This window comes from Saccopteryx leptura, chromosome 2 (assembly GCF_036850995.1).
Source record: "Saccopteryx leptura isolate mSacLep1 chromosome 2, mSacLep1_pri_phased_curated, whole genome shotgun sequence".
NCBI lineage: Eukaryota > Metazoa > Chordata > Mammalia > Chiroptera > Emballonuridae > Saccopteryx > Saccopteryx leptura.
Genome location: NC_089504.1, coordinates 301863855 through 302008033, shown reverse-complemented (window position 1 = coordinate 302008033; position 144179 = coordinate 301863855). Strand labels below are relative to the sequence as shown.

Sequence of the window (144179 nt, the reverse complement as noted above, 5' to 3'; positions counted from 1 at the left end):
GAAAGGTTAACTTGATGAAACGAAACGGCAATATCATGAACCCGGTCTGGAATCCTACCTGACGTTTTTATCCCGGCTTTCCCTGTGATGGGCGGTAACCATGAGAGAATGACAGACCTAGAAGTTACAAGAACAGTCAAAGCAAGTATAGATGCAAAAACCTCTCCCCACATGCTACCCACCCATTCATCACCGAGCCTCCTGCAGACAGGTTTCCCTAAGGGATTCTTTTCCCCTGACTTTTTTCCCTCTGGGTATCAAAACCATATATATTTTATATTGTTCTAGTCAGTAGGCTTTTGCAGTCGAGAAAGATAACTTAGCCCAAGATTTGAGAGGCCAGACTTTGGAATCTGATTACTTGATTTTTTATTTTTTTGAGACCTCATTACCTTCGAGTTATCTCCCCCTCCCTGCCATTCCCCATTCTTCTCACCTTAAGCAACCGCTGTAGAAACCATTGTAAAAATGTTAGCTCGGCATAAAGATAAACTGTGTTTTATAGTCAACTGTGTAGCAAACACATCAGATTGCTTTTAAGAAAAGAGGACCAAAAAATTATATTTACTAAGAGCTCATTGTGTGGCAGACACTAGTTACTTTAAGAAAGATTTTGGACCCGGTCAAGGCTGGAGCATGACTTGATGTCCTCTGTGTGCCCCAGAGAGCACAGCTTCCTGTTGCAGAATGTTCACGGGCTTTGGAACTCTCACAGAATGCTCTGAAAGACCGCAGCAGACAGCAGATGCATACCTTGTTTTACAGGGGCCCAGGAGAGCTATAGAAGAAACATGAGACCTGGTCCACATATTGGGTTCAAGCATCCACAACTCATCTAGGCGCTGAGAGCCCCTGAAGGAGGCTGGTTTGTAAAGGCACCTGAGGACCTATGAGAAGATGTGGAAGGTCAGGCCTGAGCTGGTTATTGATTATTGATGATTGGTTATTGCCTGCGTATTAGAGAGAGCAGTGGCAGCAGAAGGCTACACTTGAACTTCCCTGACATTGTCCCCTGCCCCCTAAGCTTGAGTGCTATGCAGGAGAGCACAGTGAGACCTAGTGGCAGATCTGTTTCTAGGGGCCTAACCAGTGATGGGAGTCAGCCAGTTGACACCAGTTCAGCAGAACTGATACCTAATTTTTTGTTGAGTTCGGCGAACCAGTTGTTAAAATGGCACTTGTGATCAGGGTTCTCTCTAAGGTAGATGCCTGGGCAGCCGCCCAATGTGGAAATCACAAATTTACATTCCTGACTCTTTTTTAACGTTCGTCTGTGCAACAGTGTATTCTAAGCGCCCCAGTCATGTTCATTTTGTCCATAGGTGAAAAAAATGCAAATGAGGACGCCAATCAAGAAGCAATATGGAAATACCTTAAATAACAGGGGTTTTTTTGTCAGGTATTACTTAATATTTTTTTCATTACTATTTTAAAACTTTCTTATAACATAATCTAGTTTTGTCTACCTCTTTTATTGTCCTTATTTAAGCATTAACTGCAAGAAATAATAAACTACCTTTCAGTATATCATTTTTTATACTTAAAATAGTCATTTGGGCAGAGAACCAGTTGTTACATTATTTAAATCCCATCACTGGGTGTATACCAGGGGTCGGAAACCTTTTTAGCTGAGAGAGCCATAAACACCACATATTTTAAAATATAATTCTGTGAGAGCCATACAACCACCTGTGTATGTTAGGCATTATCCAATAAAAATTTGGTGTTGTCCCAGAGGACAGCTGTGATTGGCTCCAGCCACCCACAACCATGAACATGAGCAGTAGGAAATGAATGGATTGTAATACATGAGAATGTTTTATATTTTTAATGTTATTATTTTTTATTAAAGATTTGTCTGCGAGCCAGATGTAGCCATCAAAAGAGTCACATCTGGCTCACGAGCCATAGGTTCCCAACCCCTGGTGTATACACACACACACACACACACACACACACACATCCTATTGGTTCTGGTTCAGTAGGCTGTTAAATATTAACCAAAGGGGAGGGAGTGAACAGAACCAGATATCTGACTAAGCCTGATTAAGCTTTACAGTTGCCCCAGGGAATTCACCGGACTAACAAGTAGAAGGAGAAAATGGTGCATGCACAGTAGAAGCCAAGATGGCTGGAGGATAACAGCATGCAGAGCAGAAGCAATTGAGAAGCAGAACCAGGAAGCATGCCCAGTGAAAGCCAAATAGGAAACATAAAGGGGGGAAGGGCTAGCCTGGGAAAATCTGAGGACAATCAGATAAGACAAGAGCACAAACCCCCAGAAAATCCAGGAAAGAGATTGGATAGGAGAAGGGCACCAGTACAGGCTCAGAAAAAGCCAAGTCTTTCTCCAGACCGAGGAAACATTTAGCAGTTAAATAAAGGTCCATCTCTGGGAGCCAGGGTACCAGAGCAGAGTTCCAGTTGTGGCCTGGGCACCACGGATGGGGAAATGAGGCACAGAAGAGTTCAGTAACTTTCCCAAGGTCACACAGCTAAGAATTCTATTCCTGCTGGGAGCAGAGACTGAACTGGACTATGGGAGCTTCGTGTGCCTGGGGTGATGACACTGCAGCTGTGAGCCCTGAGCCTCCTGGCCTGGTGGGCACAGCGTAGACCCTCAGTGAGACAGAGCTGAACCTCCTGCTTGTGAATGAGGTGTCGGCACGGCGCACTCGAGGACAGTGAACACGCTGTACCAGCTGAAAGCCAGGGAAGCACCTCGTTGGCGCGCAGCCTCTTCAAGGGCACCTGTGCCCTGCACACCCTCCTTGGAGCACGCCCATGCATTTCTCTTGGGTCGTACTTTTGTTTTCTTAAACGCTAAGGGTCCCCATGAGACTTGGAACCAGGGGAGCAGTCGGCTTTAAGGACTCTCCCTTTGCCTTTCTGGCTTCTGTCCTGAGTCTAGGCAGCCAGGCTCACTTTTGCTCTTGTTGCTGTGATCTGGCTTCTTTCTATCCTAAGCCCTTCCTTTGCATTCGCTCCAATAAATCTTACCACTGTCGCCTAAAATCCTGTGTGTGTCCCTGAAATTCCTTTCCTGCGACACAGCAAGAACCTATTTCCAGACCTCACTGGGGAAGACCTGCCTCATCCAGGTCCTCGGGCAGCAGGTCTCTGTTGAAAAGTCTAAGACAATCGCTCTCTGTTGGGCGATAAAATATATTATGCTCACTTTGTTAAAGATGGCGCTGCCCACGTGGAAGCCTGTCACCCAGGTGATTGCTTGGGATGGCGTGATTATGTTAATATGTGTTGGGGGAGGGCTTTCGAGCCAAAAGGTTTTAAAAGGAAGAGAGATCACGTTGTTCCAGGAGAAAGAGTGATTACATTCTAGGAGGAGCCCATGCTGTAGGAGAGCAGAGTAAGGCCACATGGAGGAGAGGAGAGGCAGCCCAGATGGCAGAGTGCTGAGGGAGAAGCCAATTAATGCAGAGTTTGAGCAGAGAGAAGGAGATGGGGAACAGAGGTGAATAAGGCTGGTGAGCTAGAAACTTTGATTCTAGGAAACTCGGATAAATCAGTAGCTTTGTGAATGCCGAATGAGTGGGTTTTGGAACCCAGTGTGTGTTTTTACTTGCCTGCTGGGTGCAAGCTTGGATTAAAGATTATGGCCCACCAGTTTTTGGCTCCATTGTTTCTTTACTGACTGTCCGAATCAAATGTGAACCTGCGTGGGCCAGGCGGCTGTGATAGTGGCCGTGGCTACTGGCCCTACACTCTCCTGAATGGAGTACTGACTTTGACAAGAAAATGTGGAAAACAATCAGAAGAACTTTAGAAAGTATAATTTACTCTCGCTCGACTAGACAGCGGCACAGTGAATAGAGTGTTGGACTGGGACGCGAAGGACCCAGTTTCGAAACCTCAAGATCACCCACTTGAGCGCAGGCTCATCTGGCTTGAGCATGGCTCACCGGCTTGAGAGCCAGTCGTTGGTTTGAGCATGGGATCGTAGACATGAACTCATGGTCTCTGGCTTGAGGCCAAAGGTTGCTGGCTTGAAGCCAAAGGTTGCTGGCTTGAAGCCTAAGGTCGCTGGCTTGAGCCCAAGGTTGCTGGCTTAAGCAAGGGGTCACTTGCTCTGTTTGAGGCCCCTGGTCAAAGAACATATGAGAAAGCAATCAATGAACAACTAAGGAAACTAAGGAGACTAAGGAGCTGCAAGGAAGAATTGATGCTTCTCATGTCTCTCCTTCCTGTCTCTCCATCCCTCTCTCTGTCTCAGTTACAAAAAAAAAAAAAGAAGAAGTATAATTTATTCTCAATGTATTTTCTGGTGGTCGTCTTTCTTTTAACAGGAAATTTCCTTGACTAGCCAGCTACCTCACTTCTCCAGCTGAATGCTCTAAAACTGTTTCACACTTTTCCTTCATAGAACTCATAATTTGAAAATACATGTGTATTTGTGTGACACTGAACAATTTTTGAATATTTATTAAGGAGCAAATAACAGAGCATGTTTCATAATAATATCTTCCATTATATGCACACAATATATCCAAATAGGAGGTACAATAATAAAACAAAGTATGTTTGCTGCTCTTTGGGATCGCTGACCTGCCTTGTGTGGCCTGCGGGTGTGTCTTAGCTCAAGGCATTCCCTGTATTTGGAATAACTTCCCTCCCGGTCATTTTTTTCCCCAGTGGGATGTGGCCCACTTGCCATGGCCAAGCTTAATGACCCTTCTCAGCTGAAATGCCCGTTTCCTCCAGCTCGATGTGCTCACTACTTCTTTCAGCTCCGTTGCTCTCATGGTATTCATCCATTTCTGTCCTGAATTGCAGCTATGTGTCTGCTTGTGTTGTTTCCACCTCTAGAAATAACAATCTTCTTCGAGGTCGCAGTTACTGATAAATCACTGTTTTCATCAGAGCCTGTTTTATCTCCTTACCTACAATGACTTGATAAATCCATGGTGAATAAATAAAACCCTGTGGGTCATTTTGGTCCCTGGAATGTAAGCTCTTCTTTCTAATTTGTGCTACAACAAGTGTTATCATAATTTTTATCAGAGTGACTGTATGTAATCTTTCATGTATGATAATGGCTTGCTGGTGAATATTTATTAGGTAGTGAAGCAATGATAACTAGCAGCATGAGGCTTTAGCTGCGAGCTCAAAAATTGGCTCGAAATGACATTTTAAATGAGGGAATTTTTAGGAACTGTGCCCCCATCAAATATTTCATTTTCAAAGATGTTCCTGTGCTCTCAGTGAACAGTATGTGCTTTTCATCTAAATTCAGAACACTTTGCAATTCCACATTATGTGAACATACCCAGTAACACAAAGAGAGGATGACTTTCCAGGGGTAAACAGTGGAGCTGAAACCTATTTTAGATCCCAGAATTTTAAAATTCCCATTCAGCATGTTTGACAGTCAATATTTCTTGTACCTCTGGGGGGAAAATTCATCAAAATGGTATAGTTGGAGAACAGAGGTTTGTTGTTGAGATCTATTCAACTAATTTTACATTTTAGTGACTCCAAAAGTTCCCCAAACTAGAATTATTTTATAAGACAAGAATAATAATCTACAAAACACTTATTTAGTTCATTGAGTCAATATTTGTTGATTGAGAAGATCCATGAAGAAACCGTAGCTTCTACCTTCAAGAAGACCATTGTCTTTTTGAAAGGGGTGGACATAAGCACCAAGCCAACTGATAAATCTTGTCATATAATGTTAGTTTTAGGTTTCTCTGGTATCAATTCATCATAGTAAAATAAATAATCATCTGGCCTATCTTGCATGTAGAAAAGTGAGATCTAATCTCTCTTTAGATTGCAATTGTCGCCTGACCTGTGGTGGTGCAGTGGGATAAAGCATAGATTGCAATTGTCCTCCACACACACATACTCAATAAGCTCAGATAGCACCCTGCCAAAAGAGAGCAATCTGTTTGGGATTCAGCACACTGAGGAAGATTATACTGGATTACCTGGAAAGGAAATGGATAGAGGTTATCATTTGGAATTGAAAAAGAGGGTGGCTGGGCCCTGGAGGTGATTTCTTGATGTGGGTAGGAACTTGGGTCTATTCCAACTCAGATTCCCAGTAGGTGTCAGAACTTCTGATGAGGAATGCAGATAGGTGGCTGGAGGCTCAATCGCTATTGCTGTGCTTATGAGCCTTGGACCAGGTCCCTGGAGCTGAGCTGAGCATGGAGGAAGGGTATGACACAATCAACTGGGTGGCCTACCTTTAAATAAGCCACATGGGCTCAAGCAATAGCCACAACAACTAGGCAACCAGATTCCAGTCAAGAATCCTCTCTTCCATGATGTTATAGGATGAACTGTCTAATGTTCCCTGGGATTCATGAGCAACCCCAAGGAAAGGCTCTGCAGTCATCAGTACTCAACAGGTTGACAAAGGAGTTCAGAGTGAGGTTTATTTTGATTTTTTAAAAATAAGATACTAATGACTTTTGTTTCACCCAAGTCTCATGGGGCAAATTCATATCTTTTACTAGAGAATGTACCCATGTGTTAGAGATCCTAACAGGAGAAAGCAACTACCACATTTCCTATATTTTAAAACTTGCTTGAATACTTCAGTGTGTATCTATTGGAACATATCTTAAAATGAATGCATGTCTTTAAGATTCTATTTGATTTGCTTTTATTTTCAAAAACAAAAGTAAATATCTTAAAATCAAGAAAATATGGTAGTTCCCTGTAGAAAGGAAAATGTCTCACAGAAGTCAACTTTTTAAATTAAATCGAAAGATATGTAGTGCCTGACCAGGTGGTGGCGCAGTGGATAGAGCGTCGGACTGGGATGCGGAAGGACCCAGGTTCGAGACCCCGAGCTCACCAGCTTGAGCGCGGGCTCATCTGGCTTGAGCAAAGAGCTCACCAGCTTGGACCCAAGGTCGCTGGCTCCAGCAGGGGGTTACTCGGTCTGCTGAAGGCCCACAGTCAAGGCACATGTGAGAAAGCAATCAATGAACAACTAAGAAGTCACAACGTGCAACGAGAAAACTGATGATTGATGCTTCTCATCTCTCTCCGTTCCTGTCTGTCTGTCCCTGTCTATCTCTGCCTCTGTAAAAAAAACAAAAAACAAAAAACAAACAAACAAAAAAAGATATGTAGTAAACAATGTGGATGAAAGGCACAATGTGTGTAGATGGACTGTAAAGCCAGAAGCCAAGGCCAGGGCCACTATCACAGCAGCCTTCTGGCCTATGCAGGTTCGCATTGGATTCGGACAGTCAGCAAAGAAACAGTGGAGCCAAAAACTGATGGGCCATAGTCTTTAATTCTAGCTTGCACCCGGCGGGCAAGTAAAAATACACACTGGGCTCCAAAACCCAGTCACATTCAGTGCTAACAAAGCCACTGACTTATCCAAGTTTCCTAGAATCAAAGGTTTCTAGCTCACCAGACTTATTCACCTCTGTTCCCCATCTCCTTCCTTAATCCAGATACAAACTCTACACAAACTGGCATCTCACTCAGCACTCCGCCATCTTGGCTGCTTCTCCTGGCCTCCTCCACGTGGCCTTTCTCTGCTCTCCTCTGCTCTCTCTTCTAATGATAATCTCAGGAACCAAGAGCACCAGCTCCCGTTCTGCCCCCATTTTATAGTGTAGCTTCACAACCTCTAATCCAATATACAAAATAGGGAAATCTCTAATACAAAAAGTCACTTCTCTGAGGCATGATTGGATTGTACCACCCCACATCAAAAAGGGTGGGAAAGGCTTAATCCCAAAACCCAGCCCCAGGCTACAAGGATTCTCAACACACATTAATATCACCTGGGCAACGGCCTCACGTGGGCAGCACCTATTTTTAACAAAGTGAGCATAATACATTTTATCTGCCCAACATGGACCTATGTTTAAAAAGCATAATAACATCAGAAAACTTGAGTGTCACCTGACCAGTCAGTGGCTCAGTGGATGGAGTGTCGGACTGGGATGCGGAGAACCCAGGTTTGAAACCCTGAGATCGCTGGCTTGAGCGCGGGCTCATCTGGTTTGAGCAAGGCTCACCAGCTTGAGCCCAAGGTCATTGGCTTGAGTAAGGGGTCAGTTGCTCTGCTGTAGCCCTTTGGGTCAAGGCACATATGAGAAAGCAATCAATGAACAACTAAGGAGCCACAACAAAGAATTGATGCTTCTTATTTCTCCCTTCCTGTCTGTCTGTCTCTATTCTGTCCTTTTCTCTGTCCCTCTCTCTGTCTCTGTCACACACACAAAAAAGAAAGAAAACCTGACCATCATTGGTAGGCAAATAATTTGACACCTCTTTTAACCAATATATACAAACTACTTGTCAAGCATTATGGAAAATTATATTAATAAAAAATTTTACATAGCAACAAATTTCTTTACTGATCGACCTCTACTGGTCAAATCATAGTCAATGTTCTGGGGCAGGGGGAAGGAAACCACTTTGTTGGACATATATTCACAGGTTAAAAAATTAAGTAAAAAAAGATAGATCATGTCCCCATTAAGCAGCATTGTGACCTGAATTTTGGACCTGGAGTTTGGGCTATTTGTAATTGTTTGTTTGCAAGAAAGCTCCATGTAGATAAGCTAATTCTAACAAGGAAAGTTTTTATTTTGTATTTTATTTCAGCTCGAGGGCTTGTTACTTTTGGCAGAATTGACACTAAAAATGTATATTTTGCCAAGGACAACAGGTCAAAGCCTGCATTATCTGGTGTGGGGGAGCAGTGGGGAAGGGTGAGAAAACTTCCTCTATCCTTGTAGATTCTTTTGGCTGGTCTAATATCAAATAGACATAAGACGGATTAACAAGAGAAAATGACCAAATTTATTCACGTATATATGTACAGGAACCCCACATATACAAGAGAGTCAGAGACCCCACATCCATGAGAGGTGCAGAGACAGAAAGCAAAGATGAGATGTCTACGGCGTTCTGAGCAATGCAGAGACAGGTGTTCTGGGGTTTGAAGGGGAGAAAGGTCATTCACAGGCGATCAGGACAGCAGCTGTTTAGTAATTGGATGGTTGCCCTGCCCGATAAGTGGATCATACAGAGATATTTATGGTGATAACTCTTATTATGGACAAGACCCAGTCTGCATTCTTTAAGGGAGAAGGAAAACTCTCTTGTGAACCCGTAGAGTCCTACTTGCCTTCAGCTCAAAATAATCCATATGCCAAAGTGGCACATCATGGGAAGTCCTCTTCTGAACCCCTTTATTGACACCATATTTTCAGTGCAATTTAGGGCTGTTCAGCACTTTCACAGGTCAGCACCTAGTTGGGGCTGTTCGTGTGGCTCACATCCTAATCTAGCTCTGAGTTCAAGGACCTTTGAGAAGAAAAACTGTGTTCGTGGGAGGGATGCGAAAGGAGGCAGTACAACAAAGGACTGTTTTAATGGAACATTTCAGCAGTTATGATGTTGGGCAGATAAAATGTATTATGCTCGCTTTGTTGAGGATGGCGGTGCCCACGTGAGGCCGTCGCCCAGGTGATATTAATGTGTGTTGAGAATCCTTGTAGGCTGGGGCTTGGTTTGGGGATTAAGCCTTTCCCACCCTTTTTGATGTGGGGTGGTTGTTGGGCAGATAAAATGTATTATGCTCACTTTGTTAAAGAGGCCGTTGCCCAGGTGATATTAATGTGTGTTGGGGTGGGCTAAAGGCAGGCAGAACCCTTGTAGCCTGGGGCTTGGTTTTGGGATTAAGCCTTTCCTACCCCTTTTGGTGTAAGGTGGTACAATCCTATCATGCCTCAGAGAAGTGACTTTGTATTAGAGACTTCCCTATTATGTATATTGGATTAAGGGTTTGGATTTCTACACTATAAAATGGGAACGGAGCAGGAGTTTGGGCTCTTGGTTCCTGAGATTAGCATGAGAGAGCAGAGGAGAGCAAAAAAAGGCCACGTGGAGGAGGCCAGGAGAAGCAGCCAAGATGGTGGAGTGCTGAGTGAGATGCCAGTTTGTGCAGTTTGACGCTGGAGAAGGAAGGAGATGGGGAACAGAGGTGAATAAGACTGGTGAGCTAGAAACCTTTGATTCTAGGAAACTCGGATAAGTCAGTGGCTTTGTGAGCACTGAATGTGACTGGGTTTTGGAGCCCAGTGTGTATTTTTACTTGCCCGCCGAGTGCAAGCTAGAATTAAAGACTATGGCCCACCAGTTTGTGGCTCCGTTGTTTCTTTACCGACTGTCTGAATCCAATGCGAACCTGCATGGGCCGGGCTGCTTTGATGGTGACCCTGGCCCTAGCTCCTGGCTTTACAGGTGGTACAATCCAATCATGCCTCGGAGAAGTGACTTTGTATTGGAGACTTCCCTATTTTGTATATTGGATTAGAGGTTGTGAAGCTACAATATAAAACGGGGGCGGAATGAGAGTTTGCTCTCTTGGTTCCTGGGATTAGCGTTAGAGAGCAGAGTAGAGAAAGGCCACGTGGAGGAGGCCAGGAGAAGCAGCCAAGATGGCGGAGTGTTGAGTGAAAGGCCAGTTTGTGCAGAGTTTGTATCTGGGATAAAGAAGGAGATGGGGAACTGAGGAGAATAAGGCTGGTGAGCTAGAAACCTTTGATTCTAGGAAACTCGGATAAATCAGTGGCTTTGTGAGCACTGAATGTGATTGGGTTTTGGAGCCCAGTGTGTGTTCTTAGTTGCCCGCCGGGTGCAAGCTAGAATTAAAGACTATGGCCCACCAGTTTGTGGCTCCATTGTTTCTTTACCGACTGTCCGAATCCAATGCGAACCTGCATGAGCCAGGCGGCTGCCGTGATGATGGCCCTGGCCGTGGCTACTGGCTCTACATATGATCTCTCTGGATTCCCTCCTCATATGAAAGGTGTCATCACCCCCATATTAAAGATGACGGAGATGATGCGGGCATTTTGGGATCCAGGGACCTGGTGGTTTGTGACCCACTGTGGAAAGCACTTGAATACATGCCAGCACAGAGTTTAAAGTGAAAGTGAATTTACTGGTTGTAAAGCCAGAAGGCAGGGCCAGGGCCACCATCACAGCCATCGGCCTATGCAGGTTCGCATTGGATTCAGACAGTCGGTAAAGAAACAACGGAGCCAAAAACTGGTGGGCCGCCATCTTTAATCCTAGCTTGCACCCGGCGGGCAAGTAAAAATACACACTGGGCTCCAAAACCCAGTCACATTCAGTGCTCACAAAGCCACTGACTTATCCGAGTTTCCTAGAATCAATGGTTTCTAGCTCACCAGCCTTATTCTCCTCAGTTCCCCATCTCCTTCCTTATCCCAGATACAAACTCTACACAAACTGGCATCTCACTCAGCACTCCGCCATCTTGGCTGTTTCTCCTGGCCTCCTCCACGTGGCCTCCTTCTGCTGTCTGCTCTGCTCTCTCCTCTAATGATAATCTCAGGAGCCAAGAGTGCAACCTCCCGCTCCGTCCCCATTTTATAGTGTAGAAATCCAAACTCTTAATCCAATATACAAAATAAGGAAGTCTCTAATACAAAGTCACTTCTCTGAGGCATGATTGGGTTGTACCGCCCCACATCAAAAGGGTGGGAAAGGCTTAATCCCAAAACCAAGCCCCAGGCTACAACGATCCTGCCTGCCCCCAGCACACATTAATATCACCTGGGCAACGGCCTCCACGTGAGCAACATTATCTTTTACAAAGTGAGCATAATACATTTTATCTGCCCAACACTGGTGAAGCAGCAAGACACAGAGTTGACTACCTCTTGACAGAGCAGCCTCTTCTAGTGGGCTTTACTTCTTTCATTGAAGCTCATTTGATAGACAGGGAGGGCACTCAATTATGAGAAGGAATATTGAAGATTTTTCAGGCAAAGGGGTGAAGATTTCTCTGAAGAGCCCTGTTAGTCATTTTGTGTCCTTAGATGGGCTTCCCTTCCCCATCAATACAGTGCAGGGTGTGTCGTTTAGTATGCTAATATATTACAATGAGCTTATAATGAGGCTAGAGCTTACCATGAGGTGAAATTATTCACCATGTTGAATTGAGCTGGTTTCTGCCAGTTCTAAGCCATAAATCTTTTGGAAGGTGGTTGTAAAGCCAGTAGGGCCAGTAGCCACGGCCACCATCACAGCCGCCTGGCCCATGCAGGTTCGCATTGGATTTGGACAGTCGGTAAAGAAACAACGAAGCCAAGTAACCCAGCGGGCAAGTAAAAACACACACTGGGCTCCAAAACCCAGTCACATTCAGTGTTCACAAAGCTACTGACTTATCCGAGTTTCCTAGAATCAAAGGTTTCTAGCTCATCAGCCTTATTCACCTCTGTTTTCCATCTCCTTCCTTCTCCCTGCACAAACTCTGCACAAACTGGCTTCTCCTTTAGCATTCCACCATCTTGGCTGCTTCTCCTGGCCTCCTCCACATGGCCTTTCTCTGCTCTCCAACCTGCTCTCTGCTCTAATGCTAATCTCAGGAACCGAGAACACAAGCTCCCGGTCTGCCCCACTTTATAGTGTAGATTCAAAACCTTTTAATCCAATATATGATACAAAATAGGGGAAGTCTCTAATACAAAGTCACTTATCTGGGGCATGATGGGATTGCACCACCCGACATCAAAAAGGGTGGGAAAGGCTTAGTCCTAAAACCAAGCCCCAGGCTACAAGGACCCTGCTTGCCCACAGCCTGCCCCCAACACACATTAATACAATCACACACATCCCCAAGCAATCACCTGAGGAACAGGCTTCCACGTGGGCAGTGCCATCTTTAACAAAGTGAGCATAATATATTTTATCTGCCCAACAGTGGTCTAACTACCTCCTTGACAGTCCTTGTAGCCTTTATTGGTTACAATCATTTTGCCACATACTCTCTATCTGTTGGGCAGATAAAATATATTATGCTCACTTTGTTAAATATGGTGCTGCCCATGTGGAAGCCCATTGTGCAGGTGATAATACTATTTGCCCTTCTTGCTTGGGATGGGCGTGATTATGTTAATATGTGTTGGGGGAGGGCTCTTGCACCAAAAGGTTTTAAAAGGAAGAGAGACCATGTTGTTATGGGGAAGAGTGATTATGTTCTAGGAGGAGCCCATGCTGGAGGAGAGCAGAGAAAGGCCACGTGGAGGAGAGGAGAGGCAGCCAAGATGGTGGAGTCCTGAGGGAGAAGGCAGTTTGTGTAGAGTTTGTGCAGAGAAAAGGAGATGGGGAACAGAGGTGAATAAGGCTGATGAGCTAAAAACCTTTGATTCTAGAAAACTCGGATGAGTCAGTGACTTTGGGAGCCCTGAATGGAAAGGGAAGTGTTTTCCCACTGTGTGTATTTCTTGCCTGCCAGGTGCAAGCTAGGATTAAAGCTAATGGCCCACCAGATCTTGGCTCCGTTGTTTCATTACCGTCTGTCCAAATCAAATGCAAACCTGCATGGGCCAGGTGGCTATGTTGGTGGCCGTGGCTACTGGCTTTACACTATCTCAGAACTGAGACTGAGGAAATTAACCTATCTGTGACAAGGCTAATTAAATAGTAAATAAGTAGAAAATAGAGCGTATCTCAACATGTGGACTGCCTGCTACACTTCCCCCATTAACAGGTACTGTGACTCTCTAAATCAAGTTAGAGATTCTTTTGTCTCTTCAAAGAAATTAATATATGTTGGGCAAATAAGTTTGTAAAATGTGATTTTTATGTTTGCTCACTTTTATTGTTAAATATGGCCATTGCCCAAATATGTGATCTGGGAAACTGCTAATTACCTTCCTGCTTGGGGAGGGGCTTTGTTATGCTCATGTGTGCTGAGAAGAGGTTTTGCACCAAAAAGATTTAAGAAGAGGAAAGAAGGAGAAGAGGAAAACAAGCCAAGATGGAGGGAAAAGAGAGAGATGCCAGTCTGTGCAGAGAATAAGAAGCCATGTTGGCAGATGGGGAACCAGAGGTGACTTAGACTGGTGGTGGGCCTCTGATTCTAGAAAAACCCAGATGTGTCAGTAGCTTTGTGAGCGCTGAATGAGTGGGTTTTGGAGCCCTGTGTGTTTGTACTCGCCCGCCAAGTGCAAGGCTAGAATAAAGGAATGGCCCATCAGTTTTTGGCTCCACAATTCCTTTACCATCTGTAAAGCCAGTAGCCAGGGCTACCATCACAGCAGCCTCCTGGCCCATGCAGGTTCGCATTGGATTCGGACAGTCGGTAAAGAAACAGCAGAGCCAAAAACTGATGGGCCATAGTCTTTAATTCTAGTTTGCACCCGGCGGGCAAGTAAAAATACACACTGGGCTCCAAAACCCAGTCACATTCAGTGCTCACAAAGCCACTGACTTATCCGAGTTTCCTAGAATCAAAGGTTTCTAGCTCACCAGACTTATTCACCTCTGTTCCCCATCTCCTTCCTTATCCCAAATACAAACTCTACACAAACTGGCATCTCACTCAGCACTCCACCATCTTGGCTGCTTCTCCTGGCCTCCTCCACGTGACCTTTCTCTGCTCTCCTCTGCTCTCTCTTCTAATGATAATCTCAGGAACCAAGAGCGCAAGTTCCTGTTCTACCCCTATTTTATAGTGTAGCTTCACAACCTCTAATCCAATATACAAAATAGGGAAGTCTCTAATACAAAGTCACTTCTCTGAGGCATGATTGGATTGTACCACCCCACAGCAAAAAGGGTGGGAAAGGCTTAATATCACCTGGGCGATGGCATCTTTAACAAAGTGAGCATAATACATTTTATCCGCCCAACACCATTGATATTAATGTGATATTAATGTGTGTTGGGGATTGTTGTAACCTGGGGCTTGGTTTTGGGATTAAGCCTTTCCCACCCTTTTTGATGTGGGGCGGTACAATCCAATCATGCCTCAGAGAAGTGACTTTGTATTAGAGACTACCCTATTTTGTATATTGGATTAAAGGTTGTGAAGCTACACTATAAAATGGGGGCAGAACGGGACTAGGCTCTGGTTCCTGAGGTTAACATGAGAGAGCAGAGAAAGTAGAGCCAGCAGCTAAAGGAGGCCACGTGGAGGAGGCCAGGAGAAGCAGCCAAGATGGCGGAGTGCTGAGTGAGATGCCAGTTTGTGTAGAGTTTGTATCTGGGATAAGGAAGGAGATGGGGAACTGAGGAGAAGAAGGCTGGTGAGCTAGAAACCTTTGATTCTAGGAAACTCGGATAAGTCAGTGGCTTTGTGAGCACTGAGTATGACTGGGTTTTGGAGCCCAGTGTATGTTTTTACTTGTCCGCCGGGTGCAAGGTAGGATTAAAGGCTATGGCCCATCAGTTTTTGGCTCTGCTGTTTCTTTACCGACTGTCCGAATCCAGTGCGAACCTGCATGGGCTGGGCTGCTCTGATGGTAGCCCTGGCCCTGATTACTGGCTTTACAACCATCTATCCGAATTCAATGGGAACCTGCATGTGAATGGTGGCATTGGCCGCAACTACTGACCATATATTACAATATATTTAATTTTTCAGTAATTGTTTATGCCACAAATATTAAAGCAAGTGAAAGAATGAAAGTAAATTATCCAATTGGTTTAGTTAGAAGAACACCACTTCTCCCCCCCCCCCCTTTTTTTCACGCTCAATATGAGCGCTCCTACACACTGAACAAGCTCCTAGATGCTAATGGCGGCCACAGCTCATATCTGACCTCTTCTAAAAATATAAACTTTAACAAAAGGAACAACCACATAATTGAACCCTGTGACTGCCAGGGCCCCTCCCACACCCTGGAAGGCTTCTGGTTTTTAATTGAGTTAGTAGATGTTGTGAAAACTGGCTCATTCAAATCCAAGCAGTTGTGGTTTGTAAAGCTCTTTACAGAGTTAAGGTAAGCACATTTATTTGTAGTAAAGCCCATGTAATGTAAGTCCTCTGGGATAAACATTTCTAAATAAAGTTGCTGAAACACGGTGGATTTTAAACCACAAAGTAATTCCTTGGTAATCAGTTGTGAATGCTGACAAGATTGTTTTCTTCCTCATTTCTTATTTCTGAGCTCTTTAATTCCCTTCTTTAGCAACAGTAAGAATATTCCAAAATAATTCTTTCCAAAGACTCTGTCAGCAGCTGTGAAACCTCTAAACTTCTGTTTTTATTTGGCTAGTTACGAAGTGAGGTCAGTACTTATGTCACTCTTTCTAGTTGAATTAAGCAGTTTCTCAACTGGTAAAAACTGTAATATTGTCATTGACCAACATGCCAAGAGTTATGATATTGCTGTTATGCAGTACTCAAAAATTCTGTGCTAAATTTCTGACTAATACATCAGTTATAGTTTGAACTCATTCACTTGACAGGTTGTTTTTTTCTAATGTGTGTTTTTCTTTCAGTTTTTCCTTGCTGTCTTATGTTAATAACTAGACTAAAATGAAAGAATTTGAAAAAAAAAGAAGCTAGACATACTTTAAAATACCAAGATAATTATTTATTACACAGATGGGAACCTAAATAATTTTCAGACCACAAAATTAAATCCTTTTACAAATATACCTTTGCTGTTACATGGCCCCAGACACACACACACACACACACACACACACACACACACACACACATACACACACACACACAGTAGCCAGATATCCTCCAGCAAGCTCATAATCACTGTTTATAACAATTATTTTATTAAAAGGGAGTGATGAAATGCTATGAGCACAGTGGTGACTCAACATATTTTATTTCCTTATTATTTCTTAATAGAGTCTTAACATGCCTATGAAAGTTTCCCTTTAGGGTCTTAAACACAAGGCTGCCCAATACTGAAGTGCACTCGCCCATGTCATAAAGTCATAGTAGCGAAAATCATGGGTAATATCTTCAAGATCTTTAAATAGCATTTAAAGAGGCTTCATACTTGGTTCCAAATTATTTGCTTAAACTTACATTTGTCCTGCATTATCCTAACCCACACCCAGCAGCATAAAACATGGACTTCTCTGGCACTGTTTCCCTGTTCAAACAATTCTTTCTGCTTAAAACTATTGATATTTCTACCTCTTTTGTGTCTATCAACATCTTAATTTTCTCTACTCACACAGCACCTCCTCAGTGAAATCTTTTTCACTGACCTTGGGGACAACTGAGCAGTTATCCTCTCTGTTTTAATACCACCGTGTTTCTACTTGTGTGACAGCACTTAACACAATCACCTGAGATTAGTTTCACCAACATTTACAGAATGTTGGAAATGTGACAAGAACTAGAAATACAATGATAAGAAAACAACCAATCAACTAAAAATGAGGAAAAAGTCTCCGTATAAAAGAGGCAAACCAATCCATATACAGTGTGTCCATAAAGTCATGGTGCACTTTTGACCAGTCACAGGAAAGCAACAAAAGATGATAGAAATGTGAAATCTGCACCAAATAAAAGGAAAACTCTCCCAGGTTCATACCTATTCAGTGCAGTTCGATGTGGGCTCATGCACAGATTTTTTAGGGCTCCTTAGTTAGCTATCCCATATAGCCTCTACAGACTCGTCACTGACTGATGGCCTACCAGAATGGGGTTTCTCCACCAAACTGCCTGTTTCCTTCAACTGCTTATCCCACTGAGTAATGTTATTCCTATGTGGTGGCGCTTCGTTATAAATGTGCCGATATTCACCTTGCACTTTGGTCACAGATTCGAATTTAGCGAGCCACAGAAAACACTGAACTTTCCTCTGTACCATCCACATCTCGACTGGCATGGCCGTGGGCTGCTCCTCTGTATACACGGTGTGACGTAATCATCTATCTGCGCAGGCACACATGCTGCCACATCATCCTACAGAAACTGGGAGGGGTTTTTTTTATTTGGTGCAGACTTCACATTTCTATAGTCTTTTCTTGCTTTCCTGTGACCAGTCAAAAGTGCACCATAACTTTACGGACACACTGTATTTATATACAACTTAACCCTTTGAGTAGTATGAATGTTCACATACATCCTCATGCCTCCTGACCATCCAGCAAGCATGAAAAAAACTCAATACTCAAAGGATTAAGGATAAGAATCATGTCTGATTCATGTTTGAATTATCAGTACTAGGTCAGGATTTAATGTATAAGAAGCATGCATGAATATTTACTGAAATTACCTGAATTGAATCAGAATCTCTCAGAGCTGAAACTCAGATTTCTGACTATGATTTCATATATTCTTAGGTCATGATTCTAAGAAAACTTTACTACTTGCTGAATAAAAATAAGTGATGGAAATAATAGTAGCTGGCATTTCTTATTTTCCTATGTGCTAGCCACTATATCAAGCATTTTATATACAATATTCTGATGTCATCCTTGTGCCTGCGAGACTGTTACTATTTGGATCCCTGTTTTATAAAAGAGAAAACAAAGACAGAGAAATTAAACAATTTGGCCACAGCAGTTAGCTCATAAAACAGGACAATGTAATGCAGTGCATAAGAGCAAGGGTGCTGATTAGGGCTCTTGTTTCAAATTCCGGTTCCACTCCATAAGAAATATGATTTGAGTCAGGTTAATTACTATAATTACTTATAGGATTGTTGTAAGGATTCAATAAATATACTTAACTAAGGATTTAGTCCAAAACCTGTCACAAAGCTCAATAAATGTTGGCTTTGTTAGTATGTATATTATTCTGTTATTGTTAATGTTAGTATAAGAATTATAAAGCAGTAGGGCCAGGAATCAAACTAGAGTCTATCTGATTTCAGGGCCTACACAACTAATGAGAATGACACAATGTGCATTCAAGCAACATGCACTGCTCATTCCAAAAATAATACCATCACTTAGTGTGACAGTTTTTGATGTGTACTCAGCATGCTTTTACCTTTTTTAGACTTCCCTAAGATGTTTCAAAAGGTCAAAGAAATAGATAATGAGTATTCCTGGTGCCAAAACTGGCTGAAGTATTATCAGTTTGAACTCTTGGCTAAGAAAAATTATACATTGGAAGAAATGATAATTAATGTGTTTTAGATAATTATGATAATTCAGACAATTAGGCTTGATTCTCTCCTAAATCCAACTATTAAAAGTTCACGTACAGATAAATTTTTTTGTGTGACAGAGAGAGAGAGATAGAGAGAGAGAGACAGACAGGAAGGGAGATAGATGAGAAACATCAATTCTTTGTTGTGGCTCCTTAGTCTCCTTAGTTGTTCATTGATTGCTTTCTCATATGTGCCTTGACTGGGGGGGCTGCAGCAGAACAAGTGACCCCTTGCTCAAGCCAGTAACCTTGGGCTCAAACTGGTGAGCCCACGCTCAATTGGGTAAGCCCGCACTCAAGCCAGCGACCTCAGGGTCTCGAACCTGGGTCCTCCACATCCCAGTCTGTTGCTCTATCCACTGCGCCACTGCCTGGTTAGGCTGCAGATAGATTTTTTTTTTAATGTTTACTTTGAAAATCTTTAAACATAAGGAACTCAAGATTTTATAATGAGCCCACACATAGCAATTATGCAGCTTCAACAAGTAACAACATAGTTAATTTCATCTATACCCTCACCACCATTAGCTCCATTGTATTATTATTATTTTTTTTCTTTTCATTTTTCTGAAGCTGGAAACAGGGAGAGACAGTCTGACAGACTCCCGCATGCGCCCGACCGGGATCCACCCGGCAAGCCCACCAGGGGCGATGCTCTGCCCACCAGGGGGGATGCTCTGCCCATCCTGGGCGTCGCCATGTTGCGACCAGAGCCACTCTAGCGCCTGAGGCAGAGGCCACAGAGCCATCCCCAGCGCCCGGGCCATTTTTGCTCCAGTGGAGCCTTGGCTGCAGGAGGGGAAGAAAGAGACAGAGAGGAAAGCGCGGTGGAGGGGTGGAGAAGCAAATGGGTGCTTCTCCAGTGTGCCCTGGCCGGGAATCGAACCCGGGTCCTCCACACGCTAGGCCGACGCTCTACCGCTGAGCCAACCGGCCAGGGCCTCCATTGTATTATTTTAAAACACATTTCAGGCATGATATTATTTTACTTCAAAACAGTATATTATATACATCTAAAAGACAAGAACTTTCAGTGGAAAAATCTTGAGCCTATACTGAAAATATTTTTGTCCAAAAGATAGACTTAATCTCAGAATCCCACTTCCAATTCCTCCTCATTGCCACTGTTCTTAGATATTTCTAGAATATATAATACTGATATCAGCATTTCATTTGGTCATGTGCAATGGTTCTCAAGCTTTTTGTTCTCAAGTCCCCTCCACACACTCAAACTTATTGAGGATCTCATTGAACTATGATTTATGGGAGTTATACCTATTTGATGTTTACACTATTAGAAATAAATATTGAGAGAGTCTTTAAAATATTAATTTATTTTAAAATAACAATAGAGTTTAATCAAAAGTGGAATTGTAAACGTATAACACATTAACGTAAATAATATATTTGTACGAGAATAGCTTTATTTTCCAAAACAAAAATTAACTAGTGAAAGGATTGACATTGTTTTACATTTTTGCCAATAAAATTCACCTGGACTTTTATATCTATTTCTGCATTTAATCTGTTGCAATATATTGTTTTGATTGAAGAATATGAAGCATAATTAATTCAGGTAAGAAACATCAATATAGGCTAAAGATATGGGTGAAAGTTTGAAGAGGAATAGGATGTTTAAATAGTCTAAGTATCTCCCTTTTAATTATTTATGCATTAATATTTATATGAAATTGTGAATTTTAACAACCCAGTGGACACCACCTTTAACAAATTGACATCACCCAGAAGGAAAACTGAGCTCATGTTCTCCTGACCTGAGGCTGGAGAAGATCGGAACATCGTTTCTTTTGTAGTACTCCTGTCAAAAGATAACCCTGCACCTAATCTCTGGAAAACTCACATCAAAAAGCACGGTATTGAAAAAAAAAAGAAAGACGGCACATTGGGGAAAAAAAAAAAGGCACAGTATAAAACAATTGGCCCAGCCTCTTAAAAATCTCACTGTCTTGAAAGGGGAACTTTTCTGAATTAAAAGCAACTAAAAAAGACATGGCAATTAAATGCATTGCATGCTCCTGACATAGGCCTTGCATTTGAGGGGAAATAACATAAAGACAACTGGAAAAATTTAAATATGTGTTTTGTAATAAATAATTCATGTTAAATTTCATGAATTGGACCATTATACAGTACTATGATTTTATAAGAGAAATTCCTTGTTTTTAGGAAATACTAACTGGAGTATTATGAGGTAAAGAAGTATAATGTATGCAACTATTAAATAGTTCATGAAAAAAATAATGATATGGATAGGTTGATAATAGAAATAGACTAATAAAGCAAGAGTGGCCAAATGAAAACAATTGATAAATCTGATTGAAGGGAATATGGGAGTCCTTGTCCTATTCTTTTAAGTCTTCTGTAGAAAATTATTTCAAAATAAGTAGTTAAAATAGAAATAATTTGGAATTTCAGAAATTTAGCTAATATTTCTCCCAATTATACTAAATTATTAAAGGCCTGTGAAAATAAACATATACAAACATGAAGAAAATTGCTCTAATACCATTATTAAATTGCTCATTTCAGAAATAAAAAGCAAGAATTTGGAAAAATGATCTATGATGAAATTAAAATAATTCTGTTCTTTATTAGCACATTTTCCAAACTGAATATTTTTATAATAATACAAAATTCTGTTTATAATCAAAATATAATTATCTAGGATTAATCTAAAAGTGGCTCACAGTTTTATGGAAATAAATGTGCTTTTTTTAAAAATCAATTCAAGTCAATAAACATGTAAAGAACCCTACCCTATCACATGCTATGAGTGCTTTAAGAGTTAAAAAATAAATAAAAAATAGAAACATAAAAGCTATCCTCAAGGAATTTATAATTTTATCAGGCTAAAAATTTTTTTTTATGCATGATTTATAAAGTACAAGAAGTGGCATATGACTTAGTGCCTATGTGTTAATTATCAGCCAGCCCTTTCCAATGGAAATATGCAAGCTACAGATATCATTTATAATTTTCTATTAAACACATCTTTTTATTTTTTGTATTTTTCTAAAGTGAGAAGCAGGGAAGGCAACAGGCAGACAGACAAACTCTACCACATGCACCCAGCCGGGATCCACCCGGCATGCCCACCAGGGGGCGATGCTCGGCCCCTCTGGGGCATTGCTCCGCAGCAACCGAAGCCATTCTAGCGCCTGAAATGGAGGCCATGGAACCATCTCAGTGCCGTGGCCAACTTTGCTCCCATGGAGCCTTGGCTGCAGGAGGAGAAGAAAGTGATAGAGAGAAAGGAGAGGGGGAGGGGTGAAGAAGCAGATGGGCCTTTCCCCTGTGTGCCCTGGCTGGGAATCAAACCCGAGACTTCCACATTCTGGGCCAATGCTCTACCACTGAGCCAACCAGCCAGGGCCTCTAGTAGCCACATTTTAAAAAGAAGAAACATGTGAAGTTAATTTTAGCAATATGTTTATTTTTACCCAATATATCCAAAATATTATTTCAACATATAATCAATATAAAAAAGACATTTTACATTAAATTCTGATGTGTAATTTACATTTATGAAATTTTCAACTCAGGTCAGTTGTCAAGTATTTAACAAACACATAAGGCCAGTGGCTACCGTTTTGCACAAAACAGGTATAGATACTGATGGGAGAATTTCTGTTATAAAAATAGCACAATATTAGTGTATGGTTTGGAACTTGTATCCACATAAACCTTTTGTAAACTGAATATAAGTTTCTCTTGCTTTCATCATTCTGGGGATACAAAGAATTTCATTAATAACAATTACTCAAATTGTCTTATTCCAGATATGATTGAGGATAAACAATGAAGTCACTGGTTATTTTCTACTTTTGCTCCTAGAATGGAGCATAAGACATGGCTTCTCATGGCATTTTTAAAAAAGATTTATAATTATTTCCTTAAAGTATTTGATGAGTCATCTTGTTCAATTATTCATTCAATGAGTACTTCCTTAGCATCTAAAATGTAGCAAGTACTCAGTTTCCAGGTACACAAATGGAAAAGACATTTTACTGTCTTTTATAAGGACGAGAAGAGACCTAAAAACAAGAAGATGGGGGTATAAAGGTCAAAAAGACAAGAAGAGAAGAAATTTTAATACTGTCTATGGTAAAGGCGCACATAGAAGGATACCTAACCCAAAGAAACCTACCTGGAAGGAGCGGTACCGAAGCCAAGACAATATTCAGGTTGGAATCAGCTAGAAAATGGGCGGTGAAGGAGGTAGCGAGAAAAAGAATGTGAAGGTGAAGAGTCAGAATGGAAAGTCCGTTAGAAGACTCAGAGGTAAATGAGCACATGTTCAACTTACTAAAGAATTTCAGGTAGAGGGTGTCAAGAGCTGAGGCAGGGGAGATATACATGAACCATGTCAGGAAAAGCCTTAAAGAATGTTAATGGTCTGGACTTCATTGTGAAGGGAATGGAAGCTATTGAAGGAGTGTTGAGTAGTTTGTAAAAGGATGTGATTTGCATTTCAGGAAGATCCTATGACTGCAGAGATGAAGATGAATCCGAGGACGAGAGAAAGGCATTTTTAGAAATAGACGTTCTCTTTAGTCCACTCTTCCTAAGGGAGAATATTTCAATTCATGATGCCTGCAAATGGATTAAATCTTTTTTTCCAAAATTGATCTTTTCCTCGTGCTCTTTTCCTATTAGTGAACAACCACTATTTTTCTCTTCCTTTATCTTACATTCCTTTACTCTAAACCATTACATTCAATATATTGCCAACTCCTGTTGATTGCTTTCTTACTGTATTAACAACAACCAACTTTTCCTTCAGATTCTCAACGCCTAATTTCTATTCTGTGTCTTCCTTTTATCTTTCACAGGCTACAAAAATAGATTGATAGCAAGACACAGAATCTCCACTATATAATCCATTTTAAGCACATATTATGAATAAAACCTATTTGCTAATAAATTTTCTTAAAGCACAATTTTGATCATGTAAATTCCTCACTCAAAACCATTCATAGCTCCCCATGTTCTACTCATCAGACCCCAGCCTACTCCAGTGTCATTGCTCAACACTTTTCTCCCTGACTAACATCCCTCCTAAGCAGGATTACAGCACTTCCTTATGTGATTATGCCCTACTTTTTGCAATCTTCATACTTTTGGCTACATTGTTCACTCAACCTGAAACTTTGTCCCTGACTCATACCCTACCTAGCTCTCCAGAACTGTCCAGCTTCAATGTTACCTTTTCTACAGTCTTTCCTGGTATCTTACAGGAACTTCCATAGTACATTTTGTTTGTTTCTTTGTTTGTTTGTTTTTATCTCACTTAAGGTATGATTCCCAAATGCCAGTCCACAAACTTATCTTCTGCCCATGATGAAATTAGATCAATAAGAACAATGTAGCAAATTTTTATAAAGATAATTTATTTTGTTTAAACCGTTGACCTTTGTTGTGATACTACATCTATCCTAACTTTTAGTATTAGAAAACTTTGTTCTTTTTCCTTAAGTCCTTCTTGGTAAAAATAAAAGCTGGTAACCTTATGTTTGTCATCTCAATTTTTAAGGGAAATTTCATTGTCCTAAGAAAGTTAAAAGTCTACATATCACATTTGACCTTATATGACCAAGTTCTTTTTTCTACAAACCCTCTTCCCTTATAGACACAAGTCAGTGATTATTACTCCATGAGATTCTTTGCCAAAGGACTATATAAAAATATATATAAAGTAGATAGATATTTGCATCTCATAATCTCTTACACTGGATGCTTAACTGCAGTGGATATAGCAAGGTCCTCCTTCCAGAAGGACTTGTTACCCCAGCTGCTGGGAGGGCTGTTGACAGATAACTTTCAGCTTACCCTCTTCAAGGATTGCTCTTACTATAGAGAACTACCTCCCCTAAGGTTATGTCCCTTAATTGATGGTTCATACCAAGGACTAATTGATGTCATCTCGGGAATACTCAAATAGGCCATTTAGCTCCAGAGGTTTTCCTGGGCTGAGCCAAAACTATTGTTGGGTCTGAGTCACAATTCAACTTCTTCCGCCTGCTCCTGCTTCCTTCCCCTCTTCAATAGGTATAGACTGCCTGGCCATTCCTATAATCTAAACAGTAAACTCCATCTCAGGGTTGTTGTCTCACGGAAACTAACCTGTTTCCTTAACTCTTTGAAATCCAAAACTATGCTACTAATATTTGTGTCCTTCTCAGAGCCTTACACTGTATCTTGAACATACCAGAGAGTTGAAGCAACAAGGGAGGTTAACTAAGGTAGACACTTTTGATTGAACCATAATTCTTTGTAGTGGGGGGGGGGGGGGGAGAATGACATAGACATAGGTAATAAACTAGTCGTTTGTGTTTCTTTTACTATGACTAACAGAAATTTTATTTCAGTGTTGATTAATTTTTATATAGGATTTGTAAACTGATATGAGACCTGTATATAACAGGTTAAAATTATATGACATCCACTTAGAACACTTCATAGATATCTAAAAGTGAAATAGACTTTAGCACACAAGAAGGAAATTATTAAAAGAATGAGGAAGCTGATAGGAGCTACACAAGACAGAAACGAGGGCAACAGGAAAAAATGGCCAATCTCCTCAGCAATGAATTTTCTCAGAATGAATCAGCTCCTGTTTTGCTTATGCAGTAACTCCTGTTGGAAGTCAAATTTCAGGGAAGAATTGTTTGATGGCCTGGCTTAGGTTATATGCCCACTTATTCAAAGGTGGCAGGAACTTAGGTTTCCCATCTTAACAAGACTACCTACAACAGGAAAAGATGTAGTTCTTCAAATGACAACTGAAGAGCTATCAATAAAATAAGGGTGGTGACCAATGATGAGTCTGCTAGCCTCACACAAGCCGGTAAGGTGACATAAGCAAAAACCAGTCTCGGGATGAATCAAAGAAATATTGTAGCAGCCATTGCTCAATAACTATAAACAAAATGCACTATAGTTTCATGTATGTAGGTGTGCTAAATAAGTAGAAATATATTAACAAGATAGGTCTTTACCTTAAACAAACTAGAAAATGGAAAATGTAGATACTTAAATGACATCAATCAAATCTATGAAAATAAAATGAAGGCAAATTGCTTGAGTTAGCAAAAGCAGTATTCAATTTTTTTCTTTTTGATAGTGGAAATTTGATCAAAATATGCTTTTTTATGATCGTGATGTATATACAGTACTTATGATTCTGGGTGGGTTAAGTGGCTAATAGAAGATTATTTATATTTTATTCCTCTTTAATTGTACATGCTTTATTTTTTATCTGTTGAATTAATTTGTTTGTTTTTTTATATGCAAAAGACAGACAGACAGGGATGAGAAATATCAAGTCTTCATTGTGGCACTTTGTTGTTCATTGATTGCTTTCTCATATGTGCCTTGGCTTGAGGGCTTCAGCTGAGCCAGTGATGCTTTGCTCAAGCCAGTGACCTTGGGCTTCAAGCCAGCAACCTTTGGGCTCAAGCCAGCAATCATAGCATCATGTTTATGATCCCACACTCAAGCTGGTGACCCTGCACTCAAGCTGGTAAGCCTGCACTCAAGCCGGTGACCTCGGTTTCAAACCTGGGTCCTCAGTATCCCGAGCCAATGCTCTATCTACAATGCTACTGGTCAGGCTCTATTGATTTTATTTATATACCTTTGTGGAAGAGTTGCCAGGTAAATTACATAATGCCCAGTTACACCTAAATTTCATATAAACAACAAATACTTTTTTAGTACAACCGTTTCAAATATTGCATGTGATGTACTTAATACTAAAAAGTACTCATTGTTTAGCTGAAATTCAAATTTAACTGGTGTCTTGTCTTTTTTCTCTTTAAATCTGGCAACCCTACTTACAGTGTACACCTGCTATTGTTTCCTATCTGGCACTCAGTTTCCCTACCACTTGTATCTCAGTCAGTTCAAGGCTATAAAAAAATACCATGGAGTGAGAGGTTTGTAAGCAATAGCAATTCATTTCTCACACTCGGGAGACTGACATTGGAGACAGATGCCCACATGGTTGAGTTGCGGAAGGGCCCTCTTTTGGGTAGCAGAGTGCTGACTTCTCATTTTATTCTCATATGGCAGAAAGATGGCAAGAGAGCTCCCTGAGGTCCCTTGTATAAGGGCACTAGTTTCATTTCTGACCCCAGGGTCGCTGGCTTGAGTTCAAAGGTCACTGGTTTGAGCCTAGGGTCACTGGTTTGAGCAAGGGGTCATGGGCTTGCCTGGAGCCCTCTGGTCAAAACACGTATGAGAAAGCAATCTATGAACAACTAAGATGCTGCAACGAAGAATTGATGTTTCTCATCTCTCCCTCCCTGTCTGTCTGTCCCTATCTATCACTCTCTCTGTCTCACTCTGTCTCTCTTTCTGTCCCTCTCTCATAAAAAAAAAAAAAAAAGATAGCTCAGTTAGTTAAAGCGCAGAGGTTGCTGGTTTGATCCCTGGTCAAGGCACATATAGGAGCAGCTCAACGTTCCTGCCTCTCTCTCCCTCTCTCTCTCTCTCTCTCTCAAAAAAAGGAAATAAAAGAAAAGAAAAATGTCTCTTTTAGAAAAAAATATTCTGAGGCACAAAAGGCATATACAATAAAATTATTAAATAAAAAATCTCAACTAAATCTAGGGGAGCATTATAAGCCAATCCTGAAGGTTAACATAGTTCAATGTTTTCCAGTGTGTGAAACATAAACCACTAATAACAGATGAGACTAATATTTATTTTCATGTTAATTATACAGATAGCTAGCACATCAAACCTGTCTGTTCTTTTAAAAATAAATTTGTTAAGGTAAAAAATGATTTGATTGAAATTAGAATATAATATGGAGACATGAGGAAATGACAAATATCATGAAGGTATAATGCCAATGTCTGAAATTTTGAAAGCATTGACATAGTAGATACTTTTGATCACCAGAGTTTGCTCTGAGTATATTAGCAGCCTGAGGTGCGGCAGGCGAAGCAAGTGGAGGCATTGGGCAGAGAAATGCATTATTTTACCACTCTGATGAGAAAAGAGAAATTACACTAATGCTTCTGAGAACCTAGTCTCTGCAGCTAGATTCCAAAAGAAACTTCTCATTTAGCACTTCTAGTAGAAAAACTATCAACTTATATTACTTAAGAAAAATAACCTGAACAATAGTTTTATAATCAATATAATAATGAATTCATAATATATTTTTTCTTATTCTTCTATTAAAGTCAAGAAGTTTTAAAGTCTAACAGTGCATTTGATTCTACAAGAGGCTTAAGTTAATAAGTACAACCATGCAGCCTTCCAGGGATCTAATTTAATGCGAAAAGAAAAGTGAGGTTACCTAGGGGTGTCAGTGGAGAGCATTTCCATTGAAAAGCTGTCTAAATCCCACACCCCTTACTGGGTTTTGAGAGTAGCTGAATAGCAAAAAAATATGGTTCATGCTGTCTGGGTGGTTTTGGAGAACTGGTGTTCTACTATTTTTAATTGAGAATGGACTCAGATGCTTTGAAAATCAAGGGAACAAAAGGCAACTATTATTGATGACCAAAAAAGGATTTCTGTAATTCAAAGAGTTCTACAGCAACTACTGTTAGGAACTTTCTCATAATAAGTAAGGTAGCAACATAATGTCCTTCGGAACAAAATATAAGTTATTAAAATCCAAATTTAGTTGGCTTTTCCAATTAGGAACTATAGGAATAGAAATTGGAGTGTGAAAAATAAGAACCTATTTGTTGAAGAAAGAATAAGCAGTATACTGGAAGAAACAATAAGTATGTAGTATAAGCTACAAGCAAATGAGAGAAACATCGGGATTTGGCTTTGGGAAGCATAGCTTTGAAAGGAAATTCAAATAGTTTAAGGAAGAGTGAAGTGGTAAAAAAAAATAAAACCTGACTTAACAGGAGAGAATGTAGAACATATCCAGAAAATAAACTTCTTTGGGACAAGGTTTTGTTATACTAAAGAAACAGGAAGAGTATAGTGTGTGCTATTTTTAGGTATGAAATACTTTCAGTCATAGCCTTTTAAATAAATATAAAGACCAACATTAAAAATTTGCACCATTTGGGCAGTGAATGAGTTGGAGAAATGCTGACTACAGACAGATGAACTTCAAAAGCTGTTGCTCCTTTAAGCCTTAGCTTCTGATCATTTAACATTTAAAAGTTGTTTTTTTCTTTTACTTGCATAAATATTTCCCATCTAATACATTAATTTTGAAAAGACAAACTATTTCATTAGCGAATATCACTTCTGAAACAAATCATGAGAAGAAGGGAATGAAGAGGTGAAATACTAGAATGAGACCAGAAGTCCCTTTCTCACCACATTTCACATAGAATGAACAGATACCCAGTACTTTTGATGTGCAGACATCCCTAACACATTGTATCCGTGACAACTATACACTGTCAATGTCTCACTCTCTGTATACTGACATGGTCCCTGTTCTCCACCCCTGCCCCACCTCGTTTAGACAAGATTGCTCTATAAAGGCAATATTACCTCTTAGTTAACATCTTTCTTCACAATTTATTTTATTTATTTATCAATGGTAGCTTTGTTATTTCAAAAGAAATGAAATGCAATAACTTCCAGAAAAAAAATAATTTTTTTCTGAGAAACTGAAAAGAGATTTTTGGATTAATATGTATTTTGAAGGGTAAATAAAATATCAAAAAGTTTCACTAAGTTTCTCCTAAGTCTTTAATGTTGCTTTTTGCAGAATAAGGTGGGACAAAAGTAGGTTTACAGTGTGAGTATGCAAAACAGAGTTTATTCTTGTATTGCTAATTATTGTATCATTCTCCATATGAATAACTGTAAACCTACTTTTGCCCCACCCTGAATTTCCAAACACACTGTTTAAATATATCATTCTTAGGCAATCCAGTACCATTATTGAATGTATTTCTATCATTCAATTCATTGCTACTTTTAAAAGAACATTTTTTCTTTGCTTATGATATTATTATATATCAGGAGTGTCAATGAAAAAAGAGAGTAAGATTGGGGAGGAAGCTAGTACGTGGCAAAAGGTCTTCCAATAAAGGTAGAATTTTCAGAGAACTTACCTGGCCAGAGAGGGTGGCTATAGCATTTATATCCACATGAGTGAGAAAAACCTCAGTCATGATTCAAATATTTAACATTGGGAGAGCCAAGATTATTTAGAACAGTGGTAGTCAACCTGGTCCCTACCGCCCACTAGTGGGCATTCCAGCTTTCATGGTGGGCGGTCGTGGAGCAACCAAAGTATAAATAAAAAGATAGATTTAACTATAGTAAGTTGTTTTATAAAGATTTATTCTGACAAACTTAACGAAAATCCAACATAAAGTACTTGGTAAGTAATTATTATTATATGCTTTAACTTGCTGTAACTCTGCTTTATAAATTTTATAAAGTAAAGTTACTTCCCTACTTTATAAATCACCATTACTGTGGAACCAGTGGGCGGTTAGAAAATTTTACTACTAACAGAGATACAAAAGTGGGCGGTAGGTATAAAAAGGTTGACTACCCCTGATTTAGAAGAAAAGAAGACAGAGAAGAAGTTCGAGGAATCTCAAGAAGTTTCTTAGAATTCTGAACAATCCTTTTTTGTTTCCCCTTCCCTCTTTTCTTCCTTCTCCTCCTTTTTTATGTTTCTTCAATCATTAGTCAACAAATATTTATTGAGAATCTGTGCTAGGCAGTGGGGGACCATGTCAATGAAAAATACAGGATCTATCCTACACTAAGTTTAATTCATTGTAAGTGGAGTGGAATTGCATGCAAATTGTGGCACGGTCACAGAGGAGCAAGAAGCACCTCACCCAGGAAATTCAGAAAAGTCTTCCCAAAGCATAAATACTTGGCCTGATTGTTGAAAATAAGCTTGCCACACAGACACCCTTGGGAATCCAAGGGAGGGCATTTCAAGCAGAGTGAATAAGGTGAGACATGTGTCCTCTGTAAGGCAACTAACAAGTCTTGATTATGGAGCATAAAGTGGGAGGGGTTTGGGTAGGAGAGGGGTACCAGGGCATGAAGATGACTAGGTTAGGACAGATATCAGAGGGCCTTATTCACCAGAGTAAGGAACTTAAATCTGATCAGGTAAGCAATGAAAACCCCATGAAGAATTTTTAGTGGGGAAATAATGTGCAGGATGAATGGAGTCAGGGCAGTGAGATGGAGAGGCAGCCAGCTGTGGCCTGATGTGGGGTGCAGGCAGAACAGATGAGCAGGACGTGCTGGACAGAGTTACAAGGAGGAAAAATTGACAGGATATGGTGACTGGATAGAACAGGATGGTTTTGTGGTTTCTGGTTGAAAGAGTGATGGCCTTGTTATTCGCTAAGAGAACACGGGAAGAGAGATTTAGAACAAAGATCGTGAGTTCAGATTTATGCATGACGACTTTGAGGAGCTTATCAGTTTGGAGCTGCAGATCTCGGCCTCAGGAAAGAAGCCTGGAGAGATATTTGTGAATCACAAAGGTGACGTTAAAGCCTAGGACAGAATGGTGTGATTGTTAACGGGCTAAGGCTCTCTGTCAAAAGACCCAGGTTGGATTTGGTTCTCTCACCCAATCTGAAAAGTGGTGTTAATCATGCCTCAAATAGACAAGGAGTTAAATTAAATGAGAATGGATCTAAAGCACACAGTGAGGTGTCCAGTATGAAATAAGTGCTCAGTGAGTATATATTTATATATACTCTGATGAGCAGGATTAAAAATTAGAATTAATCTAGTCACTAAATCTTGTTAGGACTCCTACTATATTCAATGCCAAAGAAAAGAGGCAAAGTGATAAAACTGTGGGTAGATCAATATTTAAGATGCGGAGCCCATAGACAAAATAGAGTGAAGGATCACATAAGCAGGGAGACAGCATCTTGACTGATGACAGAGAGACTTTAAAGAGAAAATGTGCCTGAGCAGTGCCATGTGCTCCAGTGAGTGCAGACGTACCAGTCTAATGGGTGCTTGCGTGACCTTCGTTGTCACCTGAAGAAGAGAAGTTCGGTTGTCTATTTGGTCAAAAAAAAAGTAACATCCTAAATTCAATGATTATTATAAGTAATTGACACTAAAAATACCAGTGCATTTCTTTATTATCAGTGATTTTAGTGGTCATCCCTTACCTCGTTATAAAGAATTTAAGATACTCTAATCTATAAATCATTAATTCAGCAATTTTGGATAAAATTATGAGCTTCAATTTTAGCTATCTCTGTCCAACAACTATCCAAGATAGCTTTTTTTTTATTATTGTTTTTGTTTTGTGTTTTGGGGTGTTTTTTTTTTTAATTATCACAGAATGTTCCTGAGTATCAGGCCATGCACTGAGACAGGAATTCATAGACTAGAGTTTGTCATTCTTTCTGGTTAATTTATGCAATGTTATCTAACAGTTCTTGAATTATTCGTATCTTTACTTGATAACAAAAAAATATGCAGTTACTTGGAACAAGGGTCAGCAAACTTCCTCTCCGAAGGACACAGTAGTAAATATTTGAGGCTTTGTGGGTCACACGGTTTCTGCTGCAACTATTCAGCTCTACTGTTGTAGCATGAAAACAGTCAGAGACAATACTTAAAAGAATGAACATGGCAGTGTTCCAATAAAAACCTTATTTACCAATATGGGTAACAGGCCAGACTGAGCCTTAGCCATAGTTTGCTGACCTCTGCCCTAAAGCATTCTCTAATCTCAGTAGAGGCTAGATTTTTATTTTGTTGTGTTTTTTTTTTTTTTTTTTTTTTAATTTTTTTTTTCATTTTTCTGAAGCTGGAAACAGGGAGAGACAGTCAGACAGACTCCCGCATGCGCCCGACCGGGATCCACCCGGCACGCCCACCAGGGGCGATGCTCTGCCCACCAGGGGGCGATGCTCTGCCCATCCTGGGCGTCGCCATGTTGCGACCAGAGCCACTCTAGCGCCTGAGGCAGAGGCCACAGAGCCATCCCCAGCGCCCGGGCCATCTTTGCTCCAATGGAGCCTTGGCTGCGGGAGGGGAAGAGAGAGGCAGAGAGGAAAGCGCGGAGGAGGGGTGGAGAAGCAAATGGGCGCTTCTCCTGTGTGCCCTGGCCGGGAATCGAACCTGGGTCCTCCGCACGCTAGGTTGTTGTGTGTTTTTTTTCAGTTACAATTTACATACACCATTATACTGATTTCAGGTATACAATATAATGGTTTGACATTTATACAACTTACAAAGTGATGACCCTAACAAGTCCAGTACTCATCCGACACCATACGTAGCTATTACAATATTGTTAACTATATTTCTTATTCTGTACTTTACATTCCCATGACTATTTTCATAACCAGAAATTGGTACTTCATCTCTTTACATTTTCTACCCATCCCTCCAGACCCTTTCCATCTGGCAAATGTCAATTTGTTCTTTGTATCTATTAGTTTGTTTATGTTTTGTTTGTTCATTTATTTTGTATTTTAGGTTCCACATGTAAGTGAAGTCATGTTCTTTTCTCTGTCTTATTTCACTTGGCATAATGCCCTGTAGATCCATTTATGTTGTTGCAATGCCGAGAATTCACTTTTTATGGCTGAATAATATTCATATATATCTTCTTTATCCATTAGTCTAAGTAGACTGTGGATGTTAATAACCAGAGGCAATAATGGAATGCTATTTCACTGCTATTGCCATCTTGAATATGAATGGAAGTTTTATTACATCTTGCCTCATCATAGTTAGATAATCAATTTCAAATAATTCAGTTTCCCTGAAAATCGTTGCTTGCAAACACCTTCAATACACAAATTTCAGACTCACCTACTATTTCTAGTCCCAAACAACAGAAACTGACCCTGGATAACTAAAGCAAAAGGAAACTTACTGGGAGGACATTGTGGGGCTCTCAGGTTGGCTTATTTCTCAAGAATAAGACAATTTTCCTAAACCATCTTCCCGTTCTACTTGCTACCATGCTAGTTCAGGGCACAAAATAATACTACACTAAAATGACCTGAAATTAGGAAGTTGCAAGTATTCTAGGTGCCTTGGTCAGCTCAATGAATTGGGGGAGATAAATATTAAATACAAGACCCTGATACTCCAGGGATGCTTTGAGGGACATATAAAAATAACTCCTTCAGCATGACCAGGCGGTGGCGCAGTGGATAGAGCGTCGGACTGGGATGCAGAGGACCTGGGTTCGAGACCCTGAGGTCGCTAGCTTGAGTGCAGGCTCATCTGGTTTGAGCAAACAGCTCACCAGCTTGGACCCAAGGTCGCTGGCTTGAGCAAGGGGTTACTCGGTCTGCTGAAGGCCCGCAGTCAAGGCACATATGAGAAAGCAATCAATGAACAACTAAGAAGTCACAACGAAAAACTGATGATTCTCATCACTCCGTACCTGTCTGTCTGTCCCTGCCTATCCCTCTCTCTGACTCACTCTCTGTCTCTGTAAAAAATAAATTAAAAAAAAAAACCTCCTTCAAAAGAAAGGACATGTTGCCCTACCTTTTGTGTCTTTCTAGCAACAATAAGGCATGGTAGACCTCTTAGGATCCTTATGGCAGTAGATATGAGTGCCTTGTTTCAATCTATTAATCCAATGATCTCAAAACTAGGTTGGAGTAGAGCCAAAAGTGAGAGAGGTTTCCCTAGTAAGTATGGGCTGAGGTGAAGTGGTCTGTCAAATGTCCTGAATGACATAGTAAATCCAGTGACACGTGGAAAGCCTGAGGAAGACTTGAACTGTGTGGATCTGCAGTAAAACAGGAAACTGTGACAGGATGACACATTCTCCTTATTGAGTCAGGACATTAACATGTGTATATACATAGATTCCATCATTATGTCAGAACAGAATCAACATGCCAAGTTCGTTTTAATGCTTATTCGAGTTCTTCTCTTTCACTGATTCAAAGTCCCAGTCTAAGCGAACATACTTTAAACACACAATAGCTTCAGTATGAAGAGTGTCCAGGTGAAAAGTACCAACATGCCACTGTTTATATCTTCATGACTCTCTTAACGAAGGAAAAATGAAAATGTGAGAAAGCAAACATGTAACTTACTTTTTAAGCCACATACTCAATTTAGTTTAACATGCTAATTTAATCAATGCCCTTTCTGTTGCAGGTAATAGAAATTCCCTTGGATAAGCCAAGAAAAAGGAACTTATATAGTATAATAGAACCATTTCTCAGAATCTAAGAACAGGAAATGAAACTTGCCCCCCAAAAGACAGAAACTAGTAATAGACAGAAGCTAGTAGGATGCAGGCTACTGTTCCTATGTTTCTCTCTAGGGGAAAGAGGGTCACATGTTTTCCCATCTATGCCTTTTTCTGTAAGTCTGCTTCTTTCTGATTTCTCTCTGCGAAGTGTTTCATCTTCTACCATGCAAACAGCAGAAAATGGCCATGCAACATCCCTTGTGTTTATATATTTGTGGTTCATGCAATTAGTATACACTAATATCTAGAACATAAGACTCTCTGATCTGAGGAAGCAAATTTGATAGGGCTAGCAGACTCTCAGTATTTACTCTTAGCCCAATCTTCTATGGCCAGAGGGCAAGGTCACAAAATATAATGAAGCTGGCACTACTCAGGGGCATGGACATCTGTTTTTGAAGAAGAGTAGGTATCTATTATAAGAAAATATAGAAGAGTAAAGACAAAATGTGAAATCTGGTTATAGGTAAATGATTTGAAGGCTAGTACTAAGCAGAAACTCTGACTGGAAAAGTACAGTCAAGAGTAAAAGCATTTGGAAATACACATATGCTGATATCTCTGAAGGAGATACACAAGGGAACATGGATGGCCAAATAAAATTTTAGCAAATACTGCATATATCTTTGAGAATTTGTTATCAAACCAATTTCTCTCCTTTCCTCTGCTCTGTCACATATCGTGGTGGGTGGGGAATGACCCCTACAATGTGAAACTCCCAGCTTTTCAAATTAGCTGACTTCCAGCTGGGTTCAGCCAATGAAAGGCACTAGCAGAACTGGGGGACTGGAGAGAGAAGTTAGAAAACTTTCTCCTCTTTCCTGAGAGGGCCTCTCTGACAGTGGATTGGGTCCTCTGTGGTCCAGTGTCCACTGAAAAGGCCAGATGTGGTCCCAGCTATTGCTTAGTTACTCTGGTTCCTTCTCCCCTTGTGCCTCCAGCCTCAAAGTTGTAGTGACTTTCTACTGTAGCTCATCTGTTACTACAGTCTCCTAGTTTTTCAGCATTCCTATTACTTGTGAGAATAATTCTGTTTTAAAATCTTAAAATAATTTATGATTTCCTGGTTAGACCATCACCTATACAAGTAACTTTGAAGTTTTTTTGATTGCCAAAGTGTCTCTGAAGTCTCAGAGCACTGGAAACATACTTTTGTCTATCCCCATATATTAAAATGACATATTACAATTTTCTTTAATAGATTAGCTAAACAGCTATTCATAGTGAATGACATAAAAGTGTGTGAGCTTATAGTGCCAATCCATTCAACCATTCTGATTTTCAGTATAAAATTCTATACCCTGTTAAACTATCAGTCAAGGATAAGATTAAAATAAGACATGACCTGGTATACAAAATCCCCCAAATTTTATTTTTTATACATTTTTCTGCTGGGGAAAAAGAAATACACTTTCAAACAATATATATAACCAAAACAAGGAAATAAACCAAGATAGTTAACATAGAATTCAAGAAATAAAGTGCACAACACAGAACACAGATTAAGCAAAATTCCAGAAACAGCCATGTAGCCAAGACAGCAATTCTAAATTAATACAGCATGATGGAGGGCCTAGGAAGATCTCTGATTAAACAAACAAACAAAAATAAGGAGATCCAACAGATTCCTGATACATTTGATTATGTAGAAAATATATGGGGTGAGAATTTATAGTTGTTAAAGAATATGAAAAAATTAAACATAAAATTTGAGGATATCATTGAGTAGGAAAAAAACAACAAAATTAAAGCAGTACAAAAATGTGAGTATAATCATAGTGCAATACCATGTTATTAGATAATACATTGTTCTGTGTGATAATGATTCAAACACAGATTGTGATATAACTACATTGGGGGAGGGTGTAGTTTAACAGAGAGAAATTCTCAGCATGTATAATAGGAAGTTACTAGACAATGCTTTACACAGAATTATCAATACACAGCATCTTAGCATATTATTTAGAAATACATGTGTAAATAGCAGAAGAACCTGTGCAGTAGATGTGTCTGGGAAGAGTGAATGGGGATAGAGAAGAAAGCATGGAGCTCCTGTGTTTTGTTGTTGTTTTAAGTTTTCTTTGTACTATTTTACTTCTAATGTTATGTGCATGTATCACTTTTATAAAACTAAAATTCAATTTTAAAAAAGTTAATGGTAGAGACCATATTCTTTACCCCAATACTTTGAGTGAGGTAATAGGATCAGATGGTATCTTCAAATCATCACAAGTATTCACACTGCCTACTCCTCCGTAATGTAAATTGTCCTTGAGCACATTATAATAAAGGAGTTAATGTTTCCCCCCCCTCTCATCTGGAATAATTAAACTGAGAGCCATTTAATATTCATTAAAGTTAAGGAGCAGAGGCAAGAAAACTAGTAAGCAGCATCCTGGGAAATACAACATACTTAATAACATACTTAGATCTTCAAATCACTTTTTAAAATGTATTGACTTTCAGACAGAGAGAGGAAGGAAAAAAAGAAAGAAGTATCAATTTGTTGCTCCATTACCTTACGCATTCATTGGTACACACAAAAGTATGTGCCCTGACCGGATGAAAACTACGACTTTGGTGTATTGGGACCTTATTCTAGCCAACTGAACTACCTGGCCAGGGCTCAAATAATTTCTTGAATGAACATATATATTAGGTATCTGGAAACTAGGCAATATAGTAGTAGTAACTATCACTGGTAACTCACCAGCATGAGTGAAAATTCTGTTTTCCACTAACATTATTAAGAAAACAGAATGGTTTCTAAATAAGCTATGTATTCCTAAAAAAGAAAGGTCCCAAAGAGGCTTTGTGAAATGAACTTAAAAAAGAGAGATGTAAGTCTATCCAGTGGTGGCACAGTGGATAGAGAGTAGACCTGGGAAGCTGAGGACCCAGGTTCTAAACTCTGAGGTCACTGGCTTGATCGTGGGCTCATCCATATGATCCCTTGGTTGCTGGCCTGAATCCAAAAGTCGCTATCTTGAAGCCCAAGGTCGCTGGCTTGAGCAAGTGGGTCACTGGCTCGGCTGGAGCCCTTTGGTCAAGGCACCTATTAGAAGCAATCAATGAACAACTAAAGTGCCGTAACTATGAGTGGTGCTTCTCATCTCTCCCCCTAACCTCATCACTAAACAAAACAAAACAGAAAGGAAGAAAAAGTTTGATAGCTTACTTTTTGAGATTTTAGTTAATGAAAAATAAAACATTGAAAATTTAACTTGGGAAAACAGCACGCACTGGGACAAATTCTCTTAAATACTGCTAGATGCAACACTTAGTAAAAATGTGCAGAGATATTTTACAACACAAACTTTTTAAACCAACATGACACATGGAGTTTGCATGGGAGAAGTGACATTCATCCCCTGCCATAGCCAGGATTGCTGTTGTCTCTATAGCTCAGCTCTGCCATAGCCATGCAGTAATAGTCAAGTCGATACTGGTAATTATGGCTACAAAGGTTGCTGAATGGCACAGATCCCTGGGTGCAGCTGCCTCTGTATTACCCTACAATGAAAGGTGTCCCTACACCCTAATTAACATTAGCAAGCAGAACACGGTGTTACAGAGGACTTGTAACAGTACATAAATAATGATATCTGTAAAGAAGAAAAGTGGGGTAACAAAGGATTGGGACAGAAGAAATCTGCAAGGTATAATGATAACAGTAGGAAATGCATCTAAAAATTTGCCCTCATTTCTAGAAATAAGCTACCCTAATGTTTTCTGTTAAAATGAGGACTTTACCTTAAAGGATCATAGCAAAAAAGGAGAATATAAAAGTACTAGAATAGATTCTAACTGAGTGAAGTAAAGTCATCTGGAAGACATTAAACTTAAGAATTGCCTTATTCTTAGTTATATTCATAATATAGTATATGCATTTTATATTTATATAAAGATAAAAATCCCTACAGTCTTCTTAACCTACTGTAGAAACTTCAAGATACTTAGTTGAAGGGAAATAGAACCCTTCTTATTTCCTGGATCAAGTCCAATCTCTCAAACAGGGTAAAAGGAATCTGAGATAAGAAAATAACTTGCCAAAGAAAACAAGAGAGAAAGATGTCTTGTGTTCTGCCAAAGAGAGGATATGCTATCAAGAATGAAAGGAAGACAGGACTTGCTAAAACTTTTGAAACAGATACAGACAGCACTGTTAGGTCTCTCTAGAAGAACGTGGAAAAACCCCAAATAGTGTCTTTTCACATGTTCCAAAGAGGAATAAAACCATACTTCCAATGTAGTGTTCACGCTTACATTTTCCACATCTTAAGAATAAGCTGTTGGAAAAAGCACAGAGAAATGCAAAAATGACAGCGAAGGGTAGAAAATAAGAACTTCGATAACAATTTTGTTCACAAAATATAAATACCAGAGAATTTTGTGGAAAAGTTAAAGAAATAGTTTGGGCTTGAGGGAAAAAAAAATCTATGGTGGTTTTAATTGTCCATCTTCATTCATTTCTAAAGAAAAATGAACTAAGGCAAAAAGAAAATTTCACTTGGAAATAGGTAAGACATTTAAAGTTTCCTGAAAGAAATAAAAAAGCAATTAAAGTAAATAGCGTCAGCTAGCAAAGGTTGTGAAATGATGGAATCCCAATAGTTCTCAGTGTGAGATTGATTCTTCAACTCATAACTACCATCTTCCCAGTTTTTTTCCCCATAATCCTCTTCCACATCTTTCCATGGACTACAAGTTTTAAAGCTGGCATTCTAGCATGAACTTTGCTCTTTCAGTTTTTATTAATTAGAAACTAATATGATTCTGTCTCTAGATTCCTAGTTTTAAAAGATTTTGTAATTTTGGCATACTGGGACATACAGCCTATTGACATAATATATATATATATATATATATATATATATATAATATATATATATATATTATATATATATATATACAGCCTAATTAGAAATTCTGCTAGCAAAGGAATTATAGCCCAAATTCATCGCTACTGTATATATTTGGAGAGTTACATAGAATTCTAAATATGAAGAACAACTTTCAAAGTATCAGGCTTAGATAGAGCAAAAGTTTCAAAAAAAACCCCTCATTTCAACATAACTCTTGATCCTTTAGCTAAGCCTGATACTTTGAGTAACCATGTGTCAGGTACTGAACATATGTTATCTTGGTAAATTTTACAGCTTTGAAGTATGTTTAATAATCTCTTTATACTATACTTTTATTAAATAAAAGTTGTTTTCTATTTTCTGGATGAGGAAATGAGACTCAGAGAAGCACTTGTCCCAAGTCCTAAGGTATAAGTGGCAAAACAAGAACTATAATTTAAACCCATCTGAAGCCTATACTTTTTACTATTCTGGTTCACAGGTTCAAAAATCCTAGGAATCTAACTTCTATTATTTCTCAAGAATTTGTAATATTTAATTTGGAAATATCCATATTTTATGCGGACTCTCAGGACTATACATGATCTCATTTTCCTTTGTAGAGTTATTCCTACTTGACTAATTTCATTACAGGCAGCTCGAATTTTAAATTTTTATATTTTCAAAGTGCAGTGATAATGGTTTAACAATACTTTTAGTACTTCTGAGATTTGTACTGGAAGCTGTCAGAGATGTTAACATTAGTTTTACCAAATTTTATTTGGCATAGGATGGATAACTTAAGTTTAATATATGCTCATTTTTTAAATTGAAATGGAATAATTAGCAAACATAATGGTTAAAGTTTATGCAATAAATGCTGATTTAAAGTGCAGAAGTCAAACATTTTGTCTATAATTCACTGCTGTAATATATTTCCATACTCCAAAACTTCGTTTTACAACAGCTGTTTCGTATTTCATTTACTGAACAAAGGGGTTCATCTTAGGTAACTTCTAATATTCTAAGACACGCATTTTTTTTTTATTCCTACGTTTTACTTCTAAGGACTAAACCAGATGTTATTTTCCTGTGTGACATTCCAAAATGAGCATGATAAAAAAACCAACAAGGTCTTTGGGGTGTAAAAGAAACAAAAAGATGAAAAGAGAAAAATTCCCCCCAATTCACGTCAGGGGGGAAAATGTGTTGAGGACCCTTAAAACTAAAGAGCTTGAATTTAATGTTACAAATGCATCTCCCCTACGTGAGTCGTGGTAGAAATCTTTGCTAAGTGCGTCTGCTTGTTGTAACATCCAGCAGCACGATCTTCCTCTCAAAATCCTGGGTGAGGCCGGCTCGCCCCTCCACTCCCAGGACAGAAGTCTGGACAAAGTTGACGAGCCGCCGGGCACCTGCGGCTCCGCCCGAGACCCGCCGCAGCACCGGGGCGGCGCCGCCCCTCCCTGGAGAGCCGTCTCCGCATTCCAGACTTCTTTGCTTTGAGGTGTCAACGTTCGCTTCCGTGCCTAGAAATAAGTGCCACTCCTAGAAAGGGCCTGGGGTCCGCACCGGCGCTTCGCAAAGGTGCACGTGGGTGAAACAGAAGCCGGCGGCTCCGCGGTGGGGACGAGGATCCTCTTCCCTCCCGGCAGCAGCGCGGAACCTGAGCATTCCTTGAAAGAGGAGGTACCCGCACCGGGACCCGCAGCCGCCACCCACCGACCCGCCGCGCAGCCACGCCCCCGCCGGAAGGGGGCGGAGCCTCACCCGGCGCGGCGACACCGGCGGCGCACGGGGTGGTTCCTCGGGACGGGCGTGCGGCCGCGCGTTTCCGGTGCGCTCCCCCGCGCCCTGCGTGCTGTGGTCTCGCCCGCCGCTGCCATGTTGGATTGTGCGGCCGCCGCCGCCGCCGCCGCCGAAGGAGGGCTGGAGGAGGAGTTGGGAGTTTAGCGCAGTCGCCGGAGTGCGAGGACAACGGCCATCCGGCCAGAGCGAGCCGGGCGGGCGCGGGGAGCATCCCTTTCTCGGCGCGGGCCGCCGTCCGCTCCTCCTGCCGTGGCCTCCTCCTCCCTCAGCGCCGGAGGAGCTGCGAGATGCTGAGCCTGTGACCCCCTCCTGTCACCGAGAGGGGCACCGATCGCTCGCCTGCCATCGGAGGAGACAGCCCTGGACTCCCAGCCCCGCCGGCGAGACCATGAGTTCCGGCCAGCAGCAGCAGCAGCCGCCGCCGCGGAGGGTCACCAACGTGGGGTCCCTGCTGCTCACCCCTCAGGAGAATGAGTCCCTCTTCACCTTCCTCGGCAAGAAATGTGTGGTCAGTGGCTGAGTCCCGCGTCGCCACCGCCGACGTTAGCTCGCGGGCCCGGGCTTGAGGGCCGGGAAGTGGGAGTGGGGAAGGAGGCGGGCGCGGCGCGGGGAGGGTCCGGCCGCCGGCCAGGCCGCCCCCCGGCCCGGCCCCGCTCACCAGGTTCGGGCCGCGGGCCTCCGGAGCTGCCCGGAGTCGAGGAAGTGTAACCCCGCAGGCCTGTCCAGGAGCCCCGCTGGGCCGGGTCCGCACCCCTGCTGCTTGTTCAAACTTTACTCTCAGGCCCCAGCGCGGTTTTCTTCTTGCAGGATCTGCTGGCTCTTAGTGCCCGGGCCCCTGCCCTGGCCCGGGCTTCACCTCTTACGCTTGATCTGAGGGTTCCTGACTTCACAAAGCCAGAGGTTTCAGGGGTGGGTAGGTCGGGAAATGAACCCAGATATGAATGAAACAGACCGTAAAGTGGTCTTTAACCGCCCCTTTCGAAATTCAGGAGGGAATGAATTTCGGTTCAGAACGAGGGCAGGAAATGCTGCTACCCCCCATAGCAGAGAAACAGGGTTTATTTCTCCAGGAATCTCGCCCAGGCCTGGTTTCTACTCTCCTCCCCACTCTTTTTTTTTTTCTTTTTCTTCTTCTTTTTAAAGAAATTGCATTGGTGGGGGAAAGTGCTGCACTCCCCACACCATGCACAGGGGAACAGCAATCTGGAGTAGTTCTCGGCCTTTTGGGGCCTGCGAATGACTCTTAGGTTGGTGTTGTGGGGCCTGTTCCGACCCCAGATGGCGGGTTGGGAGCGAGCCGCTCTGCTGTGGGAAGGGTAATGCGTGTTGTTGACGGAAGCATTCATTACATTGGCTGCGGGCACTTCTGGGGGTGGGGAGGTTCGGCCCCGGGCTGTAGGCCTTGTCAAGCTGCATCGCGCTGCGGTGGCCTGGTTGAACTGTGGCTGGTTGGTTGGCTGGTTGAAATGATGTTTGTTGCCCTTCCTCCCCTCGTTGCTCCGTAGGTCCTGCAGAGTCTGTGCTCAAGACTCTAAGAAACACTTAGAGAAATGTCAACAGAGCAGTTTTACAACTTTTCATCGTAGTGTTAAATATGTCAAAACAGGCTACACCTGTTTAAGAAGTTAAGCTTAGACAATTTCTGGAAAGTTACCGAATTAATTGTTAACTTTATAGGAATCTACCCTTTGTATCCTGTCCCATCCAGTTGGAGGTCGAATCCACACCTTCAATTCAGATGTGTGCCAAATTTCAGAAGTTAGATCTTAAAGAACATACGTTAAGTTTACTGATTAGAAGAATGAAATAAGAGGGGTGCTTAAAATCAGAATTTTTGAAACAACTTTAAAGATAATGAAGCCCCTCCCCACCCCAGCTTTTTAAACAAATGAGAAAACTGAGCCAGTGAGCCCTAAGTCACACAGCCATTTAGTAATGTAACCAGAACTAGACAACCAGGTCTCCTGATGCCCAGTCCGTTGTACTTTCCACTACATCATGTTGTTTTAGAAGGGTTTTTTCTTCCTTGTTATGGATTTATTTCTAAAAGTGGTGTTAATAGAATAATTCATTTTGTTTAACCCAAAATTGATATAATTAAAGTGGAAGATTCTTAAAGGAGCATTAATTTCTGCATATTTTCAATTTAAGAAAATCTCCAGCACTTTAACTGTTAAATTATCTGCAAGTGAAAAATAATTAATATATTGCTGGTTTATTACATTTGCTGCCAGAAAGGAAGTAATTGTATGACCTGTGTTTTACATACCAGACACATTAACTTTAGGCAGGAAGGACATTACAAGTATACTGACTAATTGCTCTGTGCTTACCTGTAAGGTTTACTGGTTCCAATAAATGCCAGATGTAGAAGAATACTGTGATAAAGATAGTGTCATTTACTGGTTAGTGTAAGTAGATTGCCAAATAAACTGTATATTCTTTACGTCATCTATTATTAATCAACTTTACCTTTTGAATTTCTGTCATTTAAAACCACACTGTTATAGTTACCTGCTCTTCTGGTCTGAAATTATTGTAAAGATTAACTTTAATATTTGATGTCTCCAGTTATTACAGAGTAGTGTAAGAGTGATATTTTAATGTTCAGACAATCTTTTTCCCCTTTGCTGACAATGCATAATACTTCTGAAATACATTGTTTCATTTAAAAAAAATCAGCAATAAGATTTACAGGTCAGACCAAATTTTTTAAGCTGTGTAGTCAGAGGAGTAGTTACATAGAATTATAGAGTAACTAAGCATTGACATAAAAAACCAGAGGCCTTTTGGCTAAGATCAAGTGTAAAAACCAGAATTCGTGCCTGCCCTCAGGGAGCTTTCTGTGTATGAAAGGAAACAAATGTGTAAACTGATGAGTAAGTTAATACTTCAGAGTAATATGTTAGAGGCCCCATGTCACAATGGAAAATGTCTTTGTAGTCAGTAGACCAGGGTTTAAACTCATATAGTCACTTGGGACAAGTTTTTTAAGCTCTCTGTTCTAGGATTGTTTGAATTGTTTTTCTCATCTCTGAAATAGGGGTAGTATCTTATGGGGAGTGTGGATTGGATTAGAAGGACTGTATATAAATATATGGAGGCTACTATTTTTATAAAGACATAGGAGACCAACCTGACCTGTGGTAGCACAGTGGATAAAATGTCGACCTGGAGCGCCAAGGTCATGGGTTCGAAACCCTGGGCTTGCCTAGTCAAGGCACATATGGGAGTAGATGCTTCCTGCTCTTTCCCCCCTTTCCTCTCTTGTCTCTCTAAAAATGAATAAATAAAATCTAAAAAATAAAAATTTATAAAAAGATATAGAAGACCAAAAGAGAGGATGAATAAAAGCTTTTTAGAATGGGCTATACCTGAATATTTAGGATTAGTAGGTACTCGCCCAGATTGATGAATGGTATGAAACAGCTTGAAAAGTCAGGGACCTACTAATAGTATGTTATGGAGCAAGGATTCCTACTTGGGTTCTCAAATTTAGGTATGCATTGGAATAATGTGGAGAGTATATTACAAATGCATGTGGCTAGGCTGAATTCCTAGATAATATTCAAATACATTGGATCCAGTATGAAACTTGGGCATTTCTGTTTTTAGCAGGCTTCACAGAAGACTAGCACGTAGCACAGTTTGAGAACCATGATGTCCAGTTTTCTAATAGGGTAATCCTGAAGCACATTGGAAACGTTAACAGGTTTTACCTCAATCTTTGGTCTGTATTTTGTGAGTTATGGTTAAATTAAGTTAAAACAAGTTGTTTTAGTACAGCATTTCTCTAACTCCTTAAGATATCAATGTGTATTTCATACGTGTAAAAGAGATACAGTTCAAGTATTGCACTAGTTAGAGTGAACCACAAGATTAGATTTGACTTTCAGAAAGTTTAGGGAGAAAGGTAGAGGCACAATAGTAGGTGTACTGAGGATTGTGAGAGTGAAGACAATAGAGGTCAGATAAGTGTTTATAGTATTTGATGTGAAATGTGATGAGGGCTTGAACTGAGGCAATGCAGGTGGGAATTCAAGAATTAAAAAGGCTCCCATATATAAAGGCAAGTATAACCACAGCAGAGGATGTATACAGAACTCTCACTAGATGAAAATGTGCCTACATGTTAATTGAGACTGTATTGGTGATTGGTTTCATGGAGCAGGTGAATCTTCAGTATATCTAAAAAAAATTTTAAATCTTTGTTTTTTCAAAGTTTTTAAAAATAGAGTTTATGAAAGTTGAGATTTCATTTAAGGTTATATAAACCCATATGTGTTGTGTACTTTTATATAAAGTGAAGAATTCATTAGCTGGTAGCATTTTCTTAGAACAATTAAGAAGGGTTAAAAAACAAGATTATCAGGCTCTGGCTGGGTCACTCAGTTGGTTAGAACATCATCCCTATACACCAAGATTGCGGGTTTGATCCTGGTCAGGGCACATACAGGAAATAACCAATGAATGCATTAAAAAGTGAAATAACAAATTTCTCTCTCTGTCCCTTTCTCCTTTCCTTTTGCTTTAAAATCAATCAATAAATTTTTTTTAAACCAATATTATTAGGTCTTGTTTTGTAGGTTTGTTGCCTTTCATGTAGTATGATTTAGCTTATTTTCTATGAAGAGTATGTGCTGTCTTGCCATATAGTACTGAATAAGAAATTAGAGAAGGATTGAGGAAAAAACACCTTATGCTAGCCCTCTGCAACCATCTCTGGTCCGAAAAGATTAGGGTGTAGTATTGTTGACAGTTACCTTTCCCTGCCATATTCACCTGGTTTGTTTGTTCCAAGATTGAGTAATACCGTTTTTATTAACCAACTTCAATCTTTAATTTCTTTAATTCCTCAGCACTTGTTTTAACTTGCTTATATTCTTTGAGTGTTTGTTTTCTTACCCTGTATATAATTCTGGGAGGTTAGACCTTATGCCTATGCAGTTTTCTGTATAATTTTTATAACATCTAGCTACAGATCACTGAATGCTTACTGAGTTCTAATTGCTAACTTGTTTATTACTTAGGAACTCATTCAGCATTTCTCATTGCTTGATCAGGTTGTTAAAACCCTTCTATTTCTAATGCAGATGATATCTGGACTTAAGTCTTCATTTATTAGGAGAACAAAGTAGTTTAATACTACTGCTCATATAGGTGGTATCAGTAACTGTCCAACAGTTCTGTTCTAAATCCTTAAATAGTTCTAGAGCGAAGGGTGCTTTGGGGGATCATTATTCATGAAGGCATGAATTAAGGCAGTTAGGGCTAGGAATGTATTTCACCTTAATTAATGTGATAAAATTTCATGGGCTTTGGAACATACAATGATGAGAAAGCAGTCTTGCCTACTGTGGAGGGAAAAGGTGACTACAAAAGTGTCATACAGGATGGGCTATAACAGAAGCACAGGAGATTCAGAAGAACCCAGTGATCTGGGATATAAATCCCATTTCTTGTTTTTCTGAGCTCTATAACAGCAATTTTCAATCTTTCTCATCTTAAGCACATATAAACTAAAGACTCAAATTCTGCAGTGCACCGAAAAGTGTATTTTCTGCCTATCTGACAAAAAAAGATAGGTATGATTTTGATTGATTCACTCCAAATGGTTATTGTGTTGCTATTTTTTTATTTGACAACCTGAGGGAAAAGAGGTCAGTGCCCCTGATGAAATAGTCAGATATTGCATGTTTCAAATGTTCTTGCAGCACTGGTTGAAAATCGCTGCTTTGTTATATAGGAAAATTTCTTAACCAGTGTGAACCTTAGTGTCTGGATTTGTAAAATGGGTATAGCCAGGGATTTAGAATATACAGTGTGTCCGTAAAGTCATGGTGCACTTTTGACCCGTCACAGGAAAGCAACAAAAGACGACAGAAATGTGAAATCTGCACCAAATAAAAGGAAAACCCTCCCAGTTTCTGTAGGATGATGTGGCAGCATGTGTGCCTGCGCAGATGATGATGTAACACCCTGTATACAGCAGAGCAGCCCACGGCCATGCCAGTCGAGATGTGGAGGGTACAGAGGAAAGTTCAGTGTGTTCTGTGGCTTGCTAAATTTGAATCCGTGACCAGAGTGCAACGTGAATATCAGCGCGTTTATAACGAAGCGCCACCACATAGGAATAGCATTACTCGGTGGGATAAGCAGTTGAAGGAAACTGGCAGTTTGGTGGAGAAACCCCGTTCTGGTAGGCCATAAGTCAGTGATGAGTCTGTAGAGCAGGGGTCCCCAAACTGCGGCCCCCTAAGGCCATTTATCCAGCCCCCGCCGCACTTCCAGAAGGGGCACCTCTTTTATCCAGCCCCCGCCGCACTTCCAGAAGGGGCACCTCTTTCATTGGTAGCCAGAGAGGAGCACATTGACCATCTCATTAGCCAAAAGCAGGCCCATAGTTCCCATTGAAATACTGTCAGTTTGTTGATTTAAATTTACTTGTTCTTTATTTTAAATATTGTATTTGTTCCCGTTTTGTTTTTTTACTTTAAAATAAGATATGTGCAGTGTGCATAGGGATTTGTTCATAGTTTTTTTTTATAGTACGGCCCTCCAACAGTCTGAGGGACAGTGAACTGGCCCCCTGTGTAAAAAGTTTGGGGACCCCTGCTGTAGAGGCTATACGGGATAGCTACCTAAGGAGCCCTAAAAAATCTGTGCGTGAGCCCACATTGAACTGCACTGAATAGGTATGAAACTGGGAGAGTTTTCCTTTTATTTGGTGCAGATTTCACATTTCTATCGTCTTTTGTTGCTTTCCTGTGACTGGTCAAAAGTGCACCATGACTTTACAGACACACTGTAGTCCAAAATGTGTGTAAAGCACTTAGTATGCCTGACACGAAGTGTTCTGGGAGTTTAGAAAAACATATGAGAGAATGTCATCATTAGTAGCATTCCTGTTACTGGCAGGAAGGTTTTTTTATGTTTGTTTTATTTTGAGAGAGAGAGAGAGAGAGAGAGAGAGAAAAGCATCAACTAACGGGCGCCCTTGAGATTGAGCCTGAGACCTCCGCGCTGCACTCTGGGGTGATGATCTATCTATCCACCGTGCCGCTGGCTAGGGCACTGGTAGACAGGTTTTAAAGTAAAATTTTGCCCTCTATGTTTTATATGTTTTGATTTAGTCAATTTTATTTAAAGTCAGTTAATTAGAGTACAGTATATAAATTAGAGTTAGGAAGTAGCTACAACAAGATGCTGGGGAGTTCTGGGTAGCCACAGCCCCCCAGCTGCTGACGGAAGAGGAAAAAAGATATATGGTGCAAGAGTTCAGAGTGCCTGGATTATAGTCTGTGTTCTGCCACTAGTTCATTGTGAATGTGAACAAGAAGAATCTCTACCTTCCTGAACCTCATTTTCCTTAATCTGAAAATGAGGGCTCGGACAAGATGACGCTGTTTTCCTGCTGTAGTGGTCTACCATGCTCACTCTTCTAGGTGCCAGGGGTGCCTGAGTGGGGAGAGAATAGCCTTCTGTTAATTTTGACGCACGTGCTTTGTACAATGGAGATAAAAATAGTATATATCTAAGTGAAAGGTAATTTCAAATCATTTCATTGCAAATTGCCATTTCTAACTCATCTTTTTCTAAGCATCACAGTTTAATAAGCATATTATTTGAAAAGGCAGGTGAACATTATTAAAAGACATTAGTCTTTTAGATAATCTTAACTAATTTTGAATTATTAATTATTTAAGGAATTTTTTGGCTTATTAAAAGTGTGGTGCCTTTGAATTAAGATGGAGTGGTTTTTAAGAGTTTCTTTTTTGTTGACCATTTCTATCTAAATAGAACCTTATTTCTTACATGAAATTGTGTTAGTGATAAGATATTTAAATGTTATGTTTTATTGCTTATTATTTAAGGTAAAAAGGTTTAAAGTTTTTAGTTTTGTTAGACTCAATAGTTATAGGGAACAGACTTGGTCATTTTAGAGACTGATTCAAAGTTAAAGTTTAAAAGAGCAGATAAAGTACTTGAGCTTCATATGTATTATGCTGTCTAGGAACCATATTTTTGATCCATTAGGTAAGACCCCAGCATTATAGGCCCTGGCTAGGTAGCTTAGTTGATTAGAGCGTTGTCCTGATACTCCAGAGTTGTGGGTTCTATCCCTGGTCAGGGCACATACAAGAACCAACCAATGAATGCATCAATAAATGGAATAACAAATTGACATTTCTTTCTCCCTTTTTCTATCTGTGTCTCCCTTCCTCTCTAAAATCAATTAAAATATTTTTTAAAAAAGAACCCAACATTATTAATAGAATTCACTTTTACTGTAAAGGTTCTGGAAGCAAAACAAGTTCAACGATTCTTGTCCACAGTAAGATATTGATGTATTGTTAACTGTAAATATATTATTTGTTGGTATATGAGTGGAATAGTCTAGTATTTTTAAGTGTTAAGTATTGTTTAGTAATTAGAAGATTTTGTCATATTTAACTGTATTCAAAAATTTTTTATTAAAAAAGTATATCCTGCTTTTATTTACTATCTCCATATCAGTATTCTTAGTAGTAGTAGAGGATAGCACCACTATAATTTCAATATAGGAGAATAAAATTAATTAGGAAACATAAGTTTGATTTTGGAGTCAGTGTGTTAGAGGAATTGTGACCCTTTTTAAAAAGAGAACAAATAATTGGGTGTAATGTTGAAAAGGCAAATCTAGAAAAGTCCCCTTTAGAAAATAGAATCAGATGAAAGATTTATAGTAACTTTTTATTTAAATTACTATGATTATGTGTTAGTTCATTTTAATTGTTCCTCAATATCCTTGGCCCCTTGATTACTCTGCCATAGTGATTTTTTAAAACTTATTTACCATAGAAATCTGTTCCTGTAAAAGGAGTACTCATTAGATATTGGGTAAATTGAAACAAAAGGGGAATAAGAAAGGTATCCAGGAATATAACACACTGTTAAAAATGGTATGAGGGGATAGAAATTATTATGAGCCAAATTATACAGTAAGTTTAGGACAATGAAATGTTTTCCAAGTTTTATTTTAAAGTTAAACTTTTATATTAGGTTTGGAGAAGTTAAAGCTATCTAGTAATTTTTTTTCTTCATTGTATTTTTCTAAAGTGAGAAGCGTGAAGGCGGAGACAGACTCCCGCATGCGCTGGACTGGGATCCACCTGGCATGCCCACCAGGGGGCGATGCTCTGCCCATCTGGGGCATTGCTCCGTTGCAATGAGAGCCATTCTAGCCCCTGAGGCGGAGGTGGTGGAGCCATTCTCAGAGCACTGGCCCTTTGCTCCAATGGAGCCTTGGCTGTGGGAGAGGAAGAGAGAGATAGAGATAGAGAGAAAGAGGGGGAGGGGTGGAGAAGCAGATGGCGTTTCTCCTATATGCCCTGGCCAGGAATCAAACCCGGAACTTCCACACACCAGGCCAACACTCTACCACTGAGCCAACCAGCCAGGGCCAATTAGCTAGTATTTTTACATATTAAAATAGAGGTGAAGTAGTTTAACATACTTCTGTTCCCAAAATTAAAAAATTTAAGTGAAAAATGCTCCCTCCCTCCAGTATGGTGAACATTTTTGTTGCCATAAAAAATACTGTATTAGAGGACAGCACCTGACCAGGTGTGGCACAGTGGATAGAGTGTCCACCTGGGATGCTGAAGTCCCAGAGTTGAACTCAAAGGTAGCCGGCTTGAGCATGGGGTCCCTGGCTTGAGCACAGGATCATCAACATGACCCCAGGATCTCTGACTTGAAGCCCAAGGTCGCTGACTTATGCCTAAGGTGGATGGCTTGAGCAAGGTGTCAGTAGTGGCTCAGCTGGAGGTCAAAGCATGTATGATAGACAATCAATAAACAACTAAAATGCTGCAATGAAGAATTGATGCTTTTCATCTCCCCCCCCTGTCTTTCTCTCTCAAAAAAAATAAATTAAAAGATATCTATATATCTAATAAGAAATTTTCTTAATAATGGAGCTGATTGATTTATAAGTAACGCATAAAGCTAGTCAGAACTCAAATGATTTTTAAAACTTTTTGTTAATAATCATCACGATCAAGTATTGAGGATTTACTGAGTATGTAACAACCTCCCTAGTATCTTAAAATACAATACATAGAAGAGGTAAGGAAGGTACAGTCTTACCCCTCAGTTGTTTATTGTGTAGCTGAGGAACATGAAAATCTTACACAAAACTGTGTTTTACAAGCTAGTCTATAATAAAAACCTGAATATAGAGAAAGGAGATATATCACTGTGAGGTTTGTTAGGTCATTGTGGAGTTTGAGCATAAGGACCTTAAGTAAGACTTACAGAATTTATGTCATAAGCAAAGAAGCCACTCAGTTAAAGTACAGGGGAAATGTGGGAGCAAGTTTGGAATAAAAAATTTACATGATTTGCATGAAGTATTTGGAAGTATTAAATAGAATGACTTGGCTAGACTTGAAAATGGTATTTGCGGCCCTGGCCGGTTGGCTCAGCGGTAGAGCGTCGGCCTGGCGTGCAGGGGACCCGGGTTCGATTCCCAGCCAGGGCACATAGGAGAGGTGCCCATTTGCTTCTCCACCCCCCCCTCCTTCCTCTCTGTCTCTCTCTTCCCCTCCCGCAGCCAAGGCTCCATTGGAGCAAAGATGGCCTCGGGTGCTGGGGATGGCTCCTTGGCCTCTGCCCCAGGCGCTAGAGTGGCTCTGGTCGTGGCAGACCTACGCCCCAGAGGGGCAGAGCATCGCCCCCTGGTGGGCAGAGCATCGACCCTGGTGGGCGTGCCGGGTGGATCCAGGTTGGGCGCATGCGGGAGTCTGTCTGACTGTCTCTCCCAGTTTCCAGCTTCAGAAAAATACAAAAAAAAAAAAAAAAAAAAATTGTATTTGCTTGAAGAGATAGTGAACAGTAAGGAAGGGTAAAATGAGTCCAGATTTTGGAAGATCTTGATCTTCAGTCTTAGAGGCTGAGCTTTAGTCCAAGTAGTAAAGGATCACAAAGATTTTTTAATTCACAAAGTATCAAGAAAAGAAGGAACTAGAGATGGAGAAAACTGGAAATTATTATTCATAATGGAATGCTTTAAAAGGCTTACTAAACGTTTTTGTATTTATTATCTCAGCAGACCTGACCTGGCTAAGGAGCCTGGATTATAGCAGCATCTGGAACATAAACAGGGTAATGAGGGATATATTAAGTATATCCTGTCCTTGGTCTTTGTGCGGAAGGCCAACAGCATCTGGCCCTCACAGCAGTTTTTCCTGCTGTGTACAGGTGTGGTCCTTGAATACTCAGTGTATGCCTTCAGGCAGCCACTGCCAATCAGTCTGGGTTCATAGTAGATGAAATCTAGTACCCATTTCAAAGCTATATTCTAGAAAACATTGTGAAGGAAAATATTAGTTGGCTTCTTGAATTCCAGATGGCAACAGAGCCTCCCAGTGGAACTGGCTAGATTGTAAAAATTGCAGGACTAGAGCTTTTGGAATCCTTTGCAGAGTGTTGTTATTGAGGCTTTGGGAGTGGAATTAGATCTGCGATGGGGTCATGCAGGTCAGGATTACAGAGGGAGCAGTCTAGTTCCTATTTGACTTGGCCAGCATTTGAGGAGGATAGATTTCAGTGAGGAGTTGAAGGGGAAGAAAGATATTCTCTTTAATTTACCAGAAAAATGGTATTATACGTATTCTGTAATTCAAACTTTTCCACTTATATTAACATGGCTTTCATATTATATCCACATCCAAATTTATCTGTTTTATATGATACTATTTACTACTGCATCCTGTATTTATGCATTTCTTGTAACTTCTTAGCTTCTATTGATGGGTGTTTTAGTTTCCTAGGGCTGCCTAATAAAGTATCACAAACTGGGTGGCTTAAAGCACAAGTGTATTCTCACATTTCTGGAGACTAGAAGTCAATAATCAAGGTGTCATGAGGCTGTTCCTTCTGGAGGCACTGAGAGAGAATCTGTCCCATGCCCCTCTCGTAGCTTCTGGCATTTGCTGGCAATCCTTGATGTTCCTTGGCTTACGGATTCATGACTGATCTCGACCCATCTAATCAAATGGTGTTCTCTACTTGTCTTCCCTGTGTCTTCTCTTCTCACAGGATACTAATCATTGGATTAGTGTCATCCCTGATGACCTCACCTTAACTTGGTTCATCTGCAAAAACTCTCTTTCAAATTAAGTCACATTCACAAATACAGGGATTACGACTTCCATTTATCTTTTTAGGGAGACATAATTTAACTTGTAACAATGGGTATGTTTACTTTCCAAATGTTTTGCCTTTAGAGACAATGCTATAATGAACATTCAGATACATATTTTTCTATGTATCTTTACCAAGTATTTCTATAGAATAAATGCTAAGAATTGAAGTTAGAGGGCATGAACATTAAAATACTAATTGATATGGCTGAATTGTCTTCCGAAATAGTTGTTACCAAACTATATATTCTCTCTTTCCTTTTTTATTCAGTGAGAAGAGGGGAGGCAAAGAGGCTCCCGCATGTACCCTGATGGGGACCCACCCAGCAGGCCCACTAAGGGGCGATGCTTTGCCCATCTGGGGTGTTGCTCCATTGCTCGGCAATGGAGCTCTTCTTAGTGCCTGTAGTGGAGACCATGGAGCCATCCTCAGTGCCTCAGGGCCAACTCGTTCCTATCGAACCATGGCTGCAGGAAGGGAAGAGAGAGAGAAAAGTGAGAGGGGGAGGGGTGGAAACACAGATGGGTGCTTCTCCTGTGTGCCCTGATTGGGAATCAAACCTGGGACATTCACATGCTAGACCGACGCTCTATCAACCTGCCTGGGCCTTATGTATTCTCATCAACACTAGGATTTAAATTTTTTTTTGCTTTTTACAGTTTACTAATCAAAAAATTCTCAGTTTGATTTGTAGTTAATTATCTTCTTATGTCTGTTGGTCATTTATATTTCTTATGTGAATTGCTTGTTCTTGTCTTTAGACCATTTTTCTACTGGGTTTTTTCTTAGTGAATCTTTAGAGATAGCAATACATTATAAAATACAGTACTTTTGGCAGTTTGTTGTTTATCTTTGACAGAACTATTTTTGATGATTTTAGTCATTGCATAGGTTTTAAATTTTTGTATAGTTCAGTGTAATAATCATTTTTATTTAATACTGTCCTAGCTCAGAATTGCAAAAGTATTTACTTACATTCTTCTAGTACTCTTATGTTTTTATTGTGAACATAATATCTTTCATTTTCTGGAAGTGACTTTGTAAAATGAGTATAATAGAAATCCAGCTTCATGTTTTTACAAATGGCTAGTTATTCCAATACCACTTATTTTTTTCCACCTATTTGAAATGCTACCTTTATAATTTACTAAATTACCAGATGTATTTAGATTGGTTTCTGCTGTCTCTTCATTTTATTGACCGTTATACAGAATTTTAAATTAGTGCAGCTTTATAATGATAATATAGGTTGATTAGCATTAAATCCCTCATTACTCTTCTTTTCAATATTTCCTAGCTGTTTTTATGTGCCTAGGCTTAGTATTTTTTCAAGACCTTACTTCCCCTATTCCTCACCAAAAAATATTTTGCTTAAATATGAAATAACATTGGATTTGTAGATTAATTATATGCATTTAAGGTCTCTGCATTTCATTTTGTGGCTTGATAGCTTGTTTATTTTTATCACTGAGTAGTATTTCATTTTAAGAATGTACCACAGTTTGCTTATCCATTCACCCATTGAAGGAAATCTTAATTGCTTCCAATTTTTGGCAGTTATTAAAGCTGCTATAAACATTCATGTGCTTGGTTTTGTGTGGATATAAATTTTCAACTCATTTTGGTAAATACCTAGGAGCATGATTGCTGCACCACATGGTAAGCCTATGCTTACTTTTGTAAGAAACTGCCCAGTTGTCTTCTACAGTGGCTGTAACGCTTTGCATTCCCACCAGCAAAACGAAAGTTCCTGTTGTTGCCCATTCTCGCCAGTATTTGGTATTACCAATGTTTTGGATTGTAATCATTCTAATAGGTTTATAGTCATATCTCATTGTTTAAAGTTGCAATTCCTAATGCCATACGATGTTAAGCATCTTTTCTTATGCTTATTTGCCATCTGTATATCTTCTTTGATGAGTTGTCTGTTCAGGTACTAAAAAGTCATGAAACCCAAGGTTACCTACATTTCCCATATGTTATCTTTTAGAAATGTTACAGCTTTGCATATGACATTTAGATCTATGATCAATTTTGATTTAATTTTTATGAAAGTTTTCTAGATTGAATTTTTTTCCTGGATATGGATATGTAAGTTTTCACTATTTATCAAAAAAATTCTTTTCTCCATTGGATTGTCATTGCTCCTTTGTCAATGATCCATTGACTGTGTTGGTTTTCTTCTGAGCTGTCTGTTGTCTTCCAGTCTTCCACTGATCTGTTAGTCTCTCTTCTAATTATTACACTGCCTCAAGTGCTGTAGCTTTATAGCAAGTCTTGAAGTCAGTGTTGTATTGGCTAGTCTGGGTCATTTGCCTTGCCATATAAAATTGAGAATCGGTTAGTTGATATCCACAAAATAACTTTGAGATTCTCTTGAATCTATATATCTTTTTGGGAAAAACTGACATCTTAACAATACTTAGTTCTCCTATCCATAAATATGAAATACCTCTATTTACATTTTCTTTGCTTTCTTTCATCAGCATTTTATAATTATATAGCTCTTATATATATTTTGTTAGATATTACTTAAATATTTTTATGTGAATTGTTAAATAATAAATGTACACATGTGCTACTCTCAGCAAACACACCTCCGTAAGCACAGACATTAATTTCTTACTGACATTTTTTCATGTCAGTAAAGTATACCATTTTCAGTGGGTACCTCTGGATTTACCAATTTCCCAGGAATGGACAGCATCACTCCTCTCGCACCAGGAGCCATTATTAAGTAAAGTAAGGGTTGCCTGAATACAAGTACAGTGATACTGTGACAGTTGATCTGATAACCAAGATCACTACTTAGTGACTAATGGGTGGTTAGAGCATGGATATGCTGGGCAAAAGGATGATTCATATCCTGGTGTGATGAAGGTAAGATGAAAAATATGGTGTGTTTGGGCATCTGCAGGCTGTTTGGTTGCTGTCTCTTAACACATACTGAGTTAATAGCAGGAGATGAGGGTGAAAGTTATTGATTGCCTCAGGTGAAGAAAAAGCTTGAATCCTTGCCAAAGAGTTTGGACCTTATTCTTATCAAATAGGAACCTATTGTTAACCTAATTGTATAAGGCCTTTCAAAGTGAGATGCAACAAGCATTTATTTGAGATCAATAAGCATAATTATTTAGCAAAGTACTGATTCATGCAGTGGGTATTTATGAGAAAGGGGAAGAGAACAAGTACATCAGTAGAGGGAAGGCATTTCTATTGGTGCAGAGAATATAAAATAGCGATATTAATTCTAAACATTGTTTTTAATTTTCAGGCAAGTCTGCAGTCCAATATTATAACTGCTTTCTTGTTATCATTGCAGGTATGTAGTTCTTTGGTATACAGTGTTGCTTTAGGCCCATTCCAGAGGTTCTTTCAGCATTTTAACATTCCAAAGATTTGAGGCATAAGACCTGCAAGGCAGGTCTGCTGGAGGAGCAGCCCAAGTTCCAGTTTAAAGTGGCTCTATTTATTATTGTTTACATTATTATGCTTTTAAGCATGAATCTATATATTAAAATTGAAAAGGAGAATTTATAGAGTAAAATAGAGGCAGAATGTCTTCTTGTGCTGTTGCAATACTTCAGACCAAAGGAAAGTAAATTTCAGATCTCATTTATACAGTTGTATATAATAGCATATAGTGGAAAAACATACTCTTTTTCACTGATATTTATTGATCTCTCACAGGTATTAGAATATGCATAATATAAACATAATTTAATATTGGGGTGGGCCAAAGTAGGTTGTGAGAGTACAGTTGTGAGAATGCAAAAGACAGTTTATTCTTGTATTATGACTATATTAATTCTTGTATTATATATTTGTATTACAACTGTAAGCTTACTTTTGCCCAGCCCTGTGTTTACTTTAAGAAGTGTATTGTTGGGGTTTTTCTTTTTCTCTTCTGGAGAGGGCATAAATAACAGAAGCTAGTTCTGGCTGACTTACGCAAAAAGAGTAGTGACTACCAGACAATCCATGGAATCCAAAATAGAATTGAACAGCGACTCTTCAAGACCAGCCTGAGGCTGGGCGGCCTGAGAACAGCCCCAGGAATCAGTGGAACGTCCCTCAACCCCAGTTATCTCTTCAGCAAACCACTCGGTCCTGTGAATAAGTTTGGAATTCTAGATTTCATGGGAGAGAAAAACTTTAGAACAGAAGCTTGTTCTTGGACAGTAGGTCTCTAACAGAAGTAATGGGGAGAGGGAGAAATATTGGGGGTGGGAGACAGGTGAGTGAAAATCCTGTTAAGATAAAGTACGTCAGTGGTCCCCAACCCCCAGGCCGTGGACCGTAGCAGTCCACAGAGAAAGAATAAATAACTTACATTATTTCCGTTTTATTTATATTTAAGTCTGAACAATGTTTTATTTTTTTAAAATGAGCAGATTCCCTTGTTACATCCAAGACTCACTCTTGGCACTTGTCTTGGTCACGTGATACATTTATCCGTCCCACCCTAAAGGCTGGTCCGTGAAAATATTTTCTGACATTAAACCGGTCCGTGGCCCAGAAAAGGTTGGGGACCACTGCAGTATGAGATTATTTATTTGATCTTTCACTGACCTGAACCTTCTTTAGATGCTGTTGTTAGAAATATTACTACTGTGCTGATGACGGGCTTCTTTAGTTAAAATTCCAGTGTCAGATGTGCAGGCAGTGAAGGTGTAATGGTGTCTTTGTGTTTTTGGAAACTTGTGGTTTTCTTTCTTGGTTCTCTGTCTTAATTGACCAGCTTGCTGAAAACAGGAATTCCTTGTCCTCCTATTCCAGCTGGCCCTCCGTACTCGCAGGTTCTGTCTCTAGGCTTACAGAGGGCGACCTCAGGGACTTGCACCTCGGAGGGTTGTTATCTGTGTGGGGTCCTGGAACCAGTCCCCCATGGGTAGAGAGTGATATCTATACTAGTTTCTGTAATCTGATTGGGATATAACAACTGATTAATCTGATAATACAAATATCATAATTAACATTAAGTATATAAAGTACCAAGCAATTTTCAGAGCATTTTATATGTATTAACTAATTTAATCTCAGTAATAGCCCAAAATAAAGTAAGTAACATCATCCGCATTTTACAGATGGAGAAATTGATAGGGATGTTCAGTAATCGCCTAAACTCATATAAATAGTAGGTGGGAGAATGTGTCCCAAAGTCAGTGCTCTGAGTCCCCACACTGTTCTTCCCAGGGTCGTCCCTGGTTCCCTGCCCTCACCTGTCCCCGGTCCACGTTCAGGGTCCTGCTCACGCTTCCCAGCGCACTTTAGTTCTGCTTTCATTTTGGTAATTGTGGCATACTTTGTTATAGTTATTTTAAAATATATATTTTATAGCTCCCTTTTAAATATATTTTTATTAGCTTCTTTAAGATGGACCATTACTTAATTACCTATTTTTATTATGAATAATATTCCTTTGTCTCATGCTCCCAACTCTGTCCTACTACTGACTTTATACATACACATCTTGTTCTGAGAAGGTATTTGTCTCTTCCATGGACTTTGCAGAGTACTGTCTGATACAGCTTTTCATGAGAATGGACATACTCTACATCCGTGCAGTCTTAATGTAGCAGTCACCTTTGGCTGTTGAGTATCTGCAGTGTGGCTACTGGGGCTGAGGAATTGAATTTCCAGCTTCTAATTTGAATACCTATGTGGCTAGTGACTGCCTTATTAGATGGCGTAGCTCCAGAGAGCCGAAGGAAGAGGAGTCCAGAACCTCACAGGACCCTCCCAGCTGCCCCGGGCTGCCCAGATATGGGTTTACCTGGAAAGGACAGTAAGTAACATTGTAAAAGATACATGTACTTCACCCAAAGTGAATTAGTTCCCAAATAATGTACACATTCAAAAACTATAAAACATTCAAATTAATAAATGTATGTAAATACATGGGATCTAAGAGTTACCCTTTCCATTTAAAGAGAATATCATTGGCTTGTTTTTGTCATACAGTGCATAATGTAATTTTATAGAATTAGTATTATTATATAAAATTCTCACATTCCCTCCTCACCCTCAAGTTCATGATTTATTGATGGTAATGATCTTTTAGAAGAATGATCTACCTTTTATTTTAACATGGTTAGCTTCCTACTCCTTGTGGGGTTGCAGTTAAAATCTGATTATGCGTGTTCATTTGGTTTTAGTAATAATAACCAGAGTTAGAAATGCTCTCATGCATTTTAAATAAAAATTGCTTTCTCAAACTAACCACATTGAGCTTTCTGAGGAAATATATAAAACCTGATTTATTGAATAAAAAATATATTTTTCAAATTATTGACTAGATAATTATTAATGTTTTAGACTACAATTTTAAGCCTGCAATTGTGAATAAAGTACCAATCTTAAAAACAACTTCATTAAGGTTCTTGCCTTTTTTCCCCTAATTCTTATGCATAATGTATGGGAAAGCCTCAAATGTTGTACTTAATGTCTTTAGTTAGATTGTACATTGAATTTAAATTTATCTACTCTCAGATTAGCCTTATCTTTGCATGTCCTTCCCCCCACCTTGATTGTACATATTAAAGTCAAGCAAATTAAATGTGTTTATATATATAGTACGCACACACTTTCCTGTGACTGTCTTTAAAAGCTTGGACATTATGAATTGCTACATATAGAGTAACAAGTATGGAAGACAAAATCAATTGCATTTTAAACTTGCTTATTTTGATTAATCATGTTTAAGAGTTCAAAAGACTCAAAGGGATAGTTTATGAAAGAAATAATACACTTTGGCCTTTATTACAGGCATAGGCTGTAGTTGCCAAAGTTTGCCTTTTTATTACTTTATGCCTTTAGACATATGGCATAAAGTATGCTATTTTCTATAATGTTCCCTCTTAATTTTTAAAGGGAAACTTTTAAAAGCTACTAGAAATTCTTTCTGGGTTACAGTATCTAGATCAGAAAGTCTTTTTTTTTTTTTTTCTACCAGACTTATACTACACTGTGACTCTCTTTCTTTTGTTATTTGTTTTTGTTTTGTATTTTTCCAAAGTTAGAGGCGGAGAGGTCCCGCATGTGCCTGACCGGGATCCACCCGGCATGCCCGGAGCCATTCTAGTGCCTGAGGCAGTGGCCATAGAGCCATCCTCAGCGCCTGGGCCAGTTTTGGCTCCACTGGAGCTTTGGCTGCAGGAGGGGAAGAGAGAGACAGAGAGCTGAAGGAGAGGGGGAGGGGTGGAGAAGCAGATGGGCGCTTCTCCTGTGTGCCCTGGCTGGGAATCGAACCCAGGACTTCCACACGCTGGGCCAATGCTCTACCACTGAGCCAACTGGCCAAGGCCTCTTTCTTTCTTTTCTATGTAATTTTCAAATCAGTATTTACTCTTTTGAAAAGCTAAAATATTCACCTGGTTGAGAATCAAAAGATACATAAAGCAATTGAAAAGTTTGTCTTCCATCATGTGCTGCCTTTGCCCACATTTCCCTTCCCTGTCAAAGCACATGTGCACACACAGCCCCTACAGCTAGCAGCTGTTACTAGTTTTCTGTTAGTCTTTCTAAACAGTTTTAGGCATACTTAGGCCTGATTCTTGTTCCTGATTTTGTCCACAAATATTAACATCCGTACCCTTCATTTAAATCTTGCTTTTTTCTTGTATAATGAAGTATCGAGGATTTTTAATCATTTAAAAAACCTCTTTATTCTCTCTCTTTCTCTTTTTGTAGCTGTATAGTATTCTGTTGCATGGCTGAACTATGGTTTGATTACTTGTCTTGATCTAGAAAATTCCACTTGCCTGAATAATTTTGGATAATTTTCAGGTTCTAAAGCTTTGAATTAATAAATGCCAGATTTGAAATATTTTAATGGTTGTGATACCTCTTTACCCTGGTTTAGTTAAACACATTAATTACTAAACTTATTTTAATTCACCTATGATAAATGAGGTCATCTATGTGAACAGTTTGGTTACCATATATTTTATTATGCTATATTTCCTCCAAAGTTCATTGTCGCTGTAGGATGCAAATTGCATTATCATGCTGTGTCTTGTGAGTTTATTCATTTTGACTCTGGTGAGATTTAACCTTTAGGCCTATTGCCAGCCAGTTATAGCTCCTTCACACTGTATAATATATTATCTTGATTTATAATATGTTTCATCCCTGCTAATTATAAAAAACTTATACCTCAGTGTTTTGTAGATTTGTTAGTACTATACCACATAGGGCAAGGTGATTTTAGCAATGCTTGTGTATATTTTTTGAGCTCATGGGCTAGAGTGCGGAGAACTTACGGCTTCCTATCAGGAGAGTTATGAGTATGTATGAGTCCTAATGGGAGACCAGAGATCATAGCTTTTCCTGTTCTAAGCTTTTTGTTTTTATAGAGGAATTTTAAATTTCTCAGCAGGTTTGTTTCTTGTCAACTTTGTGATTGTGTATTTCATTTTATTCTTTAGCAGTTCCTATTCATTAAAAAAAAAAGTTTACTCCAATCTGGTGTGTAGAGTGGGAGGACCTGAATACCTGACCAGTCCACCAACGTTTTTGAAGGAATTTCTTGGTGAGGTTAGTGGAAAGAGGCACTTCTGCTCCCTCCCGATTCTGATGGCTGGAGCTGACCAAAGTGTCTTGTTAGGCAAGCTCCTGCTGCTTATCCTCATAACTAGTAGGTATAACAGTAGGTTAAGTATTAACACCTTTTTGGGGAGGCCAGCTAAGGGATCCCGTAGGTGACAACTGAGGTTTGAAAGATGAGCAGTGTCAGCCAGGTAAGAGGCCAGAGCAGAGAGAAGGAACGTGGAAGTGACGAGGAGGAGGAGGGTCTGAGAAAGGTAATGCCTTAGAGAGAGACTGTTCGGATGTCTCAGAATTTAATGAGACAAATGAGATCAGACTGCACTTGTGTTTCTTTGTAGCTAGGAACAAATTATTTCCCCCCTCATTTTGCTAATATTGTGCACTGATGCATGCAAAGTATCATCTGCTTCACTTTACCAAGGATGACCAGACTGATAAGGAATTCACAAATCAGGTCAGATGAAGGAAGATCAAAATAAATAACTGAAAGAGAGGGTTGTGGGATACAGCTCTACGGAAGTAAAAATACTGCCATTGCACAGAAATAAGTATGCTGTAATTAGTGGGATAGTATATATCTCCAGTTTAGTGTTATTGTAGCTACAGAACCTAGCACTGTGTTCATTACGTAGCAAATGCTCAACAGATATTTAAACCAATGATTAAAGAATAAAATACAGCCCTCCCGGTTGGCTCAGCGGTAGAGCGTCGGCCTGGCGTGCGGGGGACCCGGGTTCGATTCCCGGCCAGGGCACATAGGAGAAGCGCCCATTTGCTTCCTTTCTTTCTCTTCCCCTCCTTCCTCTCTTTCTCTTCCCCTCCCGCAGCCAAGGCTCCATTGGAGCAAAGATGGCCTCGGGTGCTGGGGATGGCTCCTTGGCCTCTGCCCCAGGCGCTAGAGTGGCTCTGCTAGCGGCAGAGCGACACCCCGGAGGGGCAGAGCATCGCCCCCTGGTGGGCAGAGCGTCGCCCCTGGTGGGCGTGCCGGGTGGATCCCCGTCTGGCGCATGCGGGAGTCTGTCTGACTGTCTCTCCCAGTTTCCAGCTTCAGAAAAATACAAAAAAAAAAAAAGAAAAAGAAAAAAGAATAAAATACATGTTTGTGGAAATGACCAGGAAAACAGGTATAGATTCAGTATTAAGAATTTTCTAACTCAGCTGCTCAACAATAAGATAGTTTTTTCCCCTCAAGTTGTGAGCTTCTTATTACAGCAAGCATTCAGGCAGATGCTGTGCAATCATTTGTTAAGATGTTAAATGATTGGCTCTTACATCGGATAAAACATTGCCTGTAAAAGAACCTCCCATACCCACATACGTGTTGTTGAGCCACAGTTTCCTTAAGTGGGTAAGGTCATTGTATGGGAAAAAGTTTCCATGTTACATTTGGTTTGGCCAAAGGAATATATTGGTTCAGATAGCTCATTTTCTTTAGATAGAAAATTCTGTTGCTGTACTTGATAGATTATCTTCCCACCCCAAGTAAGCCTGACTCAGATTTTATGGCCTGGAGCTTATACAATTTGGAGGGGCTCTGTTTAAAAATAAATCCAAAATTAAGTATAAAAATGAATGTTTATTTACTATAAAAAAGATCACACCAAGTAAATATAATTGAACATCACAAAACACCAAAAATAGCTTATTACTTATAACTTACTACTATTACTATTAATTGACTGACATACCTCCTCCATGCTTTTTTCCTACCTATTTTGGCCACATACTCATCCATCACCTCTTTACATGACAACGATTTTATATTTTCTATAGAGAGCCTTTCCTCTTGCCCAGGGCTTGACATACTCTGGCCGGTAGACCACATCCAGCCTGGCACATCTGTGATCCCCTTCCCTTTGCTGAGAGGATGCCTCTCACCTGGGCAAAACTCAGCTCTCTGACCACAGTTGTCTGGAACACTGCCTGCCCCAGGTGTCTCCATGAGGTTTAGTCATGGCCTGCCACCCTAGCAGGGAGATTGGCAGCACTTATGCAGATCCTTTACTTTGAGATTAAAGGTTGGGTCTAGAAGTATCATGTGGTCTAAGAGAGGACAGGTTAGTGCTGAGGCTGGGCAGATGCAGAGGGGCAGTGCATCCATGATTTGATGGACATCTCAGTATCACCCTCAGGGATAGCTAGAGAGGAGAGCCTAGGCATGCGCCTGGTGTTGCTGCTACCTCATGTGTGCCCAAAGGAGAACAAGCCAAAACCCTGTAAGGCGCTCTTCCAAGGAAAGGGCCCTGAAATGTACATTTAATTAAAGTCTACCTGTGTCCCCCGGCACTGTCACTCCTCTCTTCCACCAGTACCACTGCCAGCCTGCCTCTTCCCTCCCCCCAAACAGGTAAGAAACTTAAACCAAATGGGATCAGTAGAGGAATAAAATTATATCCAGGACATATAGATAAGATAGGGCAATCTTATGACAAATTAGGAACTGGGTTGAATCAGTAATGTATGGTAAATATAAAATGAACAATGGATTGGGACATTCATCCAGAGCCGACCAATATGTGACCTTTTGCAAATAATTAGACCTCATCTGTAAAGTGAAGGGATAGGATTACATGCTTAATAAACTTATGGTGTAATAGTATCAGATGGTATTTGGCTCTAGGATTCAGGAATACCCAAATTCTGTCAGTGACCGATGGTATTTGGCTCTAGGATTCAGGAATACCCAAATTCTGTCAGTGACCAAAGTACCTACTTTTCCACACTCTGATTCCAAACAGTTACTTTGTGCAGGTAATTGATAGAAGAATGTAATTAGTGTGTGTGTGTAGTTGTTGCTGCTGTTGTTGTTGTTCTCAGGGCTTGGATCTCAGCTGGTAATTTTAAACTTGGGTGAGCTGAAGTGGGAATTCTAGGGGAGCTCCTTACCACCTTCTTCCCTGAAAACACAAACTCACATGGCTGAGGACCCAGGTTCGAAATCCCAAGGTTGTGGGCTTTAACACGGGCTCACCAGCCTGGGTGCAGGGTTGGCTTGAGCATGGGATCATAGACATGACCCCATGGTCTCTGGCTTGAGCCCAAGGGTCGCTGGCTTGAGCAAGGGGTCACTGGCTTGGCTGGAGCCCTTGGTCAAGGCACATATGAGAAAGAAATCAATGAACAACTAAAGTGATGCAACAAAGAACTGATTCTTCTCATCTCTCTCCTCTCTGTCGATCCCTGTCTGTCTCTCGCTAAAAAAAATACCATATGTAGTTTTAGCATCTATAAATTTGATTCTTTGCAGATCTGTGCCACATAATTAAAACTTTGTAAATGTATGGATTTAACTCACAGCACTACACAAGATTGATACATGGCTCTGAGTGGTTTAGTGAGTGAACTTACTCTTGCCCAACACAGGCCTGTCAGTGAGGCTCTCGATATGAAGTGATTTTTAAAATAGTTCCAAAAAAGAAATTGTACTGGTAAGGAGAGTGTACTCTAAAACTTTTATAATTTCTGATTTAAAAGTTTTGGTAACTTTACTGATATTTTTTAACATATGTCCAATGTAAATGGAATGGAGGAAGAAGCTAGAACCATCTATTATATTATATATAGTTCATTGTTTTTAGTCTATTTAAGCAAACCTGTACATCTGTTAATTCCTACAAACAAACCACCTCAAAACTTTGACTTAAAGGAAGATCAATTTATCAGAATTCTGTGGTTTGGCTGGGTGGTTAGTCTGTTTCTGTCACCTTGGTTCACTCCAGCAGTAGCCTTCAGCTGGCATGTCTGATGGGAACTGGGCTCAACAAGGACAGGTAGGATGCCTGGGCTCTGTTCTCCATGTGGTGGTCTTTCACTCCAGGTTCTAAGGCAGCCCTTCCAAGAGGGCAAGCTACATTGTGCAAGGATTTTTCAAGCTTCTGCTTGCATTTCCTGAGGTCCTAGGGGTTAAAGAACATCATGCGGACAGACTCAGGGTCAGTGGAGCAGGACAGTACAAGAACTGGGTTACAGAGAGGCATCAAGGCCGTTATGGGAATGTTATACCACTGTACTGCATCTCCAGGCAAGGGTTCCAAACTGTAGGATTGTTTCTCTTTCTAAACCAGAGCTGAGCCGTGTTTGATGTGACTTTAAGTCTGTAACTTCATTCCATGCCACTTCTCTCTTGTACTCAACCCCACAGCTCCCAAAACTCCCCTAGCACTCCCTGTGGTTGAGTCTTGATTGACGTGTCTATCTAGAATGCTGTATTCTCTGCACTTTGCTCACCAGACTCGTCCCTTTTCATCCTTTTCATGTATGTTTTCACTTTAGAGAAGCCTTCCCGTGCTAGGTAGGCCTTACATTTTCCTTGCATACTGGATTTTTCCATTATAGCTTTAGTATTAGGTATTTATTATTGTCTGCGCATTAGAATACATGTTTTATGGGGACTGAATGTATTTCATTTTTGTATTCGACCCCACCTCACCTTCATTTATTACAGTCCTGTGTACATAGTGGCTACTCAATAAACATTTGTTGAAAAATATGCCTGGCAGATGAGTTTTCTTAAATAACAACTGCAACCTGAAAGGACTACTAATATGCTTGTTTCCTGAGACAGCAACTGTTTCTCCTCACTGTTTCCCTTCTCTGCTGGGACTGTGTGTTCCTTATGGCTTTTGTCCTCCTCTTCCAACCCTCCAGCTTTGCTCTTTAAAAATAAACTATTTTTCGTGGATTCTTGTGTTTTTGATGTATTCTTTTTTTGAAATCTCTACCTTTTTCTTTTTTTTTTTCCTTTCCTTTTCTGGTTGTTCTCATTATGGAAATGACCAGGTGGTGTCCACCCTCCTCTCCAGAGTGACTGCGTGTGTTTTCTTGTCCTGGATAACTTTCAGGGCACACACCACTCCAGACTGTTGTTTCTATACTTAAAACTGCTGGTTTCTTTCATGTTGTTTTTAGGTTGCCATGCAACTGAGGTGTTACATTTTATTTAGGAAGTTGCTCCTTGAGATCACTGCATAATTAAGTAATTATAAGAATTCAGCCAATTTTGTTTTTTATTTTTAGTGTTATAATTTCTTTTATAATGTCTTATATCAAAACTTCATATTCAGGATAATAATGGGACATTTCGTGTGAATACTTCATGAGAGCCTCTAGGAACGTATCGAAAAGTTAGCTTTTATATACTGAGAAAACTTAACATGGATGTTCCCAGGATAGATTTTAGAAATTTGGGGACATACACACAGACACAGATACACAAAAGCTGGAGTGTTTTAACCATTAATTTAACCTTTGTAATCAATCATAGGAAAGACTTATGTATTCATTCAGCTGATTTTTATTTCCACGTTTAGTAATTTTGGATATTCATTGAAATTCTAGCATTAAAAATTATTTCCTTTGCCTGACCTGTGGTGATGCAGTGGATAAAGCGTCGACCTGGAAATGCTGAGGTCGCCGGTTTGAAATCCTGGGCTTGCCTGGTCAATGCACATATGGGAGTTGATGCTTCCAGCTCCTCCCCTCTGTCTTTCTCTCTCTTTGTCTCTCTATCTCCCTCTCTCTCTCCTCTCTAAAATGAATAAAAAAAAATATATTTCCTTTAACAACTTTGAATCTTTGTTGCTGTATTAAAATAGTAATTGTCGTAGACAATTATTTAGTATTATTTTAGGAATTGTTGACAATTGGTTGTCAAACAAGGATCTACCAATCCTGGTATTTTCCAGTCTTTATTCCCCTGTCATTAGCTGATTCTATAATAAAAGAAACCTCTATTTTCCTAATCAAATTCTTACACTGACCTGTTATTTAATATGATTGTTTGGAAAATATGAAAGGAATTGAGACTGTATACGTGGAGGATGTTTGTGATCTTATTCAGGATGAAGTTCTTTTTAGTAAAGTGGAAGTTTGTGTAGAGGGAATTGGAGGAGGTGGCAGTTTTCTCAGTTTCGGGTTCTGGTGGCCTATGGGTAATTCGTGTGGAGCTGGCAGTGGCTCTGAGAGAGCCGCCTGCCCAAGACTGTCATGACTGTGGAAGGACACTCTCACATTTTATGTGCTTTAAAATTTTTTATTTCAAAATAATTTCATACTTACAGAAAAATTGCAAATAAAGTACAAAGAATTCCTGTATATTCTTAATATACATTAGTCAAATGTTTATTGGTTCTCCCTCTCCATATATATATACATATTACTTTTTTCTGAGTCACTTGAGAGTAAGTTGCTGATATGATACCTCTTTATAATACTTGAGGGTGTGTATCTAAAATCAAGGTCATTCTTTTATTCATTATCATAATCAGAATCAGAAAATGCAGTTTTTAATTTAACAAATATTTGCTTACCTGGGGCAAAGGTGAAATGAAAGCATAGGCTTGTAAAACTATTATAGATGCTTAAGGGAATTGCAGTGTATTTAATAGATAACAAGTTATTACATAAAATTATTCTGTTTTAGAATAAGATGTGATATAACAAGATTTATAGAAATACAAAAAGGAACCTTAGAAACATGAACGAAAAGCATACAGTAATTTCAGCTTAGGGAGTCAGGGAAATACTTCTTGACTGGTGCAGTGTCAACCAGGAGAGATAAATGCGCCTTGCCGAAGGACAGCAAGACAGACTCACATCCCAGAACTCATCCTCCATCTTATTTCTGCCCTTGACAGTGAAAGTTCTGAGGACCAGTGTGCTATTGCAGTAATTCAGTACTGTAATATCAGCATGTGTAAGATAGGCTCTGTTTCTACAAAGGTTGACATGGTGCTGTTTCTCCTTTCAGTTAACAAATTTTAACCCTAACATTATTGAGCTAATAAGAAATAATTTTCTTCCCTAAGCACTTGTCCTCTGATTGTTTTTCAGTAATACCTCTTGATTACGAAGGACAAGAAGTAATGGAGTTGATTAGCTGTAATTACTAAGGAATGGAAGGAATGTTTTTTTAAGAACTTAATTAAGCCACTGTCAATCTAGAGCTTAAGAGATAGTCACTGTTTTTATTTCTAGCATTTATATATTAAATTTTATATGTGTGAGCTATTCTTGAATTCATTATAATTATTCTGGATTAATCAGAAAAGGCACTAAAAGGTGCATGGTATATAATTTTCAGACTTGTCCAGTTTAGATAAGAAGAAATGAAATAGACATACTTAGAATGACAAAAAGTTGTAGCAAACTTTTGAAAATCCAGTTACTGAAAATTGCATGCGATTAGTTGGGTTTTTAATACTAAAATTTTATAAAAATTTGTGTGTGTGTGTGTGTGTGTGTGTTTGTGTTTGGCAGAGACAGAGAGTCAGAGAGAGGGACAGACAGACAGGAAGAGAGATGAGGAACATCAATTCTTGGTTGCGGCTCCTTAGTTGTTCACTGATTGATTTCTCATATGTGCCTTGACGGGGGGGGGGGGGGGCTACAGCAGACCTAGTGACCCCTTGGAACCTGGGTCCTCCACATCCCAGTCCGATGCTCCATCCACTGCGCCACCGTCTGGTCAGGCTAAAATGTTTTAGAATAAGGTTATAATACTACCCATGTTTGTGTGGAAAATTATAAAACTGTGTCATGGGTCTCTGTTTCTTAAGCAAATATTTAAGAATTTGTTTTAAATTTATATCAATGTTTAAATGTGGGATTTTAGTTTTGGGACTTTTTATTTAAAGTTTACATATACATCTAGACAATGTTAATATTTGGTCCTGTGGCAAGGGAATTTCCATAATGGAAGTACAGACTCTATTTAATAACACAACTGTTTTTCCTCTTATAAGCTGTTACTTTTTGTTTTCTGGTTAAAAAGTAAAGTAAGAGGATTTTTAGCTCTCTTTAATATGACATTTGGTTTCCTAATTGCTTTTTCTTTAGAAATGAATGCATTTTGACAGCACCATACTAAAAGGGCTGTAATTTATAGGAATTTTTTTTAGCAGGCAAATTTCCTCATCTGCTTTTTGAATTCTTCAGCCTCGTCTCCTACACCATGGGATACTAGATGCAAAATCTACTTTTCCAGAATTTTCAGTATGGGGTTAGGGTCGGAGCCTGTGAGCTTCCACACTGAGGCTGCATCCCTGCGGAAGGAAGAACAGTGTGTTTTGAGTGAGGCAGAGCCATACCCTCGTTCTTCGGTCTCCTTTTTAAACTCAATGTCCTAGCTTTTAAGCTATCTTCACAATGTTTTAATGGCCTGGGTGGACATTTTCCTGCTGCTTTGTGTCCTGTTCATGATTGTGAAATTCAGAGATGAGTTTGGTTTGCGGAAGTTAGAACAGAACATGAAACACTGATAGCTGGGAAATTCTTTATGAAATTTTGATTCCCCAATAGGATACTGATCTTACATTTTTGCCTATATTATTATTATACAAGACCGTTGTATATAATAGTTCTTTGGAATCCTCTTATCAACGGAAGGCATTCCCTAGGCATAGTTAACCCAAAAACATTATGTCCAAATCTTAATGTAGTCTATTTTTTATCACAATGCCTAATATTCATTGACTTGATGTACCATAACTATCTAATCATCTTATTTTTGAATATTTAAAGACCTTCTATTAAAAATTAATATATATTTATATAAATGTTTTTATATTCATATTAAAATACATTTTTGGTTATATTTTTTATTTTCTTAATTTCTAGTTTAGGATTGAAATGACTAGATCAGAAAGCATTATTATTTTAGAGGATTTGTAAGTGCTGTACTAATATATAAATATATGTGTATCAGTCTTACAGAAACTAAAATCAAATAGTTATATTCTAGATTATAATATAAAATAACTTCATTTAGAATTAAATGAAAGTTTTCATTGTTTCGAGATACAGTCAATAAGGAGGTAGCAACATGGTGTCCTGGAAAATCTGAGTGCTCTAAGGTGTTCGTTGCATGCAATGAATTACTTCTGTCCTGTGCATCTAAAAGGGTACTAGTTAGGTATACCTTTGAAAAAATTGAGACAAGTCACTGAAATAATTTTTTTTTTTCAGTATACCTTTCAAGCTGTGTGGCAACGTGCAAGTCACTTAAAATCTTTCTTCCCTGCAGTTTTACATTCTCTTAAAAAGATTAGAATCTTCATTGAAGGATGATATATTCAAAGTATCTAGCACTATAATTAGTAATCACATAGCTTGCTTTCAAGTTTAGTTTAGTACTTACACTAAAGCAGTTAACTGCTATATACAAGTAAGCCTTTACTAATTCTACTACTTAATTGCTTGACTGTTTATTGGAAAATAGTTTATTACAGGGAGTAAGAATATAGGATTTAAACTCACAAAATTATCTGCATTAGAATTTCAACTCTGCCACTTAGGTTAGTGGTCTTGGGCAAATTATCCTCTTTAACCTTGGGTTTCTCAAGCATAAAATGAGGATATAATAGTGATAAAAATTAAACAGTTATATTTGAAAAGTGCTTATTTAGCACATTTCCTAACATTTTAAGCATTAATAAATGTTAGGTTTCAATAATCATTTTTAGTATAGCTATTGTATAGTTATTTAATAATGCATAAAAATTGCTTCAAAAGTAGTGGTTTAAAATAACAACAACTACTACCTCCTTTCTGTGTGTCAGGAATTCAGGAATAACTAAGCTGGGTGGTTCTGGTGCGGTGTCTGTCTTGAGGTTACAGTCCAAGTGTCAACAGGGGCTGTATAGTCAATTGAGTGTTATTTTGAACCTGATGGCTGTACATTTGTCATATTGCAGACTATGTCTTCAGCAGTGGTACAGTTATATGCAGCGGATCGGAATTGTATGTGGTCGAAGAAGTGCAGTGGAGTTGCTTGTCTTGTTAAGGACAATCCACAGAGATCTTATTTTTTAAGAATATTTGATATCAAGGTAAGTTTTGTTTTGCTTCTGCTTAAACTATAGGTGATTAGGTTTCCTATCTCACTTATAATTTAGTATAGATTTGTTGATCCCATATATAGTATTTAAATTATACTTGAATTAGTATTACGGGAGTGAAGCCTGGTTTTAGATATGGAAGCATGGGCATTGCGACCAAATGGGAACATGTCCTCAGCCAGAACATGAGTAATTCCCTATTTTATCTTTGTACTACCTTTGTTTTTTTTTGTTTGATGCCTTTGTGTCTTAGGCTTTCTCCACATTCTCTTCTTTTCTAATAATACTCTTTTATTCCATCCTGGCCATTACAGTCTAGCAAAGGTATTACTTTCAGGGAGCTACATGAAGTATATTTTAGCTTGGTATGTACTGTCACTTACTTCAGCTCAGGTTTAAAGCATTATATAATACCTATAATCATGTATTTGCTTATGTTGTTAACATAGGCCTGTGCAGATTTTCACAGCTTTGTGTCCCTCCCTGTGAACCACACATCCACATGGTCCTAGACTGGATGTCCTTTATCAGTATTCATCCCTCGTGGTTATTGTCAAAGTAAATCTCTTGTTGCTAAGATAAAGTGTCCAATTACCTTTTCAAACCTTTTCTATAAGAAAGCTTCTTTAGCCTGACCATGCGGTGGCGCAGTGGATAGAGTGACGGACTGGGATGCAGAGGACCCAGGTTCGAGACCCCGAGGTCGCCAGCTTGAGCATGGGCTCATCTGGTTTGAGCAAAGCTCACCTGCTTGGACCCAAAGTCACTGGCTTGAGCAAGGGGTTACTCGGTCTGCTGAAGGCCCACGGTCAAGGCACATATGAGAAAGCAATCAATGAACAACTAAGGTGTCGCAACGAAAATCTAATGATTGATGCTTCTCATCTCTCTCCATTTCTGTCTGTCCCTATCTGTCCCTCTCTCTGACTCTGTCTCTGTAAAAAAAAAGAGAAAAAGAAAAGAAAGCCTCTCTAATATTTGTATGTGGCAATAAATATAATGAGATTATAATTACGAAAAACTAAAACAGACTTTGAACTCCTGGGTGATACCTACGGTAGGACAGATTGCAGTCAAACTGTTTTACTTCTCTGGACCTCAGCTCATTTTATTTATAAAAGAGGATAACCATCTGGGTCTGTTTTAAATACTTCCCTGAGATTAAATGAGATTTATGTTACTGCACTTTGTAAATTAGTGCCTCTTAACACCCACATCCTATATCCTAAGACAGCTCAGAGGAGGGGCATCCTCCTATACTAATAGTGCTCACTGTGGCAGTGATTCTTGGGGGAGGGGGACACACGCATAGTTTGACAGATGTTCCTAAGTCCTTTGACATACATATTTCTCACCATCAGTGAGAAGTACAGTTTAGAAATGAAACATACATGTCACTTCACTGAGAAGAAAGGAATTCCCTTAGAGTGGACGTAATGTGTGTACATTATAAATATTTTCAAATTGTGGTGTAGGTATATAACCTTGCATTTCAACATAAGGCAGTGATTATATTTCCCTAACCACTTATTTTCAATTGTAGATAACCATTGCTGAATACTTGTAATTAACCACCTTTGGTATTAAGGTTAATTATATTTCTTATACAGTACTAGGGCCATAGATATGACAGTCATCCATGGCTTTCTTAACCATAGTTTAACCGTGGTGCACCCTAATCATTGGTTTCTTTCTGCACATGATTGATACTACTTATGCCAGTGTTTTACTTAGGAGACCACTCTGTCAAAGTTAGACATTCAGAGATGGTTGATGAGCAGTACAGAGAAGGTACATTTTGCCCTCCCAGCATCTATAGAATTGGGAAAAAGAGCATGAAGTCTTCCTGTAGTATTTGATAGCACACAGTCTATAAATATTGTTGATGAAACTATGCATTGATAATTAGTGTATGTACTAAAGTATGCTACTCCTCTCTAACATTGATGATCTAGTAATTGTTCTAGTTACATAATTGGACAAGTATAACTATGTTTGAGAATGCTTGGATGAGGTTATGCCGAATTAAATTCACTTCGTATGTAGTTTTTATAAAGGAAACATTATACAGTGTTTACTGTTTTCTTAAGAATTACTGATGTGTTACTTACGTATTATATATGTTATATGTGTGTATGTAAAAGCTATTGCTAATATAAATTCCTTAATACTAGTTATTTGCTTTGGAAATTTTTTTTGACTTTTTTTTAAACCTTTTTTTTTTTTTTGTGACAGAGAGAGTCAGATAGGGACAGACAGGAAGGGAGAGAGATGAGAAGCGTCAATTCTTCATTGCAGCTTCTTGGTTGTTCATTGATTGCTTTCTCATATGTTCCTTGACCAGGGGGCTCCAGCAGACCGAGTGACCCCTTGCTTGAGCCAGCGACCTTGGGCTCAAGCTGGTGAGCCTTGCTCAAACCAGATGAGCCCGCACTCAAGCTGGCGACCTCGGAGTCTTGAACCTGGGTCCTCCGAGTCCCAATCCGACGCTCTATCCACTGTGCCACCTCCTGGTCAGCCTAGTTATTTGCTTTGTTTTATTCCTAGAGATTATCTTTTTGGTAACTTTTTAACTTTTACTTTTTTCTAGGATGGGAAACTATTGTGGGAACAAGAACTATACAATAACTTTGTATATAATAGTCCTAGAGGATATTTTCATACCTTCGCTGGAGATGTAAGTTGTAGTTTTCTTTATTGCCTTGTTTAATTTAATTGCTTTTATATTTGTAGATGGAAAGCATTTATGAGCTTCTTGTGTAAACATTGTATAAAAAATAATTGTACTTTTAAAAACTTTATCAGTATTATGACTGAGTTGGAAGAAATGGGTAAGATTTTAAGGGCCAAAAAAAATATTTTAAAGAGTACTGTAAATGTAATTTGCTATGTTGAAAAGAAATTTGATATTTTTTTTCCTCTGTCTTTGGGCAGATAGTTAAATCTCTCTGTGTGACTTGGGGCAAATAGATTAACCTCTATAGACTTTAGTTTTCTTATGTATAAAAATGAAGTCTCAATTATTCACTAATTCATGGTAATTTTTAAGTATTGATTATTCTATTGCCATTCAGATTATTTTCTGAAAGAATAGTTCATGACCTAGAACAGTGGTCCCCAATCCCTGGGCCGTGGACCAGTACCGGTCCGTGGGCCATTTGGTGGCGGTCCTCAGAGAAAGAATAAATAATTTACATTATTTTCATTTAATTTATATTTAAGTCTGAATGATGTTTTATTTTTTAAAAATGACCAGATTCCCTCTGTTACATCCGTCTAAGACTCACTCTTGACGCTTGTCTCCGTCACGTGATATATTTATCTGTCCTATCCTAAAGGCTGGTCCATGAAAATATTTTCTGACATTAAACTGGTCCATGGACCACTGACCTAGAAGAGTGCTAAAATATAGTAAATGGGGGGAGGGAGGCTGTTTTGTAATTGTATTGCATATACTTGGGGGAAATGTTAGGAGGATTTTTATACCATATGCTCACAGGGATTATGACACCAGTATTTCTTCTCTAGCTGTGTTTCATATTTCTCTTGGTATATATATATACACACACATACACACACACACACACATACATATTTAAAAGTACACATTAATTGCCATATAATAAATAATGTTAGTATGTTTCCATATTTTTGATAATTTACCTGAATTAAGGTTATAATTTAAATAGTGCCTATAGGCCCTGGCTGCGTGGTTCAGTGGATAGAGCATGCCCCCACACCAAGGTCACAGGTTGGATCCCCATCAGGGCACATACAAGAAGCAAGCAATGAGTGCATAACTATGGACAACTAAGTGAAACACAAGCTGATGCTTCTCTCTCTTTCTCCCTTTCCCTCCCCCGCCCAAATCAACAGAAAAAACAAAAAATTTCAGTACCTATTTAAATGCTGTAAAATAAAAACATAAACTAGTAAAGATAGAGTTAACTTGCATTTTATCAACTTTTCCAGTGTTTTCCTTTTATAATCAAAATTATGTACAGAGCTCTATTGAAGGATCAAATTCAGTTTGCTACTTGTTTTTTTTGTTGAAGGTATTCAGTTGAAAATTTGAGTGTCTGCTGTGATAGGTACTTTTTCTAATAGTAGTCTTTTATTTTACCCTTTTATTTTTTGTCTTCTTAAGTTATTCAGGTCATAAAATGAGTTCTTATCTGATAATAAAGTTAAGGTTTCCTCTTTTAGAAATGTACTTTTGGTTGGTTGTTAACTTTTCTGTTATTTAAAACTAAATTTGTTTTTGTTGTTGTTTGCCTTTTTTGATGAAAATATTTTAGACTTGTCAAGTTGCTCTTAATTTTGCTAATGAGGAAGAAGCAAAAAAATTCCGAAAAGCAGTTACAGACTTGCTGGGCCGGCGGCAAAGGAAATCTGGTAAACATTTTTATTTCTCATTCCTTTAAACAGGAGTTGGCAAATCGTGGCTTACAGGACAAATCTGGCCACTGCCGATTTTTGTAAATAGTGTTTTTCTGAAACACAGCTCTACTCATTGGGTTACATATTGTCTGTGACATCTTTTTGCCACAACATGGTTGGGTAGTCACTACAGACTAAATGACACCAAAAAACTGAAATGTTTATTACCTGGCCCTTTACAAAAAATGGTTATTGATTCTTACCTTAAAAGAAATAATACTTTTATTGCGAACTGATTTTTTTTTCAGATTTACTGAGGAACCAACTGCAATAACCTTTTTTTGTTAGCATTCCATATATACTGATTTTTAAATTTGCATTTTTATGGCACTGTTTATAACGTACATTTTAAAAGTATTTTGTACTTTGTGAACAGATACTTTAGGGCAGTGGTAGTCAACCTGGTCCCTACTGCCCACTAGTGGGCGTTCCAGCTTTCATGGTGGGCAGTAGAGGAGCAACCAAAGTATAAATAAAAAGATAGATTTAACTATAGTAAGTTGTTTTATAAAGATTTATTCTGCCAAACTTAGAGGAAATCCAACATAAAGTACTTGGTATGTAATTATTATTATATGCTTTAACTTGCTGTAACTCTGCTTTATAAATTTTATAAAGTAAAGTTACTTCCCTACTTTATAAATCACCATTACTGTGGAACCGGTGGGTGGTTAGAAAATTTTACTACTAACAAGAGATACAAAAGTGGGTGGTAGGTATAAAAAGGTTGACTACCCCTGCTTTAGGGTATCTTTGAAGCAAATAACACTGCAAACAAAATCTGTAAACATTGCCTTGTCTTCATTTTGTCACTGATATTGTAAATTATGAAGCCATAAAGAACTTTGTTTAATGCATATGACTAATACATAGATAACAATTAGAATGATGCATTATGGTACAGAGCTTTAATTCATTGGTATAGAACTATCTGACAGCAGTGTGCCAGGACTTTCTGATGTCAAGTAGAAGTGCTTAAGAAAGCTGAGCCTCTCCAGAATCATAAGCAGATCAATTGTGGAAGAAATAGCACGTGGGAGTTAGGAGGAGCAGATAGACACATCCCCTTTAAATTAGCCATTCCCTTACTTCCCTCAGAAAGCCTTTCTGTACATCCTGGGGGGCATGGAACCCAGTTTGAAGAGCACTGTATTCAAGATGGTACTGTACCATAAGAGGACCTAAGTCATAAAAATGGAGGAAACTGCATCTGGAAAACAGGAATGTAGAAGCATAATTCCAGTTACTACATCCAGTTCTTTCCATGGGTTTCTAAGTGGGAGGTGAGGTAAAAATGAAAAGATGTGCTAAGTTGTTGCCTCACTTATTTTATCTTATCCCATTTGTAATGAGTGAATAGGAGAATGGCTGGGGGCCTGTTATTTTTGCTACTTCTTTGGGGGGCTTTCCCCACGTGATTCCATGTCAGAAAAGGGTTCAGTGCTTAGAACTGCCCAGTGCCTGGTTCAGTGACAGGCTGTGCGGCTAGGCCGGGGCTCCCTGTGATTCCCATTAGTCAAAGCATGTGACAGTTCCAATGTACAAAAAGGTGGAAAATACTTCTTAAAATATAGAATAGTGATTTTGAAATTGGTAGGTCACTTAGTCTTTCACCTGGTACAAGCATTCTGTTTTATATAGTTGGTAAGCTTTTATAGACTGGGTGCACTGTGCTCTGAATGTGCTGTAGGGTATTGTGTCTTCTTGAAATGGTCTAGATTTGAAGAAATGGTCCACCTTCAAAGATGATGTCCAGATTTGAACATCACACTCCAAAAGTAGTCTGGCTAGTATGAAAATGTCCCTTGATTGGATTAAGCACTGTCCTGCTAATGTCTCTAGCAAATATCTCACACCATTAGCTCCACGCTTTGTTCAACCAAATCTCTCCTTTTTAACATGAATGTCTCTCAAGCCAGTAGAGTGTTGTGTAGCTAAGTAATTACTTTTTAGAATTTCCGCTCTCAACTTCACATTTATCTCAATATATGTACATATCTGTGTCATCACCAGTTTTAGAAGGATATGTCTCTGGATGCAGATGTAACATTGTCTTAGAAATTGGAAATTAATGTTCACTGACATGGATAGGACTTACTCACTTTACTGTTTCAGCAAGTTACTTCATCAGACCACCAGATGGAGTAATATATTTATATTTACCCTTGCCAGGACTTTTTTATTTTAGTTTATGACTTTATAATATAATTAATTATTTTATCATTAATGTGTATGTCTCATAATTTTGGAGAATTTTGTATTAGAAAATCTTTGGAAATTACATTTGTTTAAAATTCTTCAAGTAGTTTTAAACTTTCCAAAGCCAAAATTGTGTCAAACATGGTATGTGAGAGAATGAATACAAAGGGTTGATAGGAACTCTTTTTGCTTTTTCCTCTAGTCTAACTGGCTACAGCTGGTCAGTATTTGTTAGTCTGCCTAGTGCTCAGACATCTCTGGGCATTCTTACCCTGTGTTTCCATTTAGCCTGTATCTTTGAGTGCTACCCATATGCTGAGGACTCCCCTGACCTTCAGATTTGTCTGCTTTAATTGAATGTCAGGATAGCCTTGACACTTAACATATCTGAGCAGAACACTGGATCCATGTTCCCCAGTCCCAGTCAGGCCTGTTCCTTCTCCTGGTCTTGTCTTCCCCATCTTGTAAGAGGCATTGGCTCCTCCTTTTCATGCTGGCTCACTATGGTCATAAATCCTTCAGTGAGTCACATTGGCTCCACCCTCAAAAGCGTGTCCTGGTTCTATTTCTCACCACCTCTGCTGCTACCACCTTGATTAAAGACACCATCATCTGTCATCTGGATAACTTGAACTCCCTGACTAGTCCCCTGCTGCCAGTCTATGCCTCCGACTGTCTTTTTTTGTACATAGTAGCCAGAGTAAACTTTGAAAAACATAGATTAGATCGTGTCACTTGCCCTGTTCAACACCCTGTAAGAGCTTCCTATTCTACATTGAATGCGGTCTGTATCCCTTACCCATGACCTGTGGGGCCCTACGTTATCCAGTCCCTGGTTCTTCTTCTAACTTCCTTCCTTCCATGTTTTCTTTCTCTCTCTGTCCAGTCTTCATGATGCTCCATGCTCAGGGTGCTCCTTGCTCAGGGTGCTCCGTGCTCAGGGTGCTCCGTGCTCAGGGTGCTCGTGCTCAGGGTGCTCCGTGCTCAGGGTGCTCCTTTCTCAGGGTTCTCCATGCTCAGGGTGCTCCTTGCTCAGGGTGCTCCGTGCTCAGAGTGCTCCGTGCACATGATGCTCTGTGCTCATGCTCCATGCTGTTTCCTTCTCAGGGCTTTGAATGTGGTGTTCTCGCTCTCACTTTGTTCAGATGTCCACTCACACGTCAGTTCCTCAGAGAAACGTCCTTTACCCACCTATACACCAGCTTAGGGATAAGACAGTGTAGGTAAAGTTGATTTTTTATGTTGATGTTTGTATTATATGTATCTGATAATATTCTTTTAATTTATTTTCTAACAGAGAAAAGACGAGACCCTCCAAATGGTAAGCTCTTGGATAACTATTGATCAAAAAAATCTTAGATTTCAGTTTAATCCTTGTGAAAACAATATCATACATTAATGCCTAATATTTAATGTTTGATATAATACTATAATATATTATATTCTTATTTTAAAATAACAAATGATAAGAAGAGGCTTAGAAATGTACTATTTGGCTTTTTTCTAGAATGAAGGAATACTACATAGGGTGAAGATCACTATTTTTATACCTTAATTCTGTATTTACAATTAACTGTAAATAGAAACTGTACAATTTAGTTTTAATATTTTCCTTAAAGGCACTAAATTTTGCCTAGCATTTTTGTTCATTTCTTACTTTACATTGATCTCTTTGTCTTATTTTAAAATATATATTATTGCACACTGGTAATATGAAACTAGCCCCTTTCAGAATGAGTACTTGTGATAGAATGTTTAGAACTAATAGTGTTTGCACATAACCTTCCTTAATTTGATAATAAACACTTGAAGTATTACAGATTCATTTATTTTAAAAAATATTGTATACTGAAAGTAATTCCAAGGTGTAAATGACTAAGTCCCAGACTAGTAGAGCAGAGATTCTCGCTGGACTCCATAAATCCTCCCTGAAATAGTGAATTGTATGCTATTTTATAAGTGTATGTGGTTTTTTTCTGGGGAAAGAGAATCCATGACTTGCATCACATTTAAATGGGATCCCTGGCCCTATGAAGGTAAATAGCTATCGCCCGGGAGCCTTCATTGTAATGGGGAATATAGCTGCTGTTCTTTTTAAGCACATGAAATTCTGTCATCAGAATTTAGAATAATTATTCGGGGAAACACTTAACATAATACAGAGTTCTAATATATGACAACTGTTAATGATTATGGGAATTTGTTTCTTTTAAATAGATATATTGCTTTCTGATTTTGCCCTTAAATTAGTTTTCCAGTATAAAAACATAAAGCAAATATTGTTGTATTGTATTTTGAATTATTCACCTTACCAGGTTTTTTAAAAAATGTCTGGCTACCTTTAATAGTAGTTACCGTGTGCCAAGTATTGTATACTTTGACTTTCTCTTTTAAATGCAAATTTCAATACTGAGTTTTTAGGGCTGCTGTGGAGATTAAATGAAGGACTAAAGTGCTTGGCATAGTGCTTAATAAATATTAGTTATCATGATGACAATAACAATGATAATAATAGCAGCCACTATTTAATAATCACTGACTGACTACCTGCCAGGTACTGTTTAGCAGCCATAGGAAATAGCTCCTAATAATCCCCATTTTAAAGATGAGCAATCTGGGGCGCAGATGGGTACATGTTCAAGGTCACCTAACTAGGAAGTGGTGGAGCCAGATTCATTCTCCAGGGATTGGACTCCAGAGGCTGGCCCCTTCATCACTCTGCTGTGTCAGGATGATTTTAAGGAGAAATTGAGAGCTAGAAAGGGGGAATCACATGCCTCAGTTCCCGCAGGGAGTCTGTGGCAGAGGCGAGTGAGCAGGCCAGCTGAGAACGCCACTCGCCTGCGACCCTTCAAAGCAGCACTGTGATTCTTTTTCCGTGCTATGTGTTCAATATTTTAATCTCTTTTTCCATTTATTGAATGTTTTGCATTCTGAGAGAATATGTCGAGGACCAGTGGGGATGGCTCCAATGGTGACCTCTTTGGAAAAAAAATAACCTGAAATTTTAAAGGGTAGATATTGTACAAATAGTATAATGAAAAGATGAAAATACTGAATGGTTTTTTTTTTAAATGTAGTCTTTTCAATGACATAAAATATTTCTGAAGAGGTAGTTGTTCATCAGTAGATAGAAGGTGGATATTCTTCTTTATGCAACGGTGGTGTGGGTGTCCCACATTTTTATTTACTCTGCCAAGAGAGATGTGCCTAATTAAAGTAGTTTCTTTCTCTGCAATGGATCTTAGTTTTATTTATGTATTTATTTAATTTATTGAATTGCGGGGGGTGGGTAGACATCCATTTGTTCCACATATTTTTGCACTCATTGGTTGACTCTTGTACGTGCCCTGACTGGGGAGTCAAACTGCAACCTTGGTGTTTCGGGATGATGCTCCCACTGAGCTACCCAGCCAGGGCTGATCTTGGTTTTACAGATTTAGATCTGTAGCTCTGACCCTTCAGTGCAGTTGTCCCAAACTATTTTTCATTAAATAAATAGGGAGTTAAAAATAGAATTGTTAAAAGGCAAAAATACACAGCATATATTGACAGTATTTATATATTTCTTTATAAAATATACATATGATATGGTATTAATATATTACATTATAATAAATAGTTAATAAAAATTTTAACTTTCTTTCCGGCTGTGCAGTGGGTTGTCCTGTTCTCCCTTCTGTGGAAGCCCCTGTTCTGGAGGCTGCTGGTTATTGTCTGCATTTGGTGCAACACCACTAGGTGGCAGTGGACACTTCAGCCGCCTTGCAGTGCCTGTGCTTTGTCTCAGACCCTCATTTAGATGATCAGAGGAGCAGGTCTTTTCAAATTGTAACTATTAAAAAGACACTTTAGGTAAAAGTAACATATGTTCCTGAAATGCAATTCATTTTCTTCCTCACTAACTTCTAATCCATGCATCTTTCTATTTTCATTACTGGTCAATCTTTCCCGTCAGCCTAGACACTTTGCAATAAAATTTGTTCTCAACTTCATGCCTGCTCGACCTCAGAGGCCTCTGGGCCACCTGTTTCTTGACTGTGTTACCTTGATGAGAGTTCCTGTTTTTATGTAATGAGAGGGGAGATACTAGTTTATTCTTTTAGTTTCAAAACTAACTCAAAATGCTGTTCAATGAGAATATTAAGAAGGCATTTCTGTGACAGTTCTCCTTAATCAGAAGAGGGTAATTTGTTGTTTGACTGTGTTTTGGTGTTTTTTTGTTGTTTTTTAAAAAAAAATGAAGGGAAATAATCCCTTCCATTATATATTTACTTAGTACATGTTCTTAGAGTGTGCATAATTTTGTAAACAGAATAATTAAATTAAACTTCATTAGAAATGACTCAAGAGTATCTCTGTTGCTAGATCTCCCATAATTTTTCTTTATTAAAAAATTATTCTTACCGGTTATCACTTTCTTTACTGTGTCACTTTTGAAACAAATATTTAATTTGGGTTTTAGAATGCCACTTTAAACTAATTTCCTGACACCTTTAAGCTCTACCGTAGCCTGACCAGGCGGTGGTGCAGTGAATAGAGCGTCAGACTGGGACGCAGAGAACCCAGGTTCATAACCCCGAGGTCGCCAGCTTGAGTGCGGGCTCATTTGGTTTGAGCACAGCTCACCAGCTTGAGCCCAAGGTCACTGGCTCGAGCAAGGGGTCACTCGCTCTGCTGTAGCCCTCTAGTCAAGGCACATATGAGAAAGTAGTTAGTGAACAACTAAGGTGCTGTAATGAAGAATTGATGCTTCTCATCTCTCTCCCTTCCTGTCTGTCCCTCTCTGTCTCTCTCTGTCTCTGTCATATACACAAAAAAAAAGCTCTACTGTAAATGACTTGTCAACCAAAACAACCAACAACCTCATCTCTCTTCTTGATTATGTAGAAAACATTTTTTTCTAAATGGTGAAGTTATTAGTAAATATTTATTGAATAGTGCACTATTGGACTACAAACTGAGAGAACTGATAAAAAGATAATAACATTTATAATATTAGCATTATTCATCACTTCGTGGTTTGAAGTTTGTGTAGAAAGTATAAGAGTTAATAGAAACGTTAGTGGTCTAGGAACCAAGATAGAGTTCACCTTTGCTTTTGTGTGACTTTAGACAGGTCACCTGATACTTCTTACCCTTAGTTTTCCTATATAAAATGAAACATTTAGAAAAAACTTGAGTTTCCCAGCTAATTGTAATTTTCTATCCATGTCTTTATTTGGATAGATTATCTAAAGAGTACTAATGTAATTTATATGTAGTGACACTAAATAGCTAATGCCAGAGCTTTATAATGGTGTGGTAAATGTATCACAACATCCATACCTGATTTTTTGGGTAGAAGGAGAAGGGGAAACACAGTATGAGGTAAACTTTGTTATTCAGTCCACATACCAGTTATATTTTTTTCTGTCTTCTTCCTTGAACTTTTTTCAGAGGTGGCTGAGTTATTTTCTCTAATGAAATATGAATTGGGCTTGAAAGAGTCTTTATTATTTCCCAGAACAGAATTTAATAGCTTGGATAATTGAAACTGTTAAACTTAACTCTTACCATTTAGAATATCCATAGTATGATAGAGTATTTTCTGTAAGCTAAAGCAGCATAAAATATTTTTATCTGCTTTTTTTTATAAAAGCTAATTATAGTTGACCCTTGAACAACATGGTTGGAACTGCTCAGATTCATTTATATGAGGATTTTTTTCAATAAATATGTACAGTACTGTAAATGGAATTTTTCTTATGGTTTTATCTTTTTTTTGTATTTTTTTTTTTCTGAAGCTGGAAACGGGGAGGCAGTCAGACAGACTCCCACATGCGCCCGACCAGGATCCACCCGGCACGCCCACCAGGGGGCGATGCTCTGTTGTAACCAGAGGCATTCTAGCGCCTGAGGCAGAGGCCATGGAGCCATCCTCAGCGCCCGGGCCAACTTTGTTCCAATGGAGCCTTGGCTGTGGGAGGGGAAGAGAGAGACAGAGAGGAAGGAGAGGAGGAGGGGTGGAGAAGCAGATGGGCGCTTCTCCTGTGTGCCCTGGCCGGGAATCGAATCCGGGACCTCCGCACGCCAGGCCGACGCTCTACCACTGAGCCAACCGGCCAGGGCCTCTTATGGTTTTCTTAATAACATTTTCTATAGCTCACTTGATTTTAAGAATACAGTATATAATGCACATAACATACAAAATACATGTTAGTTGACTTTATGTTCTTGGTAAACCTCTGGTCAACAATAAGCTATCAGTAAGGGGATCAAAAGTTGTGCACACATGTTTGACTGCAGGGTCGGCACCCCAACCACCCATGTCTTTCAAGAGTCAACTACATAGTTTTTCATTTTGTTTAGTTTTGTTTTAATAACGAATCTGGTTGCTTTTCTGTACAGAGTGGGGCAAGAGTAGGTTTGCAGTTATTTGTTTGGAAAATAATAAGTAATACAAGGGTATATTCTGTGTTTTGTATACTCATTTGTAAACTGACTTTTGCTGCACCCTGTAGTTGCTATATCCACACCTGTTTCAGGAGGGTGGTATGTATAAAGAGAGTGCCTAACTCTGATACTCCTAAATGTGTCTTAAGTCACTACTTAAATCCTAGTCTGTTTCAACTGTTGAGCATCAGGTTAAGAGAATAAAGGATAATGTACAGCATCTTACGGTGGACAATGTTGCTGATACTGGCAAAGATAAATTATAAGAAGAAGGGGTAAATGAGAAGTAAAATCAGATCACTAAATAAGTATTTGAAGGTATGGGTATGACCCCAATTTAACACTCTTAACATGAATTTTCAGTATTCTCAATAAGTCCCCCTACTTTGTGAAACTACAGCAAACACAGAAATCTGTTACCTGAACTTTGAAAATCCAAGTCTTTATCTACTCTTTTAATGAGCCTTCTGTATTGCTTAACTACCTTTAATTCTTTTTCTTTTTTTAATCAAATGTATTGGGGTTACATACATTTCCTACATAGCTATATATAAAAGTATATAGGTTTCAAGTATACATTCTGTAATACATCATCTCTATATTACACTATGTGTTTACAAAATGAGTCACATCTCATTTTGTCACTATATATTTGGCCCCTTTTTTACCCTTTCTACCTCTCCCTGGGGCCCCTTTCCCTCTGGTAACCATACTGTTGTCTATGTCTATGAGTTTTTGTGTTGTTTGTTCATTTGTGGCTTTCAGGTTTATATCCCACATTTGAGTGAAATCATATGGTTCTTGACTTTTTCTGTCTTATTTCACTGAGCATGATATTCTCAAGCGCTAGCCATGTTGTCACAAATGGCAATATTTCGATTTTTTTTTCCAGAGGTACACTGTAATAGCTTTTAATGCTTTTACTCATATTATTCACTAACTTCTCTATTTTTCCAAGAAAAATCTCTATTTCTTGCCAACATGAGCAACTCCTATGGACTTTTGTATGAAATTATAAATAGAATGTTTAGATATTTGCGTTCTATACTTACATGTAAATATATTTTGAATAATGAGGGGAAAATAGCTTAATTTTGGTGATATTAAACATACATATTTTTCCTAATTGTAGGCTTATTCAGTAAGGTAGCAGATGGCTTTCATAATTTTATTATAGCTCTGTTTCATCTTTAATAGCAGAGAGAAAAATGGTTATATATAATTTATCCTTTTAGGTAAATATTTTTCTTTCAGATAACTTTAATAGGATACCTTTGAGGTTTCCAGCACAATTGAATTGCAGTCAAATTGGCATTTACTGATCACTTATGCAGTAGCCTATAATTTCTTGAGATTTCTGTTTGCCATTTTGTGATCATGTTCAGGTCCCCAAGACCACATCCACAGTTGGTGATCTGCTAGAAGGACTCACAGGACCTAGCATATCGTGGTGCTCCTGGCAAGTGTTTATTACAGTGAAAGGAGATGTAATAAAATCAGCAATGGGAAAGACACATAGGGTTAACTCTGGGGTGAGCGACACGAGTATTCTGTCATCGGAGTCACAGCAGACGTGCCTCATTTCCCCAGTAATGAATTGGACAACACATGTGGAAGGTTGTCCAAAGAAGCAGCTTGTAAGGGCCTCAGTGCACTGTTTGGAGCCCAGTGTTTATTGGTGGCTAGTTACATAGGTTGCTAATTGTTGTTAGTATTCAGGGTTTCATGAAGAGGAGCTGCAAAGGAATGAGACAGCAACAGTACTGCAAGTGGAGGACCCAATCTCTCCTGGACTGAGGTGCCTTGGAGAGATCAGCTATCCAATTTATTAAGCAGAATGACAGCATGTGTGAGAAACTTAACAAGCAGAATACAGTGTCCAATTTTATTATTTAGTTTTGCAAAACTGATTAGATTGCTCTTGCCCTTTCTGAGACATAGCACCACACCATCTACTGTCTGATTCCTGACCTGCAGAAAGCTCCAGCAGGACCAAGCCTCGTGTCCTTGAGGATGCACAACTGCCTTCAGTGATGTATGCTTGGTCTCAACCTTCACTTTCTCAGGATGGGAATAGAAAGTCACTGGGCGCTTTGGCTTTCCTCCAACAGCTAATCACTTAGTATGTGCCAAGATTCAAAACTCCCCCGGAAGGAAAGCATCTATTTGCATAAACCACATTGTTCCCACAAACAGTTTAGAAACAGTGAGCCACTCTTATCAGGGAATAATGAGAGCCCTCTTGAAATCCAGGTTGCCCTGGCCGGTTGGCTCAGCGGTAGAGCGTCGGCCTAGCGTGCGGAGGACCCGGGTTCGATTCCCGGCCAGGGCACACAGGAGAAGCGCCCATTTGCTTCTCCACACCTCCGCCGCGCTTTCCTCTCTGTCTCTCTCTTCCCCTCCCGCAGCCAAAGCTCCATTGGAGCAAAGATGGCCCGGGCGCTGGGGATGGCTCTGTGGCCTCTGCCCCAAGCGCTAGAGTGGCTCTGGTCGCAACATGTCGACGCCCAGGATGGGCAGAGCATCGCCCCCTGGTGGGCAGAGCTTGGCCCCTGGTGGGCGTGCCGGGTGGATCCCGGTCGGGCGCATGCGGGAGTCTGTCTGACTGTCTCTCCCTGTTTCCAGCTTCAGAAAAATGAAAAAAAAAAAAAAAAAAAAAAAAAAAAAAAAGAAATCCAGGTTCCCAGATACTCGCTAAAGGCCAGCCTTGCAAGCCAGCCTTCCAAAGGACAGCAGGGTCAGGCCTGCTATGCTTATGTTCTTCTGCACAGTGGGGATCGTATTTTATACAGCATTTTGAAAGTTGTCATTAATGGAATCATCTCAGAGGAATTTGGTCTATTAGGAGAGTTTTTTTAGAGTTGTGTTTTAAAATGGGACCTCTAAGGAACATGTGTTGCCCTTCAAGTAACTTTATAAGGAACTTTTAAATTGAATACATTTCGTTCAGACTCTTATGCTTTTAAGACCAAGAATATTTTTGTAAATCATAAAACAGGTTCTGTGCTACATTTAGTGTAACTCCTAACAGTGCTATTAATAACATCTGAAGGTACCTGAGATGTTTTTACTGTTGATCATTTAAGAAAATGAGTGTTTTGAGAATCTTTTTCATCTTAAATTTTGAGCTCTTTATTACACACACACACACACACACACACACACACACACACACAAACTGATGTGGAAAATATTACTGGACTTAAATATGGCAGTTTGGGGGAAAATAGCAATAATTTGCATAAGTACTTTTTTACTCGTTGGCTACTAAAATTGAAACAGAGGTAAGACTAGATTTCTTTGTTAGATTTAAACATAGTTGGCTTTTTTTAGTTTTCTTTTCCTACTCTTAAGTTATATGTACCACTTAAGTGACTAATGTGTTTGGATAAGAGACTGTCATATTCAAAATTTAAGAACCAGACCAAATAGATGTAAATTCTTGTTGAAAAGTTATATTCCTCCAGAGACTTAATGTTATAAAAATGTTTGTTTTGAAATAATGTATCTATGATAATGTTTTTAAGTACTTATTACAGGTTGTTTAAATTTAGGCAGCACTTTTTTCATTATTCATAAAAATAAGCCCACAAGTTTAAAATTTAAATACTTTATAACAATGAAGTCCTACCTCAGAAAAAAATGATGTTTAAATTATATATTATGATTGTAATAATTGTTATCTTAAATTATATCCTTTTAATATTATTTTGACTTTATTTGCAGGTCCTAATCTACCTATGGCAACAGTTGACATAAAAAATCCAGAAATCACAACCAATAGATTTTGTGGTCCACAAGTCAACAACATTTCCCATACCAAAGAAAAGAAAAAAGGAAAAGCTAAAAAGAAGAGATTAACCAAGGCAGATATTGGAACACCAAGTAATTTCCAGTAAGACAGTTCTTTTGTTTTTATCTTTATTTTTTACTTATTCATTATAGCTCTTGATTTTACTTGTTAGAAAATTTTATTTTCTTTTTGTTAGGTCCCTTACATTTATCACTTATATACATTTTAGTTATAGTTTGTGTTGTAACTTTTAAAAAAAGCTATTGCTGCCTGACCAGGCAGTGACGCAGTGGATAGAGCGTAGGACTGGGATGCCGAGGACCCAAGTTTGAGACCTCGAGGTCGCCAGCTTGAGTGCGGGCTTATCTGGTTTGAGCAAAAGCTCACCGGCTTGGACTCGAGGTCACTGGCTCGAGCAAGGGGTTACTCGGTCTGCTGAAGGCATGCGGTTAAGGCACATATGAGAAAGTGATCAATGAACAACTAAGGTGTAGTAGTGCACAACGAGAAACTAATGATTGTTCCTTTCTCTGACTCTCTCTCTTCTGTAGGAAAAAAAAAAAAGCTGTTGCTCAGCAGTCTTTCTGTGAGCCTTATTTTACTTTTTCACTCATTAGAAAAAAATTAGATCAAGTTTCTTTACATAATTGTTGGACATAAAAATGATTTCTTACCTTGCTCTATAACAAATGGTATTTGGCAATTGTTAGAGGTAATGTCCTAGTCTGTTTGGGCAGCGGTTACAGAATCCCATAGGCTGAATGCTTTGAACAACAGAAATTTATTTATTACAGTTTTGGAGACTGGGAAGTTCAAAATCAAAGGATCAATATTTGGTGTCTGGTGAGGTCCTGCTTCCTGGTTCATAGTCAGCTATTTCCTTGCTGTGTCTTCATACATTGGAAGAAAGCAAGGGGGCTCTCTGGGGTCTCTCTCTTTTTTTTTTTTTGGTATTTTTCTGAAGTTGGAAATAGGGAAGCAGTCAGACTCCCACATGCACCCGACCGGGATCCACCCCGCATGCCCACCAGGGGGCGATGCTCCGCCCGTCTGGGCCGTTGCTGGGGTCTCTTTTTTAAGGGGACTAATCCCATTCATGACCGATCCACCCTCATGACATAATCACCTCCTAAATTCTCACCTCTAAATACATCAGGAATTAGGTTTTAACATAGGAATTTTAGGGAGACACAAACTGTCTAGCAAGCCTTATTTTATTAGCTCATTACAAAATTCTTTTGCTCTCATATCTGTAATGCTTATATTCTTATGCTACTTTGACAGTTAAGGAAATGACTGCTCAGAGACATTATGGAAAATTGTTAAGGCTCAGTTAGCAGCAGAGCCTGGGCTAGAATCTTGATCTCCTGACCACTTGTACAGTTTTTCCTGTTAATGGTTATGTCTATGAAAACTATTAGTTAAGGCCAACAGTTTGGTGGGTGGATTGAATTTAATATACATCATGTTTTAATGCCTCTTTTTTTTTTTTTTTTTTTTTTTTTGCTATCTTACTTTAGGCACATTGGACATGTTGGTTGGGATCCGAATACTGGCTTCGATGTAAGTGTCTTTTCAAGCCATAAACATTACTCTAAATATGTGGCAATGTTATGGTGTATTTTTAGATTTTTGTTTTTATTATTTTTTTTGTGAATTTTAGCATTTATTTGGATGTGCTTGTGTTTATGTACATATGCCACTGAGGTTTGAAACCATAGTATTGTTCTCATTCATGGCTAAGTCTATAGAGAGAAAGTTTTGTGAGCCTTGGCTTTACATACTGTATAAGTAAACCCCTGTGTTTTGAAAGCAAACAGAAGGAAATGATTTCTGCTCAATAATTATTTCAGGGAAATAAATTAACACCAAATTATTGGAAAGTACATCCCGCACACCGGGCCAACACTATCCACTGAGCCAACAGGCCAGGGCTCATTCTAGTCTTCTTTTTGGCAATTTCACCATTCACTAATTTATAGCACTGTGAGCAATATGGTTGAAACTTTGGGCAAAAAAAAAAAAGTAGTTTAATGTTTTATCTCTATTTTGGGTACCTAATTATTATGTATTTCACATTTGACAGATAGAATTTGGAAAAATTATTTTGAAAAGAAATATTTGGGCCTGACCTGTGGTGGTGCAGGGGATAAAGCGTTAACCTGGAATGCTGAGGTTGCTGGTTCAAAACCCTAGGCTTGCCTGGTTAAGGCACATATGGGAGTTGATGCTTTCTGCTCCTCCCCCCCTTCCCTCTCTCGCTCTCTCTCCTCTAAAATGAATAAAATCTTTAAAAAAAGAAATGTTTGTGATTGAGGATAAAAATGCTTTTGCTTACTATTTTTAGTATAACTACAATGTTAACTCCACAAGCATTTGAGTGCCTCTTTGTGTTGGGCATTGTATAGTATACTTGGGGTTATAAGGAGGTCGTGCCCTCAGATTTTCACATTTATTTTCTTTTTTTTTTAATATAACTAAATCTCACTTGGGATAATCTTACTAGGTGGGCATTAAGTATGTCTGGGTCACATGGGTTAGAAAAAACCTAAATGAGATGTCCTATTTTTAAAGGTAAGGAACAAGAAAGAGATGAGATAAAGTATGAAATCAATTCTTTTTTTTTGATAAACTATAGTTAGCATATAAATAATATAACCATATTAAAAGTTTATAAACTTAAACTAATTTTATAAAGAGCACAGATAATTAAATTTTATTATGCTTTTTAAAAATTGGGATAGAGTTTACAGTTAGCAGTTATTTTATCTGTTGTAGCTGAATAATTTGGATCCAGAACTGAAGAATCTCTTTGACATGTGTGGAATCTCAGAAGCCCAACTTAAAGACAGAGAAACATCAAAAGTTATATATGATTTCATTGAAAAAACTGGAGGTGTTGAAGCTGTTAAAAATGAACTACGAAGGCAAGGTAACTTTTATTTTCATTCAGGAATCCTATCTATTTTTTCTTTTGAATCTTGAGGTCATTTTCACGGAAGGGAACTACAAATATTATTATGATGAGCTTTCCTTACGCAAATGTTGCAGTGTGTGCATAACTAGTTTGGCCCAGTGTTCTATGTTTTTACTTTATTTTGGTATAACTAAAACACATGACAAAGTTTTGCTTATTATTAAAATGTTTTACAGAATCTTCTAGCTATTCTGTTTTTGAATAAAAACGTACAGTTGCCTAATATTTTACTTAATGAATCTGGATGCCATAAAAGTTGTTTTTATTAATTCAGAAGTAGTAATTCAAATATAATCATCACCTACTCAGTAAAATGTAAGGATTTTCAGACATAAATAATGAAAATATTGCTATTTATTTTGAAATACATTTTTTCTTAAAGCATAAAATTTATCCTTTAGTGCCTGAGAGCACAAATAATTTGCAAACTTTTAAGGTCAAAGCACATTGTGTTTTAGTTGTATCCTAATGATTATCACAGTAAAATGTGAATACAGTAACTAAATTTTCTAATATAACAATCATTTCTTTGCCACCTTATTTATTTGTTTCTGCTTTTCTTCTTTGTTTTTGCATATTTATAATGAACAGTTTAGCAAAGCAGAAGCTCTAGTTAATCAAAACACCGTTCTAAAGAATTTACCTGTCATTTTAACTTAGGTGTTTGACTGACTTGAATCTATTTCACTGCTGATGTTCCTTTAATCTTTGATTGATTCATTTATTCATTCATATATTCAATAAATATTACTATGCCAGCACTAGTCTCTATTCAGGATATTACAGTATAAAGATATGGTTTCTGCCCTCAGAAACTGTGTAGTCCAGTGTGGAAACATGTAAACAGGTATTCAGTCATAATTACTATTGTGGAAGCACAAGGCTGGTTCCACTGAAACCAGAGTGACGCTAATTTATCTTATTCTGTGAAAAAATTACATTTCCAGATTCTATGGATTTTTAATAAGAATATCTTGAGCACTGTATCATTGTTGTTATGAATGCTCACAGAATAAGCCACAGTTGCTATCAACGTACACATGGTGGGAGACCTCAGGTGCATGTTCCTGACTCTTTCTCTACTACTACCATTCTCCCGCACCTTCTACCACCAGCTGATGCTCACGGTCTTTCTGAACACTCTGAATTTATAAGTATAAATTATTGTTGACATTTATTAGACCATCCATACTACAACCCTTTCACTTGAATACCTGTAACTAAGAGTTGACTAAATTAACTTGATTGGTTTTTTTAAACTATTATCACTGCTCATCATTTTAACTAATTTTAAAATATCAAAATCTTCAAGGCCTTTCCTCAATTAAATTACCTAAAACAAACAAAAAAGGAGATGAGCATTAAATAAACAGCTTTGGGAACAAAGTAAATTGTTATAATATTCAAGAACCTACCTCCTAATGCGGAACCTTTTAGACACCAGTTTTTATGAAAGGTACATTTTTTTTTAATAGAGAAAGTAAAAAGGTATTTCCTTTTATTAAGGAAATATTTTCTAGGCAGAGCTTACAATGATTTTAGAAGTATGAAAAAAATCAGAGAGGGAGAAGTTTAAGAAGTTGTGTGTAATAGCTATTGAAGCAAATCTCTTAATACTTAATTTTTTTAAATTGAGGTCATCAGGTTTATAAAAAGTACTAGGCTTGAGATTTCCACTGTATCTTTTTTCATGTTATGTGTGATTATCTGAAGTCTGTTAACTCACAATAATCTGCCTGCAGGTCCTCCACAATGGAGTGGTATGTATATGGGATGTTACTTGACCCTGTGCACTAAATTATGCATGCTATGATGTGTTCATTTTCAAAGAAGCTAGAGTTCATTTATCCTGCCACCAAATTTAACATCTAGTGAGGTTTTCTGCCCTCTACTCAAACTAATGTTTTGGGCATATAGATGCTTAAAAGAAAAAAGAAAAAAAATTTTCTGTATGAGTCACAGATCATATTTTGTCTAATTTAGATAACTTTATTGAAATTCTGTGGATTTTTAAAGACTGCCATTATCCACAGTACTGCTATTGTTTTTATTACTTATTATACTTACCTGTAGTGATTGCTTTTCACCCTTGGCGTTATTTAATGTCCTATGCAAAATATACTTACATTTGTACATTTGGGGGGGGGGCAGGACTAAACATAAAGTCACATTTAGTCCTGTAAATGCCTATTCAGAGTTGTCAGCATTCCTGTAAGGTTTTTCATTTGTGTTGAATAACATTTTCCTGTTTGCTTTATCTTGATACGAGTGCATGAGAGCAGTTCTTTAATGTTTCCTGAATTTCCTCTTTGGTGTCATTGCATTATTGCTGTCCACTAATATATATTGCAGTTTGTATCAATAAACATGAATACCGTTATGGATTCTAGGATCTATCTACTTCTAAATATAGTTAATTTTTTCATTCAATTTTGTAAAATGGAGAAATAATGAAGTTCACTGTTATATTAATATGTATATATTGGTAAAATCATGCATCTAGAAATATAATAAATTTGTACTTTGAACTGGTTATATGTTATATTTTCACTTAAGTGTAATAAGATTTAAAATATTATTACTCTGAGAATAATGTTAATATTTTATTAATAACTTAAATTTTGTAGCATGTAGAAATTCTCAAGTAAATTTAATAGTTCTTGTCTACTGATTAAGTAGTTGACCATTTCAGCTGAGCAAGTGGTCTTACCCAAATGCACAGCACTAGTACTGACCATCTTGTAGAAATATTAGTCATTATATGTTATATATTAATATAGCAAATTGTATTATGTATCATTTTTATATTATATACAATATATTTATGTAATATATGTATTGTTATACAGTCTATGTAGAGAGAAAATATAGGATATAAAGTACAAATGTAGATTAGGTGACAAAGGCTGATATTTTAAAAGAAAAATATGGTATTTGTGTTTAACTCAGATTACTTTGAATAAGTTCTAGTAGGTTGTGCTACATTAGCTTTGTCTTTATATATACATGTTGAAGTGAGTTACTTTTTCAGTCTGATGTTTATGGGGGAAAAACATGCTTTTTTCTTTTTTGCTTTTATTTCAGCACCACCACCTCCACCACCATCGAGGGGAGGGCCTCCCCCACCCCCTCCACCACCACATAGCTCAGGCCCCCCGCCCCCTCCCGCCAGAGGAAGGGGTGCTCCTCCCCCACCACCTTCAAGAGCTCCTACCGCTGCACCCCCACCACCACCTCCATCCAGGCCAGGTGTGGGAGTCCCTCCACCGCCACCAAATAGGATGTACCCTCCTCCACCTCCAGCCCTTCCCTCCTCCGCACCTTCGGGGCCTCCACCACCTCCTCCGCCTCTGTCGGTGCCAGGGGGAGGGGCAGGGACTCCACCTCCACCGCCACCACCTCCACCGCCACCTGGGCCACCGCCTCCCCCTGGCCTCCCTTCTGATGGTGACCATCAAGTTCCACCTCCTGCGGGAAACAAAGCAGCTCTTTTAGATCAAATTAGAGAGGGTGCTCAACTAAAAAAAGTGGAACAGAACAGTCGACCGGTGTCCTGCTCTGGGAGAGATGCACTTTTAGACCAGATCCGACAGGGTATTCAGCTGAAATCTGTAAGTGATCTGTTCTTTTCATTTTAGACTGTTCGGGACTTTTAAAGTAATTTATAAGACATCTTTGAAAGGTTTTGTTTTGTTTTGTTTTTTTTACTTTTTCTCATGGTATTTGTTTTTTAACCTATGAATTGCTGATATTTCGATACCCTGTAAAATGTACAAATTTATACCCATAATTCTGTATTGAAATAATCACCCAGCAAGTTCCTTCATGCCTCTTCCCAGTTAGTCCTCCTCCCCAGGAGAATCACTGGCCTGGCTTCTAGCAACATAGAGTAGTTTTTCCTATTCTAGAACTTCATATAAATGGCATTTTACAGTATGTTTATAATTTATTTTTCTATACTTCACTTTTGAATAAAAGGTCTTTAGAGAAAAATCTCAATTAAGCTATGGGGAAAACTAGCCCTACTTGAAACCAACTTTGATTCCCTAGGTAAATTCAAATCAGTAACTTCATGAAACCATAACTCTCAATTCTGTGTTTGTAAATTTAGATGAATAGTGCATCAGATTCCACAGAAAATTGAAAGCGTTCTAATAGAATTTCTGACGGTGATGGCTGATCATTTTGGATTCTCTGAAATGAATGAAGCGATTATTCATTTTCTGGCACAGAGATTTGGCAGACTTGTTCCTTGAAAGGACCACATAGTGACTATCTTAGGCTGGTTGGACATGCGGTCTCTGTCATGACTACCTAACTCTGCTGCTGTTCCAGACACACATACGCTCTACAGAAGGAGCATGTAAAGAGATCGCGTGAGGGATTGTGTTCTCTACAGCTTACAGACACTGAAATTTGAGCTTGATATAATTTTCAAATGCTACAAACACTCTTCTTTTTATTTTCTTTCAGCCATTTAAAAACGTAAATATTATTCTTAGCTTTAAGGTTATACAAAAGCAGGGGACAGGCTAGATTTGGCCCATGAGCAGAAGTTTGCTGATCCTTGTCCTAGAGCCCAAACTGACTACATTCACAACTTCCTTCTAGGTCTGTATATGTAATCTCTCAGTTCCAGGAGGAATGTTTGCTCTGCGGGGCTTCAGACAGGGAATCGACGGTAGATTTTTCTCTGGAGTAAGCAGTGGTGATGGAAGGGGATTTTAATTGAAAATTATTTGGAGGTGTAGAGAATTAAAACTTTCTCAAAAGGAATGATGGATAGGGAGGGAACACACTGACTGAATGAAAACATTTAAACATTAGCATAGCACAGATTCAAGAAATTTAGGAGTTTTAAAATATATATGGGTCTTTTGCTGACGTGTTCAGGCTGATACCTCCATCCACTTGTGAGCTGATATCCTACCCTCTCTTCCCATTTGTGCAAATTAGTGCATCCTCAGCCAATGAGGAGCTTTGAATAGTTGTGAGTGGGGAGAATTAGCGTCAAGGTGACCACAGCCCTGGTGAATCACACGTTTTAATAGGGTCATTTACTTTCAGCTTTGACCTTGTAATACAGGTAGTTTCTTTGTCACTCTCATTCCCATCGCCCACTTCTAACCTATCCTTTTGTTTCTCTTTTCTGTTTCCTCTCTTCTTTACATCTAACTTTTGCTTTTTTTCTCTCCTTTACTGAAAATAAGGTGTTTATTTATTTATTTATTTATTTATTTTTTCTGAAGTTGAAAATGGGGAGGCAGTCAGACAGACTCCCGCATGCGCCCGACTGGGATCCACCCGGCACGCCCACCAGGGGGTGATGCTCTGCTCATAAGGGGCATTGCTCTGTTGCGACCAGAGCCATTCTAGCACCTGAGGCAGAGGCCATGGAGCCATCCTCAGTGTCCGGGCCAACTTTGCTCCAATGGAGCCTTGGCTGCAGGAGGGGAAGAGAGAGACAGAAAGGAAGGAGAGGGGGAGGGGTGGAGAAGCAGATGGGCGCTTCTCCTGTGTGCCCTGGCCGGGAATTGAACCCAGGAGTCCTGCATGCCAGGCAGATGCTCTACCACTGAGCCAACCAGCGGGGCAAGGTGTTTATTTTTAACGAATATAATTGTGTTCTCTTTATTTAAACAGCTGGTGAATTATATATATATAATTCTTTTTTCCTTAAGTGAGATGTGGGGAGGCAGGCACAGACTCCTGCATGCGCCCCAGGGGAGAGCTACCTGGCAAGCTTCTACTGGGCATGCTCTGCCCATTTGGGGCCATTGCTTGGCAACCAAGCTATTTTAGCACCTCAGGTGAGGCGATAGAGCCATCCTCAGTGCCTGGGCCAACTTATTCCAACTGAGCCATGACTGTGGGAGGCAGAGAGAGAGTGAAAGAGAGAAAGAGAGAGAGAAGGGAGAGGGGTGGAGAAATGGCCATTTCTCCTGTGTGACCTGACTGGTAATCAAACCCAGGACATCCACATGCCAGCAGACACTCTAACTCTACCACTGAGTCAACCAGCCTGGGCTGAATTATATTTTCTAATTCCTCTCCCCATCTCCTTTTCTCATCCCACCCTCACTACAAATAAATAAGTAAATACTCTATAAATTGTTCTTCAAATTTTTTTTACAGAAAAAAATGTTTTTTATTCTAATTGTAGTACAATAGGCCATTTTTATCCTAAATGATCACTTTCCTTTTGATTGCATTTGAAGTGCATAATCAATGAAGTATTAACATGTTAAACATGTAATCTGAGCCCACAATTTTACTTCATTTTTTAACAAAATTGATCTGTGGTTGGAATTTCTCTGGCTCTGTTTTTTTAAATATTCTATATGAATCATTAAGTTAGTTCATCTATATGACTAACATAAAACCACAGATATACCTTAAAAGGCTGGCAGGAAGTATTAAGCATTTACCTCCCTATACTTTGAACTCCATGTCCATAGTCCCCCAGAGAGCACGGTGTCCAGGAACGTGCTTCAGAAACTGCCTGTGACAGTGGCGGGCCCTGCCGTGCCGTGCCATGCGGTGCCTTGCCGTGCTCCGGCTTGGCCTCTGGCTTCGTTTTACCAGCGGGAGGGAGGCAGAATGATTCTCCCGGCCACTGTCAAATTCCTTTCAGCACCTGTACTGCCAGTCTAAGTTCCAAAACTGTTTCTGTGACCTTTTTCATTTGTGGCATTTCTCTACAGTAATAGTTAATATACAGTCTCTAAAAACCTAAATGCTACTGAATGAGTGAGTCTTATGGGGAACTAATTTGAATATTTTAAAAGTAAAAGATATTGAAGTCCAGAAAGATGGTATTAAGAATTGTAAAGACTAGTCCTGGTGGTTGGCTCAGTGGTAGAGTGTCGGCCTGGCGTGCAGGAGTCCCGGGTTCAATTTCCTGCCAGGGCACATAGGAGAAGCGCCCATCTACTTCTCCACCCCTCCTTTTCCTCTCTGTCTCTCTCTTCCCCTTCCGCAGCCAAGGCTCCATTGGAGCAAAGTTGACCTGGGCGCTGGGGGTGGCTCTATGGCCTCTGCCTCAGGCGCTAGAATGGCTCTGGTTGCAACAGAGCAACGCCCCGGATGGGCAGAGCATCGCCCCCTGGTGGGCATGCTGGGTGGATCCCAGTCGGGCGCATGCGGGAGTCTGTCTGCCTCCCCGTTTCCAACTTAAGAAAAAATACAAAAAAAAAAAAAAAAAGAATTGTAAAGACTAAAATGTAAAGTTTGTCCTAATAAAGTAATTTTTCTTTGGGAAATGATTTAGAATTTTAAATTATATTTATCTATTTATATTAAAATGTGCATAGTACAACTGTGCTGTTTCATTTTTACTTACACTAATATTGATACCATACAGAAGTCCAGAGACAAAATTAACATGACTATTTTATGTAAATAGGTGTTCATTTTAGTTACAGTGCACTTGAGCAGTACTTTCTAAATTGTATTTCTTCCTGAATCTCTATAGACTTTGGTATCTTTTCTTTTTTAATATGAGCATTGGAATTAAGGATAATTTTTTTGTAGAAATTAGATTTTTAAAGAGAGTCTGTGATGTTGGCTTTTCCCCCCCAAATGTACTTTGTAGCAGAGAAAAGTACTGTAGTTACCATATTTTTCGCTCTATAAGATGCACCTAAGGTTGAGGAAAATAAGAAAAAAAATATTCTGAACCAAGTGTTGTGTTAAAATATTTAGTAAATTACGGTAGTTGCCTTGTGCAATGGGAACATTTTGAAAGCTACCCAGCTTGTCTTGAAGAGAAGTTACATGCTATGAGAAGGAGGTTCGTTTTAAATTACTGTGAAGCTGCATTTTTCTAGGAGGACGTCAGTCTCTCCGTTGCTTTTAGCTTTCTTCAGTGTACTCCTCACCTAACCACCCTAGGAATCAAAGTCTTAGTTTATGAAATGGTGTTCCAGTTAGGTCCATCGGCTAAGGCTCTGTCCACTGAAATGGACAGAAGTCACTAACCTGCTGCAAGGGCTCTGTTCACCAAGAAAGGACTTGATTGTTATTCTAAACTTGGAAATATATTGATGGCTTATATATTAAGAAGTAGAAATACATCTTGAGTAATTCTTTTAAGGTAGTAGCTTATTTCTTCCTAGTTTAGTTAATCCTGTCCTGGGCTTCCTTGGTGTTTTTGTATATTTTGTTTTGTTTGTTTTATTTGTTTGTTTCCTTTAAAATAAGAACTGGTGCCAAGAAAGTAAGACTTCTGAAGACAAAATTTTTTGCAAAAGATTTGTTACTGAATTTTGCTAACTTTCTTCTCCAAGGTGTCTGATGGCCAGGAGTCCACAGCACCGACACCTGCCCCCACTTCCGGCATTGTGGGCGCACTGATGGAGGTGATGCAGAAAAGGAGCAAAGCCATTCATTCTTCAGGTAATTTGCATGTTGTGTGTGTAGTTAATATATTTGGGTGCTTGAGTTCTATTTTGTTTTATGGCTCAGTCTTTGCTGGCTCTTGCCTGCTATTGTCTTAACTTATTGATGCAGAATATAGCCACTGTGACTAGTCTGTCTGAAGTATCAGGCCGTCACAGCAGTAACGATAATTTGAAAGACCAGCCTTGGAAAGTGGCAGTTTTGTTTTCTGTGCTGGGCACACTGACCGAATGCTGGCAGACAGCTCTGAGCAGGCCTGAGGATCCTGCATGCATTCCTCACATTCCTGTGACATAGAGTGAGGACATTCCTGGATTTGTGACAGTGTGGCTCAGAAATTAGATAATTTATACTGTTCCTGCAGTTTGCTTAAAAATCCTAGTTTTTTGTTCTTTTTTTTTTGATCATTTTTCTTAAAAGGTTTATTTGAATAAACTACTAAATCCTGAGGCTTTTATTAAGCATGTGCATACCACATATAAATAAATATACCTTTTTTAGAAAGTGGGGACATGGGTTTTGCTGATATAGGGGCTTCTCCAGTGTGATGTACCGAATCAGATCTTCATTTTTATTAAATCTATCATTGACTCTAGACGGACCTCAATTTCCTTGTTTGTTACATGGAGAGAATTCATAAATCCTGTGATTTATGTGAAGATTACATAAAGTGATATGTAACTGACCAGCAGCTTGCCTGGCACATAGTGGGTGCTCAGTCAGTGTTGTTTTCCTTGTCTTTGTTTCTCCAAGGATGTAGTAGGTATCTAAGATCTCAGAGCAGCATTGTTTTCCTTAAATTGACATATTTGTCCCCATAATGTTACAAAGAAAGGCTAATTCAGTCCACAAATATTTATTGTGGTATAATTATAAAATTAACAAATCCCTGTCTTTATAGAGTCTGCATTCCAGTGAGAGAAAGACATAAAGTAAACAAAACACATTTAAAAATATATATATCGAGGCCCTGGCCGGTTGGCTCAGTGGTAGAGTGTCGGCCTGGCGTGTAGAAGTCCCGGGTTCGATTCCCGGCCAGGGCACACAGGAGAAGTGCCCATCTGCTTCTCTACCCCTCCCCTCCCCCTCTCCTTCCTCTCTGTCTCTCTCTTCCCCTTCCACAGCAAGGCTCCATTGGAGCAAAGATGGCCCGGGCGCTGGGGATGGCTCCTTGGCCTCTGCCCCAGGCGCTAGAGTGGCTCTGGTCGCAACAGAGCGACGCCCCGGAGGGGCAGAGTATCGCCCCCTGGTGGGCAGAGCGTAGACCCCTGGTGGGCATGCCGGGTGGATCCCGGTCAGGCGCATGCGGGAGTTTGTCTGACTGTCTCTCCCCATTTCCAGCTTCAGAAAAATACAAAATATATATATATTTGTCTCACATATAAAATGATGTTGTACACTCAGGAGAAAAGGGAGATTCAGGGAGTTACAGGCTTTGGGAAGAAGTTCATTTGGAAACAGGGTGATGGGACCTAGCTAAGATGACAGTTGAAAAGGAGTTCAGGGAGGGAGTGAACCATGTAGAAAACTAGCAAAGTGTGCTCACATGTCAGGTGACAGTCACAGCAAGTGCAAAGTCCCTGGGGCCAAAAAACAACAAAGAAGTCAGCAAGGCTAGAGCAATGGAGGCAGGGAAAGAGTACAGGGAATGAAAAACCAGAGGCAGTAGGGACAGTAGGAAGAGACTGGAGGCCATGAATGTGATAGGAACCACTGGAAGGTTCTTAGCACAGAGTGACAGTGATCCAAGCAAGAGATAATGGAGGCTCGAATCAAGTTGCACACCAGTGAGAAGTGGTGGGACCTAGTTATATTTTGAATGTGGAGATCACTGGGTTTGTGATGGCTTGGAAGTGAGGTTTGAAAAACCAGCATTTTTGATGTGAGCACCTAAAAGGGTAGAATTTTCATTCACAGAGTGAGCAAAGATTTAGGGAGAGCAGCAGCTTTGGACAAAAAGATTAGGAGTTTAGTTTCATACATATTAAATTTGAAATACTTACTAAAAATGCAAATGTAAATGTGAGTAGGCTTGGTTATGAGTCTGAGATTCAGGGGAGAGGTCTGGACTGTTAATACAAATTTGCAATCATATGTCCAGTATTTAAAGTTATACAGTTGGATGAGGTCAGCAAAGAAGTGGATGTAAGTAGAATTGGTCTGATTGGGGCTGGGGCTGGGGCTGGAAGGTGATATATTAGAAGCCAGAAGAAATTTTTGAAAAAGGATAAGGTAATTATCTGGGTCAGATATGTTAAGAGAACTAGAACAGGCACTGAAGCTTCAGCAGCAGTAGGTCCTTGTTGACCCGGCGGAGCAAGAAAAGAACGGGGAGAGAAAGAGAGTGGGTTTGCGGACAGCCCGCTCTTCTTTTTATAGCTCAGTGTCGGTAGGTCCCTGCTGGTCTTATAACTATATAACTTATAACACTGGAATTATAACTATATAACTTATAACACTTTAACTTATAACTATATAACTTATAACACTGGAATTATAACTAGAATCGGTAGCTTAACAGTATGCCGGTTGTATTTTTACAACCTTGCCTTTAAAGCTAATGATGAAAGGGGCCTTTGTTTCCCTAGACTTGTTTACTTCTCTGAATATATATTTAGAAAACATTCATCTGCTAGTTTACATTCTTCTAATCAACAGATGACCAAATTTTTCTCTTGAAAAAATGACATTCTGACCTGTTTGGTGCTGAAAAGTTAGCTGAACTGTTCTTTCAAGACATACAAATTTTTAGTGACATTGCTATAAAAAATATGATTTCTCTAATTTTTGTTAGTGTTTTCTCACTGCCTTTACAACCTGTTTGGGTGTCAGGTAATATCCAGCTGTAATTTGAACATCTGTAGTAGGTCTCAGTTTATCCTCTTATACATCTCTCTCTACACCACTGAGGGTACTGAAGGGTTCTGCTAAAAAGTACTCTAGAGTAAGTTTTCTTGAAGCTATGAATAGCCATTATATAATAGCCATGCTGATAGGAGTATATAACATGGTTTTTACTTGTTTTTGGAACCATTTCTATTAACTAGCATTGCTCCTTGCTCCTGTGGTGTAGTACCTGAGAGTGATTAGCTGCTTCTTCCTCGTCACCGTGTGTACTAATAAGTGCCTGTATTTGTCATTGCAAATGCATGCACGGGTGGTGGACGTGGTATCTTCCCAGGGGAACTCTGGGAAGCATATCTAGTGAAAGCTTTTGGTAGCAAATTGTTTCTCTCATTAGTAAAGTAAACACAGAGTTTATCTCACATGGAGTTGATTGAACTCCTTTGCGAATACTGTAACAATTTAGAGCTGACCATCAGACTTAATTTAATTAAAATTATTATTGTTATTATTATTAAAGTAAAAACTTAGTTTGGGGCCCAAGGGAAGATATGCTTTATTTAGCTTCTGTTAATTTCCAAGTTCTAATAGTAGAGCTCAAGCATTTCTTTGTAGAAGCCTTCAAACAATCTATAGGAGAAAAAGGTTGTTCTGTCTCTGTACCCCTACCTCACGTATGTGTCACATATTCCCCTCCTGTTGGCACTTGACTCAAGCATTGTCAAGTACATTGACTCAGCCACTGTCTCACAAACTTGACCTCCATGGGTTTTCTGAGGTAGTTTTTAAAAGGTCATTGATTATAGAATGTTGGTATGTAATTAGAAGGTTGCTCATAGAATTTGATGACATCTTACTATTCATTCACTCAAGTATTGATTGAGCAGCTGCTGTGAACCACTATGAATTTAGTGACGAGCAAGAAGCAAGTCCCTGCTGTGGTGGAGCTTATAGTCTAGTGTGAAGACAGATGTATAAACAAAATGTAGGAATTCCAGGTAGCGGTGCATGTCATGAGGAAAATAAAATGGGAGGGTGACTGATACTTTACATAGGATGGTTGGGAAAGGCCTCTGAGGAAGTGGGTTTTGTTTTGTTTTCATTTTCCCATTGACAGGAAGGGGGGAGAGAGCGAGAGAGAAGCATCAACTCCTTGTTTTACTTAGTTCCATTTAGTTTTGTATTCAGTTACTGCTTTTTGTTTGTGCCCTGACCAGGGATCAGACCTGTGACCTCAGTATGCCAGAACAATGTTTTATCCACTAAGCCACATGGTCAAGGCTGAAAGTGTTTTTTAAGTGAATTTAAATGATGAGAAGACTCAGCCAGATAGAGGAATAGCTACTGCAAGAAGAAACTTGGCTTGTTTTGAGGGACAAAAAGGAGGGGGCAGCAGTAACTGGGCAAATCATGTAGGGTCTTGTAGAGTGAGCTGACAACCAATTTTTTAAAATTCATTGATTGATTTTTAAATAGAAACATTCATTTGTTGTTTCTCTTATTTATACAATCATTGGTTGTTTCCCATATGTGCCCTGACTGGGGATTGAACTCACAACCTTGGTATTTGGGGATGACTGAGCTAGCCAGCCAGGGCCTCAAATTTTATTCAGTTAACAGTGGTCAGCCACTGGAGGGTATAAACATGTTTATTTTAAAATTTAGCATTTAAATTTCACTCCATTTGCTTTAAGGTAAATAAATGGACTGTAGAGCTGCAGTATCCAAGCAAAATATGATGGTGCTGGGGAGCGGCAGGGGATGTGGAGGAGGGGACAGACTTGGAGGACTGGCTGGATCGGGCTCTAGGTTTTAGGCCTAAACAGCTGGCAGAATGGCTGTCGTCAGGGGGCAGACTAGGGTGGCGAGGGAAAAGCAGGTTGGAGGAGAAAAATGTGAGAAGTTTTGAGTTTAGAATCCATGTGAAGAATACAAGAAGGCATTTGGATTTACAATATGTGAGTCTGCCATTCAGAGAGGCCAGCCTAACTGGGACTGTACATGTAAAGAAACACACAAGTTGAAATTCTGACATAAGCATTAAGGAACTAGAACCCAGGCCTTCTGACTCCTGTTCTTACCAACTCACCATCAGACTCTTGAGATGCATTTTAGATTCATTTAAAACTATCTTAGTAACTAGATTTTTCCAGGTATTATATGGTTTGTGTTTCAGAAGTTGAATAATTGGGGACATCACCCAAGAATTTTGTAATACTTTATTTATACATAGGTTTTAATTTTTTGTCTTGATGATTTTCTAACAGATGAAGATGAGGATGAAGATGACGAAGAAGATTTTGAAGACGATGATGAATGGGAAGACTGATCTATATATTATATATATATATATTTTTAAGGTGAAATACTAAACACTACTTTCTGTCTATGGATTCTGTAAAATTACATGTAAATGTTTTACCAATTTACTGTATATTTTTGTTGCTTTTTTTGCTTTTTTTTTAATCTGTGCAATACCTCATTTAATCTGTAAAGGTTTGTCATAATGCTCTACAAAGCTCCTCCCTGTGACCGTGCGCAAGTTTACACCAGGATGCTCACTTAATTTGTGAATATCTTTCATTCCATCAACAAGGGAGTTGAAACATTCTATGTGAGACTGACAAAAACCTTAAATGTAATTTAGTTATAATGCCAGAAGGAAAACACTATTTTCATACCCTACTTTTTCTGTACCTAAATTTTCTTATTAAAATCTAGTATAGCACTACATTCTTTGTTAAGTGATGCAAACCTTAGTTTATTTAGCCCCTTCGTTTTAACACCATGCTACGTGAATGTCGAAGCTGAGACGTTGCACAGTTCTCTAGACATCACTACACTGATGCGGTTTCTCAGACTTGAGCAGTACGCTCTACGAAGCACTACGAGATGCTAGTTGGGGAAGTGGTGGCGCCCCTCACGGCAGCATGCCTGTCCCTGTGGAGCATGGGTTTGGAGGCTGGGGTCACAAGGAGCCCTCACACACCTGTATTTGACTGAGGTATTTTTATGCGATAGCAAATGTGACAGGATCTTTTTGGCAAAAATTTAAAAAATGTTTTTGGTATTATTCTGCAACACATGTATTCAAATTATTGGAGTTTGGGGGAGGGTCTTGGGGATAATTTTCACATCAACTGAAGAAAACTACATTGCGGTTACTTCAATTTTTGGTTAAATAGACTATAAAAATCAGAACATTATAAAAATCATACAAGATTGACAATTTTTATTTTGCAATTTTATATGGATTGAGGTATTCAAAAATAACCATAAAAATCTAATCTAATGTTGAAACGGTTGTGCTATATATTCTCAAGGTTTTTGTCAAATGTCAGGTAAAGGGTTACATTGTTCTTAAAAGATCGGTTATCCCAATGTCAAATTTCTTAGAAAACATAACTTAATGAGGGATTCAAAAAAACACAAAATTTTACAACCTGAACATTTGTATGTATACTAAATAGTATGTTAAAATTAGGGTTTCCTTGCCTCTCTACAATACACTAATCTGCCTAAAGGTGGTTTTCATATTTATAATGCTAATTATCATACCTATCTACTTTAAATTTTAGATAGAAAAGTTATCTGATTTAAATACAGACATTTTTTTCTCACATTGAGTCATATGCAGAATGTAGTTCCAAATGTATTTCATACTGTAGTCAGTCACAGTATCCAACTAAAGATTAAGCTCTCTATAATTGTACCGACCAAAATTTAGCATTGGCATTGGCGTGGTCTTGACAGGCTGGACCTGCAAGATGTGGCTTGAATTTTAACCAGTTATCACATACTCTCTAGTGGTCATGCATCTAGTTATCATAAGAAATAATTTAAAAGGTTTTGTTGCTGAAAGCAGTTAAGTAGTGCGGTAAAATAGTTAAGTTATTCAAAGAATGTGACCTTCTGTGCAAGAGTAATTTAAGCACATGGGAAAGACTAGACTTTTTGTTCTTGCAGAAACAGTGCCCTCTGCTGCTGGGAACCTTTTCCTGCTTACTATGGTTTTTATTGTGGCTTGAGCTCAGTTGACTGGTGCAGATGAGGCTAGACAACTACTAACCAATAAAATTAGGAATTTGTGCAGATGGTAAAGAGAACATTATACTTTAAGTAATGTTAAACACTTTCCATTTTTTTCTTTTCAACATTATAAAAACCATTTTAAATACCTTAGAACTGTCTTTTAGGTATGCCAATTTAAGATTTCTCTTAACTTTTGGCCGAGGAATTCAAGCTTTTTCCAGCCAACCTTGGTATGGTACCTATGAGGAGCTCTGAGCAGAGGCCGTCAATTCTTTGACTTGGAAACACAATTTTAACATGTTAAGAAGGGTATAAAATTTGCCAAAGGTATTGAGTTTATTCTTTATTCTTAAAAGAAAAAAACACACTTTTTGTTGTCGTTGTTGCACAAAGTCTAAATTACTGTTGGTTGAAACACAGCAGCTCCAGTCCGGCATGAAGACTGAATCCACTTCCAATGTGAGTTGCATGTGTCAGTCCTCCACCGCCTTGCACTGTGGGCAGCATTACGCCTGTGCGTTGTCTGGAAGCCTCTATATATACTCCAGCTAAACAATTGTCTGACAGCCTTCGCATTTACCAAACTAGCATGAGGCTTTTATATCTTAATGCTACGTGATAGACAAGTCCAGCTAGCCACATAGCGTATATATGAGATTCATAGACTTTCAATCATTTCCATTTATCAACTGAAATTTTGTTTAGTATGTGAATTTTTTTTTTTTTGAAATGTATAGTGAATAGGATGTTGCACTGGTGGCAATTCATCATGGAGCATAATAAAATTAATTTGACCCAAATATATAAAATAGTATGTTTTTATTTGTTTATTGTGAAGAGATTAAGATGGGGAAAATATCTTATGACTAGATAGTGTAAGTAAAGGGTCTGCCGCAGTCAGTAGTGGTCACAGTCTTCAGGAGGCTGCATGCCCCAGAGTTAGTGTGCTGTTGAGTAAACCCAGAGAGCAAAAGAATGCAACACCCTGTACTGCTGGAGATGTGACAGCTGCTCACAGCCCTGGGAAGCCACTGCTGAGGGGTGGGGGCTGAGGGGTGGACAGGGCTCTTATGTGGCAAGGTCAACTGAAGAAAACTTCCACATGGCAAACATGTTCAAGTTTCTAAATTAGAATGATCTTGGAGTTCACTGCTAATTTCAGTAAAAACCAAATATAGTAGTTCACGTGGGATTTAAATAGCTAGCTCTTAATAAATTGTATTAAAGATGGTGCTTGCTTCAAACAGGAAGCTCCGTTTCTGATAAATACAATCTTTTGTTCTGTTGACTCCAGCACAAGTGGGTGTCTGAAGATTAAACTGAATTATGGAATCCAGTGTGTAGGATGCTGCAGAATGCTTCCTAAGAGCTTTAGCCTAATTTAACAAACATTCAAGAATAATATATTCTCTTAAAGAGTTGTTTGTGACATACTAATATGAAAACTTAAGAATGTATTAACCAAACTTTACCAAAAAGCTTTAAAGAGAAAAGTGCCTCAGAATTACTCTTCTCACATTATATTTATCTAATCAACAGAAATTCCTGAAATAACTTACTTCTTTTTTAGGAATGGAGTTCTTAAAAAACAACTGTAGAGATAAGCCAATTCATAGTACAATAGAAAATACTTCATGAAAAATTTGAGAGAAATTTTACTTTGCGTACTTATTGAAATCGTCGCTTCTAACCGTCAAGTCTTAGCATTCTCTTATAATATCTTAGTCTTTTCTTCATAGATTTTTTTAAACTTTGCTTTGCATGAAGCCTCTGGGAAAATGTAGAATAGATTGGCTATTATGTATATGAAGGGAAACATACTTTGTAGCTAATGATGAGATTGCCTTTACTTCTGTGTGTGAGATATGGTGTCCTCCGTTGCCCTGATGAAGCCCGGTGAAAAATTTGGCCTTACAACAATGGCCAGATACATCAGTGGTCATGCTAACGATTGATACAGTGTTTAATTTCACACAAGTCCATTGTATATCTAAACTGGTCATGTGTATCACCATGAAGATAAACCAAGATATGAATAACACAATTATTTTGAGTAAAATACAGTGTGTCCGTAAAGTCATGGTGCACTTTTGACCAGTCACAGGAAAGCAACAAAAGAGGATAGAAATGTGAAATCTGCACCAAATAAAAGGAAAACTCTCCCAGTTTCATACCTATTCAGTGCAGTTCGATGTGGGCTCACGCACAGATTTTTTAGGGCTCCTTAGGTAGCTATCCCGTATAACCTCTAGAGCAGTGGTTCTCAACCTTTCTAATGCTATGACCCCGCAATACAGTTAGTTCCTCATGTTGCTGTGACCCCAAACCAAAAAATAATTTTGGTGGCTACTTCATAACTGTAATTTTGCTACAGTTATGATTCGGAATGTAAATACCTGATATGCATTATGTATTTTTCAATGGCTTTAGGCGACCCTGCCAGGGTCGCGACCCACAGGTTGAGAACCGCTGCTCTAGAGACTCCTCACGACTGATGGCCTACCAGAACGGGGTTTCTCCACCAAACTGCCGGTTTCCTTCAACTGCTTATCCCACCGAGTAATGTTATTCCTATGTGGTTACGCTTCGTTATAAACGTGCCGATATTCACCTTAGACTTTGGTCACGGATTCGAATTTAGTGAGCCACAGAACACACTGAACATTCCTCTGTACCGTCCACATCTCGACTGGCATGGCCGTGGGCTGCTCCACTGTATACACGGTGTTACGTCGTCATCTGCGCATGCGCACATGCTGCCACATCATCCTACAGAAACTGGGAGGGTTTTCCTTTTTTTAAAAAAATTTTTTTTTCAATTTTTCTTTTATTTTTTAGAAAGGAGAGAGTGAGAGAGAGAGAGAAGGGGGAGAGAGGAGCAGGAAGCATCAACTCCCATATGTGCCTTGACCAGGCAAGCCCAGGGTTTTGAACCGGCAACCTCAGCATTCCAGGTCAATGCTTTATCCATTGCGCCACCACAGGTCAGGCAGGTTTTCCTTTTATTTGGTGCAGATTTCACATTTCTATCATCTTTTATTGCTTTCCTGTGACCGGTCAAAAGTGCACCATGACTTTACGGACACAGTGTTTAACAGATAGTAGCTTATAGGTGGTTTTTAGTTTAGTTGGTTATTTTTGTATTGGTCAATTTCTAGTAAATTTGAAATGGTCCCTTAATGTTTAAATAACCGCTTTGGGTCTATGGCCATACCACCCTGAACGTGCCCAATCTCATCTAAATAACCACCTCAGTAAAGATTTTTTTTTTACTTTTCTATTTAAGATTAAGTCCAATTTTAACAATATCAAATTGCATTAGAAGTTCTAAGTGTCATATTGACATTATTTTCTGGCTTGACTTGATTGATGTATTTTGATCCAAATTTAGTTTTATCTTAGTTACTGCTTGATATGTGAGGATTTTCATCAAGGTTTAGTATCAGAATTTTTAAAGCAATATCACCATATTTAAACAACTGTTTATTAAAACAAAATATCTGATGGTTATTAAAATATGACAGTGGAGACCATTGAGTTATATCAAGCCTACTCTCATGTCCCAGGTGAGAGTACCCATGTTCAGAGTGGTTGAGGGGCTTATCTGAGGTCAGTTCGAGGGATCTAGTATTAGAAGCCACATCTGGCTACTAATTCAGTTGCTCTCTATCGTATTATAATACTGTTTTTCCCTGTGTTCTCTACTTTCCTTAAATTATGGATAAGTTGCCGATTTGCTCTGTTTCTGAAAGATGTAAGTCTACAGATTTCACCCTCTCTCACATGTCATCTGGATGGTGGTAGGAGCCACTGGCACCTTGTCTTGTGTTTGCTGGGAAACCTGGCCTGCTTTGGGGAGCCCGCCTCCAAGTCTGAAGCATGTGACCATATTTTGGCTCCATGATGGTATTCCCCCTCATTGTCCAAGCATTTGGTCATCACCAGACACTCCTGGCATTTAGTACTAAGTTGAAATGATACTGAACTTTTTATTCTATATCCAAATTATTTTTGTTAGTTTCTCATAAATGGGCATTGCCTTTATTTAACCATAAGTATTCTGTAAACCCTTAAAATAAATATGGCAGATGGAAAATGAGTTTGAGAATGTATTAAACTTTCTGTATGTCCTGACCAGGTGGTGGCGCAATGGGTAGAGCGTCGGACTGGGATGCAGAGGACCGAGGTTCGAGTCCCCAAGGTCGCCAGCTTGAACGCGGGTTCATCTGGCTTGAACAAAGCTCACTAGCTTGGACCCAAGGTTGCTGGCTTGAGCAAGGGGTTACTCTGTCTGCTGTAGCCCCACAGTCAAGGCACATATGAGAAAGAAATCAATGAACAACTAAAGTGCCACAACAGAAAAAAAAATATTGATGCTTCTCTCCCTTCCTGTCTGTCCCTATCTATCCCTCTCTCTGACTCTCTGTCTCTGTCAAAAAAAAAAACTTTATAATTTTTAGTCAACAGCTGCACTGTCAATTTAATGACTGGGAGTTTGTCCAGGGAGCATGAGGACAAACAGAACACTTTAAATCCAACTTTTGCTTTTCTGAACAGTAAGAGAACAGAGATTCTAATTTGGTTGCATGTACTTTTTACCCTTACTGGAAAACAGGCTGGAAAATAAAACACATCTAGTGTTGGTGGTGTTGAAAGAAACAAGGGAAAAGAAAAGGCCAGTTAACTCTAGGGCAGGGGTCCCCAAACTTTTTACACAGGGGGCCAGTTCACTGTCCCTCAGACCATTGGAGGGCCAGACTATAAAAAAAACCTATGAACAAATCCCTATGCACACTGCACATATCTTATTTTAAAGTAAAAAACAAAACAGGAACAAATACAATATTTAAAGAGCAAGTAAATTAAAATCAACAAACTGACCAGTATTTCAATGGGAACTATGGGCCTGCTTTTGGCTAATGAGATGGTCAATGTGCTCCTCTCACTGACCACCAATGAAAGAGGTGCCCCTTCTGGAAGTGCGGTGGGGCCGGATAAATGGCCTCAGGGGGCCGCATGTGGCCCACGGGCCATAGTTTGGGGACCCCTGCTCTAGGGAAACAAAATGTCTTGATTCTGTAGTTGGCTGTGACAATGCTAATTAGCCCTTGAACTCAGCTTCTGAACCTAAAGCTAGGATGAGAGTTAAAGAAGAGAAAGGAAGAGAATTTGTTTGCAAGCAGTTTTAAGACTGGCGACTAGAACACAAGAAAAATTGAGTGTATTAGTGGTCTTGGTTTTGAAGGATGGAAACTAGGAGGAAGCTCATGCAAGAGTATATTTGGGTTCTGTTTATTGAGCAAGGATATAAAGGTACAAGGATCAACATTTTCTTAGTTGTATACTTGGATAAAGCTCAGTGGCACCATTTCAAATGGAAAACAAATTTTTAAGAATTTTCTAAGTTTTATTATGGTTATTTGCTGAAAGTTATGATGTGTTTCACATTAATAGTTAAGTAATTGTAAGTCTAGTTTATTCGTATAGTCCTAGAATTGCAACCCCTTTCCAAGCCGCCTGTAAATAAAGCATCTCAGGATTCTATTTTAAGTGGTTTTCTTTATCCATGGTCGAAGGCCTGGATGCTATAGATAGAGCATGTTTATAAGGACGTATTACCTAAAGATGTTTAGAAAGTTCATGGAGACCCTGAGCCAGATGCTTCCTATCTGCATCCTTGCCCCAAAGTTATAGCCAACACGCCTGGGTCAGCCTGTTGCACTCTAGACCAGTCACCCTGTACGAAAAGAGAGAAATTCTGGGTACCACCTGAGCCCTGTGTCAGTTTGTTTACAGAACCCAAACAGGAAAAGTGGTTTGATGGGAATCACTGTATTTTACATACATTTCTTCATTCCCCATATACTTGAATATTAAACCAAACATCTTGACACTGGCTATTCCAATAGCCTACTTAGGAGAGGAGGAGGTAGGAAGAAACACATATACTGTGAATTTGACTTGAGTGTTGATTTTGTTATGCTTTAATCTCTAATCATGTTCAGTTGAACTTAAATGAGATTTGGTAGGTTGTTGGAAAAGAAGATAATTTGTAGGGGGGAAAATGACTATTTAGAATGATGATTGTGGCTGTAAATTGAAAGTAAGCCCCAGAATAAAACAAATGTCTTAGTCTGTGTACTAATGTATCTGTAAGGTCAGATTAGTAGAGGAAATTCGTGGGACCACATAATGCTAAGACCCACTGAGAAATCAGGCTTGCTCCCTGGCAGCTCCCTGGCGGGTTCTGTAGTTCGTTAAATCATCTTGACACAGGCTAGAAGAGGTATGCTCGTGATGACTATGCAAGAGTGGCAAAAAGGCACGCATTGGTGACAAAATAAAGGGCTAGAAAAACTTTGGCACTAAATGTTAAAGATAATTTGTGTAGGTGCCAGTGGCCAAGGCCGTGTGAGCCAGTTCCACACCTATCTAAAAACACGAGGTCTGCTCCAGCAGGTCACTGGAGAAGTCTGCTTTGGAGTCACTTAATGTTATTTAAGAAGTTACCTTTGGGCCCTGGCCGGTTGGCTCAGTTGTGGAGCGTCAGCCTGGTGTGCAGGAGTCCTGGGTTTGATTTTCGGTCAGGGCACACAGGAGAGGCGCCCATCTGCTTCTCCACCCCTCCCCCTCTCCTTCCTCTCTGTCTCTCTCTTCCACTCCCGCAGCCAAGGCTCCATTGGAGCAGGGTTGGCCCGGGCACTGAGGATGGCTCTGTGGCCTATGCCTCAGGCGCTAATATGGCTCTGGTTGCAACAGAGCGACGCCCCAGATGGGCAGAGCATCGCCCCCTGGTGGGTGTGCCGGGTGGATCCCGGTCGGGCGCATGCGGGGAGTTTGTCTGACTGCCTCCCCGTTTCCAACTTCAGAAAAATACAAAAAAAAAAAAAGGTTACCTTTGTGTTAGTGTGCATGGCCAAGAATATATATGAGAGATATTATATATATATATATATATATATATATATATATATATACACACACATACATACACACACACTGCTCACAAAAATTAGGGAATATTCTATCGCTTCATATTCCTTTTGAAATACCCCCTAATTTTTGTCAGCAATATATAGATGTGTATGTATATGTATATAAAATGTGTTTATGGAACCACCCTGACCTGTGAAAATTAAAAACTTGCCCAGGTACAAGGAGGAAGAAGCCCAACTTCTTCACTGACTCCATTTAGATTGAGAAATAGCATTTTGGCCATAGGTCATGCTTCTTAGGAAGTTTACCTGTCTGTACTCAGCAGCTAAAAGAAAAAACTGAGGTAAAACAAAACAATATGGAAAAGATTGATTGATATTTGTAGTCATTACCTATAAGGCTGGCAGTGGGTTCAGCGGTGGAATGTTGGGCCAGTTTGAAGATCTTGTGACTACAAGCTGTTGTATGCAGGACTGTTAACCTCAAGTTGCTGTATAATTTTTCTCTAAATATGGCAAGAGTTTAAGTCACTGATGTAATGTGGGAAACATGTATATCCTTTAAGAGTTTTGTCCATGTTAAGCCAGCATTTCTCCATGGCTTTTGTTCTAATTGGGGGAAAGGACCAACCACGAGGCATGGAATTTTGGACGTGCACCAATCTCAATACCCAACACACTATTCAACGACATGTCGGTGCTGGCAACATTTCAAGGACCTTCTGTTTTTTCTGGATTGAGTGGCCTGTGTAAATGTGTGCCTTGACGATGCTATCAATTGACTTCCAGAGCTATTATGGCAAGTGTTCTGGAGGAGCAAAACTTTTCTCCCTGTTGTTTGGTTTCCAGACTTACATTCCCAACGGCATTTTTCTCATCACATCTCCCTAGAAAATAAGTGCTGCACAGTGCTGAACTGAAACCAGAGGAAGTACAGGTTTCAGAGAATTGTGGGGACTGCCTCCCCGTCTTCAGTTACCTGCTTCCCTCGCAAGCATTGTCCCCTTAAAGCACACTCCAGCTTCACTTTCTTTGAATGATGTAGCCACAAGCTCCATTCGGCACACCCCTTCAAGAATTTTTCCAATACAATTTTTTTGTTTTATGGCTCCTGCTGTCTCCTCCTCCTTCCCTCCCCATCACCAAAACTAACAGTAATCATCAGCTAATTGAGAGAGCTAGGAGTATAAAATGCACAGAATAAAATGCATGCTTGGGTTCTTGAAGCTAATGAGTTCTATTCAACTCTTTCCCCAGAGGGTACAGTCAACATCTGCTCACTTACTTTGCAATGCCTGGTGGAGACTGCACTCTGACTCTCCCAGGGCACTCCCTGGCCTATTTCTTTTTTGCAGAGAGTACTGTAATGTGAGCATGCACCTAATACTTTTTTAGTTCTTTTTTTTTTTTACAAAGACAGAGAGAGAGTCAGAGAGAAGGATAGACAGGGACAGACAGACAGGAAAGGAGAGATGAGAAGCATCAATCATTAGTTTTTTGTTGCACATTGCGACACCTTAGTTGTTCATTGATTGCTTTCTCATATGTGCCTTGACCGCGGGCCTTCAGCAGACCGAGTAACCCCTTGCTCGAGCCAGTGACTTTGGGTCCAAGCTGGTGAGCTTTGCTCAAACCAGATGAGCCCGTACTCATGCTGGCGACCTCGGGGTCTCGAACCTGGGTCCTCGTCATCCCAGTCCGATGTTCTATGCACTGCGCCACCGCCTGGTCAGGCCACCTAGTACTTTTTGATGAAACTTTCATAATGAAACCATTTAAAGGGGCTTGCAAAAATTCCACAGCCATGCACTCCCAGATGTTTCACTGACATGTTTTTTTCTTTTCCTTTTTTTTTTTTTTTTTTTTTTGTATTTTTCCGAAGTTGGAAATGGGGAAGCAGTCAGACAGACACCTGCATGTGCCCGACCGGGATCCACCCGGCTTGCCCACCAGGGGGCGATGCTCTGCCCATCTGGGGCATCGCTCTGCTGTAATCAGAGCCATTCTAGCGCCTGAGGCAGAGGCCACAGAGCCATCCTCAGCACCCAGGCCAACCTTGTTCCAATGGAGCCTTGGCTGTGGGAGGGGAAGAGAGGCAGAGAGGAAGGAGAGGGGGAAGGGTGGAGAAGCAGATGGGCGCTTCTCCTGTGTGCCCTGGCCGGGAATCGAACCCAGGACTCCCGCACGCCAGGCCAACACTCTACCACTGAGCCAACCGGCCAGGGCCAGACATGTTTTTTCCTTCGAGAAAAAATGTTCGAAAGGATCCATCACAATACTAACCAGTAGTTATTGGAGTACTTATTACATGCTGGGCACTGCGTGAAATGTTTTACAAGAGGGAGTGATAATCCCAATTTTTCAGCCAAGGTGAATGAAGCTTAGGTTAAATAATTTGCACAAAGTTCAATAGTAAATGGCAGAGCTAAGTCTGCCACTACAATACAAAGGATGTACCCTTAATCACTGTCATTCCCTGCCTCCCGGATGCATTGGGACACCAGTGATGGTCTCAGTAAAAACTAAAACTATATTGCCTAACCTGTGGTGGCGCAGTGGATAAAGTGTCGACCTGGAAATGCTGAGGTCGCCAGTTCGAAACCCTGGGCTTGCCTGGTCAAGGCACATATGGGAGTTGATGCTTCCAGCTCCTCCCCACCTTCTCTCTCTCTCTCTCTCTCTCTCTCTCTCCCTCCCTCCCTCCCTCTCTGTATCTCTCTCCCTTTTTCTCTTCTCTCTAAAATGAATAAATAAAATTTAAAAAAACCAAAAAACTAAAACTATTAACTCCGATTATCTTTTCTTTAAATGCAGAAGGCTTGGCATTTTTCTGCTTATGATACAAATGCAAAGACCCAAAGGGAAATTCTGTCATTCTGTTTTCAAAAGGTTTTTTAAAAAAACCTGTGACATGAAGGAAAATATGTTATAATGATGCAGCTAAACCAGCAGGCACTAAAGCAAGTCAAGTTCTGAAATTAATAGATATTTGGAGTATTCAGTAAATAGAATTGTGTCTGCTCATCCCCAACCCCCGTTTCCCCTTCCATCATCATTAAAAATATTTTTTCTATTTGAAAGATTAGGTAACTGACATGGGTGAGTAATCCCAAATGCTTAATAAATGATTACATAAGAATTTATTTGGAATTACCTCAGAATGCTATCTCGAGTAATCTCTGCTAATCTGTCTGCCTTCCTTAAGCATTTTCCACTTATTTCATATCTTTATCACTCTAATGGTGACTTAATTTATAAATATCCTATGTGGAAAAGTTGGTTTGTTTTGCCTTTTTTCCTTATGTTAAAAGTTATTTGCATTTCTTTAAAAATAACTGTTATTAGTGACAACGTCTAGGATAAAAGCATAGTTACTAGCCCAACAATTTCTGACAGGTCAAAATTCCTGTTCAGCCTCCTGTGAGTGTTTGCAATAGTCACCAAAAATTCTTGGAGGCACTTAGAGAAAAATAAATAGGAGTGTCAGTATGTCCTGACTCCTGAATGGGGCGTTTCCAGCTTTCCGCTGGTCTGGCAACTCCTGCTCAGTGACATGTTGATAAAGCAAGAGCTACAAAGATTAAAGTGTAACTTCTACAAGGACATTCACAAACGGGTTTAATAACTGTATTTTCCCTCTGACTCTAAATGTCAAAAAGGCTTACTTTTCACAATTCTGCTTCGACGTAAAGGGTTCCTCTGAGCTGCTATTTGCTGGATCGCTTGTGCACATCACACGAATGCACTGGTTTTTAATGAAGGGGGATGAGTGCATGATAAAACCAGGGAGGGTAACTTACAAACTTGAGACTGACTTTAGATCATTTGTTTTTGTGTTTCTGTAACAGGGATTACCCAATGGATCATCTTGAGAATTCACTCAGGAAGAGAGAATTGAGTAGTTTATGTCAGTGACACAATGTTTTTCTTTTTATTTATTTATTTATTTTTTTATAGTGACAGAGAGAGAGTCAGAGAGAGGGATAGATAGGGACAGACAGACAGGAACGGAGAGAGATGAGAAGCATCAATCATTAGTTTTTCGTTGCGACACCTTAGTTGTTCATTGATTGCTTTCTCATATGTGCCTTGACTGTGGGCCTTCAGCAGACCAAGTAACCCCTTGCTTGAGCCAGCGACCTTGGGTCCAAGCTGGTGAGCTTTTTTGCTCAAGCCAGATGAGCCCACGCTCAAGCTGGCGACCTCGGGGTCTCGAACCTGGGTCCTCCGCATCCCAATCCTATGCTCTATCCACTGCGCCACCGCCTGGTCAGGCAGTGACACAATGTTTTGATCAGAGAAAATTGGTATACTTTTCTGTTACATGCTTAAATTTTAAAAATAGCTTAACTTCACAAAAGTTGACTAAGGAACTGTGTAACTTGTAATAAAGACTAGATGGCTAATTCCACAATGTTGAAATCTGGGATAAGTGATTATTTGAAAATTAGGGCCAAAGGACCAATGTATAAGCAGGTAATGTATCAAAGTAAAAACCTCTGCTTTAGAGGAAGAACGGGCCTAATGAATTCAAGAGTTAAGGTTTTAAAGATTATACTCATTTAACTCAGAATGGTTTATTTATGTAGAAAAGGACTCCCTGTGTCCCAGTTGTCGGTCCCTGGCTTGCCCAAAGGTTCTCCCGACTGCATCCTACACAGCCACTCGTGACTACAGCCTGACCACTGCCCCAGACCACGCGTGGAAAAGGAGTAGCATCTTGGAGGAAGGAAGGCCAAGGAGAGTAGACCTGGATATTCTTATAATTCTGGCCCTTCACTGTGCACAGAGGGAATGCCCACCAGTGGCTCTTCCTTCATGACCTCCTTACTCCTTGGAGCCCTTTCGCTCCACCGGTAGGTCCCGTTCAGTCCTAGACCCTGGGACCAAGGTTGCCTTTAGAACATCATTCTCAACTATGATTCCTTTTGACCCCATAACTGTTGGCTGTTCTGGGGGGAATGTTGAGAAGATACTGCCATGTTTTCTCTTCATTGCTGTTGAGTAGCTAACTATCTCCAGCGATTCAAATATACATAGCAAGTGCTGGCTATTTGTTAGGCACAAAGATAAGATGCAGTGTCTAATTGCCAAGATTTACAATTCAATATGATCACAGAGAGATGAAGACATGTTTCCAAATAATCTATAATGCAAGGCAACGTACATTGTGAGACACTGGAATATAGAATCGAATGGGAGCAGGCTCCAGAGGAGGAAGACGAGTTCAGTTTTAAACACAGAAACTATGCTCCCTGTCCATCTGAGTACAGTATGTGGATTTAGAAGAATCCTGAGGGTAGTATTTGTGCTGGAACTAAGAATTTGGGGGTCATGTGGCACGAGTGGTATTTAAAGATAAGACTTTGGATGAAGTCACCCAGGAAAAGTGTGCAGAAGAAAGAGAGGCCTTTTTTGAAGGATGCTCTTTTCCCCATCTCCTTGGGGCAATAATCTAGTTACCTTTCAAGGTCTCCTTTGAAGGATGAGTAGGCAGGTGTAACAAGTAGGAGGGGACTTCCAGACAGGTAGGACGGTGTGTAAAAAGGTGTGTGTCACGTGTTCAGTGACCTGCAAGGTGCCCGTCTGGCTTAAGCACAGGTACATGCGGACAAGTGATGGAAGAGGAGGCAGGAATATAATCAGCTGTGTTTGCCAGGCCAAGGGATTTGAACTTCATTCTGCAGAATGTGGATTACAGTTGAGGAATTTCAAACAGGTGTCTGATATGCTCAGAATCGCATTTTTGAGGAAAAATGTCACTCTAATATGTTGAAGACAAATGTCAGGTGTTAAAGACAAACGGAACTGGAGGAACCAGTCTGAAACTGATTAGAAACCAGTTCAGCAACAACAGTCCAGATAACAGATTGTGAGTGAGTCAACAGGGTGTTTGTGGTAGTTATAGAGAGGACATACCCTTTGCAGAGGGGAGGCATTCTATTTGCAGCAATAACCCTAGGATGAATCGTGTTAAGTAAAAGTCCCCTTTGATCTGCACCACACCGCCCAGCCTGGATATGCTAAGGTGGACAGGGCTGCTCTTTGGGAGAGGGGCTGGGGCGAGCTGGGTTTGCTGTGTGTAACTGTGAAAAGAAATTCAAATTCCCAAGACTAATTTAGGAGGACAGCAATGAGACAGAATCAGGAGAGAAGAAGGAGAAAAGTGATAAACTAGCAAGAAAACACAGACTATTCTGTGGGGTAAAGTAGCCAGTGGGAAAAATATCTCTGAGGTTGAGTTAGCCAGAGGAGTTCCGAGAACAGTACTGTCTTGTGTTTGATTATATTGCTGTAACGTCATCCCCACCTTTGTTTCCTGAATTTTCACGCAGTGTTGAGCCTCTGGCACCCAAGAACAGGGCTGATTGCCCCAGGGCACTTGCCACGTTAGGTCAGTGTGATTTGTAATTTAGTGGACCAATAGGGCCACTAAATCATAAGTTTGCAAGATTCATGTTTTTTGTGTGTGTGACAAAGAGAGACAGAGAGGGACAGACAGGAAGGGAGAGAGATGAGAAACACCAACTCCTCATTGTGGCACCTTAGTTGTTCTTTAATTGCTTTCTCATATGTGCCTTGACGGGGGTGGGGGGGTGCTACAGCAGACCAAGTGACCCCTTGTTCAAGCCAGCGACCTTGGGTCCAAGCTGGTGAGCTTTGCTCAAACCAGATGAGCCCACGCTCAAGCTGGTGACCTCGGGGTTTCGAACCTCCGTCCTCCGCATCTCAGTCTGATGCTCTATCCACTGTGCCACCGCCCGGTCAAGCGCAAGAATCATGCTTTGAACATGGATCCAGAGACAACCGTGAGCAGGTAAGGCTCCAGCCCCAACCCTCCATCCTCGGCATCCCCAGAAATCTGGCAGAAGACCTTGGACTGTCACCAAAGTGACACACCCGTTCATGAAGCCATGCTCTATATACTCTCCACCTTGGGGAGTTATCCCCCTCCACCCCTGCAGTCTGATGTCTGCCTTCACTGCGCCCCTGGACCTGCTCTCCGCGGGGTTGCCTGCTCAAGCTCCAGAACGTGCAGGCATTTTACGTCGCTGGCTGCTTCTCCCTTAGTGCAGCTCTGCGTGAGTCTCCTCTGATTGCTGTCCGGTCATGTCGGCCTCTGCTCCGCTCCACACTCTCCAGGAGTGGCCTCATCCAAACCCCCATCTTTGAATGCCACTCAGACCACGTGACTCCCCACATCCTTATCTCCAGCACAAGCCCCACCCCCATGATTCTAGACCCACCCATTCAAATGGACAAGCACCTCCAAAACAATGTTTAAGACTAAACTCACCTTCTTCATCCAAATTCTGCACCTGCTGTATTCCCCAACCCACTTTGTGGCACCACTCTCCACCCAAGTGGCCCAGTCAGGACCAAGTGTCACCCTGGATTCCTTGCTTTTGTTGCTGCCCGCCCCGGCATCTAACCAGGAGTTGAACTGGCTGAGAAGTTGCTTCTGAGCCTCTCTGCTCTGTTTCTTCTGACCTCGTCACACCCATGCGGTGTTCACAGTTCAAGTCTGCATTGGTCCGTCCTTAGATCACTGCAGTGGTCACCTAACTGCTCCTCCTGCCGCCAGGGTGGACCTCACTGAGCCCATCCTTTGCTCAGTCACACAAATCATACCTTTAAAACCTATGGAAACATCATGTCACTCCTCTTGAAATCCTTCCATGCACCGCATGACTTTTAATCATTGAGACCGCATTGCTTAGTTTACACTAAGTCATTCTGCATGGGCTCCTGTGACTCTCAATCCGTCCCTGCCTTTTTATTCAGAAACACAAACTCGTATGGACTTTCAGAAATTGCATCTTAGCAATGCCTGCCTTTGTGGTTCACATCAGCATATACTTTGGCTGAGAGCAAGTTGCTAAACATGACAATTTGGTTGAAACCTAATTTCCAGTTGGTGTACCGCAGTAATGCCGCACAACTCTTGGCTAGCTGCGAGCTGTCAATCATTCAGTCAATCATGTCTTTTAAGGGGTTTGGGGAAAAGTTAAAAGTTAGAATAACTCAAAGGGTTGAATTGGAACAAAATAAATATCCAACATCATAGGACTAATCAAAATAACCTAAATATTCGATAGCTGTTGAAATTGTGTAAATAAAATATGGTAGGTGACACAACGTCGTTATGCACACTATCTTCCCCTTTGTGTAGAAAACATAGTTATACATGTATTTAAATATTCATTAGGAAGGAGCTAAAAGGACATGTGCTAAGGGGTTATCAGTAGTTCTGTGTGGGTGGGATTTTAGAAGTTCTTTATGGTCTTTTGCTTATCTGTATACTGTGATTTTTTAAAAATAATCATATACTATTTTTGTAAAAAGAAAAGGCCAATAAAACAGTCCTATTCTTAATCCACCAAAATTATCAATGCTAGACCAAAAGACAAATATTACCTCTCTACCAATACATGTTTTTACAGAATATCTTAATCCTATGATTTTTGACATTTTTATAACACCCTCAAACTTAAATATCCTTCCTCATTCCCCACTCCCATCATTTCACTAACTTTTAGCCTGGCATCTTCTCTGTTTTGTTTTGTTTTGTTTTGTTAAATCCAAATCATCTTCCCTGACAGCTTGTCTTGACACTTTCTCTGCTTTTGGTTTACGGTTTATGGCAAACTGGCCACAAGTTTGACTGACTCACAAGTCAAATCCATCTAATGCCTATTTTTGGAACAGCCTGCAAATTAAGAAAAGGTTTTATATTTACAAATGGTAGGGGGGAAAATCAACGAATAAAATTAGCAATACATGAAAAGCATATAAAATTAAAATTTTAGTGTCTATAAATAAATTTATTGATATATTAGGACACGGACACGTTCATTCATCATGTATGGCTGCTTTCGCCCTGAGCTAGCAGAGTTGAATATTGTGACAGAGACCAAATGGCCCACAGTGTCTACATTATTTGACATCTGGCCTTTTGCAGAAGAAGTATGCTGACACTCGTTTTAGATGATGAGGTTTCCTCTGTATCTGTAACCACACAGGACTCTGAACCAGCCTCTAACTCAGTTCTGGCCACATATCCTGGAAGGGATGGATATTTGCCTTAGAGTTCCCACTACTTTCAAATGGAGGACACTCTCTAATTGAACTTGGTTGATCTCACCACTGCATAGAGTTCCTCATACATGGGAGGCACTTGATAAATACATACATGATGTATGAAGGAAAGAGTAAGCTCCCTCCATTAGAAAGTAAGTTACAAAGGCCAAGGGTTTTATCTTCTTTGTTGGCTGTGACTCCTCCTCAGTATCCAAAAGGGTATCGGAACAAGGACCGCACTCAGAAAATATTTTTGGAAGTTGTTCAGTGCAACAAAACTGGTTCTATATTTGAATTTTATAATTCTTAGGTCAATTCTTAGTCTTTTATATCAGGACATTTGATGACTGATGAAAATAAAACACTACCTCCTAAGACTCAGAAAAACAAAGGAAAAGACAATGTTAACTTTGTCATAAAAGGAAGTAGTTAAGAGGTATTTTTTAAAGACTGTCATCTGGGAGTGTTCAGAGAATGCAGCCACCGCCACCAGGAGCCTGCTCAGCAAGCTGGGGAGGGAGGGGAGCGAGATGACCCCGGGGGCGGCTGCTGAAGGCGGAGGGGGAGTCTAGCACAGCCCCCTCTCCGAGCTCACACAGTCGATCAAGAACACCCAGGTGCCCATCGACTATCGACTATCGCAGCAACCAGAAGCACCCTGGCCACGTGAGGGCTTTTGACAGGCACTGCCACATGTTGCTAGAGAATGTGAAGGACATGTGGACCGAGGTCCTCGAGAGCGGCAAGGGCAAGAAGAAGTCCAAGCCAGTCCACAAGGACACCTACGTCTCCAAAATGTTTCTGCGTAGGGATTCGGTCATTGTGCTCCTCCTGCAGAACCGCTGGTCGCTGGCAAGTAAGGGCGTCCTCCCTGTGGTCAGAACTCACTTCCCTGTCCCTTGTCCTGCAATGATCTGCCCTTTGACACACACACACACACATACACACACACACACACGTGTGTGTGTGTATATTTAATTTTTTAAAGAATTTTGTAAAGAATATTCAGTATATCAAAATACAAGCATAGCAGCCTGTTGTTACCTCCTCCTGTTACTCACGCGTAGCAGCTACAACTGGGCAGGTATTAAATCAAGATCCTGCTGACACTGAGTTATTCAATACCTGTGGCAGCAAGGCCCTCAGAGCCAGTGAGACTCAGCATCCGGGCCCCATTTCAAATCGGGATGAGGTGTTCTTTAAGAGATTAATGTGCAGATGTGAATCATAGCTTAAACCCTTCAGCCAGTCTTGGACAGCCTCTTGCCCAGGGAGCTGAAAGCTCTTTATAGAGGATGAACTAATTGGCTTTCATACCGGCTCTGTGAGTCCGCAGGAGGGCTGAGCTAAGAATCTCTGTCCTGTGCTGAGTAACACCTTGCATGTTTACGGGACTGTCTTCTGAAATAACATCCTAGAAATGTTTTCCTCAATGACCGATGCACTCACTAAGTATCTGATCATACCACACTTGTCTTGTTATGGGCTTTATAATATTTCAGTTTGTAGATTGGGTGTGAGGGCCCATATCTTTATTTACATTTTGTGATGCACCTAGTAAGTCCATGCTGCTCTTTCCTGAGCCCAAAAAAGCTCCAGCAAGGCAGCCTTTTAAAATGCAAAGGAAACTGGATTTGTCTCCTGATCTCTCCTGGTGAGAAGGCTGGGACAGCCTTCCCAGACTGGAGGTCCCTCTTCCCTCCCCCAACTCTGGGGGGTTGCCGCACACCCCTTTCTAAAATTCACGCATGGTTTTACTGACAGCCCAGTTTCTGAGCCACCGTTTGCTCCTCTGCTCATCATGACAGAACTGGAAGCCGCTGCCATCTGGGAGAGCCTCATCCTTGTGCACCCGCAAGGGTCAGGAGGCAAAGGCAGGTCTGCCCTGGCTTTCCATTCTAAATTCACACACACATCATGCACACATGCCTGGTAAAAACCTGCATTTTAGCTTTATTTCTTTGAACAACAACAATGGGCATGATTGTGAATACTAATCAAAAGAGGTAAACATAGTGAAGTCGCCACCAAGGGAAACTGAAATCGCCGCCATTGGAGGTTGAACAGAGAGGCACAGAGGGGCAAGGGCTGTAGGGTCAGAGATAGCCCGTCTCACATGCAACCTTCCCCTCACTGAGCGGACACTTCCTCATCTGTAAAATGGGATGATAGCACCTTTTAATGTTGTGAAAGTTTATTTCCCTGGCCAGTTGGCTCAGTGGTAGAGCATCGGCCTGGCGTGCAGGAGTCCCGGGTTCGATTCCCGGCCAGGGCACACAGATGAAGCTCCCATCTGCTTCTCCACCCCTCCCCCTCTCCTTCCTCTCTGTATCTCTCTTCCCTTCCCGCAGCCAAGGCTCTATTGGAGCAAAGCTGGCTCAGGCGCTGAGGATGACTCTGTGGCTTCTGCCTCAGGTGCTAGAATTGCTCTGGTTGCAACAGAGCGACGCCCCAGATGGGCAGAGCATCGCCCCCTGGTGGGCGTGCCGGGTGGATCCCGGTTGGGCGCATGCGGGAGTCTGTCTGACTGCCTCCCTGTTTCCAACTTCAGAAAGTTCATGAGACAACTTAGATAATTCAGAAAATGTCAGTCACTTTCCACATACACAGAGTCAGGACATTGACCTTGCTCACAGACCTCTGGAACCCTCCTTAAGAAACATTCAAAGTTGTTCTTACAAACTAGGAGAATGGCAGAGCAAGAGAAATAGACTAAAAGACACAGACCCGAGAATTTTCCAGTGAAAATTGAACGTAATTTTGATTGAAGATAATCCAAAGCTTTGTATATGAAGCAAACAAGTATTGAATGGGTGGCCAGGGGCTTACCAAGACCACTGTTCCACTCAGTAGGACACAAAAGAAACATTGCTAACCGTAGTGATTACAAGGGGCTTCAGAAGAGATTTATAGCTTCCAAAAACTGGAGTGGAGAACTACAGTGGAACGAGGGTAACCTCTGGGAGGTCTTTTGAATTCAGATCTTTCTTGAGTGTGAAGGGGTGGAGTGATACTCCATGATTACAGATACATGTGTCCTTGTCTCTGGATGTGTGTTGTGCACGTCGACTTCACTGTGTGTGAGGGCACAAAAGGCTGAGACCTACTGGGTTTGGGCTCATCCAGGGACAGCTCAAAAGATAGCTTTAGCATCGACCACGAGATCAGTCTGAATTCAGGGGGTCTGTCTTCAGGCATTCACCGAGCACCTATTTCCTGTTTACTGAGAAACTTTATTCTGAGTGTAAATTTTCTTCCAGAAAGAGTTGGTTTTAATGATAAATGACTGGAATGTGGGGGTGTCAGCTGACATTCTGGGTCTAATATCAATGCATCCAGAATGAAAATGGCCAATTTGGGGTCTTTTCCTGAGTTTTTATCTTACTATCAAGAAGATTTTTTTTTTTAAGTTTTTAATTCCAGACATTTAGAAAGAGCTCTGGTCAAATTTTCTTGTGGGAAAAAGAAAAACAAAAAAAAGGCAAATGGTAAAGAACCCAAATCCTTTTTTGGTCAGAATGTAATATTTTTAATATTTGACAATGTTACATACACACCTGAAAATGTATCAACTCACACAAAACAATTAGTTTGTTTTAAAAAACCCCAAATACTTCAATTCAAATTCATTGCGATTACAAAAATAACAGCTCATTTCATTAACTCCTTACAACTCAGTTACCAACAAATCAAAGAGATAAAGAACAGCTTTAAATAAACTGCTTCCTGCCAATACAAACCTCATGACATTTAAAAAAAAATACGTTTATTTTCATATTTACAAAAGAAACATGCTGACTGTTTCTTAGCATTCCCTTTGGAATTAACGAGTGAGGTTATTTTTAAAGTCAGAGAACATTTCAAATTGAAGACGGTGTTCTAGAAACATCTCACAATGCATTTAACTCAATACCAATGAATAAGTCTGCGTCCTCTTCTAAAGACTGTGTTTTTATCGGAGAGCTTCTGGAACTTCCACCTACAAAATAGGGGATTTTCTTTCAATAAGAAAACAACGCAAATGATAAACTGAAAAAGATCTTTCTCTAGCAGTATTCTCTGAGAGGAACTCTGATATAGGCTGACTATTGTTATGTGCGATTCAGATTTTATATTAAAAATTGGGTTTGAAACCCCTTGCAACTCTGTGGCAGAAGTTTTGACAAGTGATAAATCTTTTCTGGAATGCAGATTAATTATACTTCATTGGTTCTCAAAGTGTGTGTCAGGGCGCACTGGTGCACCCTAGAAGATTTCCAGGTGCGCCCTATGGTATTCCAGAGAAATATGTGCCTGATGGTAACCAAAAAACCAATAGGGTTTTTGGAGTTTAGATTTTTGGGGGACAGAGGTGTGAGGAATTGGCTGTAAGCTGACAGTCTGGCCAACCCCCCACCTCACTTGCCTGATAAGGTCGCAAAAGGCTGTTAAGCTGTGGGTGCTGGATTGTTTACACTACCCCCCATGTTCCCCGGAAAGACTGGACACAAGTTTCTTCCATCCTTTGTTTGGGGTAAAGTTAAGATGATATGGATGGTGGGGGTTTTCTGCACTCAACACAAGAGTAAAAAGAGAGGAATTCTTCAATGTATTGATAAGGAAATGAGAGTTTGCTTTTCAAATATATGCCCAACATTTTAGAAATCGCTAGAACACATCAGGCTCATGTTTCTCATAAACACAAGAATGAAAAAACTTAACACATTCACGCCAAGACCTGCTGAATTTACTAAATATTACTAAGATTGTATCTACGTATATAAAAAGATAATGTTTTTGTTTTTTAATTTTTTAACCCCTCTTATTTTACTAATTCTAAAAAGCATAACTCAAAAAATGTAACATAAAATATTTTTTAATGTCAGAATAAATTTAATTTTGTTGTATTTACTTCGTTTAATTACCATAAAAGCACATTTGGACTTTATATTTTTTCTTTAATAGTTGACTTAGTTATTATAACATATTTCTCAGAAATTTGTATATAGTGCGCCTACAATTATTTGTAGGATTTTAAATGTACCCTGACTTCAAAAAGTTTGAGAACCACTGTTATACTCAGTAGTGGGATTCAGCCGGTTCGCATTGGTTTGGCAGAACGGACACCTAATTTTTCTTTGAGTTTGACGAACCGAATGTTAAAATGGCACTTGTAATCAGGGTTCTTTCTAAGGTGGAGTTATTCAGAGATGAACCTAATATGTTCAGAGATGAGAAGTCACCTAATTGTTTCTAATATATCAAACAGAATGACTATTAGTCTAATTGGCTTACCTCTAAAGCAGGCATCCCCAAACTACGGCCCCCTGAGGCCATTTATCCAGCCCCCTGCCACACTTCTGGAAGGGGCACCTCTTTCATTGGTGGTCAGTGAGAGGAGCACTGTATGTGGCGGCCCTCCAACGGTCTGAGGGACAGTGAACTGGCCCCCAGTGTAAAAAGTTTGGGGACCCTGCTCTAAAGGAATAGGATTCTACTCCTACAGTGACAGGATGGTCAAGGATAAATCACACAACCACTGATGCTCAGAGAAAAGCAAAGAAAATTACCAAGTAAGGACGACAATCAAAAAGCAATATAGAAATATCTTAAATAACAGTTTTATTGTTTTTAGTCAGGTATTATTTAATATTTTTTTGTTGATCTTTTAAAACTTTCTTATAGCATAATCTAGTTTTTGTGTGCCTCTTTATTGTTCTTAAGTATTAAATCCATGAAATGATAAACTACCTTTCGGTATATCATTTTTTATACTTAGAACAGTCATTAGGGCAGAGAACCGGTTGTTAAATTATCTGAATCCCACCACTGATTATACTCCTTAACTTTTTTTTTTATTACTATTACTAAAGCAATCAAGATTTTTACACGTTGGAGTGTCTTTAAATAGGCCTGGCCCTCAAAGGACCTACCAACGGTCCCCAAGCACTTCTCTCAATGGAAATCTGTTCCTTAGGGACCACCTGCTCTGCCTGTGGTGTGCTCCCTCTTGCATACTAAAATAGCAGTATTTTGAGAGGCGACTTTGGTACCACTGTGCCAGGAGGCCACCCCCTTCACCTGCCCTGCGGGTACTCACCCTCCGCAGCTGTCTGATGCTGCTCCCCCGAATCTCCTCCATGAGGTTGTCATGGGTTGATCGTTGTGGGGTAGATGGTCGGGAAGTGTCTTCTGATTTCCTCTCTTGCACTGACTTCAGGGAATTTTTTATTTCCTTCAGGATATTGTTTGGCTGTTTCTTAACCTTTTTCCCTTTTTTCTTTCTCTGTCCATTTTGTAAGGCCCGCTGCGCCCTCTCCTGTTGCTTGATGACCTCGGCGATGTTCCTGGTGACGAGTTTGGCGTCCGGGAGCGGCGGCGGGGGAGGCGGAGGAGGGGGCGGCAGCCGCTGCGGAGGGGGCGGGGGCGGCGGCGGGGGCGGGGCCTGCGGGGATAGAGGCCGGCTCCGCGCTGCTTGGACTTTCTTGGGCAGTTTGGGCGATGACCTGGGAGACTGCCTGGGAGACGCAAAAGGCGAAGACCCAGGCGTTCCTCGTTGCCAGACTGCGGTCCTAAGGTTCGACCCTCCGTCAGACCCCTCCTGCTGCTTCTGCTCCTGCATCCGCTTCTGCCTCTGCTTATCCATGTTGCGCGTCAGGAGGCCCGTCATGCTCATCCTGGGCCCGGGGAGCTCGAAGTGGTAGCCCAGCCGGAGCAGCGTGGTGTTGTCGCGCAGCAGCTTGGCGATCTCCATCTCCACCTGGCTGCCCATGATGTGCCGCTGGTTGTGGAAGCGCAGCTCCGTGAGCACCGTGTTGCGCTGCAGGGCGCGCATGATGGCCAGGATGCCCTTGCCGGTGATGAAGTTGGAGTCGATGTTGACGTTGGTGATGTGCGCGTTGACCTTGAGCATCTCCGCGATGGCCATGGCCGCGCTGTCGTCGGCGTGCGTGTTGGCCAGACTGAAGGTCTTCACCACCGTGTTACCCTTGAGAGCCTCGGCGAAGCGGGCGAGGGTCTGCGAGGTGATGTTCTCGATGTTGTTCAGATTGACTTCGGTGGTGTCAGGGTCGTTGTTTTTAATCTTCTCTAAGGCATCCTCGATCACTGTAGGGTTTCCGCAAGGGTGAATGGCCGCTGGGGACTCTGCGTTCCTTCCACTGTGGCCATTGGTTAAATTGATGTTTTCTATTTGACTTTTAAATGTCTTTGACCTAGAGCCGTCAGAATTGACACTATCATAATTTACAGTTCCATTAATACCTTTGTCGTCTTCAATTGATCTTGCCTCTTCATGGCTGTCGTCTTCCTCCTCCTCTTCCTCTTCCTCTTCCTCTTCTTCCTCCTCTTCCTCCTCCTCCTCTTCTTCCGTGTACACCTCCTCAGAAACCTCACTGTTACTTTCAGTAAAAATAAGCTCTTCCTCACTCTCTTCTTTGTCTTCTTCAGCCACCTAAAGACATGATATCATCATTGTCATTCCTAAGCACATTTTTTAAATTTACAAAAGTAACATGGTTTTCAGTATATACACATACCACATCATTATGTTGTACACATAAAACAAATACATTGTTATGTGTCAATTGTATCTCGGTAAATAAGAAAAGTAACATGTGGCATGTACAGGCAGACCCTAGGTTCTGTAGGTTTGAAAATATTTAAGTATTTATATGCACAGAAAAGTAAAAATAGATACTATGTTAAGACAAACATCTGCCTAAGTTGCATTTAATAGGTAAATGTACCTGTTCCAACTTACATACAAATTCAACTTAAGAACAAACCTACAGAATCTATCTCGTTTGTAACCCAGGGACTGCCTGTAATACAAAAATATTGATATGTAGGGAGGAAAGTTTCTCTCCTGGGTGACCAAGGTTAACATTACATTGCCCAACTTTCGATAGCTTTTCCTACAAATATTTTCTTTTGTTTTCTGCAGAATTTAATTTATTGAACTAAAATTTACTATCATTTTGCCATTTTGAACAAATAAGGTGAGACTTGAGCTTTGGAAAACCCTTGATAGATATTTTTATTCTTTTAACTACCTGCTCTGAACTACTTGACTAGTCTATTTACAATTTAGCAATTCCAACCCTCCATTCTGCAATCACCCTCAGCCCTCTGTCTTCGCATATTTCTAAATCCCAAACAAATGACAACAAAAATGCACAACATGCTAATGGATTCCCTTTCTTAATGTTCAAACCTTTTCTGCAAATTTGTCTCCTATAGCAGATGTGACAGGAGCCAAGTGCTCTCTGCCCAGGCCTGTCTCAGTATAGACAGAGGCAAGAGTGTCACTTGCTTCTTCACCATTTATCTACCTCTGGGGTAGAGCCTGGCAAAGGTGCTCGGAGACCCCACACCACCTGGGAGCTGCTGCTGTCCCTGTCCTTGCTACGGGGAAGGAACACCAATGGGCAGACCTTTAGTCAGAGCAGCAGCAGGTCAAAACTCGGCTCTACAAAGAAAAACTTTCAAGTCACCCTTTTCAGCAAATCAACTTGAAATCTCATGCTAGCGCCGGGTTAAATGAGACAGACTGTGGAAGACAGGAGGTGGGAAAGGTAACCACCCTTGGCTCTAACCAGACTCTAACTATAATGAGGAACAGCGGGGAACAGTAGAAAATCTTGAAGCAAGCCACTGCCTCAGACTGATAGTCTTAAATGATTTACCATGTATCAATTATGAAAGACTTTCAGGCCAACACAATTTCATTCTATTCTCTGTCTTTCTTGTTTACAAGATTGTTCGAAAAAGTCCAACTGACCCCTTCTTTCTTTTTCTTGTTATCTTTGTGATTAAAAATAAATTGGAAATGGCAATGAGTTCGATTTTCCCAGGTCCTTCCCCTGGCCCCATAACCTTGGTTCTTCTCTCTATATTGGCACAACTTTTTTTTTACCCTGAGGGCTTGTGCTGTCTGAGGCCTGTGGAATGAGCTTTGGGTAACACTGTGCTTATCTCTGTTTGCCCAGTGGCTGTCACAAAATAGCTTCCAGTTAGCCACCTGTTTGGAGTGGCAGGCACCAAGTGATGGCCTGGGGAAGGGGTCAGCCACTCCTGGGATGGCTTGTCCAGTCTTAATTTACTCACTCTCAAGATCAGGAGGGAGAAGGACACTGTGAGTGTGAGTGTGTGTGTGTGTGTGTGTGTGTGTGTGTGTGTGTTAGCTGTTTGCATGGTTGCAGGAAAGTGACCTGTCTCAAAATTCAAGGTATACCATCTCTGATGCCAACCTTTAATTGTATTCACTTTGGTTTTTAAAGAACTTTAGGTTTTATCTGCAAGAGATGTTTTCCCCTCAAAATGTACTTCCTTCCAGAAAGCCTTCTTTGACACCCTTTGAAACCATCCTAGCGATGTGTTCCCATGACATTGTACTTCCCCCCCAAAAGTACCTATTTTAATGAGTTGTCATTTTCCCAAAAGCCTTAGTAGGGTGAGGACAGTCATCATGTCTGCTTCCCTCACCTGGCACCGTGCTGAGCAAATAGCGGCGGCTCTGTAGGCATGTGTTTACTGACTAGATGTAAAACAACATTGGCTAACGGCCTCAGAGTCAGGACGAGGCCCAGGAAAAAAGCACCCATGGGGCTGGTGGGGTAAGGGGAACAATTGTCCCGTTTTCCTGGGATTGAAAATTGTTCCAGGAAGCAGAAGTTTTAGTTCTAAGGTCTAGATAGTTCTAGGCAACCTGAAATGGTTGGTCATCCTAGGTTAGGGGGCATCTAGGGAAAGAACACCAAAAGGGAGAAAAGTGTTTAGACAGAGGAGGTAGAGGATGCAAAAAGCGATGTTCGCCTACTTTCCAAATTATTCCAGCTCTCCTGCCTGTTAGCGCTCTGGAGTTAACCCCGACCCTCTGAGAGGGGGGTGGGAAGGTGGGGTGCGGCACAGAAGGGACGTGTGCTGTTCTTCCCGACACTTCCCTGGCATTGTTACATGAACAAGGGGGTAAGAAGCTTGATTTTTGGTTCTAGTACTAGGTCTACGCACAAAGAATGAGTTGACTTTTGACAAGTCACCTCTGCAGGGGTTTGGGGGCGAGTCTCAAAGAAACTCCAGTGTAGTTGAGTGCTTCTCAAACTGTAGCGTGTGGCATAATTATAGGCAGAGCTTGCGAGACCACAGAAGCTGGGCTCCACTCCCAGAGACCCCTAATTCAGCAGGCGAGGGAGCAGAGGTTGAGCAGGTCTGAGAAGTTCCCAGATGATGCTGACCCTTGGTGACCCACATTTTGAGAACCATGGTCTTTGTGCTAAAAGAGCTTGGCTTGAATTTCAGTCGACTTTTATTTATCTTTTTTTTTTTTTTTAAGATTTTATTTATTCATTATAGATAGGGGAGAGAGAGAGAGAGAGAAGGGGGGAGGAGCAGGAAGCATCACCTCCCATATGTGCCTTGACCAGGCAAGCCCAGGGTTTTGAACCGGCAACCTCAGAGTTTCCAGGTTGATGCTTTATCCACTGCGCCACCACAGGTCAGGCCTCAGTCGACTTTTAAACTGTTGATCTCAAATGTGTTTCTTAACCTCTCAGTCTGAGTTCTCTAACATTTCAATGAAATAATGTGAGTGAACTCATTGGCACTTATGCCTGAGACCCAGCAGGTATTCAAGCGAGGGAGGCTAGAGCTTTGGTCTCCAAGGCCCCCTGCCACTATTTAGTGTAGCGTAATTTTGTGTGAACCCAGGGGTGGGCAAAGGCTGCCATCCAGTAAGAATTGAACATGATATTCATAAGCTTTTCAGAGCCAATAGCCAGAAAACAAAAGACCCCTACCTCCTTCTCATGGTCCATACTGTGCTGCTCCTGACTTAGGCTGCTGTTTCCGCCCCCCACCCCCATCAGCTGCCTTGAGCTTTTTCCTACGGTGGGAATGGATTTACACCCTCCACCAGCAAGCTTCTGCTCAGCACTCCTTGTGACTCCAGAACAGCTGGCCAGCAGGGAAAGTGTCGTGGGAGAAAAACTAACTAGCAGGGAAAGGAATCCAAGTTCATCAACACGACAGCCTCTCTAATTGAAGTTGATAAGCCATTGGCAGGGATCAGCAAGACCTTTGGCAGGAGGAGGTGGGTTCCGTCAACAGCTGACAACAGGCTTTGCCCTTCGTTTCCCATCAATCTCAAGACATTACGACATTAAAATGCCTTTGTTGGGTTGTTGCTACAATAGCTGTCTGTCCCGAGTCTATTTTGATCTTTATATTAAGGAAACTTTCTAATAACTGTAATAAACATGTCATATTTTATCTATTTTGACACATAGTCCCACATCAGGAAGAAAATACCCACCTCTACAAATCATGGTTGTGCAGAAATTGACCTCAAATCCTGGCTTGTAACGCATGTCCTTCCTGACCACCTCCCCCTCCAACCCTTCCATGCAGGCAGCCACCGTGGCCTTGGCAGACCCTGGCCTGATCCCAGTGACCCTTCCTGCGATGATTGACATGGACAAAGCTTACACATATCTTGCCACAAATGTGGCCTACAGGCCCCATCGTCAAGATCATCTAACAGCGCCTAGATTAGTCCTGTGGAAGTCTCAGCGTTGGCTGCAGACCACTTTGGTTTAAGCCAACTCCAGCGGAGCACGGAGGTTTTAAACTATTGCTCCTGACCTGTGTGCTTCCAGAAATTCAGACATTGGTTATATTAGCGTTCTTATTGCCTTTCCTGTTTTCCCAGAGCACAGTCTTTTGAACTCCTTTTTAATGATTTCTTTGGCAAATTTAAAGCAACTGTTTACTGGCCAGAGAACAAGGGTATAATATACCTGCAGTCTAACGTGAGTACATTTGCTGGCCTCAGAATCACTGTTGTAAAGTAGGAAGAAATCTCAGAGGCCATCTCCACAGGCATGCTTAACCTGAACCTTTGGGTGGGCTTTGGATGTATGTGATCATTTGGAGATTCTATGTAAAAGTTCGTGTCTGTATGCACAGTCACAGAGGTGTTTTCTTGAGGAGAGGTTCCATAACTTTCCATAACCTCAAAGAGGTTTTGATTCACACACACACACACACACACACACACACACACACACACACACACACTATTCGTTCCCACTCCCTCAGTGGACAGATGGGAGAGAGAACCCTGCAGAAGTGACTATCTATTCAAGGTTAACAACTCGGACAGAGAAGGGACCTGAAAAACGGTCTCCTGATTCTCAGTCACACGTACTTTCTTACCATCCCACAAACTTCTTGGTGTTGGGAAAAGAATTTTTACTATCACCAGCATCACAGTCAAAGCAACCAGATTACCCACTTTTGGCTTTATAGATGAAAATTAATTCACTTAACAGCAATATATATATATACATTTAAAAATTCAGAAACAGATACTATGCCACATCTCCAATTTATAACTCAACTTAGATTTACATTTGGCAAAATAAACCTACACCTTACTTGTGCATTATTTTCTTCTCAAAGATTCCATCTTTACTCAATTATAAAACTTGAGCCAATCATTTTACATATTATGATCCATTGGGTAGCCATAGATGTTACATAACTATTTCAGCCTGAGACATTTTTCAGTAACAGGTTATAAGAAAGAGAAAGTGACAAGGACTGCATAGTTGGAGAAAACAGGTTCCCAGGTTTGGGGTGGGGGCTGGGAGCAGCGAAGGAAATGTCCAGAAAGCCTACCTTTCCAAACTCCCCCAGCCTCTCCTTCTCCAGGAGTTTTTGGGACTCCTTTTCCCAATAGGCCATCAGTGCCTCTCTGCTGAATGTGCCCGTGGGGGTTTTCTCTGTCAGACTCTTTTGTCTTAGCCCCACGGGAAGGCTGCGATCAGGCTCAATGTCTTCCAACTCCCTCTCTAGTTCCTTCAGCTCCTCGGCTGACAGGGAAGCGAGGAGTTCGTCCTCATCGATGGATTCATATTTGCTGAGTCCTCTCCGGTAGCCGAAGGTAGACATGATCCCTACTTTGTCAGAGCCACAGGGAACTGGAAGAACCGGGCATTCAATGCAGCCCAGTGCAGGCAGGGAGGCGAGTGGGCAGGCAGGTCAGCAACTGGTGTTAGGAGTGACTGTGATAGCTTTTTAAGAGCGGTGATACAGGGCTGGGACAATGCAGAGAGCGGTGAAGGCATAGGCTGTTTTAAGCATCAGACGTCAGCTAGATATTTGAACACAAAGAATGTCACATCGGTGGTGGATAGCGGTCTCTGAACCAATGGGGATTATTAACATACTGGCCAGGGACAGATTTAGCTGAGCCCGATAGCTCATGAGGACAAGCAGGGAGTGTTTCAGATAGGGAGGGACACAGTTTTCACTTTGTAGGCAGACAACAGGGGAATAACATTTATTTTGAAAAGGACTCGCTACCACCACTGTGGCCATGAAAAGACTCATTATGATTTTAGAGGTTGAGAACCTACGAGCATCGTCACTCTATGAGGACTTATTTAGGTTCTCCTAAACACATATTGTGGGCGGCGTGGGTGCTAGCAGATAGCTACAATAACAGGGCGCTTTTGATTGTTGATTGTATTTTGAAGTTTACAAAGCACTTTAATATAATATTCTTAACCATAACAAGCCCTGTGAGATGACTAAACATTATCCTCCCTTAACAGATTTTGGCAACCAAGGCTCTGAGAGATTAAGTGAGAATTTGAAGTCAGACAGCCAGAGCTTGCACAAGTGGCTTTCTCCATTGCGTTACAACATGGCTTCCTTCTCTTCACCCAGTAGTGTTGGTAAATAATTAGATTTGCCAATAAAACTCCAAAGAGGTGGATAATACTGAGCATGATGTGCCAGCCTAGTGCTAAACATTTTATATATTTCATCTTAATTCTGCAGTTTTGTAAAGTATGTATTATTGCCCATATTTTACTAATATGCATTCAGAGAGGCCAAGTAACTAGCTCAAGGCCACAGAGCTAAGATGTAGGAGAGGTAGAATTTGAACCCAGGTTTGTGTCTGGGCTGAAAACTGAAGAGAAGCTCATTTGAAATGATATATATGCTCATATTCTTATGAATGGGATAAAATATATAGTTTATAAGATTTTGTAAATTAATCATTTAGCACATAGATAAAATCTGTTAAAATGTGTAAGTGCTGAAATACACATTTATCAATCCATGTATAATATATGATATTTTGTTTACACATTCAGCAGCTGATGAATGCATGAAAATATTTGAACTGTTTCCAGGTTTGGGTTATTACATACAATGCTGCTACGAACATTTAAATGCAAACCTTTGTGTGGCCATATGTTTTCATCTACTTGACTAGATAAATGTGTAGTAGCGGAATTCCTCAGTTATATGATAAATTTACGTTTAACTTTTGCAGAAAATGAGAGACATTTTTCCAAAACGGCTGCCCCGATTTACAGCCTCTTCAGCCATGACGAGAATTCTAGTTTCTTCACATCCTAATTTGCTGTTGTTTTTTATTTCTGATTATAGCCATTTTAGTGGGAATGAAATATTTCACTGTAGCTTTAATTTTCATTCTTCTAATTATTAATGATGTTGAGCATTATTTCATGTGTTTATTGACTATCTTATTTCTACTTTGGTAAAACGGTTATCCAAATCTTATAGTCTTACTGGGATATACATTTTTCATATATTCTGGACTTTATCAGATATAGGATTTGCAGATATTTTATCCCATTCTGTAGCTTGTCTATTGGTGTCTTTTAAAGAGCAGATGTTTTTAATATTGATGAAGTCCAAATTTTCACTTTTTTTCTCCTATCGCTTGAGCTTTTGGTGTTATGAGTAAGAAATTTTTTTCCTAGCTCAAGGTCAGAGAGGATTTCTCCCATGTTTTCTTCTATGAGTTTTATAGTTTTAGGTTTTTATATTTAGGTCTTTTACTGACTTTTTTCTTTCCTTCTCTTCCAAGTGAGAGGAGGGAAATGGAACCAGGATCCACCCATCTGGGGCATTTCTCCGTTGCTCAGCAACCAAACTCTTCTTCGTGCCCAAGGAGGAGGCTCCACAGAGTCATCCTCAGTGCCCAGGGCTAATGTGATGGAACTAATTGAGCCATGGCTGCAGGAGAGGGAGAGAGAGAAATAGAGAAAAGGGGGAGGGGGAGTGGTGGAGAAGCAGATGGGTGCTTCTCCTGTGTGCCCTGACCCGGAATCAAAACCGGGGCATCACATGCCAGGCCAACACTCTATCACTGAGGCAAACAACCAGGGCTGTCTTTTACTCATTTTGACTTAATATTTGCATATATGTAAGATAAGAGTCTAAATTCATCTTTTCGCATGCAGATGTCCAATTGTCTTAGCACTTTTTTTTTTTTTTGAAAAGACTATGCTTTCCCTTATTACATTGCCTTGTTGCCTTTTGGAAAATTAATTGTCCATAAATGTAAGGGTTTCTTTCTGGGCTTTCAAATCTGTTCTAAGGATCTGTGTCTATTTTCTTATGTCAATACCACGTAGTTTTAATTACTGTAGCTTGTGGTACAGATTGAAATCACAAGTGTAAGTCCTCCAACTGTTTTCTTTTGCAAAAATGTTTTGGCTAACTTTTATCTTAACTAATTATGGAATACTGCCTCCAAAAATAACTGTGACTCTTTCAATGACACTAATGAGAGAGATGCTTATGAATGTGAAAGTGATGAGTTCATGGGATAGTTCTAGGACCTGCGGCATATACTTTTGTTTAAGCCTCTGTGGTGACACATCTTTTTTGTTTATGTGAAAAGGGTTTGATTTTTGGAAGTGATATCAAATCATTATAGCCAGCTATGATAAATAAGATGAGTTATGCAGTTGTATATTAACATTTTAGGTAAAACAGTGAATAATGATTGCAACTATGTAAAAACATGTGTTTTTTTTTGGGGGGGGGAAAGATGAGAAATAAATACATGAAAATGATCACACAAGTTTATTTCTTCAACAAATTATGTATTGGCCCATATGACATGTGCAAATTTGGGTGTATGTAATTATGTATAAAAAATAATGGAATTGTGTTTTACTCTCCTTCCTTGTTTTTAATTTTTCTATAACATCTTAATGTTATTATTTTTATTTATTTATTCATTTTTTCAAAGAGGAGAGGGAGAGACAGAGAGAGAAGGGAGGGAGGAGCTGGAAGCATCAACTCCCATATGTGCCTTGACCAGGCAAGCCCAGGGTTTAGAACCGGCGACCTTAGTATTTCCAGGTCGATGCTTTATCCACTGTGCCACCTCAGGTCAGGCTAATGTTATTCTTATAATTTATTAAGCACACACTGCATGTCAGATTCTGTTTTAGCAGTGAAGAAACCCAACCAAGTTCCTTTCTTCATGGAACTTACATTCTAGTTGGGGGTGACAGACAGTCTATAAATGACCAAGTAAATATACAGAATATATCAGACAGAAGCTCTGTGGGAAGAAACAGAGCCAAGTAAGAGAGAAGAAAGGGAACTGTGGGAATAATATTTCATGTAGGGAAGATGTCTGTAATAAGGTGACATTATAGCATAGACCAGAAAAGTAAGGGCTTGATGTATGTAGATTATAATACTACACATTTAATGTGATTATAAAATAATTACTCAGATATTCCTGTGATCTCAGATTATCATATTTCAAAGGGACTTTGAAATACATGAATCCTCTCTTTATAACCTCTGTTAAGTGGTCAGCCAGTGTTTGTTTAAACACTTTCAGTGAAAATTTTACATTACCAAAAATTTATTCCACTGTTCGATGGTTCATACCATTACAAAATTCTTATTTCTATTGTGTTGAAACTAATCACTTGTCTGACCAGGCGGTGGTGCAGTGGATAAAGGGTCGGCCTAGGATGCTGAGGACCCAGGTTCGAAACTCCAAGGTCACTGGCTTGAGCAAGGGGTCACTAGTTCATTGGAGCCCCCCGTCAAGACCTGTATAAGAAAGCAATCAATGAAAAACTAAAGTGCTGCAGCTACAAGTTGATGCTTCTCATCTCTCTCCCTTCCTGTCTGTCTGACCCTCTCTCTATCTCTAACTCTCTCTCGCTAAAAAAGAAAAAGAAACTAATTTCTTGAAATATCAGCCCACATATTTTAGTTTTCTTACTGGCACAACCAAAAATAAATATAGTCTCATGTGAGTTTCTTCTTACAAATCTTAGGTAGTCCATGAATAACTGTGAAAATGGCTCCAAAAGAGGAGACATTCAAGTGTTTGTTCAGTGGCAGTATCATTAAAAAAAATAATAGCGTCAAGGACACTACCTTAAAACAATGGTCATTTAGATAGCTTAGCATATATGTAACAGATCTCTCTGATTATGATAATAATCAGAACTCATGGGTAATGTTAGTTCACTGGATCCCCTGTAAGTATTCCCCTCAAACTTTAAGTCCACTGAATATAATTTGGCTGAGTGACCAAATACCATCATCTGACCTTGGAGAGACTTAAGTATGATGGATAATTTAGAATTCCTTAAAACCTTGTCTAGGCTCTGGCCGGTTGGCTCAGTGGTAGAGTGTTGTCCCGGGGTGTGGAAATCCTGGGTTAGATTCCCAGCCAGACCACACAGGAGAAGCACCCATCTGCTTCTCCACCCCTCCCCCTCTCCTTTCTCTCTATCTCTCTCTTCCCCTCCTGCAGCCAAGGCTCCATTGGAGCAAAGTTGGCTCCAGGCATTGAGGATGGCTACGTGGCCTCCACCTCAGGCTCTAGAATGGCTCCAGTTGCAGTGGAGTAACGTGTCCAGAGCATCGCCCCTTGGTGGGCATGCCGGGTAGATCCCGGTCGGGAGCATGCGGGAGTCTGTCTGCCTGCCTGCCTGGTGCTTCTCACTTCAGAAAAATACAAAACAAACAAACAAACAAAAAAAAAAATCCCCCAAAACAACCTTGTCTACATTGAGAGGAAAAATCAAATTATACTCCTAGCACCAGCATTTTCTGTTTTGGGACTTTTATTTGAGCACATTGTGTTTTTGGGTAGAATTACTTTTAGAGTTAATAATACTACAAGCCTTTTCAAGATTAGCATCGTTTATTCAAAAGAATATCTAGCACGGGGAGAATTATTTTCATGATTCCTGACTTGCAAACAGATAAACACAATTTCCTAGTATATTGGCAAATTCTCTTTTTTAGTGAAAACAGTGTTGTCTCTTTCAACCTTCATTTTCTCTGGTATCCTCTTGAAAATGCTGTTATTTGGCTCACGTTTGCCCAGTACCCGCTGTGTGGACAGGTACTGTGCTGGAAGCTGGGATCATATACAGAAAGATAGACATTGATCTGGCCCCGCCCTCAGGAGTTCATACTCAGCGGGGGTGTGTGTGGGGGGGGAGGCAGACAGCTTACAGCAACAGAGTGCCGAGGACCCGCCCAGGCGCCGGCCAGTGGGCAGAGGTGGAGCACAGATGAAGAAGCAGCGCTGCCCACATTGGAGGAGTCTGAGTAGGCTCGGAAGTTGTTAAAGAGCTTTTCAGACAGAGATGAAAGCCTCTGAGCAAACTGCAAGGGTACAAAAATAAAAATCAAAACCAGCTATTACTCGGTGTAGGCGTGGCGAATAGGTGGGAGTAGCCAAAATAGTATAGCTAGTGCTTGTACTATATCAAATAGCATTCTTGTTTCTTGACCCCCTTCCCCTGCCATTTCTCTCTTTCTCTCTCTTAACAGCCACCAACATATCAACCTCATGCATGGCACATGGTAGATGCATATAGATGTTGAATAGTTTTTATTTGAAGGGCCATGTCAAGGAGTTTTGGACTTTATTATTGTCTAGTGTTAAATGGAAATCTCTAAAGTCATCCCATGGCCACCATCCATAGCCATAGTTTGCCTTCTTAAATGTAGGGAACTGTTAATCCTACCACGTATCGGGATAACGGAGACCCAACAAGAGTAAAACTCATCAGCACCTCCAAAAACCAGGAGTATCAGCCTGGCCAGCAGATCTGGTATTTCAATAAATACTGTATTTCATGGCTGATTGTGCCCTTGTCTCAACTAGAGTCTAAGCCGCTGTCCTCATTTTCTTCAGTGACTGCAACGCTGACTCCCTGTTGCATTGTGGCTTGACGTTTCCCCCTTTTTCGTACTCTGCAGCCAGATAACTCTTTGCAAACACAAATCTCAACAGGTCATTCTCTGCCTAAAATCCTGAAATGCCTTCCCTTGGGCTTCAGACAGAATCTTTAACCCTCTCAGCTGGACTCCAAGATCAGGGCTGCTCACTTCTCCAGCCTCAACCTCGGTCACTTCTTCCAACTCTCCAACTCTCACACTCCACCCACACTGTTTCCGGACTCCATGCTCCCTCCACACAGCACTCCCCCATCCCCCCAGCCACTGCGCATGCTCTGCCCTGTGCCTGCAGGGCCCATGCCTCCGCATTCCCTCAGGTCTTCAGTAACACTCTCTTGGGGAGACCTTTCTCCAAGCTCCTACCAACGGGAGCATCCATGGCAGTGTCCCACAGGGTCCCTTGTTTTGAACTGGTCCTCCCAGGAAAGGTATTTTCTCCAAAGGAAAGGGTCCTGTCTGCCCACTTTCCCCAGGGCCTAGTACAGTTATGTGTCCAGAAATTACGTTTTTAAAAAATATCATAGCCAGGTCAATTGCAGTGTAAGTATAGACCCAGCTCTGGCACAGCCTGAAGTTTAATGCGGTATTGAAGGCCTCTTAAAGAGTAATGATATAAATTATAAAGAAAGAATGAGTTAAGAAAGTGAGACTTAAAACACAATAGCATTACAACAAACAACTAAATCAAAGGTGACTTTATTTCTTCTAAGAGCTTCTTGAGCAGTTTCCAGAAATGTTTATTTTTAAAATGCGCCTAAGTCCTGGGTATTTGGCTCAGTGGTAGAGCGTGGGCTGGAGTGTGGATGTCCTGCGTTCGATTCTGATCAGGGCATATAGGAGAAGGGCCCATCTGGTTCTCCACTCCTCCTCCTCTGGCTTCTCTCTGTCTCTCTGCCTTCTGCAGCCATGGCTCAATCGGAGCAAATTGGCCCCTGCGCTGAGGATGGCTACGTGACCTCTGCCTCAGGCCTAAGAAGAGCTTCATTGCTGAGCAACAGAGCAACGCCCCAGATGGGCAGAGCATAGCCCCCTAGAGGGCTTGCTGGGTGGATCCCGGTCAGGGGCCATGCAGGAATCTGTCTCTGCCTCCCCTCCTTTCACTAAATTAAAAAAAAAAGAAAGAAAGAAAGAAAGAAAGAAAGAAAGAAAGAAAGAAAGAAAGAAAGAAAGAAAGAAAGAAAGAAAGAAAGAAAGAAAAAAGAAATGTTGCCTAATTGTAACCTGGCTTTTCTGCCCTCCCATTCCCAGGGTCCTGGAAGCTTCCTCTGAATGTGGCCCCCGTACTAATGAACAAGTTCAACTGGCCACTACATGTTCCTATCTCATGATGCCGTCTTTGTTCATTTCACAGATACCTTCCTTTCTAAATTGTCCCCATTTTGCTGATGAAGAAACGTGGACAGCATACACTCTAGTTTTATTTGCATGGGGAGGGGGCTGGAAATTCTCTTCTTCTTGCGAATGTCAAGGCTCTATCTACTGCTAACAAGCTGTTTCTAATTTCTACCTTTCCTCTACCCCTGCCTTTTTTTTTTAAGGCTTATATAATATCTGTCACTGTATAGGTGCAAGGTCGCCTTCTGGACTAGACCTAACATGCTTCCCACCTAACCAGAAGGATTTGGGTTTTCAATATTTCCTGTGGTGGTTTTTCATAAGCCTGCTGAAC

At 40.0% G+C, this 144179-nt stretch overlaps 2 protein-coding genes across 3 annotated transcripts; one reads left to right on the top strand and one right to left on the bottom strand.

The window, feature by feature from the left end:
- Positions 1-41746: 41746 nt before the first annotated feature.
- On the top strand, positions 41747-108245 carry WASL (WASP like actin nucleation promoting factor). Of its 2 annotated transcripts, XM_066362582.1 has the most exons (12): positions 41747-42266; positions 59619-59735; positions 72190-72324; positions 74924-75010; positions 76632-76728; positions 80270-80293; positions 89134-89302; positions 90721-90763; positions 91979-92132; positions 95262-95788; positions 100466-100574; positions 105689-108245. In XM_066362582.1, exons 3-12 carry the CDS (start codon positions 72193-72195, stop codon positions 105748-105750), a joined length of 1404 nt encoding a protein of 467 aa, XP_066218679.1. In that variant the 5' UTR covers positions 41747-42266; positions 59619-59735; positions 72190-72192; the 3' UTR covers positions 105751-108245. The 2 variants fall into 2 exon arrangements, with proteins under 2 accessions (XP_066218679.1, XP_066218678.1); XM_066362581.1 differs by lacking the exon at positions 59619-59735 and having other exon boundaries at positions 41756-42266.
- Positions 108246-126971: 18726 nt separating this feature from the next.
- On the bottom strand, positions 126972-136554 carry LMOD2 (leiomodin 2). Its single transcript, XM_066362579.1, has 3 exons — positions 136127-136554; positions 129549-130901; positions 126972-127448 (listed from the first exon to the last, which is right to left on the bottom strand). Exons 1-3 carry the CDS (start codon positions 136397-136399, stop codon positions 127422-127424), a joined length of 1653 nt encoding a protein of 550 aa, XP_066218676.1. The 5' UTR covers positions 136400-136554; the 3' UTR covers positions 126972-127421.
- Between the last annotated feature and the right edge of the window lie 7625 nt (positions 136555-144179).

What these genes read in the sequence shown, in the direction of transcription:
- WASL (XM_066362581.1), top strand. Translation starts at nt 42,147, where the DNA reads ATGAGTTCCGGCCAGCAGCAGCAGCAGCCGCCGCCGCGGAGGGTCACC. An exon ending in TCCTCGGCAAGAAATGTGTG is followed by an intron (nt 42,267 to 72,189) that starts GTCAGTGGCTGA and finishes GTCATATTGCAG; the next exon opens with ACTATGTCTTCAGCAGTGGT. An exon ending in ATCCGAATACTGGCTTCGAT is followed by an intron (nt 90,764 to 91,978) that starts GTAAGTGTCTTT and finishes TATCTGTTGTAG; the next exon opens with CTGAATAATTTGGATCCAGA.
- LMOD2 (XM_066362579.1), bottom strand. Translation starts at nt 136,399, where the DNA reads ATGTCTACCTTCGGCTACCGGAGAGGACTCAGCAAATATGAATCCATC. An exon ending in GGCTGGGGGAGTTTGGAAAG is followed by an intron (nt 130,902 to 136,126) that starts GTAGGCTTTCTG and finishes TCATGTCTTTAG; the next exon opens with GTGGCTGAAGAAGACAAAGA. An exon ending in GCATCAGACAGCTGCGGAGG is followed by an intron (nt 127,449 to 129,548) that starts GTGAGTACCCGC and finishes CCTATTTTGTAG; the next exon opens with GTGGAAGTTCCAGAAGCTCT.